Here is a 144,179-nt window from a genome sequence, read left to right on the forward strand (position 1 = left end):
GAGGCCGTCGAAAGCTTGGAGCCAGCATCGGCTAACAATGATGGAAATACAGGAGTCCAAGAATTTTTTGAGAACGAGGCGGACTCATTATTTTGTGGTGACATGTCTATCGACCTTCGAGTGTATGCCGAGTTGTGTCAGGAGATTAACATGGGACCATAGGATACTTCATACTTGGAGCATCCACTTAATTCATTGACCAATCTCTTATAAAGGTACATAAGATATGCATTTTAAGAGAGATTTTTTAAAAATGATTTATATTACTCTGCTTTGTATGATTTAAATTGATTATTCTAACATCATTTTTTATCTGTGCAGGTGATATTTTCAGGATGAGTCGAGGGATGAGTGATGAGGAGTTGCAGGACATCTTCGCACGCATGTCTCCAGACCAGCTCGCGAGATTCAGAGAGATGGAAGACCAGGAGTTTTCTCGTTCTTCGTCAAGGTGCTTTGCTAGATTTGCTTCAGCGCGATCGGATGCTTCGGCTTCGAGCAAACGATCTCGACGCTCACAACTTGGGCCTGAGGGAGGGAGTGCATCGAGATCATGGGGATGCTGTTGTGGAGACACGGATGTGGTGTCTCCGTTTCATCGTTCAACTGGAGCTGCAACACCTCCAGGATTTGTCACACCTGTGGAGACGTCTACTCCAGTTACTCCGGCTTTTGTGCAGCCGCCAGCAGGCGCCACCCCTTTGGGTGCCACTCCGAGAGAGATTACCCCCATCGGTACACTAGATGTAGAGGGGTCTCCTGGATATGCTCAGGAGCGTGGACGCAGATGGGAGAGGACCCATCTTAGGTAGACTCCTAGGGGTTATGGATATCTGGTCGATAGTAGGTCAGGAGCCATCATCATGAATGATGAGGGGAGGAGGGTGATGGCTCGCATGAGAGAGTTGTGCCAACAAGTTTTTTGGCACAACCTCCTGGATCATTGGAAGAGCATAACGGAGGGGAGCAAGGACTACATAGTAGCATCCTTGCACGAGGAGTTTCCAGTGCCAGCCGCAATAGATCGATTCTCTATGGACTGGATGATGGATTGCATGCATGCATACATGTCACACAGACGATCTGATGCACGCAAGGCAATCAAGAGTGGGGCTGCAAAGCCCGAGTGGTTAGATGCAGACGACTGGCGCCGACTAAGGGAGGAGGCTACAGATTCTCCAAGATGTTGGAGTCAGTAGCGTGAGGCGGCGAGGGCACAACTGGAGACCAGAGTGGTCCATCATCTTGGGAGTGGAAGCCACAGGACATATTTGGAGGACTTTGTAAGTTTTTCTTTTGTTTTGCTTGTTTGTTTTTTTGAAATATTCTTTGTACTAACAATCATGTTTCTAACAGTTAGCATTTTGTTTTCTTTGCAGCACTCCATTACAAATCGCGATTCGGTAGGCTTTGAGACTCGATATGCAGAGAGGCACGGTCTCAATGCATTGATCCACCGATTGTATAGACGCGGCGGCCCTGTAAGTCACTCATATTTCTTGTCCATAGTTACCATGAGATATTTGAATGCATTATTGTATGGTGGATTGATGTGCTGTTTCTTTTTCTGCAGAGTCCGTTCGATGCTCCTTTACGGCGGGACGAGCTTTCGGGGGATGAGGATTTGTAGCTCGCCCTTGGATCCTTGGAGCTGACACACCTTTATTTTTTTGTCGCCTGATCTATGTAGACATTTTCTATGTATTAGTGATATCTTGTCATGATTGTACCAATCTCTTTTTATGCGATCATGTATTTATTTCATGTATTAGTTTTATGATTTTAGTATACATTATTTTTGTTTGCAAGCGCTTTGTATACAGTAGTGCAGAAACTATTTTGTATGGCTCTCATATAGCACACACAAAATTTTTTTTATCCCTGTTACTGTCGCTATTAGCGTCGCAAATTTTACTGCTCGTGTATGCCAATAGCGACGTTAATAACAATGTTGATAGCGACCTTTCTATGGCATCATTAATAACGACGCTTTTTGCGACAATGGGGACAATTTTTTTTGTTAGTATTTTCATCGCTTTAAACGTCGATATAAGATCTATATCTTGTAGTGAGTTGGATGTCTAAAGGGAGAAGGGCATGTATAAAAGTCAAAAAGTGAATGGATGAGCTCATTCTTGGCGTGTGTGTAAACCAGCTCTCTTCTTATTCTTTTTCTTGCTTCCTTCCGAATGCATGAGAGAGGAAGTGTGAAAAATAGAGTGTGTGAGTGTGTGAGAGTGAGGGACCGTGGAGAAGCTCTTTTTCTCCTTTATTACATTCTCTTGTCTTTCGCACATAGCTATGGGGCTTGGAGCTTGGGGATGGTGGATCTTGCTTGAGCTAGCATCTTAAATTATAGAGTCATTGAAGGATTCGAGAAGTAGGACTATAATAATCGGATTCAATGGTAATCTCACTACATCTTTGGGTGGGAGCGTGCATGACTATGTGATAGGTAGCTATTGCCACTCACTTGACTTGATAAGTGGTCCATAGGGTCTTACAAGGGATTGCTCTAGTAATAGTGACGATATTTTGGTTCCATAGACATGATCGAAAAATTCAAGCTCGAGTGCTTGCATGCTCCAAATCAAGCAACAGAGTAGGAGTTCGTCTCTAAAACGGTGCTTGGTTTGGATAGGAAACAAGGAAGTCAGAGGGTATTAGATCCCCTTTGCTTGATAGTTTACATGCTTGAAGATTTAGGAGCATTAGTTAGATCAATAGTATATTTTTTTTCATTAGTAGGATGCATTAAGTTTGGAAAATAAGAAAAAAAAGAAGAAGGAAAAGATAGGACTTTGTAACAACCAGGAAAGAAGTGAACAGAGAAAGGAGGAAAAACAATTTTGAATATCTAGGAAGGAAAATAGATAGTAAGGGAAGAAAGAGAAGAAGAGAGAGAGCAAAAAAAAGGGGGGAATAGCTCATTTGAGTTTGTGAGAGATTGAGAGACAGAGAGTAGTAGGCCAAAGGAGCAACAGAGATTCATGTGTCTTTGCCCTCGGTGGTTCTAGGTATGATTAGAACCCTCATTGCAAAGTGATGAATGTGAACAGGATCATAGTTAGTCATGTGTATGGTTGAGTGAATCACTACTATCATTTTTTTGTCATTCAATGTGTCTTTTTCATTGCCTTGATGGTGTCCCTAGGCCTCGAATGGTCGAATCCGCACCGGCTCTTGGATGTTCGAGTCACCTTAGTCCCAGTCAAATTCGGACACTCGAACTCAAACAGTTCCACTCAGACACTTAAACGAAAAATTCAACTCAGTCTCGGATGGTTCAGTCACTTCAGCCCACTCGGACACTTAAGAAAGTCTACTCGGAGAGTTTGACCATTCGAACAAGCTAAAACCACCACTCAGATGGTCAAGTATCGGACTCAAATGCTCATAGACTTGCAGTTCAGACATCCAAATTAGAAGATTACTAATACCATAACACTCTAGTTAGATCCGAGACCTGGGTGCATGACCCAATCTGGATCCCAAACATGCAAGCATATTGAGCAACAGAGCTTATCAACACAGAATTCACACCAACATGCCCAATAATTTTGACCAAGTCACTTAATCACTCATAGCTTGCTACCCAGTGGAGATAGTATTTGACACCAGCATCCCAGCTTTCCAATGACTCTTGTGAGGTTTTTTTGAGAACCTGCTCAAAACACCAATAAAAATTTTGATATATGGTCAAGTGTTACACAAGTAGATCTAGACTGCCAACCAACCTCTTGTACCTCCCAACCTCTTGTATCTGGTCTGGTGTTACATAAGGAGAAGGCAAACAGACCAAGGAGGTGTCAGAGGATAGAGGAGCAAAGAAGGGCTTCTAGTCACATAGTCAATATGGCTTTAATGGTTGAGATTATGAGAGAAGTAAAGGATCCAACTCACTTAGAAGAAGAACTTGCAAATCTAGCATGGAAGATGGTAATGCAAGCCGAGTATGATAGCATTATGAAGAATTATACTTGGGAGCTAGTGGATCTAGAATGTAAAGTACAAGACTGATGGTACCTGAGAAAAGTACAAAGCTAGACTGGTTGCACATGAATTTTCACAAGTTGAAGGGTTTGATTTTCAAGAGTCATTTGCTCCAACTGCTAGAATGATCACTATTTGCACAGTACTTGCAGTGGCCACCCACAAGCAATGGCCAGTTTACCAAATGGATGTTAAGTCAGTGTTCTTAAATGGTGACCTCAAGGAGGAGGTGTACGTGGCTTAGCCACTAGGGTTTGAGGTCCCCCCATCCTGAGAACAAAGTGTGTAAGTTGAAGAAGACATTGTATGGGTTGAAGCAATCCCCCAGAGCATGGTACCAGCAGATAGATAAGCTATTTTTAAACTTAAAATTCAAAAGATGTGCCTCATATGCTAACTTATATGTTTACAAGGATGGTGAAAAGTATGTAGTGATTGTCCTATATGTGGATGACCTTCTTATTATAGGTAACTATGAAGATATGATCAACCAAACTCGAAAAGCTTTGAGTTTTGAGTTTGAAATAACACACTTGGACTTGCTACACTATTTTTTGGGGATTAAATTCTGGCAAGTGCCAGGAAAGATCTTCATCTCTCAAAAGAAGTATGCATGGGAGATGCTAAAGGCATTTGGCATGACATAGTGCAAGAAGATAGCTACACCTATGGAGGTGAATGCAAAGTTATCCATTGAGGATACATTAGCACTAGCAGACTAGGAGGTATAGAAGGTTGGTCAGCAATCTGTGATCTACTTGTGTAACACCAGACTAGATACAGGAGGTTGGAAGATAGAGGGGGTTGGTCGACAGTCTAGATCTACTTGTGTAACACTAGACAAATATCAGTTTTGATGTTGGTTTTTTGAGCAAGCTCTCAAACAAACCTCATGAGAGTCATTCCAAAGCTAGGATGCAGGTACTCAAATACTTGAAGGAAAATCTTGACTATGATATCACATACAATTCTAAAACTTCTCTTATGGGGAATTATGACTTAGATTGGGCACGAGACAGTGATTCCATGAAGTTAGTTTCTGGTTATTGTTTCTCTTTGGGTTCAGGAGTTTTCTCTTGGATTAGTAAGAAGCAGCCAATAGTGGCATTGTCTTCTACCGAAGTAGAGTACAAGATAGCTTGTTTTGTTGCATGTGAAGCAGTAGTATGGTTGAGAAGGATCCTATGGCATATGAGAGTGCAGGATAAAGAACCAATTCAGTTGAGATGTGACAATCACATGTGCATTTTTATTTCCAAAAGTTTAGTATTTCATGTGTGCAACAAACATATAGAGATCCAGTATCACTATGTGTGAGTTGATTGAGGATGGGATAGTGGAACCAGTCTACTATCCAACAAAGGAGAATGGAGCAAATATCTTCAACAAAACACTTACGAAGGATTTGTCTCGAGTTCATCATCAAAGACTCTGACATTGGGCCGAGGAGATAGTTCACCTGCAAGTGGGACATTGAGGGGGGGTGTTAGATATACTCAATGCCTCACCCTCATAAGGTGCCACCAATGATCCATGGTGCTCAAAGTTGTAAGGTCCCCCATTATGAGGAGAAGCCACATGCATGTGAGCTCAAATATTGGTTAAGTCCTAACTTGTATGTTAGATGAGGTCTATGTGATGGGATGGCAAAAAGGTGACCATTGTGGCTCTAATATTTGGGTTAGATCCAGTAGTTAAGCTGGTTGCAACTCAAGACACATTGCATCGAGTTGCAAGACAAGGGAGTTACCAGGGGCCCTAGCCTATGGTAAAGGGAATATTCCAAGGAATATTTCCTAGCCAACTAGTGGAGGTGCATATGGAAGGTCAATAGAAACATGTGCATATGGAAGGTCATCCATCATGACCCCCTTGACAAGCTATAAAAGCTAAACCCCTTCAGAGCCATCAATCATCTATCTTTCACCCAGTCAGAGTTATTCTAGATGGCCTTAATATTTTCACCTATCTTTGTTACTCGATGCCCCACGCTCATAAGGTGCCACTAATGATCCATGGTGCTCAAAGTTGTAAGGCCCCCATTATGAGGAGAAGACAAATGTGAGCACGGACATTGGTTGAGTCCTAACTTGTATATCAGATGAAGTCTATGTGACCGGATGGCAAAAAGGTAACCATTTTGGGTCTAATCTTTGGATTGGACTGAGTAGTTAAGCTAGTAGCAACTCGAGGCACATTGCATCAATTTGCGGGGTAGGGAGTTAAAAGGGGCCCCTATTTTGGGGTCTGGGGGCCACGAAAGCAGCCGCTAGCTGGGGGGGTCCCAAGGGGGCCAGGGCCCCCCTGATGCGGGTCTGGGGGCAATGCCCCCGGCTTGACGGTAAAGGAAATATTCTCTAGCCAACTAGTGGAGGCTTATATGGTAGATAGGTCATGTCAACCTAGCCATCTTCACAGGCTATAAAAGATAAACCCCTTCACAGCCATCAATCATCTATCTTTCACCCAATCAGAGTTGTTCTAGCAAGCCTTAAGATCTTCACCTATCTTCTGTCTAGATCGTCATCTAAGCTTCACAGTGAAAGCACACGGTGGACAGAGCCATCTCTGTATCAGTTGTTTGGAGCTAAAGAAATTTTCTAATTCTCCTCTTATCTTTTGTGTACTCTCTATCTCTATCTCTTTCTCAGATTCTGTTCACTGTGCCGTGTAATTTTTACAATCTTTTGTCTAGATCTCCATCTACTAAGCTTCATAGTGGAAGCAGACACGTGGACACATTACATCGAGTTGCAAGACAAGGGAGTTATTAGGGGCCCTAGCCTATGGTAAAGGGAATATTCTAAGGAATATTTACTAGCTAACTAGTGGAGGTGCATATGGAAGGTCAATAGAAACATGTGCATATGGAAGGTCATCCATCATGACCCCCTTGACAAGCTATAAAAGCTAAACTCCCTCAGAGCCATCAATCATCTATCTTTAAGTCAGAGTTATTCTAGATGGCCTTAAGATTTTCACCTATCTTTGTTACTCGATGCCCCACCCTCATAACGTGCCACCAATGATCCATGGTGCTCAAAGTTGTAAGGCCCCCATTATGAGGAGAAGACAAATGTGAGCCTGGACATTGGTTGAGTCCTAACTTGTATATCAGATGAAGTCTATGTGACCGGATGGCAAAAAGGTAACCATTTTGGGTCTAATCTTTGGGTTGGACTGAGTAGTTAAGCTAGTAGCAACTCGAGGCACATTGCATCAATTTTCGTGGTAAGGGAGTTAAAAGGGGCCCCTATTTTGGGGTCTGGGAGCCATGAAAGCGGCCCCTAGCTGGGGGGGTCCCAAGGGGGCCAAGGCCCCCCCTGGTGCGGGTCCGGGGGCAATGCCCCCGGCTTGACGGTAAAGGAAATATTCTCTAGCCAACTAATGGAGGCTCATATGGTAGATAGGTCATGCCGACCTAGCCATCTTCACAGGCTATAAAAGATAAACCCCTTCACAACCATCAATCATCTATCTTTCACCCAGTCAGAGTTGTTCCAGCTAGCCTTAAGATCTTCACCTATCTTCTGTCTAGATCGTCATCTAAGCTTCACAGTGAAAGCACACGGTGGACAGAGCCATCTCTGTATCAGTTGTTTGGAGCTAAAGAAATTTTCTAATTCTCCTCTTATCTTTTGTGTACTCTCTATCTCTATCTCTTTCTTAGATTCTATTCACTGCCGTGTAATTTTTACAATCTTTTGTCTAGATCTCCATCTACTAAGCTTCATAGTGGAAGCAGACAGGTGGACAGAGCCATCTTTGTATTAGTTGTTTGGACCTAAAGAAAATTTTTATTTTCCTTTTATCTGTTGTGTACTCTCTATCTCTTTCTCAAATTCTGTTTGTTGCGGCGTGTAATTTTTACACACATTTCACCTTCTCTCCCCTCTTGGAATAATGACAATCATTCCCAGGATTGGAGAATGAAGGAATAAGGGCATTTGGCATGCTCTTGATGGGCTCTAGTGTTTCAAGAGCCAATCATAGAAGTGTGAGTTATACTCCAATGTAGCTTGGTGGTCCATATCTTGTGGATGCATGCCCATATGTGTGATATAGGTCAAGACATTCGTCAAGAGATCACGTGAATTCTTTCTACTAGCAATATGAAGTTTTTCTTCTATATCAAGATCATATCTAAGTATGGATTCAACATGATATTGTCCTCTAATGGTCTATTTCATATCAAGGTCAATATTCTAAACAAAGTTGGGGCTACATAGATGAAGTCATATTCAAAAGTCTTGATGGTTCATTGTTGTTCTGCATTGGTCATGATTTGGCACCCCTCTTATTCCCATTGGTTGCAAAGAGCATAGCATTTTCATAGGAAATTAGATTTGGATTCAATTAGCTTTTCAGCTCATCTGATTCATCGGGCAACATTGGAATTTTACTCTTTTTGAAGGGCATGATTAGCCACCCACCATTGGTTTAAGGCTTTTTCTTCAAAAAGTTCAGTGGCAATCAACTCCTCTAGAATTGTGGAAGTTTTTTTTTGTGAATATGAATTCAAATTCCTCCCAAGAACAAGGCATGGAGCAAACCTCATTTTCTATGTGTTCTTCAAGTAGTAGGGCTCGGTCCAAGTGTTCATAGCTTCTAGCAAATAATGTGAAAGTTGAGTCCAGTCATTTGATACAAGTCATTAAGTCATCTCTCGTGTTCATAGCCATATCGAATGCCAATTTGAGAATTAATCGGCATTAATAAGATGGTTTAAGACCTATAGATGATTAGTTTTTCTGAAGCCCCAAGAGGAACACCAAGAAAATGAGGATTATACTACAAGAAAATCTATCTTGTATCATCAACAAACATCTTTTTCATATTTGATATGTCAACAACAAGGAAAAGAACACCAAGAACAATAAATCTTCACGCAGCTTCATAGAAACAATTCTCCCATGGCTTTAACTTGAACCAAATTGATTATGATCTTCATAATCTTCATTCAATTCTTTAAGAAACCACAAAGACACAAGATAATATACCACTTTGAATGGAAATCATCACATAATATTCTTCTTCAAAGGTTTCATAACTTTCTCTCACAATTTCTCACTCATAGATACATTGTTTTTCATAGAATTTGGCTCTCTCTCTCTCTCTCTCTCTCTCTCTCTCTCTCTCTCTCTCTCTCTCTCTCTCTCTCTCTCTCTCTCTCTCTCTCTCTCTCTCTCTCTCTCTCTCTCTCTCTCTCTCTCTCTCTCTCATATATGATATCTCTCAATTTTACAATGAGATCATCAAGAATAATCATTCATAACCCCAATTAGGTCATGGATACCCCTTCCAAGAGGTATTTCTAGTATGAAAATTTACTAAGACTACTACAGTGTCCCCAGAGAGCTCACTATTATCACTTCACTTCAGTCTTTACTTCAAGTCTTCAATAGCTACATCTTAGAGCTAATTTCAACTTATATTCATCCCTTCAAAAGATTGGAAAACTTTTCCAAGCTTCACATCTATCCATCATCACTTTTACAGAGACATTTAGAACATAGCAGAACAAAAAAAACATCTCTACAGACACTCAACAGAGGGTCAATAGAAGGCATCAAAAAGCTTTTAGCTCGACTTAAATCATTCCAAACTATCAAGAATCAATCAAAAAGCTTCCAAAAACTCTCATCATTCATCAATCATCACTCCAACCCTTCATACATAAGAAAAGGAAAGCAAAACACTCAAACAGGCACATTCAGACATTAATAGAACATCAACAGAACATGTCAGAACATAATTTCTCCACTATAAAACATCATGAGCTTTCAAAACATAGTCAACCTCATCCAAAAAACTCCCAAACGCTACCAAAATAAATAAACATCATGAAAAATCCATAAAAAATCAACCATTCAGTCCACAAAAACAACAAAAATCAAGCAAAAAATCAAGTCATTTCAACCCTTAATATATCCCCACACTTAATTAGGGAGCGCCCTCACGACCTAGGAAAAAGAGGATATAAGTTCAAAATAACTCTATCTTCTTTAGTATCTTCAATAAATACCATCCAGCCACGATCCCATCTTATAACATGTATCTAATAAAGAATACAACGAAAGGAAAACACCTTTATCTATTATCATAACTTAAAAAGATAAAAGCATAACAAATTGTTAAAGGATATAAGAGGTTTGTTATCTTCCATCAAAAGCATCCATCCTGTGGATAAAATCTCGAACTACCATTAATCATGTTTTCAATCAGCTTTATCTTCATCTTCAACTCCACTCAAGAGGGATAAAATACAACATATACACCATAAAACATATACTCAACTCACATGGACACTAAACAATGTAGTCTAAATGGCACATGCTCCCAAAAACTGGAGTGCAAGGAGAAATATTTTCATTGAAAAATATCAATACATCCAAGAGAGTGTCCATAGGCTATGCAGGATGAATATATTTTTTCTTGAACTTCATACTTAGCATGAGACGTTCCCTGACTCTTGTTCTCATCCACAAAATATAGAGGCACATTTTGAAGAAATTGTAAGCAACACATCCTTTCCAACATGATAATGAACCAAGTAGGAAAAGCTCGTGCAAAATAATATAGAACATCCATCTGAGCAACAATCACATCCTCATTTGGATTAATCATAAAGTTCAGAATACTCTTTCTAGTAATCAAGTGAGACTGTTGATGCATAAAAGCAAGATACCAGCAAAAATTAGATGCCAAGCATACCAAAGTATCCTTAGAAGAAGCATTTCCTTTAGCAAATTTCAAATAAGAATTGGAACATTGCACCGAAGTGTCCCAAGAACCAGGAATGATCGGCCAATTAAACACTGGTCGTATCAAAGAATCATTCAATGTTCATTGCCATCGATGGCGGATATCACTATTATACCCAAGAGTATCCATCACACTGACTAGGGAGGATGATTAATATACTTTTATGGAGATGGTAAATGGATAATATGAGAACACTGAAGAGGGGGGTAAGATGAATCATAGAATGAAGATATCTAAAGAGATAACGAGGGTGAAAAAGAATGGAAAGATAATAGGAATTTTTGAAGGGATTCTACTGGAAAGAGAGAAGGAATAGGTTCAACAACATAAGTAGTTTCAATAGGAGTAGGCAAGGATATAGGATTATGGGCATGTAGTAAAAACTAGAATGTGAGGGAAAACTATAGGAGTAAAAGATAAAATAGGGATACTATCTAGATTAGATTGGAGAATGGCAATATAAAAGGGTAATCAATAGGAGATTAAGGAATACGATAGGATATCATGAGGATCATAAGGAAAATAGAACAACAAAAATCAAAGGCTAAGAAGAACTCTTCATTGAATAAAGGATTATTAGCAATATGGTTTAACTATTGATATCTCAAGGGCTGAACATGAGACTTGTGAAATACACTTTGTCGATGGCAACAATCCAGAGCATTATCCTCCAAAGGAGGATGCCAAGCATAGCCTTTACACCATAATGTTTGCTGAAGATAAGTTTTCAAGCCATCCACCATATTCATTTCAGCTAAATGGATAAACATAATTTCCTGTAAAATCACATCTCCTACATAAAATTGCATATCCTCTTTATCAGGGATGTGCAAATCTCCTCAAAGATACATAAAAGATAAGAGTTGAGCTTCATGAAAGATCAAATAATCAAGAACTCTATCAAATACTGCTTTAAGTAAATCTATTGACACATATTTAGCTACCCATCCTCTAGAGGTTCTAAATCCACATTACTCAAAGAGATATACAACGCAAAGCATTGCTATTGATATTGAATCCAAAAGGATGATGGAGGTGACACCAATTCAACATAGTGGGAAAAATCCTCCTCAACACAATTTATGTGCTACTGAAAGGTGTTCTACCTTTGCAAAAAATCCATCACACAATTTAGCCTTTTAGTACAAATGATCTAGTTCTTCCTTAGACAACAACGAAGACATTATAGGAGCTGGAGAAGAAACATAAAGAGTGGCAACTTTCTGATTAACTTCTTCAATAAAATTCTTTTGCGACTCTATAGTCTCTTGAGAATGCTACAATTAGCCCTCACAAACACCAAGTTGCGAGCTGATTCAATCATTTCCCTAAGGGCAACATCCTTCTCTTTGATTAAGGACACATTTTCTTCCTCTAAAGTAGCAACCTTGGCTTCTAACTCCTTAATCATGGGCTGCTATGAATCCATCAAAGTCATAGCTACCGTCATTTGGCTATGGATATCACCTAAAGCAGTCTTTTCCAAGGCTAAATCTACGAGAGCTTTACTAAGCTAACTCGTCAAAGAATCCACCTTATCTTGCAATGAAGTATACACTCCCCTATAAATGGTTTGAAGACATGAGTCATGGAGGTCTCCAAAGCATTTTAAACACCCGAAACTAGTTGTGACAGCATAGATCAAGAAAGGATGGTTTGTAATGAAGAAAGAATCCATGGATCCAGTTGTCCTTCCCTTTATACAGCAAAAAGATTAGTACATGATAGGAATGAGGGAAGGGAGCTATGAGACACTTTAGGAATTGGAATCTGTGTCACAAAGGTTGGAATATGTAGAGGATCAGAAGGACCCTGTATGTGGCGCTTCTTTCAAATGAATCTGGTAGGGGGTTCATCTACTAGATCAAAATGGACTTCCATAGGAAGAGAAGGAACACGTGGAGGAGACTATTGTGGATGGGGAACATGATCAAGCGGTGGAATGTCACATGGGGGAGGTGCCAAATGAATGATTTTCTGTAGGAAAACTCCATAGGATACATTACTGAGTTGACATTTCATGACTCGTTGAAAATGTTGATCCATCTTGGCCAACATAAAGGTTTTCCAATTAAGTTTAACCCGTTCTAGGATTGTGACAAAGGCTATGAAGAGTTCTTTGGACAAACACTTTGAAGCAGGCTTGCCTAACATGAATCGGTCCTAGAGGCATTGGCATAATTGTTTCCATAACAGAGAGGTACTATGGGCCACTAATACTCCTGAACTAGTAATAACTTTATGTGCTACCAAAGAAGTAGAGGTTTCCTTCTGAAACAAGGCAAGGATCTCCGTAGTGGATATAATTGATTGCCATTAGGCATAAGAAAAGCAGCAAAAGGCATGAGTAAGGCCTCATTGACAATAACAGGAGATCGAAGAATTGATGGCCATAAACCAAGCATGATTACTTCTTGTAAGTCTTCAAGAAAGAATGACAAAGCTTTGCATCCACTGGAGGGAACTTCAAGGCCACAAAAAGATGAAGGCAACCTTTCGAATACATTTAGCATCCAAAATAAGGGAATAGTCATGAACTGGTAATGATATATGCTAGATAACAAGTGGAGGAGTGGAATAAGATGCCATTTAGACCACAGTAGAGTATCCACACACATAGAACCAGGGAAAGAGGAAGGATTCCTGCAAAACCCACACATAATACCACTAAGTAGATAATAAGGGAAACAAAAATAGTAACAACAAGATATTGACTGCAGACTCAACCAGACCTTCCCAAGCAAGCATTTCATATCCTACGAAAAATTTGACATGACCTACGCACATGGTGTCCGAAAGCTTCATGCAATGCAAACATTCAAGCACCCATAAACCTTATGATCAAGCACTCAAAAGGAAATAAAATTTCACGCATTCCATATACCAAACATAATACACAAATCAAGATGAAACCACCATAGACTATGACCATCAATAAATATGGACAAACAATATCTTATATTTGACCATGAAAAATCCCAATCCCCGTAAACGTAAGGCATATGCCTAGAGTACAGTGAAGTGGGTGAGTGAAAAATATACGATTCATTTTATTAGATGATCAATTAAGCTCAGTTCATTATTAAAATAATCCACCAATACATGATGAGTCATTTGCATAGCCCAATCCCAACAACTCATATTAACTTGACTAGACTAGGGGGTCTCTACAAATGCAAATCATTTTTAGAAAATTACATGATCTTTGGTGCCAAGCACATGCACTTTGGAAGCTTCATTATTATTAATTATAAATTAGTTGTATATATAGTGCGTGTGCACATGCACATGTGAATAAATTTTACGTTACCAAATTAAGTGAGTTATGGTGCAATTGTGCTTGCGCAACAGCGGGGTTCCTTTTATAAGTTAATAGCCTATTTATTTAATTTAAAAATTGAAAAGTGCATTTGTTAAATTTTTGGGTATAACGGACAGTTAATTTTTATTACAATTACTTGTGTGTGTCGGTGCATGTGAAGGAGGGAAAGAGAAAAACCTAGCGTGGTGTGGACACCCACAAGATATGTTGTGCAAAATCCCATTTGTAAACAATCCAAAAGATAGTAAAATCCTTGTACACAACCAACAAGGTGACCATGGAGAAGTCAGCCTCCTAACATTTATAAAAAACCACATCCTAGTATAAAAATGAATGGGGAAAAAAGAGAGTTTTGTATTTAGGTAATTATATATTAGGTTTGCATGTTTTTTTAATTTTATTTTTTAAAAAAGATTTTTATTTATGCATTTTAAGTTGGGTTTGGTTTTGTTGTCCTTTTTTTTTTGTTGATTTGGGTGTTTGTGTTTTTTCTTTTTGTGAATAAATGAATATGAGTATCCACATGGCAACAAATATTAGGAATATAAAATAAATATAGTTGATATGTTTTAAGGCATGAAAACAGCCATTTGGAAAATTTTCGCAATGTCTTTTTGTTGAAGTTATTTTCTTTTCAAATAAAGCATTTCGAATATGTTTACTAATTTTTATGTAATTTTAACAAGTCAAAATCATAATGGAAATGTAATGGTAAAATTTTTATTAATTTTCAATTTTTTTCAAAATTTATATGACATATTAAAGGTTTGTGATTTTTTGCCATTTTTATTTAATATTATAATAAATTTTTAAATTTTATATTAGCATTTTCTATTAATATGAAGTATTACAAAATTTTCAAAAGATTACAATTTTTTTCTATGATTTTTTGGGTAATTTTTTGCATTTTAATTGAATTTTTATGGATTTTAGACATATTTTTGTAATGTTTTTATGGTTTGTTGTCAAAAATTAAAAAGGCGGGAAATATGGTACATGATCACAAACAACATGGACTACGCATGAACAGCTACAAGCTCGTCACCACATAGACAAAACCACACGTGCGTCCTCACACATAAACGACGACGATCCCAAACACGCATAACGACTCCAAAACCCCTCTTACAAACAAACCTTAGGGGATCACATACCAACGAGATGGGAAAAACCTGTGGTGATTACGTGGTTTTGTTGTTTCAAGTTTTGGTTTTTTTTATAAAAGGGGGTTGGTTTTTAAAAGTTGTTATTTTTCTTTTTTGGTTTGTCTTTTTTTTTTTTTTAAAGATGTGGGTTGGGTGTGTGTGTAAAAAATTTTTTAATGTGTGCTTTTTTTTAAAAAGAAAGTAAAGTAGATTAAAATGGGGGTTACCTGATGGAGGGTGGGCGGCTTGGAGATTTTTTTTGGGGGGGGGGGGGGGGGCGCCTTGTGGTTGGGTGGGCAGCCGCTTTGGGAAGGAGGAGTGGCAGGAGAGAATGGCCGATCACGGGGGGCGGCACAGGAAAGGAAGGCCATCTGTCAGGGCAAGGCGAGGCGCGGTGGGCGGCACAGGTCCGAGGGAGGCGGCACGTCGGCGGGTAGGGTGGTTGATGGCGGCATGGGAGTGGAGAGGAGGGAGACGACAACAACGGCGAGGGTGGAGAGGAGGGAGGTTGATGACGGCGGGAGAAGGAGGAGGCCAGCGGCGTAGAAGGAGGAGATTAATAGCGCATCAAGGAGGAGCGACCAAGGGAGAAGAGGGGGAGGATGAGAGATGGAGGAGGACAAAAGAGAGAGAAGGGGAAGGGGGAAAGAGGGGACGGGGTTGGGGGGCACGTGGGAAGGGGGGTCGTATTAGGGGCGGGGGTCACTAGGAGAGGCAGGGGGTATAGTAAAGGGGGGGTGGAAATGGAGTGGGGGGATCATATTAGGGGCGGGGGTATCAAATGGGGGGGGCGGGAATGTTGTGGGGGGTATTTGCGTTTTTTATTTGTTTTAAGACAACCATCGTCTCTCTCATCCCGTGTGTGTGCGTGGGGCAAGGGTAAAAAAATTTGTGTTATTGGGACTAAGAGGGCGTCTCACGTACATGCATAGGTGGAGGACGGCATGACAGATGCATCAACTTGCATCAGAAGACATAAACAAGGACGTTCATGTCCAAATACGTGGAATATCGGAACGAAAACTCATAGAAAAAAAAAATCTAAAAATTTTGACCATTGAAATGAAGCGTGGAAAGAAGAAAAAGTGTGCAGAATGATGTGACAGACATGCTTGTCAAATGAGAGCATAGTTTCGACATGGATAGGACTCATTCGCATGGGAAGAATAAAAAAATTGCACTCGAAATGGAAAATAAAAATTAATATGGAGAGATATGTCATGCAAAACCCAGCAAGATGGAAACAAAAAAGGTCGGCACTAAGGATTCAGATAGGATGGGTAAGGTAGAATGCACGTTCGAGGGTGGTAGAGCGTGTTCACATGGGAAAAACAACAAAAACACATATAAAAACAGAGTCAAGAATTAAGATGAGAAAATCCGTGCATCAAAAAGGAGTGCAAAAAAAAGAGAAAATGTCCAAAGAAGCTTGTGGGAGAGGTTTGTCAGGTCAAAATGTGGTTTTGATTGCATTTGGAGGTGTTTACATGGAAAATTTAGGAAAAACAAGTATGAAAACCTACTGAAAAATTAATAAAATAAAATTGGTAGGCCAAAACAGGAGGGAGGAAAAAAAAAGTATACAAGGGAGCAATGTAGATGGGGCCGTCAAATCGGAATTGAATTCCAAGGTGGCTAAGGCATGTTTGCATGGAAAAACAGTCAAAAAGGCACATGAGAATTCTCGAAAGGACAAAAAATTTAATAATGGAAAAATGAGACATTGGAATGATGGGCAGTAAAAAGGAAAAATTTCCACGGAAGGTGTAGGTTAAGGTTATATCAAAAGATCGCAATTCCAAAGCAAAAAAGACCCATTCGCATAGAAATACGTGAATTTGATAGAAAATTCTTTAACAATTAATAAGTCATGATTCGTGGCCCAAAACTGAGGGTGGTTAAAAGGAAAAGTGGCCATTTCAAAGTAACAAACATGCCTATAAGGCCAGATGTTTATTTTAGGAAACATAGGATGCATTCTTATGGAAAAGCGGCAAAACAAAGGAGAAGGCCAAAAGGACAAGGAACAACCCCAAGATGGGGTGAAAATGGGACTGATGGGTTGAAAAGGAACCCCCTCACTAAAAATTAGGATATGGTATGCTTAAGTCATCTCATAGGGTGGTTTCTATAATGGCATGCAAAGCAGACATGTAGGGATGTGTCCGCATACTTAAAACCTTAATAGATCCGATTAACTACGCAAAAGGGGCCTTACACTTGACCACAACTCATACACATACATCCCCACACTTAAAACATGACCGACTCTTGAAATCAAAAGGGGTAGGGTTAGAAAAACTTGCCCCAAGTTGCCATTCACCTACCAACTCCTCTCTGCACTTCCTAAGTAACTAATCCTCTAGCTCCCTTCCCCTACTTCCCACTGAGTTCTTACCACCTCTTAGAGCATTTCAACTCATGTTCTACACTTTCTTAACTAATCGATCCTCTTTGTGTGGGTCTAACTACACTACATTCCTATATAAAATTTTACAATTATCGTCACCAATCTTAACTCCCTATTTTCCTTGGTCTCTCAATGGATCCCAAGTCTTTTAACTTTTTAATTTTCCTCCCCTTCTCCATAGTGATCCACATAGCCTCCTTGAAGGTATCAGGTCCTTTGGTCTCTAATTTGGTCCTTCATTCTCCCTAAAACATGTTCAACTTTCAACATTGTTGGTGGTCTTTCTCCTTCTTTCAAAAAACTATTCCATCTATTGAGCATCTATTCCACCATCAAGTGAACTCAAGGCAAAGAAATAACTGGAATGATAATCTTTCTTCTAACAAAGCTCTATTTTTCACCAATTTTCTCGAGAAGTCTAAGTCTCCCTAAAATACTTGAGGAAAGCTTGCTTGATCACCTCATGCAGGTATCACTCATTATCCTCTACCCAATTCTGCCATTTGTTTAATGGTCAGTACTTTAAAATCTAAAGTTTCAAAGTTGGATCAATTATCATTTGCACTATGCATGCCAAACTGAAGTTTTTCTATAAAGCATTGATAGCTTTCAATCCTTGTCCCTTGGAACTCTAGAAAAGAATTGACCATTTTTTCTTCAATCAATGGTCACAACCAAATAGTGCAAGTCCATTTAGCACTCCTCAATAGGGGCTCTATAAAATATGTATGAGTGGTGGACAATGAAAATGTGATTCAAAACCTAGCATTGTAAGATAAAGAACTGCTAGTAAATGGTGTGAACTTGACTTATCAACCTAAAAAATGGGCAAATATGTTCGACCAAATACAAGAGAAATAACAATACAACAATCTCTATTTCCTCAAGTAACTTAAAAGAATGAGCATAAACAAAATGCATACTAGAATATCTCAAGTTTGTTTGTGCAAGCTCAATAACTATGGAAAATGTGTGCAAAACATGGCATATGTAGTTGTAGATTCACATGTCATTTCAAATGCAAAACTTTAGCATGCATGTTTTGGTAATCTAAGTTTTTCTTATTTTCTATGCCCATGGAAATACGATATGGTGTCTTCATTGCCTACTCCTAAGGCACCTATAAAACACATTTTTAAGGGTTGTATATGCGATAAAATGTAGCATACTTCCTTTACAAAAGATGATTCATTTGAGAGTTGTTTGCATACTACAACTTGTACATAGTGATGTTTGTGGTCCAAAGTAAACACTATATTTTTGAAACTACCTTTATTTCATGACTTTCATTGATTATTACTTTATTTTTGCATGGTTATATGGTTCCAAAGGTAATTCCAAATTGTTTTTGTGCTTATAACCCTTGGGTAAGTTACTCATGAATATGTGTGTACATCACGTGCATTCAAAATAAGCTATTTTTAAAATACCATTTTTATACATTTTTTACATATAGAAAGGTGTAACATAAAGGTTTTATTTACATATTGAATAGAAAAGGATTATTTTTTATTTAGAAAAAATTCACAAATAATTATATTTATAAATAGGCCTTGAACATACATGATGTAGGGGATATACATATAGTAACTTCCCCAAGTTATAACCATGGTTGAATAGTTCTCTAAATAGGTGTGATAAGATTTTCTATGCCTAAAGCATGGTAGAGTTACTAGTGTTAATTTGCTAAAGGTCTTGTATTTTTCCCATTATCTTTAATCTCACTAGCTTCTTGCATGTCTTTTAATCACCTCCTTCTATGAATTGGCATAAATATAAATTGCTTTGATGATGATGAACAACTTGCTCAAACACTCATGATTTTTGAAGATATACAACCAAGAATCAATGCTACACAAGTCAAATACACAATAAACATAAAAGGATATAAATGTATCCAAGATTCTCATGGCTAGCTTAGCTAGAGTGATTGTATCCTATTCAACCATGCAAGAGATAGTTACTTAATTAAATCAATCATTTATTATTAACCTCACCCATCAATCAAATGTGAAACTAATGATCCACTCCTCCCACCCAATCTCCTAGTTGCTCAAAGAAAAAAGTCCACCAATTTGATGATGACCAAAATGAATAGCCCTTTGTTACAATTGATGGATCCCTTCACATCTCTCCATTCACCTTTCAACCTTACCATCTTAACTCAACCTTCCTATTCAAGTGGAATATTTTTCCAAATGTACATGTGCAAGGAAACTATGTGCTCATTGAATGGTGTGCCCTCAATGTCCTTGTGCAATCTAAGTTTTACTGCATATGGTTGCAACAAGCCTCATGCCTTATAGTGATCAACTACGATGCAACATGTGTAAACCCTATCCTTGGAATAGATTTGATATTGAATTCAATGGGAGATGACCCTCAAGTGTAGTGACATGACAATGATTGCAAGTGATGATAAATGTGAATCCGTGACCCATGAATGTGCAAGGAAAGGTTTTGAAAATGTACTTGATCTATGACAATTACAACTCTAATCATGATCTTTGAATAACTTGCTAAACAAACGCACCCTTGGCCAATAAGTTAATGTGTGTTATGCAAAGACAAATCAAAACCATCACTAACATTATAGTTAAAGTACACACAATAAAAATCCATAACAAAAAGGCAAAGTAATCAACCATGTACATAACAATAATGCCAAATCCTAACAACTACATGTAGTACTAGGGGTTTTCTTATTTTGTGACAATGCCTAATAATGCATGCTTACTATGTATTTGGTCTAAATGTCCTCTTTTTTGTTTTGAGAATGCCTAGATTTGACATAGAGGATGTTTCAAAATATGTTTAAAAATACTTACATAACTAATAATTTTTTTCATTTATAAATGCATTTTAAGTGTGTGCAATATACTTTTTATTGTCCACAAGTTTAAACATAGTTTTTAAAATGCAATGAAACATGTTGGCTTATGCATGTCTACTATGCACATCTATGCTTCCATTTGGTTCTAGTCATATCTCCTTATATTACCTATACTATCTTGTATATTATTGTGTGTGTGTGTGTGTGCGCGTGTGAAAAAATAGTAGTCTACCCTCCCTACCTATTGATTAAGGGTAAGGGAAGGGATTTCCATACTTAAGTAGGGGGAACAAATAGGCCAAGCTTGCTATGTTTCTAGTCACCCTCATAGCCAATGTTTAATAGGAAGCTAGTTGGGGGAAGGAGGATTTTGTAGATGTGGTGGCCAAGCATGTGTGCACTCCATTTTGTTGTATAGTTATCTTTGATGTGGTGAGCTAAGCTAATAGGGAAGGGGGTGACAACACCAGAAGGTGGGAGGAGGGGGGTTTGGATTATTACATCAACCATGAGTATGAGAAGGGGGTCTTTGGTTTAGCTAGCTGCATTTCTAGTCACACTCATAGCCAACATTTGATAGGAAGTTATTTAAGGGGAGGTGGAGGTTGCTGATGTGGGGCACTCCATTTTGTTGTATAGTTAGCTTTTATGGGTGAGCTAAGCTAATAATAGGGAAGGGGGTGATAATACCAACAAGGGGCACGGTGTCGCAGCGCGTAGGGTTGAAGGTCACCACAGGGGTTTTGCAAGAGAAGAATGTATGGGGGTTCAAGAGCTTAGACTTCGGATATGGTAGAGATAAGAGAAGGGTTGAAGGTTTCAAGCTAAGTTCTTGAAGATAAGAGACAACAGGGTGTAGGTAGATTCAAGGAGAGGAGTAGACGAAAGAGATTGAAGATATAGAAGATTACTGCCAAAAAGAATTAGAAAATATAGAAGAATACTAATAGAGATGAAGCTTGTCAATTTCTTTCAGCATTATTAGAAAATATAACTCTAATAGACAAAAACGTGTACAAAATAATACCTTCATCTATGCTGCTCAGATCGCCAATCTGATGCTTCCAATGGCTCTAAAAGGGGGGTTAAATACCAGGACACCTGGCCAAAATCCTGCCAGATCACTCCTTCTTCATCTCCCACTTTCAAAGTGTTGTTCACTGCCTAAAAACAGTGATCGCGGGTCGCGCGATTTTGCTAATCTCTTTTTTTTACATAAAATCCTCTCAAATTGGCTGAAAGCTACATGCTTTCTTTTACTTGTCCTCCTAGTCTAGAAGTTATCTATAGTTTTATGGATTTTTACAAGAGATAATATCTAGAATATAAAAAATTGACTAAAAACTTGTTCAAAGAAATCTAATATTTTGAACCATGGACACTAATACCAATGCCTAAAGTGGCATTGGCTCTCTAAATCTAAAATAAGGCCACACTCTAGATTTTTTTACACGGTGTACGCGTAGCAGCACAACATCCACCCCCTCTTAACCTGCACATCCTCTGGCATGTGCCAAATTCTTATGGATTTGCAGTGTCAGAAGAAGTATCTTCTGCCATGTCAATGTCTTCATCTTCTACCTCTTCTTCTTCCTCTATGTCTTCATGCTCTCAAATTATATTCAAGTCTTCTAGCTCATATGTTGAACTCTCTCTTCGTTTGAAGAGCTTGATTTTTTTTCCAGCTATGTGTATCTTCATGCTTGTTCCATCCAATTCAACCAATGAATATGTGGCATTGTCATGAACGACCTTTACCACATATGGGCCAAACCAACACTTTACCATCTTCCTAAAAGCACTGTATTGATTGTCTAGGCTGCTCTCATAGACAAGGACCCAGTCATTTTCTTGAATTGCTCTTGGCGGAAGTCGATGTCGCTTATCAAATCTTCTTTTGTTCTTAAGTCTTGCTGTCTTTAGCTTCTCAATAGCTACTTGAACATCTTCAAGCCTTCTTTCTAGCTGCCATATGCGCAAAGTCAGCAACTCTTCTCTATCGATGCCTTCCTCCTAAGGTAGAAGACTCCATGTGAGAATAGATTCTTCAATTGGCATAATTGGTTGTTGTCCATGCATAAGTTTAGCTGGCATATAGCCAGTCACTGAACTGTGAGTAGTCCGATCAGCCCATAATGCAAAAGGTAGCATTTTAGGCCATTCTTTGATCTTTCCTCTACAAGACTTTGCTAGAGCTTTGAGAATAGGTTGATAACCTCTCTCACTCTTTCCATTTCCTTCAGGGTTGTAGGATGATGTTAAAGCCAACTTAATACCCAATTGAGCGAAGAAGTTGCGTGCCTCATTAGCATCCAACTCTCCTCTATCTGCAGTAATTACTTTACCCACACAACCATATCTACAAAACACTTCTTCAAGCAAAAAATGACAAACAACTTGAGTGGATTTGGTTGTTAAGGCTTTGCCTTCAACTTGATTGATTAGATCCTCTCTTGCAAGCACTAAATACCGCATATTCCATATTCCTGTAGGCATGGTTACAAGATCAATAACCCATCTATAATGTATAGACAAAGGATAATTTGGTTGTAACCCATCTCGATGCTTGACCATAGAATACATTTGACACACATAACAGGTTTCAAAAAAAGTACTATGTCCCGATACATGTTTTGCCACCAATATTTTTCTTTGACTTTACTAAATGTTCCCCATATGCCTCTATGGCCAGCCCACAGGCTTTCATGAAATTCCTTCGTTACCTGTTGTTGCAATATTTTGTTACCTAAAACTCAAACAGGCGCTCCTTTCTTCTTCTTTGCGTGCTTCCATAGATGTCCTTCTTTAAGAAAAAAGCCATAAGCTTTCCTCTTGATATGCTTGAATTCCTCATCAGTCCAAGTCTCCTTCTTCTTCATTGTGCTCAAATATTGGCCGATCTTTAGCCAATCTTCTTCAAGGAAATGAACTAGAACTTGAGCTATGCAATGAGCATGCTGGCTTCTAGTTGACCATCCTATTGTTTTCAACTTTGGACCAGTATATACATTAACTGAAAAGGTATTTTCAGCAACCATGGAATGAAATTCAGCAAGTATAGATTCTTCAACTTCATCTTCTTCTATCAGCTCTTCTTCATTGTCATATCTTGCACGTGATAGCATGTCAGCAACTAGATTCGCCTTTCCTGCAATATGCTTTAATTCGGGGTTGAGAGACTTAATATATGCAATCCATCTTAGTATAGCAATGTCGGGTGTAGAGCAGTTGGCAATCATGCCTAAGAGTGGAAGACAATCAGTTTCTACCACTACACAAGTACCTATAAAGTATTCATGATCACACTTTAATGCTAATGCAACTCCCCAAAATTCCCTTTTTACTTGTGCATACCTTCTTTAACTTTAATTGAGAACTTTTTCTCCAAAACAAATTGCATACTTGTTACCTTTAAGATCCTCTTGGCCAACAGCCCATCCTATCCCAATGGGACTTGTATCCACAGTAAGGATGATGGGTTGACCATTTGAATAGTCAGCCCTTTTGAGAGTGGGGGCTGAAATTAATAGCTTCTTTAATTTACGCATAGTGAGAGTATGCTCTTTATTCCAAGAGAATATTTGACCTTTTCTTAATAATTGATAAAGATTTTCAGCTACATGAGTAAAATGTGGTATCCATATGAGATAGAATACACATGCACCAAGAAATCTTCACCTATGAAACATTTGTGCATTTTTCTTGCATTTTGCTAATGGCATATTTCTTGATTGCAGAAGGTTTGCATCCATAGGGGCCACATAGATGACTGACCACTAGGACTTTTTGTCTCCAAAAATTGACCTAGCTCCAGAAAGGGTAAGATGTACCTCTTCTAGCATTGTCAAAATCCTATCACAATCATGAATATGGTTAACTACAAATGACCTGCAACCATCTTCGTCAAGCTCCTCATTCTTTTCATTGACTTCACATCCCTTGATAGGTACATCATCAAGAAATGGAAGGTTAAGTTATGGAATAAAGTCCCTTAAGACTTTGTGCATGGCATTCATCATATGGGCTATGGAGTTTGTTGCACCTTGTGGTAGAGTGCACATGCAGACCAATCCAAGAGGTGTCTTCATTGTGGTAATGTCTCTGCTTTCTAATGAAAGCTGAAATTGGTCATATCCTGAATATAGGTTGCCCATAGAATAAATTGCTCTACCTGCAAAAGCTTCAGCAAACTCATCAACAATTGGACCTGAACCAAAATTTCGGATTGTGACATGATTGACAGGCTGTAGATCTTGAATGAATCATAAAGATCCATTTTTCTTAGGCACAGTAAACCATCAATTTGAGTAAGGTGTTGAAGAAGGTTCTAAAATCTTCATTCTGATCTTCTCATTTAGAAGTTCCAACAATTTGGGCAGATGCTCCCTTGGAACGGGAATGGGCTTGAGGTTCCAAGGCACATGTTGGACCGTAAAAATGACCATAGGAGCCACAATATTTGGATCCACACAACCTATTTTGATTGGTTGAAATGCAAAATCTTTTCCATGTTTCATTAGCATTTGCATAAAAGAGTGTTTTTCAGTCGGCGAAAGGAAATAATTTTCACCTATTTTGAGCTCTTTTATACTTTCATATATGAACTTGTGACCAATGTTGGAAGGATCATGAAGACTTGGCTGATTTGCTACCCTATCAGCGAGCCCTTCACTTTCAGGAGGCAGTGGGATTGCCACAGGTTTGACTTTCTTATCCACTATCTTGTATTTTGTCTCCACTTGTGCTTCAGCCTTGTTGAGTAAACCATTGTCTTCCTTCTCAACAAATTCTTGAATTGTTTGATAAAAATCCAATGTACATACTTCTATGGACTGATTTTTAGCCTGATTTTCAGTATGAGTAGCTGCATATATTTTAGCCAATGTGTCAGTAGTAATCAGTTTAAAAAAAAGCCCGAAATATCTTCATTTTCAACCATCATGTCATAAGTTTTCAACTCCCTTTTTACATGACATAAATATTTTCTTTGAGCCTTAGTCATGGCCAGAAGAGACTTATAACAGCCCATACTATTGGCTGTACATACATACAAATTTGCTAGAGACACAGTTTCTGTAGCATGAGGAGTTCAATCTTTTTACATGTCGCACTGCCATAGTCTCCCTTTATAGTAGTGCAGCTCGAAAACCCTTGAATTCCCGGGCATTAGGAGGCACAGGATAATCACGCAGTCGATCTCTGTTTCGATGATGGTTAACACACACAGTAAGAAATTGGATAGCTCGTTCATTATCCTTGCTTCGAATTCGAGCATAGAAAGAACCATCATCAAGAGCTTTTGTTTCAAAGCGGGCTTCAGAAATGTAAGGTTGCCTAAGAATGATAGGGTAACTACAAGAGTCTTGAACAAAAAAGTGAATAATGTCTTTTATGTCTCCAATAGTTACCTGCACATTAGGACATGCAGCATATAACTCTCCAGAAGAGTTATTTGTAGCTCTCATTCGCCAACCTGGATCAACATCTATGGGCCATCTGTAACTTTCATAGAGACTCCTTGCCATGACATTTATCTCCGAGCCATGGTCTAAGAGTGCAATACATGGTGTTTCTTTTTCTCCAATTTTGACGACTGTCTCCGTTGTTGCTCTTGCCCAATGCGTACGGGAGTAGTGACTACTTGGAATGAACCAAGCCTCTTTTTCCTCATGTATGTGCTGTAGACAGCCTTCTTTTTGAGCGGTGGGCTGCCCAACTGGTTTGGACCAACTGACAATTACATTTTCAGCTTTCACTTCTTCAATTTTTGCATTCATGTTTTCTTAACTTCAGCTTCAATTGCTGCAATTGGTTCTTTAACTGCTTCAAGTTGAATTCCTTGTGAAGTCAGCTTCTCTTCATCTTGCACAAAAACTCGAAGAACTTGCAAAAAAGCATGCACTATTTCTTCAGCTTCATCACCAACATATTGTCTTTTCCTTTTGATTATATTAATAATTATATCATGGAATTCACGTTTGGCAATTCCAAGAATTTCACCTAAGGTGAATCCAATTTTGCTTCCTAGAATTTGTTCCTCTAGGACTCGTTTGAGATCAATTGCAGATTCTATGTCAGACTGCAATTTGTAGCCTGGCTGCTTGCCTTTCTTCTTTCCTTTAGTCTTCTTTGTTTGTGGCACATCTTCGATCTCTTGATTTCGGGTTATATTTTCAGCAAGCTTTGGTTGTTCAGGCGTTCTTCTGGTTACCCGTTTCGGAGGGCCAGAAGAGGAAGGCACTGGTTCATCTTCTCTTCTTCTCTTTTCTTCAATCAAGACTTCTTTATGATTGACGCCAGCCAAATGTGCAAAGGTAGAAAAAAAATCTACCGATTCTTTCCAACTAGTTATTTGTCGAATATACTGACTGGAGTTAGCCAAATCTTCTTTGGATACTTTACCACGTTTCATTTGATCTAGTGCCTGCATCCATACTTTAGATTACACATTAGCATTACATGCTTTCAAACTTGATTTAATTGGCTCAATTTGTAGCCATAGGTAGCTGCATCAATTGCTTCATAGACATTCTTTAGAGCTAAATCTTCTAATCTTTTCTTCATTCCACCATTGTCAAATTTTGGCTCTAGTGGAAGATCAGTTTTAGTCGCATGAAATTTTCCGTCTTTTCAAAATATGAACTTCTGTGCTTCAACCTCACGGAAGGCAGAACACTCCCTCTTGTCATGTTGTTGGCGGTCACACCAAATACAATGCCTCTTAAAGCCTTCTCTCATGGGTCTTTGAGTTGATGCTCGTCCTCGCTCTTCGACTTTGACATCCAGCTTCTCTACTTTGGAACTAATTTTTGTAAGATTCAGATGAAGGTCACACATGATTTTAATGAGTTCATCCATTACATCATTTTTAGAAGGAATAGAAGAAGAAAGAGTTAGTTGATTAGTCAAAGGAATAGGGGATTTTGAAGGTGGAGCAAGCTCCATCAATGGAGTTGTTGCAATTGAAGTAGAGCCCAATATTAGTCGCATCCGCTCTCTTTGAGCAATCATGTTAACTCCATCAGTGACATCTATCCATACAGTCTTGACTCCTGATTCGGAGGTAGCGTCTTCTAGGCGATCAACAAGCTTCTCTTGCAGAATGGAATGTGCAACCTTAAGGAATAATTCAATCTTCTGACCTTCCATACGTTGTTAGTCTTCAGCATCAAGTTGTCCAAATTTACTTTCAAACTCATGGTATAGAGCTGTTGCAGCTAAACCTTTGTTGGGTTTTTCAACCCATTCAATGTAACTTTTCTTTGTCATTAGGCCAGAGTCTTCTAAGAAGAATTCTTCGCGTAGGGCTTTTTTGAATGCAACCCAATCTGCATCTTGTTGAAAAAGACCATGGATTCTTTCTTGAAGACCATGCTTAGCTAGTCTGGCAAAATAATGCCTCCATGCATGTTGTGGTACACCAAAGAAGAGAAATTTTTCAACATATAAGCAAATAAAAATAGAGACATTTTTACCATTAAATTGTTTTAATTCACGCCCAACTTCCTCTAGGGCCTTGATAGCTGTGGAATCAATCTTCTCTTCATCTTGCCTTTGTTGTTGTTGTTGTTGTTGTAACATTTGGATTTGTTGTTGTTGAGTCTATTGTAATATGCGCACCAATTGTTGTAGAGTATCTCTTGAAGAATCCCCCATCTTGGAGTTCTCTTACACCGACCTTCACGTCAGGTTCACCAATGTTGCAGCGCGTAGGGTTGAAGGTCACCATAGGGGTTTGGCAAGAGAAAAATGTACGGGGGTTCAAGATCTTAGACTTCAAAGATGGTAGAGATAAGAGAAGGGTTGAAGGTTTCAAGCCAAGTTCTTGAAGATAAGAAACAGCAGGGTGTAGGTAGATTTAAGGAGAGGAGTAGGCGAAGGAGAAGGGGTTTGAAGAGATTGAAGATATAGAAGAATACTCCCAAAAAGAATTAGAAAATATAGAAGAATACTAACAAAGATGAAGCATGTCAGTTTCTTTCAGCATTATGAGAAAATATAACTCTAATAGACAAAAATGCGTAGAAAATAATACCTTCCTCTATGCTGCTCAAATCGCCAATCTGATGCTTTCAATGGCTCCGAAAGGGGGGTTAAATACCAGGACACCTGGCTAGAATCCTGCCAGATCACTCCTTCTTCATATCCCACTTTCAAAGTGCTATTCACTGCTTGAAAATAGTGATCGTGCGTCGCGCGATTTCGCTAATCTCTTTTTTTACATAAAATCCTCTCAAATTGGTTGAAAGCTACATTCTTTCTTTTACATGTTCTCATAATCTAGAAGTTATCTATAGTTTTATGGATTTTTACAAGAGATAATATCTAGAATATAAAAGATTGACTAAAAACTTGTCCAAAAAAATCTAATATTTTGAACCATAGACACTAATACCTATTCCTAAAGTGGCATTGTCTCTCTAAATCTAAAAGGAAGCCACACTCTAGATGTTTTTACACAGTGTGCACGTAGCGGCACGACAATGGGGTGTGTGGGGTGGTTTGGGGTTGGGTTTACTACATCAATGATAAGAATGAGAAGGGGGGGCTTTGATTTATTGACCCTACTAACTAATGCTACTAACCTTCATAATTAATTTTCAATAACTAATCTCTAAACCTTGGTGACTAGCTAAATAACTAGACTTACTACTTCTAACTTACCTTAATTAGTATTTTGTTGGTGATAACTAACTTATTCAACTAACAAGCCCATTAACTAACTTGTACTAACCATAATTTTTTACTTTTGTTTATAACTATTGTTATTTTTAGCTTTATCTAAGAGAACACTTGAAAGTGCCATATCATGTAAGACTATAGTTGAAGAAAATAGTCTTACAATATTTGGCATATATTAGTTTTGTGAGTCAAAACTTTGGTATATTATAATAACTCAAATATCCAATTGTAATTTGATGAATGTTTCCTATCAAGATATAAAGTTCCAACAAAAATACTTACAAATAGTTTTCCTATATCCAAGAGGCAATAGAAATATCATTTATCATTTCATTTGTCCACGAATAAAAATATCCCTTGTTAATCCTTGTTTTCTCAGAATTATAGTATTCTATTAATTTTGGTTTTAATTACCCTTCCATGATTTGTAACTATATATTTCCAACACTAGATGTTGAATAAAACTAGGCCAAATTAACTCATGTGCTACATAATCTACGTAATTTTAGGTGAATCCCTTGAGGTTTTATTGTAATCATTTCAATGAGAATAGTTTGAAGAAATTATTTTAGGTGGCAACTATTGGGAAATGAGATGCTATGTTAGGAGGCTTTTGTAAGTCTAAAAGATGCATCTATCATGGCTCACATGATGGATATTAAACCCATCATGAAATGTCACGTGTGAGATATGTAGGCTCTCTCTATGTCATGTTATTGAAATACATAATACCCCTCCAAGGCCATTTTCTAGACCCTTTTAGTACTATTACCCCGATCTTGCTTGTTTGACTCTTTTTATCATTTTAGAATTATTAAAGTCTAAAGTACTAATCCAAATCCACATGATTGATTTTCTTGCATATACACAACTTGTTTTAAGTTATGCATAATACCAATACTACTAATAAAAAGCTAGAGTTCTAAGTACAAATTTCTTTCTTATGCTATTGGGGCCATTGATAAATATACAAAAATTATCAAGCAAGTTAAACTAAATATATTTCCACAAATTTTATACACATTTATAAAGGATGCCCCTTTAGATGGGAGTATTATTGGTTGAACAAAAACCCTGAAAGGAGATGTAGATACTCATATGAATACTAATCATACATAAGGTATTTGGATATGACCTATATCTACATATATTATATCTTATTGCAAAAACTTAGAATACGTTATTCAACTTTGTACTCTAATCTCTCAACAAATGTAGATAATTATGAAGCTATCATAATTTGATTTGGGAGTTAAGTTATTATTTTATCATAAAGTAAAAATAGAAAAAAGTCAACACCCTTGAAAAACTTGCATGCTTCATAATTGACTGTGTTCACATTGCTTATACACACAACCAAGTTGAAAAATTAAAATGTATATGATTATAGTAAGCCTGATATGTGAGATATTCATTACACAAAGTGTGTGTATTTTTTTAATGTATAATACATGCTCTGTAAGTAAAATACATATTACTATAATTAAAGTATTCTTTGATCGAATAAGTGCATTGAATTATATGCTAGAGCATCGACACTAGTCTTGTTAGGGAGTCATCTCGCGGAAGTTACTATATGTATATCCTCTACATCACGTACATTCAAGGCCTATTTATAAATATCCTTATCTGTGAATTTTTTCTAAATAAAATATAACCAACGCACATGATGCACACATATATTCATGAGTAACTTACCCAAGGGAGTCATAAAATGGGATTAAAGCCACACAAGTGGTTAAAATAACATTGACAATTTTTCTTCAACCAATATATAAATACCTTTATGAATGAGTTTAGTACATGTCAAAGCATTTTTTATTGATATTTTGAAATGTTAGAAAATGTATTGATCAAGCTATTAAGGAATTTGTCAAATTGAGCTGTCCTTTTGGTAAAACACGTCCAATGACCTCCTTGAAAAGTGCACATTCTTGAGCAAATGGAAAATTAGTACATTTATTTTGCTCCTATATTATTTTGTTGACAACGAGTTCTAGAAAGGAATCTCATGTACAATATGTATGTGAAGGGAATTGAATATTCTAAGAAGATATACAAATATATAGGATTTTGGCTTTTTTTCTACAACACTAATGTTAATGACTTGGGGGGTGCACTGATAGAAACCCATGTATATCACAAGTGTTCACATGATATTAAAAATTACATGTACTTAGATGTTATATGAAGGCACTAAAATGACCCCTTTACTCAAGAAACTCACCTTCGCTTAAATTGCAATTTGAAAATACCCTTTTACAAGCATAATCCTATCAATTATCCACATTATATTGGATCAAATAAACTTTTTAACAATCATGTGGTACACTTACTCTTTTTGAGGTGCAACCCCCAAGACTGATACTCTATGCTAGTTTTTCCTTAAATTTTCTCATGCTAGTTTTTGTAGTTTAGAAGGGAAATAGTCAATACATTTTCAAAAATAATAATTTTTTAAAAAGTCTACATAGTACTACCTAACTAGGGATATTTCTCCCCTCTAAACCATGAAAGGTCCCCTAATCAACATGATAGCATACACTTATTACAAGAAATGATAATAGAATCACTATAGTTTGTATAACCATTTCTTAAAGATGTCTAATCACACGGACATTAAGGGTTACATATTGTTAGATCTATCCATAATGAAGAATTTGACAATTTTAGAATTTTAAGGCCAAGAATATATACAAGTTTGTACAATAAATCTTCATTCTGAGCAACTTTCTCTCCTTAATTGTTCTAGTTATGATATATGGAACTTCGTGTGTGTGTGTGTGTGTGTGTGTGTGTGTGTAGAGAGAGAGAGAGAGAGAGAGGACTTGATCTATCGCCATGACATCATTCCACAAAACCTTTGTTATGAATCAATGAGGGTAGAAAATGTGCAATCCATGATAAGATAAAATGGACATCTATCCATCATAGATGGCACTGTGATTCAAGAGAGCATTGATCCATCATACACAGCAATGGTATGACCAAAAACCTAGTCTCAAACTCATGAGGGTGCTTTAAAGTCTAGACACTTTGCTAAAACTAACACGCCACTCACAAGCTTCTTAATGCAACTAGTCTACCTTAGTATATAATAAGGCTTGTCATGCTCTAAAAGTGCCACCTAGCCAACACTCCTACTTTTTATTGGCACCTCTACCCTATGTACTATTCATGTTTGTGTATACAGGTGCACATATAGATAATAGGAGCTCCTTTGGATGGCTGGAAGTAAAAAATATATATTCTTTTGATATGACATTAATTTCTTGTACACTCTCGTAAGAGACATGGTCATTGGAAAAAGTTGTAGGGAAAACATAAACTATAGTACATTGATTTTGCTAAAAAATGTTGCAAGTCGAATATTCAACTTTTGGAATAAGCACTTCTAATGATACCACCCTCTTCCCAATTGATGCATGATCATGAATATCATGTGACACATGCAAAAATGATGTAAGCTTGAGATTAAATAATAAGCTCTCACGAAATTCTTAGGAAACCTGAATTTGTAGCGTTGACATTAAAATAATAAATAAACTCTTCACCTTTGTAAAAGGCGTTTGTGATGACTTAAGAAAGTTGATATTGCCATATAGGAAGCCAAATTAATATGCATACTTGTTTCAAATAACAAAGTCAACGATGATAAGGAGTGAATATCACGCATTAGGCAGTTGACAGGAGCAACGGCAGCGATTTGCTTCTGAGTTCTGACCAAGGAAAGGGCGACGAAAGGAGATCACAGCCATCGACAGCCGGGTGAGGCGCCAGATCAATCGCCGTATGTAGTGGCTTCCGCACGGCACCACGATCTTCTGCTCAATTTTGAAAATTGTGGTTTTTTTGTAAGTTGTGGGCGTAGCTCAATTTTGAAGTGGCTGCGAACTGGTGGCGACTACCATGCGCCCACCACGAGAGCCGGTGAGTCCCTCATATACTGTACCACGTCCAGAAGAGGTCAGCACCTTACGTCTGTCAAGGTGGAACGAGCCATTGTTGACGGAGTTACGGCATCTAGTTATTCACGGCGGAGCTCGCAGCGTATATAAAGCGAAGGGGGGTGGTATCGAGAGAGAATCGCATGTTTAATTTGTCACTCCAAAATAATCTCTCTCTCTCTCTCTCTCTCTCTCGCATATACACTCTCTCGACTAGGAATCTGCTCTCAGTGTTCAAGATATTGTACACGATTATAACAGTAACAAAATCCCTCTCTCTCTCTCTCTCTCTCTCTCTCTCTCTCTCTCTCTCGCGTGCGCATGCGTGCTCGCAAATATGACAAAGGGCGTGCAGCCAGCCAGTACAGATCAACTTCATTGCAACGCCAACCGCGATATGCACGTCCCTCATCAGTTGGGAAGCATGATTCGCGATGATGAGCTCAGTAGTAGTCGCGCCCGCAGCCAACTTGAAGATAGACCAGTGGTGGCCCAATCTGGAGGAAGATCCAGGGCCCTTCGGACTGGGAGGGCCTGCTCGAGCCGACTATGAACGATACCTTGCGCGCGGAAGTCATCCGCTATGGCGAGCTGACGCAAGTGTGCTACGACAGCTTCGACTCAGACCATGACTTTCTGCATGTCGACAACGTGGAGGAGGACGTCAAGGTGGAGGAGGGCTTCCTCAGTGTGTACGTGTCGACGAGTAAAGATGAGCGCACCGAGCACCTGGGCTCGTGGCCGTTCACGCACGTGAGTGCCCGAGATCAATTGAGGGGAGAGATCCAGCGGCTGCTGGAGGAGTACAAGGACGAGGAGGAGCTGAGCATCACCATCATGGGCCACAGCCTCGGGGGGGCTCTCGCCACCGTCAGCGCCTACGACCTGGCTCTCGCCGGCCTCACAGTACGTGGACCAGATGTGGCTATACCAGCAGCCTCTGGTATTAGTACAACAACTATGATTCCCATCACCGCCATTACCTTCGGCAGCCCCCGCGTGGGCAACGCTGCCTTCAAGCGTCACTGTGGCAGGCTCAACCACCTCAAGATTCTCCGCTTTGTCAACCAGCGCGACATCGTCCCCAAGGTCCCGGGCGTCCTTGTCAATGAGACACTCATCTCCCGTTTCTTCCACGCCGTCCAGCTTACCAGCGGCTCCCGTCGGCGTCATATCCGCCCCCGCAACAAGCGTACCATTTCAAGGTCCTAATCTTCAATATCAGTTGACGCGGCAGGCTGCCTTCCCGTCCTCCATGCCCTACCCTGGACTTACTTCGACGTCGGCACCCAGGTACTCCTCGACAACCAACGCTCGCCCTTCCTCAAGCCCACCCACAACCCGCACTTCATCCATAACCTGGAGGTGTACCTGCACCTCATCGACGGCTATACCGGCCCCAAACTCCACCAAGGTTTTATACCCCACGGCCGAGACCCAGCTCTCGTAAACAAGCACACTGCCCTTCTCCTAGATGAGTATGGGATTCCATCGTCCTGGTGGCAGGAGCTTAACAAGGGTCTGCACAAGGATGCCAACGGGAGGTGGATGCTACCCCAAAGGGAACTCGAGTAACACCTCGGCAGAACAAAACTATAGCGCGGGTACCCTCATATCACACTTCTCTAAACACAAGGATTGAAAGCAATCACATTATATGTGCTTCTATTATTATGTTTGTTAAACAATCACATTAAAGAGATTCACTTCTTGAAAGAAATAGATGAGAAATGAAGAAAGGAAGAAGATGCCTAGTTTAACTTTCTTGAGTCTAAGATGAGTATTCCCACACCTAGAAAATTTGGTTCTGACTTTGGGCCATGAAGATTTTCCTCTCAAAAATTTGCTTGTTTGTAGTCTTAACTAACATAGCTATCCAATCATCTGCATATGCCATTTTAAGGGCCAAGGAAAAATCATATTCAAGCTATGCAACAATCTTAAAATCCAATAGTAATAGGTGAAAATTAGGTCCTTTAAACCATGCTTGAATAGATTCAATTATGGCAGTTGTTAGGACTTAAAATGGGCTTGATACAAGCTCTAGGGGTCTAGCCAAGCCTCTTATACTCAACAAACTATCCTCATGGCCTCATAGCTAGGAGCTAGAAGCTATACACTACTCTAAATAAATCATGTATTTGTATCGATTCGTAGTCTTACAAAATTTCCCATCCCAATTCCAATAGAGGGAGTATCCAAACATTAAGGTGGCTAATACCTCATATCACATACACAAAGAGCTCCTCCCCAACCGAGTGTTATGGCTCTTACAACTCTCCTACACCATGGGGATTAGCCCTAGGATGCGCCATCTAAATATAAACATAATCATAACATTATCCACTATTTTGATAAAGCATTCCAGGAGAGAATTTTATTCCCTCACATAAGAGTCCCCAACGACAATCATTCTATCTTACAGCTCGAGAATTCTCACACACTCTCATCATTGGTCAATTATTTTAGCAATCAAGTGCCATGCATCCAAGAGATTTTCTTTTAATACCATGTTTAAATGTAGATACACTGTGTAATACTATATAATGCTCAAACAAATTAGTCACAAATCAACCAACATGTCATGTATAAAATATTCTTTCAATGATTTCCTTTCTAACATAGTGTTTCATTGCTCAGAAACAATACTGGACTAATCCATGCTATTGTCCCATTAAACTTAAATAAAGCGAGTCATATATGCTTAGTTCAATGCACAAACTTATATTTTTATGTAAAATTCTTAACATTTTAACTTTTGTATGTATTCATTTATTATATAAGGTGTTTTCTATAGTTCACAATATTTTTCCATAAAAACACCCTCTAAATCAACTATTTTATCACCCAAATGGGTGTGACTAAGGGCAACCTCATGCTTTATAACCATTATATACTCATAGACCTTCCTCTAGTTTTCAATATTTTCTTTCATTCTTAAACTAATTTGTTTCATTAGAATTTTTATTTTTTACAAATTTTATGATTTATTTAAATATGAATTACTATTTTTATTTTATTTTTAGATCTTGTAGCTTATATGGATTGTGATTCAACAACATATTTCGTATCACTCCATAAGAACACAATTGGAGTCATAAAAATCCATGAAATTATCATTTTACTATTTAATCTCGCATTGTGGATTTTACGATTTTAATTTTTATCATGTGAATTTCTGAAAATTGTGGATTCTTCTATGATTTTAGATATATTCAAGCATATTCAACCATTTCCAACCACTTTCCATCACAAGAATGAAAGATTCATCATAAAAGTTAAATAAAATACACTTGCGCTTTAATCCGCATACGCATATATTATATTTCTTTTAAAAAAGCCATTTATGCTTTTTTACAGTCTCATTCATGTCTCCTTTGCACTTCCTTAATCCATCCCTCACATTTCATCATAAATGGGCACCCATTCTCCCTCACTTTCTCAAGCAATATGAGCCACGTTTATGGCGAGAGAGAGAGAGAGAGAGAGAGAGAGAGAGAGAGAGAGAGAGAGAGAGAGAGAGAGAGAGATTAAATTCTAAACTTTGTATTCCTTGCATCAAATTGTGTGTATTCTCGAGCAAATTGGAGCAAATAATTGTAGCAATCCATAGCCACAATGAAAAAGCTTTATTCGCAGAGCTGCAAAAATGCCGAAAATAAAAAGAAATGGGATGTAAAAAATTTTGTTACCCCTCCCTCCTCACGACATCATTTCTTGATTTTTTGTTTCTTTAAATCAACATTCCCACTTAAACTTGAAAAACACTGGTTCATTCCTTCATGTTCACACTATCCTATGTGGTTTTGACCCGACAGAGGGACAAACAACCTTAGATTCGTTATCTGATTGGACAACTGGCTTCTTGGCATTGAAATCTATTACTTGGCTTCCATCACTTGCTTTTCGGCTTTTGGATCGAATAGTTGCTTCATAATACTAAACCTTATGGCCATTAATGGGGGGTCAAACTGACTGATCCGATCAACAAATAGACACTTGCTTTGGATTCTCGGCATCGAAACGCATTTAGGAAAACTCTAGCTCCATTTTCTTTTTTGCCAAAAATGTCTCTACTACAACTCTCATGCTATTTTTGCACATTAAATGCTGACTTCAAATTAGCTCTCATTGGCAACCACGGGATAGGGCAACTTATCCCATTGAATCCATGAACTGATCTACACAAATGGAAACCATAAAGAGTGTCAAGCTACTATAAATAATAATATACAACAATATAAAAACACACTATCTCTTTACAAAATCAAAGCATGAAATCCACGATGGATAGGCCAAGTATAGTTTGACAGATATCCAAAGCTAGTTGCTTACCTCTAGGAAGTTACTATATGTATATCCTCTACATCATGTGCCTTCAAGGCCTATTTAGAAATATCCTTATCTATGAATTTTTCTTGAATAAAACAAAACCCTTTTCTATTCAATCAGTAAATAACCCCTTTATATTATACCCTTTTATATGTTAAAAAATGTATAAATTTTTTATTTTAAAAATACATTATTTTGAACCTATGTGATGCACACATATTCATGAGTAACTTACCTGAGTTGCTAATCAACTACTCCAACACATATCGACTAAAAAGAACTATCAAAGGAGTCATCCTAAGTGGTGGTCTTTAACCTACCTACTTGACCTAGGACAACCAGAGCAAGAACTCTTACTAGACGAGGACTTCTAAAACCTAGTCTATTGAAAATGATATAGCTTTTCATTTTACCACATTATTTTTCTTCAGTATTTTATAGTTGGTGTGTAAAAAGGAGAGAGTTATGCATATTGTGACCCAAGGAGAATAGGGCATCGGCCTCAGGTCTTTTCTTAGTACCCAAGTATCTACCAAGCTCTCGCAAGGCGACATTAAATCATTTTTCTTTTACTCACTTTTTTTTTCACTCCAACCATCCTTATTTATTTTTTTGTTGGCTAAATGCCCACCCCAAGAAGACAAGATATCAACCCCATAGGAACCTACCAAGCCTCACAAGGCAATGAATATCTACACTTATGATTTTTCTTTCTTTATTTTCTTATCTTAGGGGTTGGAACCCCTTTATAAACATCTTTGTATCTTATAGATCTGAGATATATTTATTGTTTTTTATCTTTTATTTGGCAAGCTTCCCTGGGTGACTCAGAACTAATAGGTATTCCTAGAAACAACCACCCAACAAGTGCATAGGACAGGATCACTTGAACTACCCTTAAAAACAAATCTTAGAGTACCAAACAATGTCTTTACAAGAGATAGACAACTGCTCAAACCTCCCCAAATACACCTAACCTAACATTAGGACTTCATGTCGGGGATAATAATCCCAAACAAAAGAAAAATACCCCAAGTACATACATATGTATAGGAACATAAAGGGAAAGAACTTGTAAATGAAGGATATCACCTAGAGTTGGCCACAAAAAGCTTCTGCATAGCAAGAGGCTCTCTCTATATGCTTCTCAAATCTATTTACTAGAGTACTAAAATAAAAACCATTAACCTCACTTGCACCAAATAAATAAATAGCCCTCTTGGCCTAATGAAATAAACCATTTCACTATAAGAACAAAGAGCTCTTTTGGCCTAACAAAATAAAATAATTCTCTACAAGAACAAGGGTTCCTCTTGGCCTAACAAAATATAGCCATGCAGTACATCATTCAGCATCATCTGATTGCTAAAAATAAACCCTTGGTCCCCACATAAACCGTAATGAAGCACAAAACGAGACCAAGGGGATGGGCCATTTAGGCTCTACACTAAATGCATCAAATTATTAGTAGCTAACCTTCTACTTAAATGGTAAGGGATATTTGACAAATATATCATTGAATGATCCAATGCGTCCATGAAATAATAGAAAAAGAATCAATCGCTACCTAGCATAACCCATACTAATCGTTGGTTACCAAAACAGGGTATGTCAGCAACAATCAGTCTCCATATTAGCCATGTACTAACATCAACAGGTAATTATAAAAGCCCTTCAGGCCTACAGTTAAGAAATACATTTTCAACAAAGGCATAATTAGCAAGGGAGTGTGTAAAGTGATTCTACTCTTGGGGAATCAGCTAGCAAGTTATTGCCTCAATGATCTCAAGGGTGTCAAATGTTACACAATAGTACTTCCTAAGAATGGAATCCCTCACACTATAGGTTCCATTCAATTGGTTGATCACTAACTATGAGTCATCTTCCACCAATAACTAGTGAGTAACACCACGTTTGGCTAGATTCAACCCCATAAGCAAGGCCTTGTATTTCGCCATGTTATTCATAAAAGCAGTGCTTAGATACACTCTCATTTTTCAAATCACTCAACGATGGGGGTCTTTTATGACAATCCCTATACTTGTATACTTAGCAGGTCCTCACGAGAAGCTCCATTGAAATGTAATGTATGAATCAATGCTTCATTGATATAACCTACCATGGCAATCAACCTATTTGTACTAATGATAGCCAAATTCTAATCGAGAGAGGGGGTGTAAGATAGCTAGATCCCTCCTTTCTCACTAAACTCAATAGGGACACTAGTAAGAACCTAGTGATAGTGATAGTAATAAACATTAATATCCCACATGAAAGAGACGTCTTGCCACTTAATAATGTGATAACCCTTGCTCCACCAGATCACTTTGCCTTAGTGATAACATTGCTCTAAATATGGACACTCAAGATAATAAATGATTTTTTCAATCCAATGGTCTTGGGACCCTCTCCAAGTTTAAGCTAGATCCTGAAGGACCTGCAAAGGCACCAAGTCTGATGTCAGTCTCTATACATAATACATCTTCAATTTATCGAAATTTAATTTAGTTTTGAAATATACCCCTTGTAAATCTACTAAAAGGACTATAGAACCATTTATTCCTATACAAATATGTAACGTACTGGTCTTTATTACGTGACGAGTAACGTTTTAATAGTCGCCCAAAGTTTTACCTTCTAGCCGTCGCCATCGATACTCTAACCAGAATGATCGTATTTTGTTTGGCTCTATAATCCTAGGTCTACCCCACAGGGGAAGCATCCTACTGTTATCCACAAAGGACCAACCTGAAGGTTCCTAATTAACCTAGCAGCCACCTATCAACAACTAGCTCACATCTGCAGGTGTCCTTCTAGAGGCTTCTTGTCTGGAAGGAGTGATTGCCATTACCCTTGGTTCATGGAGTACAACACGTTTTTCCAGTAGTAGACTAAGGATTTATGAAATCCCTCGCAGTACTCTCGCACAGTTGTCATACCTTTTCCCCAAGATAATTTACAGTTCGGGTTCTAAGACCAAACCCTAGCTAAGTCAGCTAATCGGCCCTTCCTAGAGTTTCTTCCTCGTGTTTATTTTTGGAAAAATCTCTCGCTAACAAAGACTACCCTGCCATATGACTAGATTCGTTGGGAATCCATCCACCCACTTCCCTCTATGGAAGTTCTTAGTTATCTAATTACCTACCACATTACATGAAACATTTAAAAACAACTTCATTAATTTAAAAAAATCATTTTATGCATAGTTGTTCTTTTGCATAATTTACTTACGGACATACAATCAGAATAAAAGAAATTCATTGATTATGTTCCATAATGTGTATTCTCCTGCCCATATAAGAGAAAGTTTTCAATTTCACATGCTGTCTCATCCAGTGCATCTGCATGTCACCAAGATCAAATCCACTTATAGCTAGCGTTTTTAGGTACCCCAAGTAGAACTTGGGCCATACAGGGGACCGAGTAGTTCCTACATGCGTAAAGGATTTACTAGCGAGAGCCCCCCTGGTGGCAGCTTAACCACCTCCTACTTAATACGATCCTTGTTGGGAGACCTCTCACCATTGGAGTTGGTCCATGCTTCTATAGCAGTAAAAACATCCCCTCTTGGTATGGGGATTTAGCATCTATCCTTGGGGGAGGTATAGGGCTCCTCAATTTATATTTATTTCAATACTTAATTCAATCAGGATCTAATCTAGAAAATCACAAACAAAATTGATGTATTCAAGCAATTATGACTTCTAACACATGCAACATTCAAGTGATGATTAATCTCATAGCAATCGACCTTTGAAATTCACGTAGTGAGCTCTTCCCCTAGGATATCTAGATTTTGGGGTCTCTAACCTCTGAATTTAAGGTTTATAATGGCATTCTTGTAACCAAGTTTCTTGGCCTTAAGTCCGTTTCTTCAATTTAGAGATATTTTCGATCTTAAAATCTTCTATCAAATCTTCTAGATTAAACCAAATCCTTGACTAATTTCTTTAGGGTTCGTTTTTAATAATTTCGTCTTGAAACATTCCTCATGATTTCTCTTGAGTTCTAGAATTTTCTAGTTTCCCTAATAGTTTCTAACCTATAATATGTTCTAATAATTTTCCAAGTGAATACTCTAAGATCGCAGTATTTCTTAAGAGACTTATCTTATTTCTATTGAATTTGGTTAGAAATTTTTAGAAAACTTGTGGTATCGAAATTGGTAAAGGGTTGTTATCCGTGCCCATGACTCTATCAATGACTCCCATGCTCGCAACTCCAATTGTTGCTTCCACGTTAGAATGGTCATTCGTGATTTGTGCTTTTGAATTGTTTTTCTTTGGGCCCATGACGGAAATATGATTTCTAGAAGAAGAAGAACACGATAGTAGTACCTGTTAGCAAGGGTGTAAGACTCTCAATGATGATGATGGTTATTATGGAATTTAATGATGTAGACCTCAGGGATGGTTCTTCTTGCCTCGTGGAGAGCAATACTTCTCTCTCTCTAGTAGACGGAATAGGGACAAGAGTAGAGGTATGAATTTTAATTGAATTGATAGAATACGATAAATTTCTTCAGTATCCTCTTATTGGATTAGAGTAGAAGAGGATGAGAGACCTTTTGCATATCACCTTCCTTGGGTTGAATGAAATGATATCTCTTTGTCTCATGGAATTGAGTCTCCTCCTTCTTGATTAGCATCTCTTCCTCATCAAGATTTCTCTTGTCCCTCCTTCTAGTCATCCCCAAGCCCTCAATTTCTAGTTTTGCTGGGGGGGAGTAAAAGAGAGGACGCTTGCTTTTTTTGTGGTTCTCGATGATATCATAACTGTCAAAGATAGAACACTTTCTTTTAGTTTTTTTTATGACATCATTGATGATGTCAGAGAGGGAGCTCCATTTTTGCAGCACGAAGATAAAAAATTATGAATATATGGGTGAGCACCACGTGGCACGTCGTCGGCCGGCCATCACTGTAAGGTAGCCACCAAGGCATAGACCTTGGAATACTTGGAAACAGGCTACGAAGGCTTCATTGGCGCTGTTGGCTACGCGCGAGAAACTCCCACAAACCTATAGGAAAAGCTTCTTGGGAGGTCACCCATCTTGGTAGTGTTATCACGCAAGTGCACTTAACTGCCAAGTGACTATCCCCTAGGCTAGTTATTTTTTGTTGTTCTATACTACAAACATAGTTTTAATAAGCTAGTCTTGGGAGGGTCTCCCAAGTCTTTCTTCCATGACCTGGCATATAATACCTCATTAATAATAATAATTATCTTCATAATGAGGGTCAATTTTATAAGTAGAGCTAATATTCAATTTTCTTTGGAATGGATACGTACATTAAAATAAATTAAGTAATGGGGACATTAGATTCTTCCCTCCTTAGAGAAATCAAGATGTCCTCATCTCGAGAGAAATTGAGGGTATTCTTTCATAAGGGTTATCTCATCGATCCAAGTGGCATCCTCTTCAGGATAATCCTTTCAGTAGATGAGATATTCTCTAAGGGTCCTATTCCTAAGGATTTTTTCTTTTACAACCAAGATTCTAGCAGGTTGAAGTTCAAGTAAACTTTGGCTCGACATTACAACTTCTTGATCATCAAGAATATGATCAAGATTAGGCATACAGGGTTTCAAGAGACTGACATGGAATACATCATGAACTTTTAGGATTTGAGGAAGTTGCAGTTTATAAGCATTAGGTCCAAGAGCCTTTATGACTTTGTAAGGTCCACAGTATCTTGGGCTTATCTTCTTGAATTTTCTAAAGGATAAAGAACTCCTCTTTGGGCGTACACGGATGAAAACCTTGTTCCTTTCTTGGAAGATTCACTATTTTCTCCCTAGGTCAGCATAGGCTTTATGCCGATCATTTGCAGCTTCTATATCTTGCGATCCTTGGTAGCTTGTATATCTTGCTTGATGGTTTTAACTTGTTTGTCCATCTCTTCAAGAATCTTCTCAGAAGCTTCAACCTTCAAGGTAGGGTCGAAGAAGTTTAGCGGAGTTAGACATTCTTGCCCATATAAAGCTTGAAATGGGGTCATTTGAATGCTCTGATGATAGGACGCATTGTAAGAAAATTCCACCAAAGGTAGATATTGTATGCATCGTCTAGGTTCTTTGTAACAATATGCCTTAAGTATGTCTTCAATGACCTAATTTATATGCTCGGTCTTCCCATTTGTTTGAGGGTGATAAGTTGTACTAAAACAAAGATATGTACCAAGAGCTTCAAATAATCCCTTCCAAAAATGTGAAGTGAATAGAGAATCATGATCACTGATAATTCTTTTTGGCAGTCCATGAAGTCTAAAGATTTCTTTGACAAATAACCTAGCAAGATTTGAGGCTTTGTAATTGGTTTTTACTAGAATAAGGTGGATAACCTTAGTCAACGTGTCCACAATTACCATGATCGAGTTGTATCCTCCTTGAACTGATGGTAATCCAACTACAAAATCCATACTAACAGATTCCCATTTCATCTAAGGAATATCAAGTGGTTATAGCTTTCATGGTAGCTTAACTTGTTCGCCTTTTATTCGTTGGCAACTCAAGGATTTGGTTCTGTATTTAAGTATGCCACTTTTGAGTTTCTCCCAATGATAGATTTTCCTAATTGCATTGAGAGTTTTGGCATAGCCAGGATGTCCTAAAAATGGGAAATCATGAGCTTCCCATAGTATCTTCTTCTTAAGTTTTTGACTTGAAGAAATATATAATCTTCTCGTGAAGTAAATAAGACATTCGTCAATAGAGAAGTTAAGATACTTTGTCTTGAGCTTAGAATTTTGTTCTTTATTCTGAGTTTCTTTCAGCATTTGCTGATATTTGGGATCATTATTCACCTTCTCATTGGCTAGCTCAATGACGGAATTGCTAGGCATTGATATCATTGTAGCTAGTGTTTTAGCTCTAAGAGGTTCTTCTGAGATAAGTGCATTGAGAAATTATTTGCGGCTTAAAGCATCTGCAATTACATTCTCTTTGCCCGATCTATATTTGATCTCAAAATCATACTCTTGCAAGTCTTTGATCCAAAAACGTTGCCTCATATTTAGATCTGGTTGAGTGAAGATCCATTTAAGATTTTTATGGTCATTTACTAGTGAGAATTTCTTCCTAAGTAGATAATGTCTCCATAACTTAAGAGCGTGGATAATTGCAAGTAATTCTAGGTCATGAGTAGCATAATTTCTCTTGTGACTCTTTAATTTTTTGGAGGAATATGCTATTGGATATCCTTTGTGCATAAGTACGCATCCCCAAGCAAGAGAACTCGCATTGGTCACCACTTCAAATTCTTTGCTAAAATTGGGTAGTTTGAGGATCAAGGTTGTGACTAAGCTTGACAAGCTAGACTGTTCAACTTGGGTCCATTTAATGGCAACTTGCTTCTTGAGTAGGTCTATGAGGGGTATAATGATCAAAGCATAATTCTTGATAAAGATTTGATACCATCCTATTAAACCCAAAAAGCTATGAACTTCACTTACGGTGGTTGGAGGCGACCAATCTTGTAAATCCTTGACCTTGGATCTACTGAAATTCCCTTTGTTGAATCTATAAACCCTAAATACTCGATTTGCTCCTTGAAGAACACACACTTCTTTTTCTTAGCATATAGCTTGTGAGTTCGCATTGTCTCAAGAACTGTCCACAGTTGTGACTCGTGACTTCCTTCATCCTTGGAATATGTTAAGATGCCGTCAAAGAATACAAGGACGAGATCATCAAGATAAGGTCTAAATATATCTGGCATTAATTTGTTGAAGGTAGCAGGTGCATTTATTAATCCAAATGACATTATGATAAACTCGTAATCCATACCTTATGCTAAAAGCGGTTTTTGGGATATCTTCTTGCTTGATTATGATTTGGCAATACCCTAATCTAAGATCAATCTTGGAGAAAATCTTCGCTCCGTGTAGTTGATCAAGTAGTTCATCGATTCTTGGAATCAGATACTTATTCTTGATCGTTACCTAATTTAGCCCTCGATAATCAATGCAGAGACGAAGAGTCCCATCCTTCTTTTTTTGAAATAACATTGGAGCTCCCTAGGGTGAGTTAGTAGGTCTAATGTATCCTTGATTTAAATTTTTTTTGAGTTTTTCCTTTAGTTCTATGGCTTTCGGAATGGACATTCAATATGGTTTCTTTGCAACTGGTGCAGCTCCTAGTACTAGTTTGATTTTGTGGTCGACTTCTCTCTATGATGGAAGTTTTGTTAATTCTTCAAGAAATACATCAGCATGTTTCCTAAGGGATGACGGTTCATCTCCAGCTTCTTTATCCTATTCAATTTTATTTAATTTGATTAGGTATACAGGTAAGCCTTTTCTTAAACCTTTAGCGATTTGAGAAGCTTTTGCTAATTGAATCTTTGGTTTTTCTGCTTCTCCTTGTGTGGTCACTTGTTGTCCTACAAGATTCAAGAATGTGACATGGCCCTTTTCACAATGAATATATTGAGAATCATTTGGAATTAACTAGTCAATTCCTAACAGGCACTTATAGGTTCCCAGGTTCATCACTCAGAATTGCATGTTGGTCTGATTACCACCCAAATTAAACTCCACCTTACTAGTTTTCTAGCACACCTTGGTGATATGAATGAATGTGTGATTCCAAAATCAATCAAAATTTTAAAGGGTTTACCATTATAGATTGATGGTGTTTGAATCACTAAGAACTATCGATTTGGTCCCTTCTTGTTGAGAGAGGCGTGAATTCTCACTCTCTCCATGTCGGTTTCCAAAGTGGAACCCTCATCATCTTCTACTTCCTTGAGGGTTATGCCAGAAACTCTTCCTCTAGCTATGGTTTTGCGAGTCTTTGGTCATTACGAAACTTTTTTTGGCATTTTTTTTGTTTGAGTTTTGGGCATCACCTTTAGATGTGGCCAGGTTCGTTATAATAATAGTACCTGAAAGAAAGTATCCTTATTATCACTAGTAAAGTTCTCTACCATCGACATCTTAGCCTTCTTGCTATTAGCAGATTGGAATTGACATTGGGCTCTTTTTGCATAGCCCCTAGTTATATTTTTATTTTGGAACTTATTATTCCAAGGCTTATTGTTTCTTGGTTTGGACAGGAGTTCCTTTACAATCAGTCTTGCTCTTATCAATGCATCTTGGAGGTCGGATGGATGCATTGCTTCAAGCCATATGCTCAAGGGATCATCCGGCAAAACTTGGATACTTGTTGTGAAATATCCATAGGTGGTGCATAATTGAGAAGTGTTACAAACTTCAAGTAATAGGCTTCTAATGTCATTCCAAGTTTCTTTAGACCAAAGAATTCATTCATCTTTTGCTTACGGTATGCTGGCCAGAGTTACCGGCCTTGCACTGCATCCTTTAATGCATTCCAACTAATAGATGCTTCAGAGATTCCTTTGTCTTTACACCATTGTTTTCACCAAATTCTGGCTTCTCTTGTTAGCTTTAACTTGCCAATCATTGCTTGATTCGCTGGGATAATTCCAATAGCAAATGAAATAATCTTCTTGGGACTTGACCCATATTTCTGCTTCAACCTCGACATTTTTTCCTTGGCCATCAAACTCAGGTGGTTTGATTTGCTTAAGCATGAACTTCTTTTCTTGGATCTTAGTAGCATTAAGGGTAGGAATAGCTTCTTATGGTATCGTAATATTTTCTCTAGTTAGCTCTACAAATGTTACCATATAATTTGCTCGTATCTTTTCAAAAAGAGAAATCATTTCACAATGATAGAAATACCTTATATTAAATTTTCAAAGAAGGTTACATCATGATAGAGTTTTTCGAATTAACTTAAGGAATGTAACCATGGATTTCAGATATATCTACTGACTCGGAATTATTAATTGCTAAAGTGGTAACCAATTTCATATTCAATGGATAGAAAAAATAATTTCCTTTGCTAAAGGAAAAAAATACATGGTTTATTTTGGGATGGCTGGTTATTTGGGAGAGAAAATCTCCTTAATACAATCTAAGCATGGAATTTGGATACATCCATTAAGTAATAATTGGGCTTTAAAGAATGGATATCTAAAAATTGATACTTTAAAGGAAGATCAAGAAGTCCATCTTTGATGTAGTTACAATTTTTAGAGCAACCAACAACTATAATTCGGTCCGCTAGGATGACCTTTGTCGCTTCCTCATAAATACATCGATTTAGTTTAACCTCTCGACATCTAGTGAATAAAGTTGAATTCACTTTGGCTTCATGGAATAAATAAACCTTGAAGACTTTAAGGTTTTCCATTCATCTTATTCTCTTCAAATCGGTCTAAAGAAGGCAAGGTAGCTTGTGTCGATATAACAATATCCACAGCTTATCATCCATCATCTTTCCCGGTATAGTGTAGAAGGATTGCAGATGTGATCTAGAATCCACATTACTTGCATTCTCCATCCATAATCCGCAGAATGAATTGCTGATGTAAACTTTACTCAGAAGACTAGGAATTTCTCACAATCTTTGTCTCTCTGGGCAATATTAAAAAACACATATCAGCAAGGGAAAGGGAAAACAACTCATGTCTCAGGCTACAATTTCTAAGTTTTTGATTTATTTTGGTTTTGATAACACTTGTAACATATCCGTCTTTATTATATGACGAGTTACATTTAAGTAGTCGCCTAGAGTTTACCTTCCAACCGTCGCCATCCGTATTCTAACCAGAATGATTGAATTTTGTCCGGCTCTATAACCCTAGGTCTACCCCGCAGGGAAAGCATCTTGTCGTTACCCATGGAGGATCGACCTAAAGGTTTCTAATTAACCTAATAGTCATCTATCAACAACCAACTCATCCGAAGGCGTCCTTCGAGAGGCTTATTGTCCGGAAGGAGTGACTGCCATTACCCTTGGTTCATGGAGTACAACACTTTTTTCCAAGAGCAAACTAAGGATTTATGAAATCCCTCGTAGTGCTCTGGCGCAATCACTGTACCTTTCCCTTAAGATAATTTACAGTTTGGGTTCTGAGACCAAACCCTAGGTAAGTCAACCAATCGGCCCTTCTTAGAGTTTCTTCCTGGTGTTTGTTTTTGGGAAAACTTCTTCACAAACTGAGATCACTATGCCATAGGACTAGATTCGTCGAGAATCCATATACCTGCTTCCATCTATGGAAGTTCTTAGTTATCTAATTACCTACCACATTACGTGAAATATATAAAAACATCTTTATTAATTAAAAATAATCATTTTTTGCATAGTTGTTCATTTGTGTAATTTACTCACAGAGATATAATCAGAATAAAATAAATTTATTGATTCTGTTTCATAATGTGTGTTCTCCTACCCATACAATAGAAACATTACAATTTTACATGCTGTCTCATTCGACGCATCTGCATGTCACCAAGATCAAATCCACCCATAGCTAGCATTTTTAGGTGTCCCAAGTAGAACTTGGGTCATACATGGGACCAAGTAGTTCCTAGGTGCATAAAGGATTTACTAGCTAGAGCCCCTCCTAGCACCTTAGCCACCTCCTACTTGAAACAATCCCTCTTGGGAGACCTCTCGCCATCAAAGTCAGTTCATGCTTCCACGGCTGTAAAGACATCCCCTCTTGGTATGGGGATTCAAAACCTATCCTTGGGGGAGGTATAGGGTTCCTCAATTTATATATGTTTCAATACTTAATTCAATCAGGATGATCTAATCTAGAAAATCACAAACAAGATTGATGTCTTTAAGCAATTATGACTTCAAACACTCATGCAACTTTCAAGTGATGATTAATCTCATAGCAATCAAACTTTGAGATTCACGCAGTGAGCTCTTCCCCTAGGGTATCTAGATTTTGGGGACTCTAAAAATCTTTTTAACTATCAACAATATTTTATTGATGCTAATAACATGCATTGATGGAAACTTATTTATCAATAACCATTATAGCCAACTAGAGTCCCTTCTTATGCATGTTTACTAGGGAGCATTAATACTATGGCAAGAGGTAGGCTTACTCTCGCTCTTCACTTAGACTGAATTATCAAGGTACTTGACATAAATACACTTTGCATAGTATTGAAGATGGATCAAATACACTTTGCATAGTATTGAAGTCCGTTTTTTCAACTTAGAGATATTTTCGGTCTTAAAATCTTTTATCAAAGCTTCTAAATTAAACTAAATCCTTGACTAATTTCTTCAAGGTTCGTTCTTAATAAATCCGTCTTGAAAAATTCCTCATGATTTCATTAGCCAACAACCCCTACAAAAATAGTAAGGGATGTCCTATGAATATGTTGTTGAACGATCCGATGCATCCATGATAGAATAGGAAGATGGTCAATTGCTACCAATTAACTTGTAAACCATACTAACCATTATCGGTCCAAAATAGGACATGTTAGCAAAGTAGTCCCCAAAGTTTCCTTGGACTAGCATTAAGAGGCAATTGTAAAAGGCCCTCAAGACCACAGTTAAGAAAAACATGTTCAACTAAGACATAATTAGCTAGGGAGTCTACAAAGAAATTCCACTATCGTTGGGGAATAAGTGGCATGTCACTACATCAAAGATCTCAAGGGTGTCCAAGGTTACATGATGGTATATCCTTAAAATGGGATCCCTCACACTGTAATGGTAAAGGGTTGTTATCCGCTCCCGTGACTCTATCAGTGACTCCTGTGCTCGCAACTCCAATTGTTGCTTCCACGTTAGTAGGATCATTCGTGATTTGTGCTTTTGAATTCTTTTTCTTTAGGGCCATGAATAATTATCTTCATAATGAGGGTTGATTTCATAATTAGAGCTAGTATTCAATTTTCTTTGGAATGTATAAACACATTAAAGTAAACTAAGTAATGGGGACATTACCGAACAATCTTATAAGGATCATCCCATTTGGGCTTGAACTTGCCTGGGAAGAGCTCACAACTAGCATCATAATATAGGACCAATTGGACTATTACCACACTTATACTTCTTAGTATGAAGATCATGACGTATTTTCACTAGCTCCTTTCCTACTTCATGATGTAACAAGGCTTGCAATTGAGTCTCATCAAGATGTGCAAGGGAAGTGATCTTTTCTTGCAATTCTTTCTCCTCACTCAAAGAATGATTTAGAGTAAACCTCACTATAGGCAGCTCATTCTCCAAATGTAGAGAACACTCTTTCACATATGCTAATTTAAAAGGGGTATGGCTTGTAGCTCTTTTGAATGTCGTATTATAATCCCAAACAGCCACATACAACTTCTTATCCCAATCACGCTTATCTTTAGATACAATCTTGAATAAAATCCTCAAAAATTGCTTATTGGGTAACTCTCTACTTATCCGTTAGCTTAAGGTTGTAAGGCATGGTCTTATTATGTTTAATCTTCAAAGATTTCTTCAAAGTCTCAAATACTTTATTCAAAAAATGTGTCCTACGGTTAGACACAAGCTCCTTAGATGGACAAAAATGATAAATAATCTCCTCTAAAATAAAACTAGTCATTTCCTTGTTATCATCCTTCATTGTAGCATAGGTTTTAGACCACTTAGTGAAATAGTCTGTCACCACAATGATATAATGCTTTTGTGTAGTTAATGAAGGATGTATAGTGTCAAGAATCGCGTGGTGGGGGGGACTTGCTCAAGATACTGCGCCGAACACACACAGAATGCACAAGGAGAAGCTCACTCAAGAGACAAGAAGAGATATGGAGGCCAAAACGTTTTCTTGCTGGGTTCTTCTTCTTCTTCCACACTCTTTACAATGTACACAAAGTATAGATAAGATACAACATAAAGGAAAGTGGCCTACTAAGTCAAACAATGCATAATTGACTACACTAGTCGACTGGCGCTATAACTATGCCAGCTGTAAATAGGTGTAACAACCTGAATATAATAAGTAATGAGTCAGTGGCCATGTGAGAGTCATAATGACCACCACTGACATGCTAAGTGTAGGCGTGTGGACCCATCTAACCAGGCGGTCCATCATCAATGTCCACATGTGTTGAGCTTGTTATCTCAACACTCCCCCTTAAGCTCAACTGCATCTCTGCAACTCCAAGTAAGCTTCGAAACTTTTGAAGCTTCTCTGTACCCAATGCCTTCGTGAAGATGTCAGCTATCTGATCCTGTGTGCTGACATACACCAAGTCAATCTCACCTGCTAGTACCTTCTCTCTCACATAGTGGTAGTGTACCTCAATATGTTTTGTCCTGGCATGGAACACAGGGTTCCTAGCCAACTGTATACTGCTCATGTTGTCACAATAAATGACAACTAGACCTTCCACCTGCACATCCAAATCAGCCATTAACTTTTGTAGCCATACTACCTCACATGCTGCAACAGCAGCACCTCTATACTCAGCCTCTATACTCGACAAAGCAACTGTAGATTGCTTTTTGCTGCTCCAAGAAATTGCTGCACTACCAAGAGAGAACATGTATCCGCACACCTCAATGCCAAGGAAGTACCTTAGCTCACCTAAATCCTTCATTTCAAACTTCTTCAAAAATTCCTTGACTTCAACAAACCCACTATCACTATCACCTGTAATAATCAAGTCATCCACATAGATGACTATGATGAACAAACCTGCATCTCCCTTTCTCATATACAGTGAGTGATCATCATCAGAAACATAAAAGCCAATATTGACAAGATACTCTCTGATCTTGTCAGACCATGCTCTAGGTGCTTGCTTGAGCCCATAGAACGCCTTCTTCAACCTGCACACATACGTGGGATGCTCTAAATCTTCATAACCTGCTGGTTGATCCATATACACTTCTTCCTACAAATCACCATGCAAGAAGGCATTCTTCACATCCATTTGCTGCAACCTCCAACCTTTGGCTGCTGCCAAAGCAATCACACATCTGACAGTTGCCATCCTAGCAATTGGATTGAAGGTTTCTTCATAATCTATGCCATATGTCCGGGCATAGTCTTTTGCAACCAGCCTAGCTTTGTACCTACTAATAGAACCATCTGCATTGCGCTTAATCTTATAAACCCACTTACATCCAATAGCTTTCTTGCCCTTCGGCAATGATACTAGATCCCAAGTCTTATTGGCCTCTAATGCAGCCATCTCCTCATCCATTACTGCATCCCAATGAGCATGACCAGCAGCCTCCTCAAAACATGTGGGCTCAACATCCTCAACTAGTTTCACCATATAAGCATAAAGGTCAGTTGCATAACCTTCAAAACCAAATCTTTTAACAAGGTATCTGACCCTGCTAGATCTGCGTATCACCAGATCACTCAATGGAGCCTTTACATTATTATGAGCTCTCTATACACCTGGTGTCTTGACAGAAGGGATACCAAGCTCATCATCTAAGCTCTTTGAGCCATTGGAGTCTCCATCAAGAACTGCATCAATGCCATCGGACACTTTATTCTTTCCTTTGTCTTTAACTGTAGTGCTACTAGATGCGCTTGAAGATGTAGAGGTACTCCTTAGTCTCCCAGACCAAGGACTACGAGATGATGTCTCTGGTCCACTAAGAGTTCGTGATTCTTGCTTTTCAGCCTACACATGAGTGTCATGATCATCATCATCATCCAATGCATCGCCACTAGATGCATACCAACTACTCATTTAATCAAAGATGACATCCCTGCTCACTCTAAACTTACATGTGATAGGGTTATAACAGTGATACCATTTCTGCTCTAAAGAGTATCCAACAAAGACACACTTTTCAGCCTTTGGATCTAGTTTCTTCTGCAACTCATCTGGCACATGAACATACGCAATGCAGCCAAACACTTTCAAGTGTGAGACATCAGGCTTCTTACCTGTAAAATATTCTTCGAGGGTCATACCATGAACAGCAGCTGTGGGAGTTCTATTCATAATATAAACAGCAGTATGAACAGCCTCAGACCAAAAATGCTTAGGCATATTCTTTTCAGCCATCAAGGCACGTGCAACTTCTGCAATATGCCTGTTTTTTCTTTCTGCAACCCCATTTTTCTGTGGGGTATATCTGCATGTGAACTATCTCTTTATCCCATGAGACCTTAGAAAATCACTGAACTCATTCGAGAGGTACTCTCCCCCTCCATCTAACCTCAAGCACTTTACTTTCAAGCCTGTTTCTCTTTCAACTGCAGCCTTGAAAGTTCTAAAGTGCTCAAATGCTTCACTCTTTTTCTTCATAAAATATACCCACAGCTTTCTAGAACAATCATCAATGAATGTGACAAAGTATGAACTGCCTCCAAGAGATACATTTTGTGTAGGCTCCCAAATGTCTGTATATACAATATCAAGGATATTTCTGCTTACATCTCTATCATGTGAAAAGGGTTATCTTGCCTGCTTACCAAATTGACATGCTTCGCATACCTTATGAAATTCTACAACTCTAAATGTAGGCAAACCTGTAACCAACCCTTTGGACTGCATTAATTTCAGCCTTTGTACATTTGCATGTCCAATGCGTTTGTGCCAAATTTCAATATTTGCAACAACACCTTTTCCTTTAGCATACATAGCAGCATTCATAGTAGGAATTCTAGCATCCACAGTAAATATACGTCCAACTCTACTTCCCTTTGCTACCAACCTGCACTTGCCATTGAAGTCTTCTACAAAGCAGCCCTTTGCATTAAATCTTACTTGCAGCCCTTGCTCTACCATTTGACTGACTGACACCAAGTTCTTTGTAATAGATGGCACATGTAATATATCTGAAAGACTCTTTGTCTTACCATCATGCAAGGACAAGGGAACTTTTCCAATGTGTGAAATTGGGTGGCATGAATCATCACCCGTCTGCACATAACCTGCATTTTGCAAATCTTGCATCTCTCCAAACCATTCTGCATGACTAGTCATATGATTGGATGCACCTGAATCAACATACCAAACATCATCATGTGTTCCCTTTCCTGTAATAGCATTCAACATATGCTGCATAACAAAAAGACGTTTATTTTTGTCTTCATTCTGTCGTGAAGAGGATGCATAGTTTTCTTGCTGCAACTTACCACTGCGAATATCATCTTTCTTAGCATAACATTGGGCTGCAATATGACCTGTTTTGCCACAGTAGTGACACACAATACCAGAGTTATTAGAACCTCTGTTCTGCCATCCACCTCTTCCTTTAAAGCTCCCCTTGCCTCTAAAGTTACCATGACCTCCTGAGACCTGCATATCGCCAAATTGTTGATTCAATCTGTTTTGCTGGTTGTCACTACCACGTCCTGTACCATGGCCTCTTGAAGAGAACCTGCCACGTCCCCTTCCTGAACTGGAGTAGAAAGCTTGGACATGTTCACCACTTCTTTCAGATGTCTCACTTTGCATGTTGATCTCTTCAGTGATCATAAGGAAGACCAACTCATCGAAATCTGGAAATGGCTTTCTGACATATACGGAAGTTACAAAAGACTTCCAAGCCTTTTCATTGTTAAGTCCACCCAAGGTAGACGACACCAAATCATCATCATCGGGCATTGCATCAATCGCTGCCAATGCATCTGCAATGCTCCTTACCTTCAATGCATACTCATTGATAGACATCTTCCATTTCTTCAATGTATTCAACTCTTGCTTGAGTTGAATCTTTCGTGCCTTTGTATTTATAGAAAATATACTTTCAAGTATGGTCCAAGCTGCATATGAATTCTCTACATTTCTAATATGTCCCAGCATATTATTGTCAATTACTGCAGACAACCAATACATGACCTTTTTATCTTTTGCATTCCATTCCTTCCCTGCCTTTGTCTCTTCTGCAGTTGGAGGATCACTCACCTCCGGCTCCTTTTCTTCACTTGAAACAAACTCGTAGAGGCCTTTTCCAATAAGGAAGCTCGTGACACGGAACTTCCATGAAGGGTAGTTGTTCAGCTTCTCAATGATGGGGCTTCCACTGTTCTCTGCCATTATCATAAAACTAATACCAAATAGCAAGTAAATCTTCTACAACCCTCGACTTGTAGTGCACAGCAATACACCAGACAGCCTTTTTCACTGTCTGCTCAACAATACATGCAATCTGCAACATGTTTGCAAATAAACCTTATGTTTGCTTCCTGCAAACACCTTAAGAATTACAAATTCCCAATCTGTAACCTGCATACCCACTTTCGGTCAAAACAGCCGAAATCACAGTATACCCTGAAACTGTTGTCCACAACCTAGCGGGTCTAAAACGGGGCCTGAAACGGCCTCAGATGCCCAAAATAACTGTGAAAAAGCCTTAAAGGGCATATCTATAGAATACACAGCACTCTTCGCGCACGCCAAATCTCACTGCAATCTGAGATTTTTGCTTGACCTTGCTTCCGGTGCCTCCACAGGCACTATCCAAGAGAGAGAGTGGAAGAATGGGAGAGCTTCTTATCCATGGCTTGCTTGCTCGAACCTTGCTTCTTCTCTTTCACTTCAGCCTTCAAAATCAGCCTCTCTCAGTGGCACGGCTCTGATACCATGTCAAGAATCACGTGGTGGGGGGGACTTGCTCAAGATGCTGTGTCGAACACACACAGAATGCACAAGGAGAAGCTCACTCAAGAGATAAGAAGAGAGATGGAGGCCAAAACGTTTTCTTGTTGGTTTCTTCTTCTTCTTCCACACTCTTTACAATGTACACAAAGTATAGATAAGATACAACATAAAGGAAAGTGGCCTACTAAGTCAAACAATGCATAACTGACTACACTAGTCGACTGGCGCTATAACTATGCCAGCTGTTAATAGGTGTAACAGCCTGAATATAATAAATAATGAGTCAGTGGCCATGTGAGAGTCATAATGACCACCGACATGCTAAGTGTAGACGTGTGGACCCATCTAACCAAGCGGTCCATCATCAATGTCAGCATGTGTTGTATAGGTTCAACTAAATCAATGCTCCACTTCTCAAATGGTAGTATAGCCATGGTAAGAGTCGGTGAACACTTCCTATTCTCTCTATTTTCATGTCTCGTAGATGTTTCACATCTCCTAATATATGCAAATACATCCTAGGAAATGGACAACTACCAATATCCAGCTCTTAAAAGGCCCTCCACGAGAAAAGTCATCACACTCTTCCAAGACAAACAAAACCTCATCAAGCATGACACATCGATCATAAACATCATCGACTCCTTTCCGATTTAGTGTTCCTACAATCAAGGTAAATTTCAAGGCTTATTGCCTAATTTTTCTCTTTTCAACCTTTGACAAAGTAGCTTCAATATCTCTTGTGGATAGATAGTACATTATGGTAGCATATTAGGATCAAATGGAGAGCGTATCAATTTTAAATAGACCCTCGAGGTCACTATCTTCAACCAAGACTTCCTTCAGCTTCCTGAAATCCACAAGACATTCAACCATGCCTTGCAACTTCAGCAGCTTACTCCTAATTTTATAGTCAAATTCCTACAAAGTGATTAACCACTTTGCTAGGTGGTCATGCAAGTGCAACTTATTCAACAATAGTCTCAGTTCCTCTATCTTTGTATAAAGTACTACCTTTTCATATATGATGTAGTACTTGAAAATTTTTGTTGCAAAGACCATCCCAAGGCGGAGTTTCTCCACAGAGATATAATTAATCTTAGATATCCCCAAAATGCGTGACTAGCAAATGCAATCAGATGATACCTCATCGCCTTCCAAATTTTGGATAAACAGTTTTTGATACTATACATGGTAGCCGCTAAAAGTATATAAAATATCACACCCCATTAAGATGCTTTTAGAATTCACGCTTTTGCTAATCCTTGCTTCACATCCTCAAAGGATACTTGACATGGATCACTCCAAACAAACAAACAATTAAAGGACAATAGATTCATCAATGGCAATGTCCTCTCAACCAATGCATAAATAAATCCTCGATAATATTTGACTGATGAGACAAAAAGTTAAAACATTCAACTCCTTTGGGAAAATATCACAAAAGTTTTATCAGCCACATGTTGCCAAGACCCTAGCACATTGCATAATCCAAAAGCCATAACATGATACATAAAGATGCCAAATATGATTAAAAATGTTTTTTTGAACTTATCTTCCTCTATGATAGCTATTTGGTTACAATCGATAAAGTAGTCCATACACGAATCGGTATACTACCTACTAACTGATCTAGAATCTAATCAATAAATGGCAAGGGATAGCAATCTTTGACCATCTATTCATTGAGCTACCTAAAATCTACAACAATTTGGATTTGATTTTTCTTTCTTGATAACTACTAGCAAACACAACTCCATGTGTTATATAGGAAATATCAAGCTAGCCTTAATGCAATTTTTGTAGCTCCTTAAATAGTCCATCCCTTAGCTCAAAAGGTATATGCCTAAATTTTTGTCGAACAGGACAACCATCTTTCTTTGGCGGAATAGTATACATATCAAGACTAGGAGAAATACCCCTTAGCTCACCCACTAGGCAAAAATATCATGGAGTTCTTAGATCGAGAAAACGTAGTCCTACATCTCTTCTAGACTAAGCATAGATCCTAATTTAATTTATTGTGGATTATCCAATATACTAAGGTCTAGCTCAATAACATCTGTGTCTCTCATTTAGACTTGAGCTTCTACTAGCACATTCTGAGTCACCTAGTAGATATCTTTTGTGGTGGACTCCTCTCTTGATTCATCACTTTCGATGAAGTCTCACTGCCAGAAGGATCCTCTAATGTATTTAATCGTGTCAAAGATAAGGGTACTCTCTTGTAGAGAAGAGATTTAGGATATGCATCCACTATTACACGTTTGGCTTCTATGTCAAAAATCAGACGACCAACGAGTATATCAACTTAGCATTCAGATTGCAAGATCCATGGCCTTTCTAATAATACTTGATAGTTTGGCCACCTTGCAAACCTAATAACCCTAAATTCCAAAATGCATTCCAATTAGCAACAGTCACATGGACTTTGGTGATACAACCTTTTGATTGCCTTAAGATGTCATCAACCATTCGAAGAATTGTGGAGGCATTCTTTTGGATTTTTAGTCCTAGTGTTTCAATCAATTATGAACTCATAATGTTGATGGAGGATCCCATATCCACAATGGCATGATCCACTAATATATCATCAACATATGCTACTACCCTTGGATAATGGCTTTCAACATGTTCAAACCAATCATCTCCCACATGGGCTATTCCCAAGGGTTCGACGATATTCCCAACATCAACAATCTTCTTAAACTCTATATGCACTCTTGAAGATAAGTTGATTAGTTGCAATAATAGATTCACATCATGATTTACCTCACAAAGAGAATTGGCTAAGTCAAATTCATGATAATTAGCAATGGTTCTCTTTTCTTTCTAGAACATTCTTTCTCTTGGTCATTGAACAAACTTAGGTGCCTCTTTCTTGGCTTTTACCTTATTCTTTGGCAACACCTTATAATTTGAGTCAGCTTTACCATCATTAGCTTTTAGAGGACTGGCTTCCACATCAGGGTTAAGGTCCCCTTATCCTCCTATTTAGGGTTTACCTCAATAGGTTTTACATTATCCCTATGCCTTCTTTAACCTTCTATTGTAATGGCTCATAATTTGGAAGCCTCAATGGTGTTGACATGCACAACTTTGATAAGGCTAACGCCACTACCATTGGGAAGCTCTTCTACGATAGCTTTTCATCTCTATAATATTTGCTTTGGTCCCTCATCCTTCTCAAGATTATTCCCTTTTGCTTAATGATTAATCTGACATGGCTACTTATTCCCTTGCTAAAGAGAGCTAATCAAGTACTAGCTGGATGGCTAGACTTCCCACATATGTTGCATTTGACATTAGGATAATTCCTCGAAAAGTACTAACCACCACACCACTTACAACTAAATCTTGATGGACCACCCTCTTCATGTGTTAACCCTCAAAATGACATAAGGTGAAAAGGAAAAAAACAAACAACACAAGGTGCAAAGAGACTTATGAACAAGACTGAAAAGATAGCTTCTTGGAAAAAGAAGACTAAGAAGAGTGGGAAAAAATGTTTAAAAATCATGAGCAAGACATGTAAGAAATAGAGTGCGAGGCTTCCTCCTATGCAAAGTTGTAAATGAAAAGACACATGTAAAAGAGCCATGAGAATAGAAAAGAAAGTAGAAAAGAGCACCAAGGCCAGATGGCCAGTCATGAAAAAAGAGTTGGATGTCTAAAGGGAGAATGGCATGTATAAAAGTCAAAAAGTGAATGGATAAGCTCATTCTTGGCGTGTGTGTAAACTAGCTCTCTTCTTATTCTTGCTCTTGCTTCCTTCTTATGCATGAGAGAGGGAGTGTGAAAAAGAGAGTGTGAGTGTGTGAGAGTGAGGGACCATGGAGAAGCTCTTTTTCTCCTTTATTCCATTCTCTTGTCTTGCGCACACAGCTATGGGGCTTGGAGCTTGGGGATGGTGAATCTTGCTTGAGCTAGCATCTTAAATTATAGAGTCATTGAAGGATTCGAGAAGTAGGACTATAATAATCAGATTAAATGGTAAGCTCACTACATCTCTGGGTGGGAGCATGCATGACTATGTGAGAGGTAGCCATTGCCACTCACTTGACTTGATAAGCGGTCCATAGGGTCTTACAAGTGATTGCTCTAGTAATAGTGACGATATTTTGGTTCCATAGACATGATCAAAAAATTCAAGCTCAAGTGCTTGCATGCTCCAAATCAAGCAACAATGTACGAGTTCATCTCTAAAACGGTGCTTGGTTTGGATAGGAAACAAGGAAGTCAGAGGGTATTAGATCCCCTTTGCTTGATAGTTTACATGCTTGAAGATTTAGGAGCATTAGTTAGATCAATAGTATGTTTTTTTTCATTAGTAGGATGCATTAAGTTTGGAAAATAAGGAAAAAAAGAAGAAGGAAAAGATAGGTCTTTGTAACAAACAGGAAACAAGTGAACAGAGAAAGGAGGAAAAACAATTTTGAATATCTAGGAAGGAAAATAGATAGTACGGGAAGAAAGAGAGAGAGAGAGAGCATTAAAAGAAAAAAAAAGGGGGGAATAGCTCATTTGAGTTTGTGAGAGATTGAGAGACAGAGAATAGTAGGCCAAAGGAGCAACAAAGATTCATGTGTCTTTGCCCTCGGTGGTTCTAGGTATGATTAGAACCCTCATTGCAAAGTGATGAATGTGAACACGATCATAGTTAGTCATGTGCATGGTTGAGTGAATCATTACTATCATTTTTTTGTCATTCAATGTGTCTTTTTCATTGCTCTGATGGTGTCCCTAGGCCTCGAATGGTCGAATCCTCACCGACTCTTGGATGTTCCAGTCACCTTAGTCCTAGTCAAATTCGGACACTCGGACTCAAACAATTCCACTCAAACACTTAAATGAAAAAGTCCACTCAGACTCGGACAGTTGAGTTACTTCAGTCCACTCGAACACTTAAGAAAGTCTACTCGGAGAGTTTGACCATTCGAGCAAGCTAAAACCACCACTCAGATGGTCAAGTCTAGGACTCGAATGCTCATAGACTTGTAGCTCAGACATCCAAATTAGAAGATTACTAATACCATAACACTCTAGTTAGATCCGAGACCTGCGTGCATGACCCTAGCTGGATCCCAAACATGCAAGCATGAGCAACAGAGCTTATCAACACAGAATTCACACCAACATGCCCAATAATTTTGACCAAATCACTTAATCACTCATAGCTTGCTACCCAGTGGAGACACTATTGGACACCAGCATCCCAGCTTTCCAATGACTCTTGTGAGGTTTGTTTGAGAACCTGCTCAAAACACCAATAAAAAAATTGATATATGGTCAAGTGTTACACAAGTAGATCTAGACTGCCAACCAACCTCCTGTACCTCCCAACCTCTTGTATCTAGTCTGGTGTTACACAAGGAGAAGGCAGACATACCAAGGAGGTGTCAGAGGATAGAGGAGCAAAGAAGGGCTTCTAGTCACATAGTCAATATGGCTTTAATGGTTGAGATTATGAGAGAAGTAAAGGAGCCAACTCACTTAGAAGAAGAACTTGCAAATCTAGCATGGAAGGCAGCTATGCAAGCCAAGTATGATAGCATTATGAAGAATTATACTTGGGAGTTAGTGGATGTGGAATGTAAAGTACAAGACTGATGGTACCTTAGAAAAGTACAAAGCTAGACTGGTTGCACAGGATTTTTCACAAGTTGAAGGGTTTGATTTTCAAGAGTCATTTGCTCCAACTGCTAGAATGATCACTATTCGCACAGTACTTGCAGTGGCCACCCACAAGTAATGGCCAGTTTACCAAATGGATGTTAAGTCAGTGTTCTTAAATGGTGACCTCAAGGAGGAGGTGTACGTGGCTTAGCCACTAGGGTTTGAGGTCCCTCGGTCCTGAGAACAAAGTGTGTAAGTTGAAGAAGACATTGTATGGTTTGAAGCAAGCCCCTGGAGCATGGTACCAGCGGATAGATAAGCTATTTTTAAACTTAAAATTCAAAAGATGTGCCTCATATGCTAACTTATATGTTTACAAGGATGGTGAAAAGTATGTAGTGATTGTCCTATATGTGGACGACCTTCTTATTATAGGTGACTATGAAGATATGATCAACCAAACTCAAAAAGCTTTGAGTTTTGAGTTTGAAATGACACACTTGGGCTTGCTGCACTATTTTTTGGGGATTGAAGTCTGGCAAGAGCCAGGAAAGATCTTCATCTCTCAAAAGAAGTATGCATGGGAGATCCTAAAGGCATTTGGCATGACATAATGCAAGAAGATAGCTACACCTATGGAGGTGAATGCAAAGTTATCCATTGAGGATACATTAGTACTAGCAGACTAGGAGGTATAGGAGGTTGGTCAGCAATCTGTGATCTACTTGTGTAACACCAGACTAGATATAGGAGGTTGGGAGATAGAGGGGGTTGGTCGACAGTCTAGATCTACTTGTGCAACACTGGACAAATATCAGTTTTGATGTTGGTTTTTTGAGCAAGTTCTCAAACAAACCTCATGAGAGTCATTCGAAAGCTCGCATGCAGGTGCTCAAATACTTGAAGGAAAATATTGACTATGATATCACATACAATTCTAAAACTTCTCTTATGGGGAATTGTGACTTAGATTGGGTACGAGATAGTGATTCCATGAAGTTAGTTTCTAGTTATTGTTTCTCTTTGGGTTCAGGAGTTTTCTCTTGGATTAGTAAGAAGCAACCAATAGTGGCATTATCTTCTACCAAAGTAGAGTACAAGATAGCTTGTTTTGTTGCATGTGAAGCAGTAGTATGGTTGAGAAGGCTCTTATGGCATATGAGAGTGCAGGATAAAGAACCAGTTATGTTGAGATGTGACAATCACATGTGCATTTTCATTTCCAAATATTTAGGGTTTCATGTGTGCAACAAACATATAGAGATCCAGTATCACTATGTGTGTGATTTGATCGAGGATGGGATAGTGGAACCAGTCTACTATCCAACAAAGGAGAATGGAGAAAATATCTTCAACAAAGCACTTACGAAGGATTTGTCTCAAGTTCATCATCAAAGACTCTGACATTGGGCCGAGGAGATAATTCACTTGCGTGGAACATTGAGGGGGGGTGTTAGATATGCTCAATGCCTCACCCTCATAAGGTGCCACCAATGATCCATGGTGCTCAAAGTTGTAAGGTCCCCCGTTATGAGGAGAAGCCACATGTGAGCCCGAATATTGGTTAAGTCCTAACTTGTATGCCAGATGAGCTCTATGTGACAGGATGGCAAAAAGTGACCATTGTGGGTCTAATATTTGGGTAAGATGCAGTAGTTAAGCTGGTTGCAACTCGAGACACATTGCATCGAGTTGTAGGACAAGGGAGTTATCAAGGGCCCTAGCCTACGGTAAAGGGAATATTCCAAGGAATATTTCTTAGCCAACTAGTGGAGGTGCACATGGAAGGTCAATAGAAATATGTGCATATGGAAGGTCATCCATCATGACCCCCTTGACAAGATATAAAAGCTAAACCCCTTTAGAGCCATCAATCATCTATCTTTCACCCAGTTAGAGTTGTTCTAGATGGCCTTAAGATTTTGGCTTTGGAAAAATTATTGGTAATGGCTGGAAGTTTAGGTATATTGGGATTTGGCTGAAGAGATGGCTTAGGATTTGAATTTTTGTTTGATGGTAAAGCAGGGGGTCGTCTCCAGGATTTACAAAAAGAAGAAGGAACAAAGTGATTTTGATTGAATCTTTGAAATTTAGAATTGAATTGCTTTGTACCAAAGTTACCCTTAGTTGGAAATTGTTGTGATCGCTTCTCTCGTCCACAAATTTTGTCTTCAATATCATGAGCCAAAGAAATCGCATCCTCCAAAGTCTTTGGCTTGAACATGTTCACTTCCATATAGAAGTGACCAAGCAAACTCGACATATACTTTCACTTGTGGATCGCCTCAAGAACATCTTCAAGCATTCAAAGTTGTAGTAAGGCATTCCAGAAATACTTAGTGCATTGCAAAATAGGCTCACGATCTCTTTGTTGCAGAAGATCCCACTGTTTGATTTTTTTTTCATGGAATTGAGGTGGAAGAAAATTTTGCAAAAAAATCTTTTGAAAGGCCTCCCAAGTAGTAGGCCAATCAATACTCTTGCGGATAATAGTCTACCATAACGATGCTTTGTCTACTAAATGGTTAGTGATACATTTGAGCTTATCTTTCTTAGCATACTGCTCTTCATGGAAATAATCATCAAACTGATTGATAAAAGAGAGAACAATTTTTCCGTCACATAGCCCATTACAAGTACAAAATTTGAAATTTATTTTACTTATCTTGGCTTCTTTCTTGATAGACTGTGCTTCGAGTGTCTCATCGATCATACATCGTATAAAATCTTTGGGTTATGGTCAAATCTTGATTGACACTGGATCATTGAAGAGTAGCCAATTGAGCTTGCAAAGTTTGACATGCTCTTTGTTTCTCTTGAAGTTGCATCATAATTAGGTCCAATTTTTGTTGCATCGTTGGTTTCGGTAAATCACCTTTGGCCATAAAATCTTCCATGGTTTGATCGTACATCCTGCAAAATCTCAAACAACCTTACACACTCGAAATATTGTTAGAGAGATGAGCATAGCTCAAGTTTGGGTTTACAAGGCTTGCTTCTTTTTTTAAATATGGTTTTTTTCGATCTTTCTTCTTTGCGGTTACAGTAATTGATGAAGGTCTTCTTCCAAGTGGGAAATAGTCTACGCGTGTTAGTTTGCTTGTTGCTGGGAATTATCTCTCTCAGGGTATAGGTACAAACAGAGGCTTGCTGAAACTTTCAAGAGTAGTTCGGGAGGAGTTTGGTGTGAACAGCTACTATGGCAAGATTGAAAATTGAAATCTTAAAGCTTTAATAAGCTTTAGCTTTAAGGTTTATATAAAAAATCTTGACTTATTTGTTTATCCAGTGTGGTAGGACAATGGTAGGTTCTAGCTAATGTCCACACCGTTTAGTTCATGCTACCACTGCTCATGATGAAATTTGGAGTCTTAAGCTTTTTATAAAGCTTATTAAGATTTATAATCTCCAATTAACTAATCTTTCTTCTTTGTTCTCTCTATTAACCAAAGAGACTTACAAAGGATCTTCAGAAGTGGTCCTTCCTCACCAGAGAGTGGTCCTTCCTAATCTGACAGCACAGTAGGGGGTTCTTCACACCCAGGAACATGCTGGTACTGACGGTTTGGCTTGTAGAGCCCACTCGTTCCAAGAGCTTTGCCTTCGCACAAGATGGTAAGCGATTGGAAGCCCTTGATCTCAACTTCACTTTGATACCACTGGTGCATAAATCGAATGCTAGATGCATACGTAGCGAGCATCAGAAGGTCGCCAAGAAGAAAAGAACTCTACTAAGCTCATAAAACAAAAAGAAAGATTTGCGTGACATGAAGAAAAGAGACAAATTGGGTACAATCTCGCCCCATAGCTTGTAATCTCTAGCCCTTGTAAATTCAGCCCTTACCTATGTAAATGTACCCTTAACTTTTGAGAGGAGGAGTTAGGATAAAGAAGGCAAGAGGCTAAGAGAAGACATATTTTGGCTCATTCACAAAAAATTAATGTTCACTTTCTTGATGATAGCTTTCTTCTTGCTAGATGAAGCATCAGTCATGGCTGTCATATATTTTTGGAACTCTCATCATTAATACATGGCAAGATGTTTTGGTACAATAGTTCTTTGTTATTTTATGTCTATTTCAGTTTTAGTTAGATTTCCTTTCCTGGTTGAATACTTCATTACATTGGTATTAGAGCTTTAGTTTAGATCGTGTCAGAAGTCATTTTTATGCAATAGATTTAGTTGCAGTGACTAGAGAGTGAAAACCACAGTTAAAATTCAGTCACACAAGAGTTAGTTCTTTCATAACCGTGGTCTGACATGGAGAACTCTTACAAACCATGACAAAGATGGAGGTTCTTGGCATGAACGAGTGGAAAATGGCGGACTCCAACCAATTTGGCAAGTCATGACCAAGATTTGGACCAAAATTGGGGTAAGTTTGAAGGAAATGAGGGTTACATGACTTAGTGGAGCTTAAACTGTGATTACTTTTCAAGAATAGGGGTTTCTTCTCTTTTCCTACAAGCTTCTCGCATGGAAACCATGGAAATCTCTAATCTTACCTTCAAGCCATGAACTCTATCTTGCCATTTGACCTCACAAGCATCTTCCCTGCCACTTGAGCTCTCTATGGAGTACCATATTTGAGGGTATTACTCATTTTTCTGGTCTGGTATATGAGTATGCAGGCTACATGATCTACGCCTGATCATATTCCTACCTCATGATTTGAAATTTGGAGCTAATTTGAGATTGGGGAATCATCAAAGGCTAAAGATTTTATACCTCCCACTTCATTTCATCCTCAGCCCCATTGTAACATTTCGTTTTACTAAACGCATGAACCTGTCTCAAATGAATATGAAAAAAATGGGAGAAATGGAAATTTTTTTAATTCCCCCCTTATCCCCCTAGCCGACTGACGAGCTAGAGGGGGAGGGGAATAGAAGGAGCTATTAAGCTCCTTGGTGGAGCCTTATGGAGGGAGGGGGAACATGCGTGATGACACGCAGGGAGGGAAGATCCCCCTCCCCTCCACTATTTAAACGAGGGGGGGCCGCTGGAGATGGAGGAGGTTGGGGCCGTGAGAAATAGAGGCCGAAGGATGAAGAGGACAACACTGCCGTGATTGCGAAGAGGAGAGTGCCGCCATAACACCGAGCTGAGGGGGGAGGACAGAAGGCTGCTGCCGCCTACATCCTGAGGCCACCGTTGCCATCGCCATCCAATCCACGAAGAGCCGTCAGGGATTCCTCGTCCTCCACACGCCACATACATTCAGAAGCTTCCAAGAAGCTTCTTGGAAGCTTCTAAGGGGGGATCTTTAAGCCCCCTTTCTCATTGATATTCCCTTGAAAGTCCTTTAACCCCGGTTTCCGTTATAAACCCCCTTTGTTCCCCCTCGGGTTTAATCCCCCATAAGCCCTCTTTGTTTCCCCCCTCGGGTTTAATCCTCCCTAAATCCCCTTCCCCCCCCCCCCCCCAGTTTTAAACCCCCTGCCTAGGATTTTTAAATTCTCTTTTCCCCTTAAGCCCCCCCCTTAGACTTTGGGAACCTAACCCCCCCCCCCCCCCGTTTTAATTCCCCTAAGACCTTTTTCACCCCCTTATAACCATAGTAACCCTTCTTCAACCCCCCTCATAACTCTCATTTTCCCACAACTCCCTAAGCTTTTTTTCCTAATCCCCCGTATCCCCATTATTATTTTCCCCCCGAACCTAAAAATCCAAACCATCATCATGGCCTCGGATGGTATCCCGTAAGGGGAAAATAGCCATGAGATAAAAGATAGGGAGGGAAAGTAGAGGGAGTGAAAAGAAGAAGTGAAGGAGGAAGAGTGGGAAAAAGACAAAAGAAAGGGAAGGAAGGAGAAGACGGTGGAATTCTAGAAGAAAGAGGAAAAGGCTATCTCACATTCAAACTACGATGCCGCCGAAGAAAGTCCAAGGTGTAGCTGCGGGAGGGTCATCCCCCGGTATCCATGTGGATATCTCACCCCAAAACCGGGTTTTTTTTCTTGGCTTTAATTCGGTTTTAAGTCAATCATGCAAAGAAAAATTGTTAAGGATAGGATATATTTGTTCGAGTTATTTGTAACGAAGGAGTTTAGCTTATGAATAACAATGTATAAAACTTAGTTTTCTTCAAATTGCATCAAGCATTATAAATTACGAGCAAGATTATCCATTTACTATAGTAGTATATTTTAGTTAAATCCTAAGATGTAGAAATCATATCTTGCACCACTAGCCTTATTCTTTTCGCAACAAATCATTGTAAATGGTTAAATTCATGAAGGTTTCTTTCGATGCTCAAAGTACTAGGAAGTTATCTTGAATATTTGCACATCTTAGCAAGGAAAGTGTTGTTAGTTGGCATGAGCTCATCTTTAAGGAAAACGGAAGTTAAATTAAACTGTATTGATTGGGAAAGTAAATTGTCACAAGGTTAGCAAAACCATGACAAGATGATTAATATTACCTTCCAAAAGATAACTGAACCAATCTAAACATAGAAACATACATACCCTAAACACTTGACTACTTTCCTTACTGTAGGGACAATCAATTCGTAAAGATAAGGAACTAGGGTTTGTCCCTAAAGTTCTTAAAAGAAGAAACCCTAGGCCTGACATACGTCAGCTTAAAGAATCTAAACAGATTATTCCATCGCAGGACTTGCGCAACAAGTATGAAATCATTTAGTCTTGTGATTGATTCTCAAGGAGAAAGGGGTAAAAGAAGGGTAAAAACCCTCATCAAGGACGGCAGATCCCTACGTAGGTTATCTTGCAAACAAAAAAGACATATTTTTGGATATCCTTCTAAATAAGGAGAGTTGTAAACCAGAAACAAACTTCCTTAGCAGTTTGCCAAACAACTCGGTTGATTAACGGAAATGTTTGTGCTTGCTAGAGATTTTAGTGCTCTGTTTGAATTATGAATTACAAATTAAATGAGTACCTATACTTCAGGTTAAAGGCTTGAAGGGAAAGGCAACTTTAGTTACCTCCGGCTGCCTGCCTGACCCTAACCAAGGGGGTTGTTGACCACGCCGGGAACGTGGACCGAACCCGCCACGAGAGGTCTCTCTGTTGAGTTCTACTTGGAGCAGGAGGACGCTTGGGTGCTAGGGGGGGCTCTGGCCGTAAATCCCTCACCTTTCGGGTCCTGCACAAGAGGCCAACGTGACTCGGGATTAGATCTCGAGGCCCGCATACTAGTTGACGGGCGGAAGCTTGGAATAGTGATCCTCCCTGGAGATTACTGGATAGCCTTCGGGTAGATTATGGACAAGCCTATGAGCGGAACTCCTTGTATTTCAAAGATAAAATGATGAAATATTAAAAGAACTTGCTTGATGTTGTTTTTCTATGTCACGTGATAAGATTACGTGAAGGAACTAGTGCTTAACAGGGTTAATTAAAGAAGCTGATTGTTATATGTCAAATTAATGTGTTAGATAATTACATAACTAAAACAAACCGAGGAAAGTGCGGAGGATGGGCCATGGGTCCGTCCTACGGTTGGGTGGTCCCGGTTAGCCGGGGACTTTTCTCAAAAATCTCGAAGAACAGCGGAATGATCATCATCATCAAAACGAATAACAAGAATGATGACCTAAAGTTACGTCTTACCCCATTTACGTTGTTTTAGGGGAACGGAATGGGACTATGCCTTATGGCAGAGAGGTTGAGCTTTGCATCCCTCTCGTTTCCCATTCTCCTTGAACCAAGTGCAGCGTGAATCCGCTTCGGACCTAGCATTTCTGCATAAAGTAGTTCGCTCGGGTCTGACGCTAGTTGCTGTTAGCTGATGACCCATCAGGAAAACCCTAATTCCGGTCGATCCTAAGTGGGAACGGCCAGGATACTTCTGCTACGTGGCAGACGCGGAAAGACCTAGATCGCGAAACCCATAACATTCCACGGGAGTGCCGGGCGGAGCTTTCTAGACATCCTTTCTGATGGACTGCTAAGACGTGTCTTGGATGATACTAGGGGACATGTTACAGTTGGTATCAGAGCCGACCAACAACGGAATTGTTTTTATGAGATCTCAATAAAATGAAATAAAGAAATTGTTGCTGTCCAAACATTTCCTCATCTTCAATGCGGTCTTGCAGAACTATGAAGTGTGGAACAAGTTTTTGGTGTTTCGGGTCATGTTTATGACTGCAATGCATTCTCCACTTTATAGACAAAGAATTGGGATGATGAACATCCTGGAGCAGATTTATAATCCATCACCTTTATACATAGAACGAAGATGGACGGGGTCTTCAGGAATCTACTACATAGCCGCCCACCGGTTTGCTTATCTACAGACCAACCTAAAGAGGATCAAGTGGTTGGAAGACTTGAAAGTCATGAAGCTGTTCATTTTTGTGGAAGCTCACGTAAATTCAACTTTACATATTCAAGGTCGGAGGGTTGAAATGAACTCATATGTATATGAGGAAGTAACCCGTGTAATCCAAGCCGACAGGATTAAAGTGTTGGGCCGCCATGAGAAGTATGGATTCCAACGAAAAGGGTATCCTGAACTTCCAATGAATTATCGATTCCTAAAGATCCATGACCCAAAACCCTACTATTACACAGTTCCTGTAGACAAATGCAATACAACGTTGTTCTCTCCAAACTGAATGTAATGATTGGATTATCATCACACGAGACGTTGTATAAGGCTACGCCTATGTAAATACAAATAAAGACTTCTTTTATCAATATCTGGCTGTGCATTAGAGTTGTTAAAAAAGTTAAGTAGCTTCATTATTTACGAGATAGCTGAACTAAAGATAAGCTAACGTCAATTATCATATAATAACGTTAAGAAAACTTTTAACCAGGCACAACCCCAGGTACAGGTTCCAAATTCGCCCCGTACATCAAGTACTACTGTGACCCAGGAGAAGAAGTTCCTCCTCAAGCAGATAAAGCCACCCGAGTTTGACGGGAGAGGCAGATTCGTCCAGTCTGATGCCAAAATTTGGATTGAATCCATGGAGGATTACTTTGAAGCAGCTGGTACTGCACCTACAAATCAAGCCATGCTCGCCAAGTTAAAACTCACCGGCGAAGCCAGACTTTGGTGGAAGCAATGGTGCAGGGATCAAGGGACTTCAGAGGGGTCCATTACCTGGGAGAAGTTGAAGAAAGCCGTGTAGGGAAGATATTTTCCACCTGCATATCGTACGCAGAAAATGAATGAGTTCTACGAGCTAAAACAGCTAGGACTCACCCTTGACGCATACTACTCTAAATTCGTCTCACTCTTAAAGTATGCGCCACAAATGGACATGACACAGCAGGTGTCCTATTGAGGCAAACGCACCAAGAGTCGGGACTTTGGACCGACTTCTATTCTTTCAGAAGCTGCAACTCATATTGGCGACAATCTCTCACCTTGTCTCTCACGCTCCGCTCTAACTAACCAAGCATTCTCCTCTCCAACCCAAGGAAGCAAGAACACAAGACTAGCTCGAGTTGTAGTGAACTCACCTAACTTACCTTTCAAAGGCTCGAAGATAGTTCCACGACCACGATCAACACGATCCGATGCCGTCGCTCCTTCGCATCCACCACCAAGCACACCAACGAGTCGAAGAGCTAGTAGAGACGACAAGAAAAGCAAGAAGACGACAAAGAGCTTCACCTTCCCTGAGTCCCTCGCTCAACACACCTCCCACTCTCTCCCTCTCAGTCACTCTCAACACAATGGAAGCAAGATGATAGAATAGAAAGATTGAATGGTTGCACTAACAGAGCTTCCGCAGCATGAATGTGCCAAAAAGGGTGAATACAACTGAGACCTCCCACCCTTATATAGACATAGAATTAGGGTTAGGGTTAGGGTTTGCGCCCCTTTTGCATTTAGGGTTTCCACAACTGTGAATTAGGGTTTGCACCCTCTTTGGGCATCCTACCCACATAGTGGGCTTTAGGCTGGTCAATCCTTGAAACATGCTTGAACCTTAGCCTAAATAGACCAAGCCTACACTATTCTAATCACAATTACATGTGCGCAACCCACACAACACATGTGGGTGCGACAAATACAGCTACGGGTGATAAATACAATGTGCACGGGAGTGAGCCCGCCGGCTCTCACAAAATAATACAACCATGATAGTCTGATGATGTCCATGAGTAAAAAGTAATACACAAGTGTCCAAAGTAATACAATGAAGCTCCACAAAATAGTAATCCACCAAAAAATAGTATCCAACACTTGCACTTCCTGCAGCCTTCTCAAAATACCGTTAACATTATTCCCCCCCTAGACGAGTGCTAGTCCCAGGACACTCACGTCGTAGGTAGCATGCTGTAGCTTGCACCGAAGACGCGGAATGCTGGGAACAGTCCTGATCAAGTAGTAGTCCTAATGGAGAAGAAATGGATGTGGCTGATGAAGAACGGTGGTTGTTGAAGATGAGGATGTTGCCTGCTGTGGGTGGTACAAATGATGTTGCTCAAATTGTGGTAGATGGTGAGACTGATGATGTTGCTGGTGACAAATCCTGTAAAAGTTGGCTATGCTGAAGATACACTTGACTATTGATCCTTCTGATGAATAGAACTTGAATGGTCATTGGAAAATGGAATAGAGGTCGTAGAAGATGGGAGATGCAATGTTGATGTAGAAGTGATGCATATGATTCTCCACAACTCGAATACCTGCAAAGTAAAACCTCACGTGCAGTCACTCCCTAAGGGAAAAGTGCTAGTCTTCTGATCGTGCACAGGACATATGATGATGTTGGTTTGAGAGATGGGTCGAACTCCAGGCAAGCCTGAAGTGTTGTCCCACACTTGAGGACCCAAAACCATGAATAGGTTATGGTACAAATACTATAGTGAGTGCACGTGCATACATAGTCTAATACATAGGTAGAAGACTTCTCCATGGGTGCTTCTGTTGATGATGATGCTCGATGATGAGGAAGCAAGGGAGCTTGATCTGATGAAGATGGAAAGAATGGTAGGTACTGAGAAAAAAAGGTTGTTGTTGAAGATGCATGGGAGACACCTAAGTGGGATAGATAAAGGAATTCTTGAAGCGCATGGTTCTACACTGGATCAACCACATGTGGTAGGTGATCTGAGGTGATGTGGTGTTATTGAGATAAATGAAGTAGAAATGAAAAGTGCACGTGACTCAGGGAGACAGGTCTAACCTAGGCGAGCCGAGACTCCCTAGGTATGTCCTGACCTTGATGTGCCCTAAGCAAATGTGTGGGGAAATGGAAAAAGGGCTAGGGGGTTAGAGACGAAGCCAGCCGACCAAAACCACTGGACGCATCCAACTTGAGGACCCCTAGGTGCAGTGCAGTGCATATATATACATATTTATTTATTTATTTATTTTTTCTTTTTTTCTTTTTTTCTTTTTTTCTTTTTTTCTTTTTTTCTTTCTCTTTTTTCTTTTTTTCCATCATGTGATGCATAAGGGAGTCACTCCTCAGGAAGTGGCTGCAAGGTAAGTGAAAGACACCCTTTGCTCAAAAGATATGGCTTAAGAAAGGTTCGGAGATAAATGGGTGATTCTGGATAAAAAGGATGGGTACACCGAGCAAATCTGCTATCCACCATTTCCTCAAGCAAGGCTATGTAGTAAAAGGGGAATCATACAGCTCGAAGAAGAAGTATTGCCATGGCAATGCGGTCAATCCCTGTGTTGATGTCGAAGAATAAGGGTGGTAGGCCATCCTCATAGGGAGTCAGGCTGCTGTAAGAGCTTGACTATGAGGCGGAGATAATTGCAAGTGACTATGAAGGCAGGATCGGGGCAATTTGAGTAGAGTTTAAGGAAACTGTCAAAAGAGGGTAGCAGTTCACGCAACTGGAAGTGATAGATATCACTTTCATGCGGAGCATTGATATTGGGAATTTTGGGAAAGTTATGCCTGCCATGCTTCTAAGCATCATAGTTTCTGCCATACCTTCTCGGATAGGGGCAATGGAGTACATCTGTCTTCCGATTTGAGTAGCAAAAGGCGGAATGGGCCATTTCATCCGCTTCAAGGATAGGATATCGCCATTCTGGTTGAAGCTTCCACACCTCTCGTGGCTTCTCGGTGAGATACTCCCTCTTGTTCTTCTCCTTGGGAATCTTACAAGCTCCTTTCAAAGCTGACCTATCATGTTTCTTCAACCACTTCTTAGCAATCTTCTCTCCCACTTTAATAAGCTTTTGCACTGTACTGACTGGTAAGGGTGTTCTAAATTTGGCATCTCCATAGACATTGAAATAAAAAATGATGGTCTCCTCCCTCGTCTACTTCTCATGATAGGTCTTAATGGGCTCATCTAGATCCTGTAATATTCCGCGTTAATAAAAATGAATTAGTTAATGGAAATTTTTTTATTCCCCCCTTATCCCTCCAGCCGACTGACGAGCTGGAGGGGGAGGGGAATAGAAGGAGCTATAAGCTCCTTGGTGGAGCCTTATGGAGGGAGGGGGACCATGCGTGATGACATGCCGGGAGGAAAGATCCCCCTCCCCTCCACTATTTAAAGGAGGGCTGAGCCGTGTGAGAGGGAGAGCTACAGAGGGTGCAGGCTGAGAGGAAACTTTGCCATCGAGAGGGAAAGAGTGGAGATATTGCCACTGTGTGGTCGTGAGGGAGGAGGAAAGTCGCCACTGCCAATCATCACGCCGACATCTGCCCTCCACCACATCGCCATCTACTGTCGCAATCCGCCCCGGTCCGTTTAGCACGCCGCCGTTGATTCGTTATTTCCTTCCTCCCATGTGGGCCCCAGAAGCTTTAGAAGCTTCTTGGGGAAGCTTCTAAAGCCCTTAATAGGCCCCCCTTCCTGTGGCTCTTGAAACCCCCTTCCCCGTGTTTTAAAATTTCTCTTAACCCCCCTTCCTTTGTGCTCTTGAAACCCCCCTCCCTCGAGATTTTCCCTAAGGGTCCTTAGGCCCTTACCTATAGTCTTTAAAGCTACTTTCCCCCCCCCCCCATGTTTTAAACCCCTAGGCCCCTTTTTCCACCCCCTCAAAAGCTTTTTCCCTATAGTTTTTTTTTTTTGTTGTAAGTTCTCCCTTAAAGGGCCTTATTTCCCTCCCCCGTATCTCAAAATCCCCCCTAAGGGCTCCCCCCTTAGCCTTTCCTTTCCCCATGAAAAATACCCTTGGGGCTTTGTTTTTTGTTTTCCCCCCACTCGCAAAAGGAAAGAGAGTGTTGAGGGTCTTTTTTTAACACCTCCCTTTCCCACTCAAAAACCCTCATAAGGGATTCCACACTTTTATTTTATTCTTTGTTTGTGCGAGTTTTACAAGGCCATTAAGCCCCTCCTATGGCTTTAATGGGTCTTATCCGCAAAAGATTGTGAATCACCCCCTTCTGAATTCCCTACTTCAAGGAAGAAGCCTTCTAAAACTACTTTCGACGGATGGTGCAAGTTATTGCAAAAGGGAGCCATGGTGGAATTTCAAAAGGAATTGTAAAGCTACTTCCACGACGACGAAAAGACGACATCTACGATGTCGCCTAAGAAAGTCCAAGGTGTAGCTGCGGAAGGGTCATCTCCTGGTATCCATGTGGATATCTCACCCCAAAACCAGGTTTTTTTCTCTTGGCTTTAATTCGGTTTTAAGTCGATCATGCAAAGGAAAAAAGTGAAGGATAGGATATATTTGTTCGAGTTATTTGTAACGAAGGAATTTAGCTTAGGAATGACGATGTATAGAATTTAACTTTCTTCAAATTGCATCAAGCATTATAAAATTACAAGCAAGATTAACCAATTACTATAGTAATATATTCCTAAAGTGTAGAAATTATATCTTGCACCATTAGTCTTATTCCTTTCGCAACGATTCATGGTAAATGGCTAAATTCAAGAAAGGTGTCTTTCGATGCTCAAATTACTAGGGAGTTATCTTTGCTAGTTGCACATCTTAGCAAGGAAATTGTCGTTATTTGGCATGAGATCATCTTTAAAGAAAACAGAAGTTAAATGTTAGGAATTAACAAGTATAAAAATTAGATATACGAACTCATTTGGAAAGAAAATGAAAAAGGGGATTGCTGGATGACACTCTATTAACATTTTTCCCTTGCTATTTGAGGAATTGGGACTAATAAAGAGTGTATACACCAATTTCACAGCTAGGCCTTTTTGTCCCAAGGAGTATTGTCACTCTTTGTATCACCTTGGCATTATGCTATATGCCAAATTAAACTATATTGATTGGGAAAGTAAATTGTCACAAGGATAGTAAAACCATGACAAGACGATTAATATTACCTTCCAAGAGTTAATTAAACCAATCTAAACATAGAAACATTCATACCCTAAACACTTGACTACTTTCCTTACCGTAGGGACAATAAATTCATAAAGATAAGAAACTAGGGTTTGTCCCTAAGGTTCTTAAATGAAAAAACCCTAGGCCTGACATACGTCAGCTTAAAGAATCTAAACACATTATCCCATCGTAGGACTTGCGCGACATGTATGAAATCATTTAGTCTTGTGATTGATTCACAAGGGAAAAGGGTAAAAACCCTCATCAAGGACGGCAGATCCCTACGCAAGTTATCTTGCAAAAAGATGTATTTTTGGATATCCTTCTAAATAAAGAGAGTTGTAAACCAGAAACTAGCACATCTAAGGCACTTTAGGGATTAACCAAATTGGGTATGCCCTACATCGGAGTGTAAGAGATCTTGCCAAGTTACAAGACACCTTGGGAACGAGTGCTAGTACACTCGAAAAGGAAAGAACACTTCCTTAGCAGTTTGCCAAACAACTTGGTTGATTAACAGAAATGTTTGTGCTTGCTAGAGATTTTAGAGCTCTGTTTGAAATATAAATTACAAATTAAATGAGTACCTATACTTCAGGTTAAAGGCCTGAAGGGAGAGGCAGCTTCAGTTACCCCCGACTGCGTGCCTGACCCTAACCAAGGGGGTTGTTGACCGCGCCGGGAACGTGGACCGAACCCGCCGCGAGAGGTCTCTCCGTTGAGTTCTACTTGGAGCAGGAGGATGCTTGGGTGCCAGGGGGGGCTCGGGCCATAAATCCCTCGCCTTTCGGGTCCTGCACAAGAGGCTAACGTGACTCGGGATTGGATCTCGAGGCCCGCATACTAGTTGACGGGCGGAAGCTTGGAATACTGATCCCTGGAGATTGCTGGTTAGCCTTCGGGCAGATTATGGACAAGCCTACGGGCGAAACTCCTTGTATTTCAAAGATAAAATGATGAAATGTTAAAGGAACTTGCTTGATGTTGGTTTTCTATGTTACATGATAAGATTACATGAAGGAACCAGTGCTTAACAAGGTTAATTAAAGAAGCTGATTGTTATATGTCAAATTAATGTGATAGATAATTACATAACTAAAAAGAAACCAAGGAAAGTGCGGAGGATGGGCCATGGGTCCGTCCTACGGTTGGGTGGTCCCGATTAGCCAGGAACTTTTCTCAAAAATCTCAAAGAACAGCGGAATGATCATCATCATCAAAATGAATAACGAGAACGATGACCTAAAGCTACGTCTTACCCGATTTACACTGTTTTAGGGGAACGGAATGGGACTATGCCTTATGGCAGAGAGGTTGAGCTTTGCATCCCTCTCGTTTCCCATTCTCCTTAAACCAAGTGCAGCGTGAATCCGCTTCGGACCTAGCGTTTCTATGTAAAGTAGTTCGCTCGGGTTTGACGCTAGTTGCTGTTAGCTGATGACCCATTAGGAAAACCCTAATTCCGGTCGATCCTAAGTGGGAACGGCCAGGATACTTCTGCTACGTGGCAGACACGGAAAGACCTAGATCGTGAAACCCGTAACATTCCACGGGAGGGGAAAGACCTAGATCGCGAAACCCGTAACATTCCACGGGAGCGCCGGGCGGAGCTTTCTAGACATCCTTTCCGATGGACTACTAAGACGTGTCCTGGATGATACTAGGGGACACATTACAGATCCTCTCTCTGTGCCTCGATGCCTTGCATGTCAATGGAATACTTTGGCACATCCTCAAGGGTAGCCCTAAGAACGTGAACCGTCCTATCAAAGCGCTCTTGGAGCTCAAGTTCCTTGTCCGACACTGTTGGGGGTACCTGTATTTCCTCAGTAGCTCCATCTTCCTGCTTAGCAAAATCTTGAGGATCCATATAATCCTCAGAAGGAACCATATCTTCAAAAGGCTCTACTGCAATATGGTCTTCAACAAGTGTCTCATATTGTAAGTCACATGGCTCAGTAGATGTTGGCTGCATCATTTCTACATCCCTCAATTCTTGATCATTATAGCCCATGTCATGTAAATGATCAATCATCAGGCTGCTAGTTGGGTTTGAGGTCAACAACATGAGCTCCTTACCCTCGTCAAAAGCGGCTAAGGCACCGGTAGCAATTCCCAACTGAGCTTTGAGTTCCTCCACATCATCGCTGCTTTTGGATGATAAAGTGCAAATGGCCTGATGATAAAGCCCCTGCTATAATGATAGTGCATGTTGATAGGCAGTTGCATGAAGCTTAAACTGGCATTCCTTGTGAAGGGAATGAGCCAAGTCTGTGAGTAGCTGTTGTAACATCTCCTCGTAAGCTCTGTTAGCTTTTTCCTCAACTTGATTGATAGTAGTAGTCAGACTCATTGCAATTGTATCTTGCAACCCTGTAAAGGCTATCTTCATCTGCGTCTGAGTCCAATGTGCTTCTGACAACTCTCTGGTGAGAGTTGATGTCCTTGCCTTTTCCTCCTTTAACTGAACCACAAGATCTGCAACCTGAGCACAGAGAATTTCTGCAACCTGAGCACTGAGAATTTCTTCCCTTTTCCTCAGGACCTCAACTTCTTGCAACTGTTCCCTTAGCCCCTCCATCTCCTTATTGTTCTCCACAATCTGAGTCTGTAAGTCGTGTAACTGCTGGATTGAGTGTTTCAAAAATTCTTGATGAGATGATCTCTCTGCCCCATACTTCTTTTGTAATTCCAATTTTTCCAGAATTGCTTGATCCTTGTCCTGTTTCAACTCTTCACATAAGAGCTCTAATATGGTAAGACCATCCAAATTTGCTGATGTCCTTCTTGTGCAAACTTTTGAACTAGTGGTAGTCTCATCCGGTCACAGCTTCTCTACACTAGAAGTGACTGTAATTTCTTCATTCTGTCTACCATGTTCCAACATGTTTATCTGGGCTTGCATGGTTTGTAAAGCGGTCATGAGCATCTGAAAATCTCTTGGACCAATCACCGATTGTTTTCCTTGAGTCTTTCCCTTTCCTTTCTTAGAATCTCTAGGTTTCCTAGCAACGTCTTCTTCAACTTCTTGTGGAGCGGAGGCTTCCTTCCCTCTCATGTCCTTAATGGATGATTCTTGTATGGTTGTGGCTTGATTCTTCTTTTCCTTGTGGAGAGCTTCCCCCAAGTGTTGTGCATTCTCTAGCGACTCCTCGATTGCTACGTGGTGCTCTGTCTTAAATTTTCCTTTCTTACTCTTTTTTTAACCCATCTTCTTTAGTGAACTCTCAACACTTGGCTCTTGTTCCTCCCTTGGTCGTTTGTCCTTCAGTTGACCCATCTCAGCAACTGCGGGTGTCACCTGAAAGGGCTCGGAGAGTCCCAAGGCTGTGGTGATGACCTTACTGAGTGCACCACCGTAATTTATCATGCATATCTTGGCCTCAGTAGTGGTGAGTCTCCCTTCAGGAGTTTTAGGAAGAGTCTCATGTGCCTTGGTAAGGGATTCACAAATCTGATCCATCCAAAACTTATTTAAATCCTCATCAAGTATCCTATCTGATAAGATATCTTCCATGAAGCCCTTGGGTATTCTCCCTGCACGAGTGCTGGTTTTGTTGTAGGTAAACAAATGGTGAAACACCTGTGCAGTGGCTCTAAGATCCAACTCCTCAATGGTAAAGAACAATAGACCACCAGTAGTAACATTAGGCTTACCCTCCCACCTTTGATCCACTAGATGAGTTTTACTAGCTTTACCATGCCCTCTTGACCCTTGACAAAGACCTAAGGCTTGTTCTATCAGCTTAGAAGTAAGTGCTACCTCCCCAAATTTTTGCTCTTTTTCATCCCAATAGCTCATCCTACTTGTTTTAGTCTTAGGATCATAGTTTTAAACAAAGTTGTAGCAATTGGCAAAGTGAATAGGCCCATTGGTTGCTCTAATATAGTCGATTAGCCCACATTTAGCCACCAACTCCCCAATTTTAGGATATCTGTTGACAATATTCTCCAAGTTGGTAAGTTGACGAAACTTCAAGGCCCCAAAACTTCATATGCTGGTCTCTAGACCAAACTCCTTGCATTGCTCCATAGTGAATACTCCCCTGTCCTCATAATGATGATCCCTGACAGCCACCAATGTCGACATTGTAGACATTTCAAACTGTGAACCTGTCATCTGCTTAATCAAAAGAAAAGACCACATCTTGAGAAATTCTAGCTAACCATCACACAAAATATAAAAGTCAAACTATACCTTTGCCTTTTTATAAAAATAATGCCAAAATGGATTGCCTTTGCCTTTTTATAAAAATAATGCCAAAATGGATTGCCAATTTCCCTCCTGCAACAAAAAGACCTAGCAAGCTTCCTAGCTTGCAGGGGTAAGTGACAAAGGATGGAAAAGATGACAGGGCAACACAAAAAGGAAAAAGAAAAAGAAGATGAAGTATGGACAAAGAAAATGGAAAGACAACTAGGTGGACGGGGAAAATGAAGGAAGGATGGACTTCCACCAAGCGTAAAAGTTGGGGTTATACTCCAATTCTGCAAATGTATCAAGGTCAAATGGGCGCATAGCCAAACCACACAAATAAGTGGTAATATCTGTGAGGAGACATGGACTAGCAAAGCGACTAGCCACATGTAGTTCCTCTGCCGGTAGAATTTTATTAAACAGGGGATGGTGTTGCAAATTGGAAGGCACTTCTAGGTCACGATCCAAAATGATGGCATGGAGTGAAACAGGAGAATGATATGTAGGATCAGACCGAAGGTTACTAATGGCGCGTCGTTGCTCGGCAGTGGTCATCAGACGACTGCCAGCCTGAGCAATCTCAAGCCGATGGTTATACCAGAGGCGTAAGAAAAGACTAGAAGTGGTTTGTTTGGTGGTAAGAGCTGCAAGCTCGGCGGAATCAACACATTTGGTCACTGGAGCATAAGAAGAGATTAATCGGGAGGACTGGAGACGCTTCTGAGGAAGAGTCTTGACGTACTCAGCCTGCACCAAGAGACTTTTGCGGAAGAGATGTTCATGCTCCTCCCACGTGGGATTCCATCGAGTAGCAAGTTCAAGTGCCTCATTGTCGGCAAGGCCGAGGTCAATCATAGCAAACAATTTCACAAAGGTGGTAAAGATAGAATCGAATTGGAGTAACCAACTAGCGTCGGAGGAGTTGTCCTTGGTGGCCAAGTCCGCAGCCATGCCACTAAGAGAGCGGCGAATGAGCAGAGGTTTTAGACCAGAAGGGGGATCAGGAGCGGTGGAACTAGTCTGAAGATGAGGTGGAACCGGGTCCCCGTGTTCATGTTGGAGTTTAGCTTGGGCTGCCTGATCCAACTGGTGGACTGGCCGAGAGAGATTGGAAGAGGAGGATGCCTCAGAGGAAGCTGAGGGCCCAAGGGAAGGTGTGAGAAGAGGGTCAAGAGGGGGTTCTAGAGCGAAAGATGGAGATGAGGAGACAGAGGAAGGTAGTGGAAATGACTTCTTATTAGGAGGTGGTTGGTTAAGGGAAGCGGAATGGGGCGTAGACTCTGAGACAGGGTGAGTGGAGGTAGGAAGGAATGAGAAACCCGCGGCTAAGACATTCGGCGCTTCGAGCAGCCTGGAGGAACGGTGGATGAAGCCCAAGAAAAAGGGATAGATGAGAAGTTAGATCGTTTGGGAATCCAAATGTAGGTGTTACCCTGGTAATAGCCCTGAGCCTCCAAGAGAGCACATGCCACCCAACACAAGGAAATTGTGGGCTTTGGAGGAGTTCGATGACGTCGACTCGGTTGCCGATGCAACGGCTTTGAGGGTGGTGAAGGTGGAAATGGAGGTGGTGAGGGGAGGCGAGGTCGCCACTGGAAGTGAGGAAACTTCATAGGTGTGGGTTTTGAGGCGCGACTAACAGGAGTAGCATGGTGATGTTGGGCTTGCAGCAACTGATGAAATAAGGAACTACCGGACTGAGAAGGGGTGGGAAGAGGAATTGGCATTGGCCCCGCAGAAAGATCCCCTTTACTGAAAGCAGAAACTACATGGGCACCTCGAAACTGCAATGTAATGCGCTGATCAACATAGTTGATAGTGCATGGAACCTGATACTTGAAAGGTCGGTCCAAGAGAAGTTCCTTGCCCACATCTTCGCGGTTCGGAAGAACATAAAAAAGAAGAGGGATGCTCTCAGTTGCAATAGTAAGCAAAAGCTTACATTTACCCAAGAGCGATTAAGGTTGGCCACCATAGGGGTTAAGCTTAGTGTGAGTGGGTGTCAAGGTGGGTTGGCCCAAATCCATCCAGAGGTTATATGGAAGGGTGTTGAAGTCAAAACCTTCATCAATGAGAGCGTCAGCAGTGACCTGCTTGGCAGCAGTCACCTGCTTGGCAGCAGTCAAATGGATTCAAAGGAAAGCCGGGGGAATGTCAAGGTTATCCTCAGGGTCAAGTAAAGAAATGGAAACAGCTCGTACATTAAAAAATGAAGAGGAATTCTGTGTGGTGCTAGATGAAGCCAACTTATGAGCATCTGCCTTCTGCTCAAGTTGCTCATACTAGGTTTGTTCAGCCACCATGACCGCACTGACAGGAACATCAGGAGGGTGCATGGGGACAAGCAATTCCGCCAAGTATCACAACCAGGTCATGATGACAATATGGCAAGTAAGGACGGCACTTGATACCAATACTTAAAGCAAGAGGTTCAAATTTAGAATGTGAGTAAAACAAGTGGGAGTGAAGCTTAAGGCATAGGTTAAGAAACTATGGGTGGGAATGTCATTGAGAGTTAAGAGACGATGAGTGAGTAGGGATGAGTGAGAGATGAGTGGAGAAGTAAGTGGGGGATTAGTGAGAGAGGAGTATGAGTGAGGGGTGATTGGTGCAAGTGATAATTAGGGTTTGTGAGGGATTAGGGTTGGGGTGGTACTAGTGAGTGATAAGAGGTAGTGCGAGTGAATAAGGTGCTAGGTGGGTGCGAATGAGGTGGTGCGAATGAGTATGACCTAGGTGGTGCGAATGAGGTGGTGTGAATGAGTATGACCTAGGTGGTGTGAATGCAAATGAGGTGGTGCAAATGCGAATGAGGTGGTGCGAATGAGTGTGACCTAGGTGGTGCGAATGAGGTGGTGCGAATGAGTATGACCTAGGTGGTGCGAATGAGTGTGACCTAGGTGGTGCGAATGAGGTGGTGCGAATGAGTATGACCTAGGTGGTGCGAATGAGTATGACCTAGGTGGTGCGAATGAGGTGGTGCGAATGTGAATGACCTAGGTGGTGCGAATGAGGTGGTGCAAATGCGAATGAGGTGGTGCGAATGCGAATGAGGTGGTGCGAATGAGTATGACCTAGGTGGTGCGAATGAGGTGGTGCGAATGCGAATGAGGTGGTGCGAATGAGTATGACCTAGGTGGTGCGAATGAGGTGGTGCGAATGAGTGTGACCTAGGTGGTGCGAATGAGATGGTGCGAATGCGAATGAGGTGGTACAAATGCGAATGACCTAGGTGGTGCGAATGAGGTGGTGCGAATGCGAATGACCTAGTGCAAATGAGGTGGTGCGAGTTGTAAGATTGTGCAAACCCTAGGCGGTTCAAGGATGGTGGTGCAAGTAAGTGAGGTGGTGCGAGTTGATGTGTTAGAGCAAGGGTGAGAAAAAAAAAGAGAAAAAAAAAATATATATATATATATATATATATATCTTTCCTATTCCCCTACCGACCCTTCTGGCCGACTTCCCTACTTATTCTCGTTAATCCGCTTCTCCTTCTCAACTGCTTCCACTTCCCTTCTCTCCTAGTCTTCTTCCTCAACTTCTCATATTCTCCTATGCTTCCTCTTCTTCGTACTCTTATCTTCTTCTATCCCCTTCTTCTTATTCTTCTTATTCACCTTCTTCCCCTCTTTCTTCCACTTCTCTTATTCTTCTTCCTCACTCCTTCTTACTTTCTTCTTCTCTTGTTTTTCTATCCTCCTCTTCTTCTTCTTCTTCTATCGTTCTTCTATCTCAATCCTTGCATCTTCTTCTTCTTCTTCTTCTTCTTGTATTCTTCTTCTCTTCTTCTTACTCTTCTTCTTCTAGCTCTCTTCCTCACTACCTCTTGCCCTTCCTTTTTCTCTATTTCACCCTTTTTTCATCTATCTCTTCTTCTTCCCAACCATCTTCTATCTACTTCTTCTTGTCCTTCTTTGCTTTCTCCTTCCTCTACATCACAAGCCAATAACTTTAGAAGATGAGTACAAAGGCAAGCAGTATATTTGGTTAGATCTCAACCATAAACATGTATGTAATCAATGACAAAAGCAAGAACGATGAACCCTAATCTCCCAACGTTCCCACACAAGATGTCCAACAACAAGAAGAGCGCTTTGAGTTTTGAGTTTTGAGTTTTGTGCTTTCTTGTGTTTTTGTGTTTTAGAGTTTATGGTTTGTGTTTTCTTCTATTCTACCCTATTCCAATCTCAATCCAACAAACCGGTTCCTTCCGATTTGGCCCTTCCTAACCTAGCCACATGGGTTTCGGAAGCTAGCCACAAACGTGGATGATCGGAACCACATCGATCCTATCCACACCCATGCACAAGCCTCCTATTCCACCACACGGTGGGAGTGTGAGAACCTCGGCGGTTGCACCATCCTAAGTCCCGGCAATGGAACCAAAATGTTGAGGCAAACGCACCAACAGTCGGGACTTTGGACGGACTTCTATTCTTTCAGAAGCTGCAACTCACATTGGCGACAATCTCTCACCTTGTCTCTCACGCTCCGCTCTAACTAACCAAGCATTCTCCTCTCCAACCCAAGGAAGCAAGAACACAAGACTAGCTCGAGTTGTAGTGAACTCACCTAACTTACCTTTCAAAGGCTCGAAGATAGTTCCACAACCACGATCAACACGATCCATGCCGTCACTCCTTCGCATCCACCACCAAGCACACCAATGAGTCGAAGAGCTAGTAGAGACGATGAGAAAAGCAAGAAGACGATGAAGAGCTTCACCTTCCCTCAGTCCCTCGCTCAACACACCTCTCACTCTCTCCCTCTCAGTCACTCTCAACACAATGGAAGCAAGATGATAGAATAGAAAGATTGAATGGTTGCACTAAGAGAGCTTCCGCAGCATGAATGTGCCAAAAAGGGTGAATACAACTGAGACCTCCCAACCTTATATAGACATAGAATTAGGGTTAGGGTTAGGGTTTGCGCCCCTTTTGCATTTAGGGTCAGGGTTAGGGTTTGCGTCCCTTTTGCGTTTAGGGTTTCCACAACTGTGAATTAGGGTTTGCACCTGTTGAGTGTTGAAATGACTTGTTTTTTAGCTGATTTTTGTTGTTTTTGAGAGCTGAATGGTTGATTTTATGAGATGATTGATTGATTTGGAAGTGGTTTGAGAGTGTTTTGGATGATATTGATTGTGTTTTGGAAGATCATGATGTTTGTTGGTGGTTCTGTGATGTTCTGATAGGTTCTGATAGGTTCTGTATACCTTCTGTTTTGTTCTATTTTGCTCTGTTTTGGTTTGTTTTGTTCTGATTGTCTTCTGTAAGGAGGGATGGAGTATTGATTGATGAAGATTGAGATCTTGAGAAAGTTTATTGAATGGTTTGTGAGAGTTTGGAATGATTTGAGAATGAGTTATGTGGTTTTGATGACCTTCTGTAGGTCTTCTGTAGAGCTTCTGTCTCTGTTCTGTTCTGTACTGTAGCTGTTCTGGTACTGTTCTGTAGACTATTATGTATGCTTCTGTATGCATTGTGATGGATGAGAGTGTAGCTTCGGAAAGTTTTCTAGCCTTGGAAAGAGGTGAATACAAGTGCAAAAGAGCTGAAAGAAGTGGAAGAAGTAGCTGCTAAAGACTCAAGTGAAGACTAGAGTGAAGTGACCGTAGTGAGCTATGAAAGGACACTGTAGTGGCTCTGGTGACTCTTCATATCAGACATACCTCTTGGGAGGGGTATCCACGACCTAAGAAGGATTATTGAGAGTGAATTTTGAGAGATTGTAGTGAGGACATGATGTATTATTGATGGAGAGAGAGAGAGAGAGTCAGAGATAGCCAATTCTACTCAAACAAAGTGATTGTATATGAGAGATTGAGAGAGAAGACTATGAAGATATTGAAGATGAATACTATGTGATGTATGGTGTATTCCTTTACTTTCTTTGTTCTATTGATGGATTTTGTGAAGATGTTGAAGAATATGGTTGATTCTATTAAAAACCGTGGGAGATCTACATGATGCTGTATGAAGATTTGTTGTGCCTGGTGTTCTTTTCTTCATTGTGATCATATGAAACATGATAAACAAGCTTGTTGATGTTACAAGATAGATTTTCTTGCAAGAGAATTCCCTTTTCCTTGGTGTTCCTCTTGGGGCTCCATGTTTTTGGTGCGCAGCCGGGGAAACTTGCCATCAACAAGCACCAGAAGAGGCTGAAAATGAAGGAATTGGCATTGCCAAGAAGAGAAGAATTCAATGGATGTTTGTAAAGTTCCTTCTTCCACTGAAGAGTTGGAATTCCTCATAATCAAAGCCACTTTCCACAAGAAGTTCATCCCACAATGGCGGAAACACATCACCATCATGATGCATGCTCTATGTGGTGGACAGTTTCCTCTTCCTATTGAAGCAGCAGAAACTTGCATCTTGGTGGCAAACTGTTTGGGAATAAACTGAAGAGCAGAAACAGAGAGAATGACCATCCATGGAATATTTGGCATTCATTGAAAAGTTTCCAGACAACATGAAGTGGGAGATTGTGAAGAGGCTTCAGGAGTCTTGGTCTGTGGAGGTTCACAGGGACAAGAAGGAAAAGAGTTGGAATTTGTTCGTGGATGCTCAACAGCAAGATACATGAGATGCTTGGTTGTAATATTCCCACTCGTGAATATTGATTTCCCGCACACTGCGTAAACCTCGTGCAAAGGTTATCTTTCATATTGGAATTTCCGGCAGTGTAATCTGTAACCTGCACGCGAGAAATCGAGACCTCCGCATTGGCAAAGCAAGCCCGAGGGTTCAAATCCGCAATTCACACGTAAACACCCTCTTGGGAGGGGCAAAATGGATATTATTAAAGCAAATTTTTTTATATTTATCCCTTTCCCCCAGCCAATGCACGGCTGGAGGAGAGGGAGTGTGGGGGGATGGGCTTGGTGGAGTTGTGGGCTGCATGAGGAGGGGGGAAGCCATGCAGTGGCCATGTGGTGGAGCTCTCCTCTCCCCCCCCCTTGTCCTATAAATACACCCTCTAAGGTGTGAATAGGGGAAGGAGGGGACAAACGGCTGCTGCCATCGTCGTGCTAGGAAGGAGGAAAAGAAGGCTGCATGGAGAGAAGGGGCCAATCAGTAGAGGCTGCAGTGCTGCATGATCAGAGGAAGAGGACGAAACTTGTCGCTGCTTTCCACCTTCATCCCCCCACCACACGTGACCCTCCCTGTGGCACGAATTGGAAGAGAGGAGGATCAAAGGCACAAAAAGGAGCCAGAGCCTCATGGGTGTGAGGGAAAGGATGATAGAAGGGAAAAACGAAGGGAGAGAAAGGAGAGTGACCACTGTTGCAGCCAAGGAGATCGCCACCACAATCCGCCAGGCCACCGCCAACCTTCCGCCGTCATATCGCCAGCAATCCCCCCTTTTTTGTCGTCGATTTCACACCAATCATTGGCCCCCCATGTCTTCTGGATAGAACAGAAGCTTTTTCGAAGCTTCTTGAGAAGCTTCTAAGGGTGGCTTCCATAAGCCCCATTCCCACAAGCCTTTCCGAGTTGCTTTCAAAACCCCGTTTCGGTGAAGGAATTTCCTACGTACAAGGGAGAAGGCAGATCTTGAGGCTGTTCGGAGAACACGTAGAAGCGAGAGCAATTCACGGAGTTCAATTCATCAACGATGGCTCCCAAGAAGACGCAAGGCGCACTTGCGGGAGGTTCTTCTCCTAGCATTCACGTGGACATCTCCCCGAGCCCACAAACCCAGGTTTTTACTATTGTGATTCCATACAAAAGTAATGCATTAAGCATGATAACTTCATGGATTAGGTAGCACCCGTGCATGTTCAAATTCACCTAGCCTAGTTAAATGAAATTGGGAAAATTGGTATTTTCAATGCTATAAACGCAAATTGTATATCCATTTTACGACCTTAATAGTATGTTGCCTTGTCGTGCTTTTCAAAGAGACGAGCCTAGAACACCTGTTGCCTATCATTATAAGGTTGGAATTGTTAAAGTGCACCGTTGACTAGACATGGAAAGATTAAGCGTATGTTGCATTTTTAGGCAACATCTTCCTTGTAATGAGTCATGAGGAAAAGCTAACACCCATAAGATGTTATCCGAAAAGAAATAGACGAGCACAAAATTAATCTTATGGACTTGCAAGTGGCATGTAAAATGGAAAAAGTTAACACTAGCTTTAGTTTTGTATGAACTTCATTAACTTCATTGTAGCTAGGAGAAAGTTGCGTGTTGCATAGTCATCATGCAAAAATTTCATTCATCAGGAGCCGTATTTAGGAAAGGTTGCATGGTTTAACAAAGCATGAGATTCTAAAGTGTAGATAACAAGGTAGTAGGCATGATTATTTGATGTAAGTCCTAGTAGGTCCTAGAAAAGTTAGTATCCAGATTATCATGTATTTTTACTTTACCAAGGAAAGATAGAGTTATTGTGAACTATGTGATGCGTAGAAGCAATGAATCGCATGTTTACATGTATTGTGGTAGTTGCAACTATTTTTCTCCTTTAGATCTAGTTTATTATCTCTAGGAAAGGTTCATCCTTGTCGCAAGACAAGTATATTGAATTGTCTAAATCACCTAACCCACAAGGGATTCATATAGGCATGATTCAGTCGATATGATAAATATCCCAAGTGCTAACTAGGGTTTAGCGCGTTAAGGATTCGACCTAGTTTTGCACTTGTTGCCAAGTCAAAACCCTCAAACCCAAAGATCATACCCACATTCACGAAATGTTGAGTCAATTGGACGGGCTTGCAAGAAACGATCTAGGGTTTCTACCCTAAGGATCACTCGTTCAAATGATGAAACTTGAATTGAGTTGGAACCCCTAGGACCAAACGTTGTCGGCCTAGTGTAATTAGGAATAGGTTGGGTAAGAAGACACCATAAACCCTGCTTCTCGTCTGGAGATAATTCCGTGACCAGAAAACGCCATTCAATGGGTGAAACGATCCCATGGAATAGATGTGACACTTGTGCAAAAAGTTGCAACGTAGCATAGACTTGTGATTTGTTCACAAGAGAGTTTTGCCATTTCTTGAAATAAGGTTGGCAAGTTCTTGTGCAAGTTTAACTTGCAAGAGAATGAGTAATCATCCTATTACATCACCTTTCTTGGGGAAAAATTGCCAAGTAAAGAAAAGTTAGGTATTTGCTTGGAAGCAAATGATCAATCAATAAATTGGAGCGACATGGTCGCCAGGATTTACTATTAATAAAACCTAAGGTATTGGTTAAGTTGGGTTAACAGGGTATGTCCCCAACCCAAGGACAAAAGGGTGAATAAACAAACCCTTGGGGATCTTGCCAAGTCAAATTGATCCCAAATCGAATGCTGGATGCATTCGGAGAGAAGGATTCACTCCTTAACAGTTGGCAAATTAAACGACTACTGGAATTGATTGTGCTTGTAACATTTTAGGAAGCACTGTTTGCATTGTTTGCTCAAAGAAATAAAGGATGAAATGATATCTAATGCTTCAGGTTGAAGGCCTGAAGGGAGAGGCAGCTTCAGTTACCCCCGAATGCCTACCTGACCCTAACCAAGGGGGTTGTTGACCGCGCCGGGAATGTGGACCGAACCCGCTGCGAGAGGTCTTTCCATTGAGCTCTACTTGGAGCAGGAGGACGCTTGGGTGCCAGGGGGGGCTCTGGCCGTAAATCCCTCGCCTTCCGGGTCCTGCACAAGAGGCTAACGTGACTCGGGATTGGATCTCGAGGCCCGCATACTAGTCTACGGGCAGAAGCTTGGAATAGTGATCCCTGTGGATTACTGGATAGCCTTCGGGCGGATTATGGACAAGCCTACGGGCGGAACTCCTTGTATTTCAAAGATAAAATGATGAAATGATAATAAAGAAGTTGTTTGATATTGTTTTTTTATGTCACGTGATAAGATTACGTGAAGGAACCAGTGCTTAACAGGGTTAATTAAAGAAGCTGATTGTTATATGTCAAATTAATGTGTTAGATAATTACATAACTAAAACAAACTGAGGAAAGTGCGGAGGATGGAGCATGGGTCCGTCCTACGGATGGGTGGTCCCGGTTAGCCGGGAACTTTTCTCAAAAATCTCGAAGAACAGCGGAATGATCATCATTATCAAACGAATAATGAGAGCGATGACCTAGAGTTACGTCTTACCCGATTTACGTTGTTTTAGGGGAACGGAATGGGACTATGCCTTATGGCTGAGAGGTTGAGTTTTGCATCCCTCTCTTTTCCCATTCTCCTTGAACCAGTGCAGCGTGAATCCGCTTCGGACCTGGCGTTTCTGCGTAAAGTAGTTCGCTCGGGTCTGACACTAGTTGCTGCTAGCTAATGACCAAACAGGAATACCCAAATTCAGGTCGATCCTAAGTGGGAACGGCCATGATACTTCCGCTACGAGGCAGACGTGGGAAGACCTAGATCGCAAGTCCCGTAACATTCCATGGGAATGTCGGGTGGAGCTTTCTAGACATCCTTTCCGATGGACTGCTAAGACGTGTCCTGGATGATTCTAGTGGACACGTTACAGTTGGTATCAGAGCCGACCAACAACGGAATTGTTTTTATGAGATCTCAATAAAATGAAGTAAAGAAATTGTTGCTGTCCAAACATTTCCTCATCTTCAATACTGTCTTGCAGAACTATGAAGCGTGGAACAAGTTTTTGGTGTTCCGGGTCATGTTTATGACTGCAATGCATTCTCCGCATTATAGATAAAGAGTTGGAATGATGAACATCTTGGAGTAGATTTATAATCCATCACATTTATATATAGAACGAAGATGGACTGGGTCTTCAGGAATCTACTACATAGCTGCCCACCAGTTCGCTTATCTACAGACCAACCTGAAGAGGATCAAGTGGTTGGAAGACTTGAAAGTCGTGAAGCTGTTCATTTTTCTGGAAGCTCACGTAAATTCAACTTTGCATATTCAAGGTCGGAGGGTTGAATTGAACTCATATGTATATGAGGAAGTAACCCGTGTAATCCCAGCCGACAGGATTAAGGTGTTGGGCCGCCATGAGAAGTATGGATTCCAGCGGCAAGGATATCCTGAACTTCCAATGAATTATCGATTCCTAAAGATCCATGACCCAAAACCTTACTATTACACAGTTCCTGTAGACAAATGTAATACAACGTTGTTCTCCCCAAACTGAATGTAATGATTGGATTATCATCACACGAGATGTTATATAAGGCTATGCCCATGTAAATATAAATAAGGACTTCATTTATCAATATCCGACTGTGCATCAGAGTTGTTTTTTAAAAAAAAGTTAAGTAGCTTCATGATTTACGAGATAGCTGATCTAAAGATAAGCTAACGTCAATTATCATGTAATAACGTTAAGAAAACTTTTATCCAGGCACAACCCTAGGTATAGGTTCCAAATTCGCCCCCTACATCAAGTACTGCTGTGATCCAGGAGAAGAAGTTCCTCCTCAAGCAGATAAAGCCACCCGAGTTTGACGAGAAAGGCAGATTCGTCTAGTCTGATGCTGAAATTTGAATTGAGTCTATGGAGGATTACTTTGAAGCAGCTAGTAGTGCGCCTACCAATCAGGCCATGCTCGCCAAATTAAAACTCGCCCGCGAAGCTAGACTATGGTGGAAACAATGGTGCAGGGATCAAGGGACTTCAGAGGGGTCCGTCACCTAGGAGAAGTTAAAGAAAGCCGTGCAGGGGAGATATTTGCCACCTGCATATCGTACACAAAAAATGAATGAATTCTACGAGCTAAAACAGCTAGGACTCACCCTTGACGCATACTACTCTAAATTTGTCTCACTCTTAAAGTATGCGCCACAGATGGACATGATGCAGCAGGTGTCCAAATTTTGCGCGGGCTTAAATCCACCCGTAAATACCCGTCTCGAATCTATGCGTCCGTCAGATCTTCAGGATGCACTCATTTGAGCGGCACCTATAATTCAGGAAGTGCAAGCTAGACCAAGGGGTAACAAAAATTGGTCCTATAGCGACCCGAACAGAGGAACATTCAGACCCCAAGTGAAGAGAGTCCAAGGTCACAATCACGGACAAAGGAAGAAAGCAAGAACAAATAACATCAACAACTTTGTTCCTACTCAAAGTAATGGCCGAAACCTCCGATGTTTCTACTGCAACGAACTCGATCACTTCAAAAGGCAATGTCCCAAGCTCAGCGAGGGACATCGTCAAGGTGTAGGCCGCGGTCAAGGAGCCGCCACCCATGGAAGAGGAAGAACTGCCTGCATTACCAATAGGCAAAGATGCGAAGCGGAAGAAGAGGAATATCCGACTATGGAGGCAGAATTTGAAAGAGCGACAGTCCATGTTGCTTTACACAAGAAGGGGCCGAATCGTCAGTTCTCGGTGATTCAAACACCGTCGGACTATCAAGGTAAAGGTTTCAAAACCTTGATTGATTGTGGCAGTACACATTCCTTTATCTCACCAGCATGTGCAAAAAGATTAGGAATAGCCACAGTAGAAGCACCTACCTTACTTGTGGAATTGGCAAACGGTCGTGAGGTAACTTGTACCAGGCAAACTGCTAAGGAAGAATTCTTTCTGGGAGGAAAGGAAACCTCAGTCAAATTCAGAGTCATGAATTTAGGTATCCATGAGTGTCTACTCGGGATGGATTGGCTTAAGCCTAATGACGCCCACATCCACTGTGGAAAGGGTCAAGTTTCCTTTCGAAACTCTGAAAGGGAGTTTGTTACAACTCAAGGTGAGGCAAGAGTGCCAAGAATCCAGTTAGCCAAAGTATCGCGGATCATAAAAGGAGTTAGAAAAGGATTACCTGTTTACCTGATCAAACACAACAAGTTAGATCAAAAGCAAGAGTCTCATGAGGGACCCTCTTGGCTAAAGGAATACGCTGACGTATTCCCTGAGGAATTGACTGAACTTCCGCCTCCAAGAGAAGTTGATCATGAAATAAGGCTAGTGCCTGGAGCTGTGCCAATTGCAAAAAGACCTTATAGAATGTCCATACCAGAAGCTATTGAGTTGAAGGAACAACTCAAGCAACTGTTAGATCAGGGTTACATCCGGCCTAGCAACTCACCATGGGGAGCTCCAGTACTATTCCAGAAAAAGAAAGATGGGACACTTCGACTATGTATTGATTACCGTGGTTTGAATCAATCAACAGTCAAGAACAAGTATCCTATTCCTAGAGTAGATGAACTTCTGGATCGCCTTCAAGGTGCAAAGATCTTCTCCAAAATTGATTTTAGATCAGGTTACTATCAAATAAGGATCAAGGAAGAAGATATTCCAAAAACGGCCTTCAATACAAGATATGGGCACTTTGAGTTCTTGGTTATGTCATTCGGGCTTACAAATGCACCTGCCACCTTCAATAGATTAATGCAGGATATTTTTAGACCATATCTTGATGATTTCGTGCTTGTCTTCTTCGATGACACTTTAGTCTATTCTAAACAGGAAGAAGATCATGAACCTCAACTACGGATTGTTCTTGAGACAATGAGGTCTCATAAGCTGTATGCTAAAATGAAGAAGTGTGCATTCTTCAAGCGTCAGATTGAATATCTAGGATTCATAGTATCATCAGAAGGAATATCAGTAGACCCAGCCAAAGTCAGGGATGTGCTTGAATGGCCAATACCAATATCCATTAAAGAAATACGTAGCTTCCTTGGCTTGACAGGATGGTATAGGGTCTTTATCAAAAACTATGCTTTGATTGCAGCACCTCTTACAGACTTACTAAAGAAGCAGATTTCTATTACATGGTCAACTCTCGAACAAAATAGCTTCGACCAATTGAAGCAATGTTTGGTATCAGCACCTATTCTAAAACTTCTTGACCTCAATAAGGAGTTCGAGGTAGTAACTGATGCCAGCATTCTTGCTTTGGGGTGTGTACTTATACAGGAAGGTCATCCAATAGCATACTCTTCAAGGAAATTGAAGAGTCATGAAAAGAATTATGCCACGCATGATCTGGAATTATTAGCTGTCATCCATGCTTTAAAGCTTTGGAGACACTACCTATTGGGTAACAAGTTTACTCTAGTAACCGATCATAAGAGTCTCAAATGGATTTTTACCCAGAACGAGCTCAACATGAGGCAACGGCGGTGGATTGAAGTACTGGAGGAGTATGATTTTGAAATCAAGTACCGACCAGGGAAAGAGAATGTAGTTGCCGATGCACTCAGTCGCAAGGCATTCCTAAATTCCCTAATCTTGCAGAATCCATCAACGGCCAGATCTCTGGCTACAAAGGTATCTATGCCAAGCAACCCTATACTCGAACTAGCTAGAGAGGAAGCATGCCATGATTTGGCCTACCAAACAATGATAAAGGAAATATCTACCAAGGATCTGAATCTGAAGTTACAGGCCAAGTATCAGGAATTTTCCATTGATAATGGACTTGTCTACTACAGAACAAGGCTGTGTATACCAACAAGCCAGTCACTTAAGCAAAAGATATTATGGGAAGCTCATGATTCCCCTTTCGCAGGACATCCTAGCTATGCAAAAACTCTTAATGCAGTTAGGAAGAGCTACCATTGGGAGAGGCTCAAAGGTGACGTTCTTAAATATGTCACTGAATGTTTGTCTTGCCAACGTATCAAGGCCGAACATGTCATGATGCCAGGAAAAGTGCAACCACTTGACATTCCCCAAATGAAATGGGAATTCATCAGTATGGATTTTGTTGTGGGCTTACCCCAAGTCCAAGGAGGATACAATTCCATTATGGTTGTAGTTGACATGCTTACTAAGGTTGCACACCTGATTCCAGTAAAGACAAACTATAAAGCCTCCAACATTGCAAGATTGTTTATCAAGGAGATATTCAAGCTACATGGGTTACCTAGAAGAATCATTAGCGATCGAGATTCTCTCTTCACTTCACACTTCTGGAGAGCTATCTTTGAAGCTATTGGGACTCAACTCTGTTTTAGCACCGCCTACCATCCCTAAACGGATGGACAAACAGAGCGAGTGAATCAAATCATTGAGGATATGCTTAGGGCTTACTGCTGTCAAGAGCCGAAGAGGTGGATTCAATACTTGCCGTTAGTAGAATTTGCCTACAATGCTTCTTACCAGCAGAGCATTCAAATGACCCCTTTCCAGGCATTGTATGGTCATGATTGTCGAAGTCCCCTAAACTTTTCTGATCCAACCCTAAGAGTTGAAGCTTCAAGACAAATGTTGGAGGACATGGATGACCAAATAAGGTCAATAAGACAAGACATACAAGCAGCCAAGGATAGACAAAAGGCATATGCAGATTTGAAACGTCAAGAGAGGATCTTCGGAGAAGGAGACATGGTCTTCATTCGTGTACGCCCTAAAAGGAGTTCTCTATCTCTAGGAGAATGCAAGAAGCTAAGTCCAAGGTATTGTGGGCCATATAAAATCCTCAAATGCCTGGGACCCAATGCTTATAAATTGCAGCTTCCTGATAACCTAAAAGTTCACAATGTATTCCATATTAGTCTCTTAAAAAAATATGTACCCAACCCTAATCATGTACTTGATGACCAACAAATTGTAATGCCTAGTCAAGGAGTCCTTGAACTAAGACCGGATAAGATTTTAGATGTTAGGGAGAGACAGTTAAGATCTAGAACCTTGAAAGAATGCCTCGTCCAGTGGAAAGATTATCCCGAAGAGGATGCTACTTGGATAGATGAAAGCTCTCTCTACCATCAATATCCCCAGTTTATCTCGAGATGAGGACATCTCGATTCTTCTAAGGGGGAGAGAATGTAATATTCCCACTTGTGAATATTGATTTCCCGCACACTGCGTAAACCTCGTGCAAAGGTTATCTTTCATATTGGAATTGCCGGCAGTATAATCTGTAACCTGCACGCGAGAAATTGAGACCTCCGCATTGGCAAAGCAAGCCCGAGGGTTCAAATCCGCAATTCACACGTAAACACCCTCTTGGGAGGGGCAAAATGGATATTATTAAAGCAAATTTTTTTATATTTATCCCTTTCCCCCAGCCGATGCACGGCTGGAGGAGAGGGAGTGTGGGGGGATGGGCTTGGTGGAGTTGTGGGCTGCATGAGGAGGGGGGAAGCCATGCAGTGGCCACGTGGTGGAGCTCTCCTCTCCCCCCCCCTTGTCCTATAAATACACCCTCTAAGGTGTGAAGAGGGGAAGGAGGGGACAAACGGCTGCTGCCATCGCCGTGCTGGGAAGGAGGAAAAGAAGGCTGCATGGAGAGAAGGGGCCAATCAGTAGAGGCTGCAGTGCTGCATGATCAGAGGAAGAGGACGAAACTTGTCGCTGCTTTCCACCTTCATCCCCCCACCACACGTGACCCTCCCTGTGGCACGAATTGGAAGAGAGGAGGATCAAAGGCACAAAAAGGAGCCAGAGCCTCCTGGGTGTGAGGGAAAGGATGATAGAAGGGAAAAACGAAGGGAGAGAAAGGAGAGTGACCACTGTTGCAGCCAAGGAGATCGCCACCACAGTCCGCCAGGCCACCGCCAACCTTCCGCCGTCATATCGCCAGCAATCCCCCCTTTTTTGTCGTCGATTTCACACCAATCATTGGCCCCCCATGTCTTCTGGATAGAACAGAAGCTTTTTCGAAGCTTCTTGAGAAGCTTCTAAGGGTGGCTTCCATAAGCCCCATTCCCACAAGCCTTTCCGAGTTGCTTTCAAAACCCCGTTTCGGTGAAGGAATTTCCTACGTACAAGGGAGAAGGCAGATCTTGAGGCTGTTCGGAGAACGCGTAGAAGCGAGAGCAATTCACGGAGTTCAATTCATCAACGATGGCTCCCAAGAAGACGCAAGGCGCACCTGCGGGAGGTTCTTCTCCTAGCATTCACGTGGACATCTCCCCGAGCCCACAAACCCAGGTTTTTACTATTGTGATTCCATACAAAAGACGGCATGCAGCACCGCACGGAGAAGACGAAACGCGCGTCCTCGCGCATGAACACCCGCGGGCAGCTCCCGTACGCACAGGCATACCTAGATGCCCGCGTGAACACGCGTAGACATGGATCAACCGGATAGCAAGGGGCCTACGTGTGGAGGGTGGGGGTAGAGTGGGGTAGGGGTAGGAAAGGGGCCTAGAAGGGGGGAAACTAGGGCTAGGTTAGAGGGGGGTTAGATTAGTGGGACCAAGGTAGGTTAGTTGAATTAAGGGGAGGGGAATCAACTAGGGTAGGTTAGTTAGCTAGTCAGTTAGGTTAGCTAAGTAAGTCAGGCTAGCTAATTAAGTTAGTTTAGCTAAGTAAATTAGGTTAGCTAAGTAAGTTAGTTAGTTAACTAACTAGAGGATGGTTAGGAGAAGGAAGGAAGAGGAAGGAGGAGGAAGAGGAAGCAACGGAGGAGGGCAGCGAGGGGAGGAGATGGCAAAGAAGGCGAGGAGGAGGAGGGGTGGCGAAGGAGGCGAGGCGGAGGAGGGGTGGCGGAGGAGGAGGAGGAGGAGAGGAGGGAGTCATAGAGAAGAAGGGGAGGGAGGATGGAGAAGAGGGAGGAGGCACGATGTTGCAGCGGGGCGGCGAAGGAGAAGGGAAGGCGATGAAGGAAAAGAGAGAGGGCGATGGTGGCGATGAAGAGGAAGAGGGAGGAGAGGATGGGGGTGATGGAGAAGAAGGGGAGGGAGGGCAGCGAGGACGAGGAGAAGGGAAGGAGAGGGCGATGGAGAAGAAGGGGAGGGAGGGTAGCGATGAACGAGGAGAAGGGAAGGAGAGGATGGGCTAGCGATGGAGGATGGAGGAGGAGGGAGAGCATGGGGGCGATGGAGAAGAAGGCCGAACAGGTAAGTTGGTTTTTGGTTTTTCTTTTTTCTTTTTTCTTTTTTTTTAATTTTGGTTGTTTTTTATTTATTGATTTTTTTTTGTTGTTTTGTTTTGTGTTGGTGTTTTAGTTTTATTATTATTATTAGTTGTTTTAGTAAAAAAGAAAAAGGAGTGAGGTAGTGGTTGGAGGGTGGTGTGTGGTTTTGTTTTTTTTTTTGTTGTTTTTTGTTTTTGTTTTTGTTTTTGTTTGTTTTGTTTTTTAATTGTTTGTTTGCTTGTTTTTTTGTTTATTGTTATTTTATTTTTTGTTTTTTGTTTTTGTTTTTGTTGGTGGGTTAGGAATGTTTTTTTTTTTGGGTTTTGTTGTTGGGTTTTTTTTTCTGTTTGTTTATTTTTGTTTTTTTTTTGTTGTTTGTTTTTGTTTTTGTTTTTTATTTGTAGGTTTTGTGTGTGGAATTGTTTTAGTTTTTGTTTGGAATAACAGTAAAAAGGGAACACACCCGTGTCTCGCGTGCATGCGTGGGGCGGGAGAGAAGAAAAAAAATTTGCATCAGCAAGATCAGACGGGGCGGGGACGGCATGTGAGGCACAGAGACCATGGGAGCGTCCCCAGGCGCTTCAAACCAAAAACATGGGCGTTCACGTGCGACACGAAAGATACGACCACACATCAAGAGGAAGGGAAATTAATAAAACCCAAACCATACATCGGATCGAAAGATCGTAGAAAGGAAAAATGTGTCGGGAGACAAGGAAAGATGATAGAAAAATGAGACATGGGTTTCGGGGCAAAATCAGGGTGGTCACATGAAAAAAACACGAAAAATAGCTCCAAAAATACATACGAGGATTAATATGGAAAAATTCGCTAGCTAGAATGCAGGGCAGAAAGAAGGCAAAATATGTCAAATAATGTGTGCGACAAACCTATCACATCAACACACAGTTTCGATCGAGAGAAGATACATTCACATGGAAAAAACCCAAAAAATGAACCCAAAAATGGGCTCAAAGATGAAGACAGAAAGAACCAAGTAGTAAAATGAAGGGCAGTAAAAAGAGAAAATGTCTGCATGAAGGGGATGCACAGGAGTATCACATCAAAACTCACGTCCGGTGGAGTGAAAAGGGGTTCACATGCGAAAAACACCGAAAATATAGTTAAAAATTAATAACGAAAAATAGAGCGATCGAAATAACGGAGAGAAAAAAGGAAAAATGTGGTAAAAGGCTAGGGGAACAGTAGTCAAATGAAATGGGAATTCCAGTGAAAATAGGGAAAATTTACATGGAAAAATGTTTAAAAATAGGCATGAAAAGGGCCCGAAAACAAGCAAAAATTAATATTGGATGAACCGTGCATCGGAAGGACAGGGAGAAAAAAGAAAAAATGTCAGGAGAAAGATGGAGGACAAGGCGGTGTCGAAGGGTTTTCGAAAGTAAAGTCGCGACCACAGAGGACCTTGACTAATTTCAGGATAGAAGATCAATCAAGCAAGATCACGATTCAATTTGAAAGAAGATCACCTCAATTTCGGATAATGGCCCTATAATCAACTTGTTCAAGCCTTTTGGTCTCTTGAATGTGGCAAATAGACCTGGATATATGCAATACTAACTACACTTCACCTGTTTGATTACAACCCTGTTCAACATCCAACAGCTTCAGCTTCATAAAGGAAACAAATTTGATTTATAAATTGGCTGCTCAAAAACTGAAGTCCTTCACTCCGCTTGTTGCAGGCCTCAATTGGCTCTCCTCAACTCTGCACCCCTTAGCATCAGCTTCAGCTCCTCCTTGACAAAAATTCTTTTTAGTTCCTCTCATAGGCACAAGCAAACAATCTGTTTTTGATTTCTTGCCAATCTTGAACTCTGGTTATAAGAGGATGAACATGCCCATCTGCAGTTTTGCTCCAAGGGTAACTGTTATTGTAATTGAAGAGAAGCACTTCAATGCCATGCGAAGCACAGTCCACAGCATATCGAGGATTATCATCAATCAAGATTTGAGACCCTGTAGATCTACAAATCTCTGGAGTTTAAAGGAATAAAAGGAGTACCACATTCAATCTTGATTCGGATCGCATTTTGAACCAAAAATCTAAAGGCATTGTACCAATTTGGCATGTAATAGGTATCAACTAAGTATTGTGTATATATTTGAGCCAAAAGATCAAATAGAGATTAGGCTACAAGATGGTAGCAAGGAGTGCATGTTGCTGTGTTTACTTAGTTGTACCTCCAGCATTGGGCAGGACCAATAGAACTAGGATGTACCTACCAACTTAAATCAAGCACTTTGCTGTGGCATTGCTACACTCAGATACACAAAAGAACATAAACCAGAGTGTCAACTATTTGCTTGCTCAGTCGCTTCGAATTCTGATCCTGTCCCATGCAATAAATCGTAGACTTCTCGGACGAGTCTTTTTGAACCATGCCGATGGCTCTCTGGACAAGGTGTTTCAAGGCTCTTCGCTCCAGGCTATTCTTCCCCCCAATTCGAGCTTCCTTCCGATTGCAGTATTGCAGCACTTTTGTCTCCTTCTGCAATATTAATGTTTGATTGCCTTTCTCCTTTAGACTCAAGAATCAGAGCTCGTTTCCTCCTCTCAGCTTCTGCTTGCATTTCCATAGCTTGTCGGACACCAGGAGGTGGTGATATATTCTTTATCTCATAGCTCAGGCATTGAAGACTCCACACTGTGGCAACTGAATTGATCGTTTCCTTCCACCGTAATCTCAAAAGCTTCTCGATCTGATCCAAGTCTTTCCCCGATGCTTTCCTTCCCAATCCTCTGTTCCCTCCACAATAGCTCCTTCCTCTGTTTTGCCGTTCATTGCTTTTTTTTTTTCCCAGGCCTACAACACGCCCCAGAAAAGATGCCCCCCTTTTTGACCAAAAAAGCGGCCTTCTTCCAATTTTTGACATGCCCTTCATGGCAAACTGTTAGGATGGAATCCTTGGTAAATATCAAACCTGACAGGGTTTCCACATGTACACGATGGGCAACAACAGGTGCCAATTTTGGCACTTCATGTCTTACAGGAGGTGGTTGTAAGATTCCAGTTGGATGTGCATTGTCCTAATGAGCAAACTGTCCACTGGCACTGCTGTATGTGGGTGAACCTCCTAAAGGACCCAATCTGTGGAGTGGCACCACAACCTCATCCATTGACATGTCCCATAAAAGTAGTTGAGTGTCTTGTCCAACATAACCAAATTGATATGTAACTGTATCCCCAGTACCATCTGAAGCAGAGGGTGTCCAAAATGGATCAAATGCAACACCACTCACCCAAGAGTTGTGCCCTTCACCCCAAGCTACAACAGCACAATCCTCCATACTCCAAACCTGAACAAGGTCATCTTCACCTCCAGTCAAGATATACTTGCTGTCTGGGCTCCAAGAGCAGTAGAGAAGGGCACCAAAATAACTTTTTCCTCCACAGATTAGCTGTTCAGTCTTGAAATCAAAAACTCTGAGATAGCCATCTTGTCCAACACTCGCTAAATACAAGCCATCTGCAGAGAATGCAAAGTTGTTGATAGAACCTTGGCATATGTGCCACCTTGCCAAGGGATTGCTCTTGCTAACAGCTCCTATGTTGCTACAAGCTCTCAAAATATATGAATAAGTGGTGATATCCATGTTGATGCACTCATGTTGCATTCTTTCAAACAGTTCAAACACAAGGACATCTTTGTCCTGTTGTATATATCCTGCCAGAATTGAATTCCAAGAGACCACATCTTGACAAGGTAATCTGCAAAATACTGAGTATGCATCCTCAATATAACCAAACTTGGCATACATATCAATGAGAGTGTTCCCACTCACAAGGTCAAACTCATTGTCACCATTCATCATCCAGTCATGTATCATTTTTCTTGTTTCTACAACCCCTAAGTCTGTACATGCTTTCAAAACACAAGAAAAAGTGAAATTGTGTAAATATCTCTATGCTCCCTATTTTGGCACTTCACGTCTTACAGGAGGTGGTTGTAAGATTCTAGTTGGATGTGCATTGTCCCAATGAGAAGACTGTCCAGTGGCACTACTGTATGTGGGTGAACCTCCTGAAGGACCCAATCTGCGGAGTGGCACCACAACCTCATCCATTGACAGGTCCCATAAAAGTAGTTGAGTGTCCTGTCCAACAGAACCAAATCGATATGTAACTGTATCCCCAGTACCATCTGAAGCAAAGGGTGTCCAAAATGGATCAAATGCAAAACCACTCACCCAAGAGTTGTGCCCTTTACCCCAAGCTACAATAGCACGATCCTCCATACTCCAAACCTGAACAAGGTCATCTTCACCCCATACTCCAAACCTGAACAAGGTCATCTTCACCTCCAGTCAAGATATACTTGCTGTCTGGGCTCCAAGAGCAGTAGAGAAGGGCACCAAAATAACTTTTTCCTCCACAGATTAGCTGTTCAGTCTTGAAATCAAAAACTCTGAGATAGCCATCTTGTCCAACACTCGCTAAATACAAGCCATCTGCAGAGAATGCAAAGTTGTTGATAGAACCTTGGCATATGTGCCACCTTGCCAAGGGATTGCTCTTGCTAACAGCTCCTATGTTGCTACAAGCTCTCAAAATATATGAATAAGTGGTGATATCCATGTTGATGCACTCATGTTGCATTCTTTCAAACAGTTCAAACACAAGGACATCTTTGTCCTGTTGTATATATCCTGCCAGAATTGAATTCCAAGAGACCACATCTTGACAAGGTAATCTGCAAAATACTGAGTATGCATCCTCAATATAACCAAACTTGGCATACATATCAATGAGAGTGTTCCCACTCACAAGGTCAAACTCATTGTCACCATTCATCATCCAGTCATGTATCATTTTTCTTGTTTCTACAACCCCTAAGTCTGTACATGCTTTCAAAACACAAGAAAAAGTGAAATTGTGTAAATATCTCTATGCTCCCTATTTTGGCACTTCACGTCTTACAGGAGGTGGTTGTAAGATTCTAGTTGGATGTGCATTGTCCCAATGAGCAGACTGTCCAGTGGCACTACTGTATGTGGGTGAACCTCCTGAAGGACCCAATTTGCGGAGTGGCACCACAACCTCATCCATTGACAGGTCCCATAAAAGTAGTTGAGTGTCCTGTCCAACAGAACCAAATCGATATGTAACTGTATCCCCAGTACCATCTGAAGCAAAGGGTGTCCAAAATGGATCAAATGCAAAACCACTCACCCAAGAGTTGTGCCCTTTACCCCAAGCTACAATAGCACGATCCTCCATACTCCAAACCTGAACAAGGTCATCTTCACCCCATACTCCAAACCTGAACAAGGTCATCTTCACCTCTAGTCAAGACATACTTGCTATCTGGGCTCCAACAACAGCAGAGAAGGGCACCAAAATAACTCTTGCCTCCACAGATTAGCTGTTTAGTCTTGAAATCAAGAACTCTGAGATAGCCATCTCATCCAACACTCGCTAAATACAAGCCATCTGCAGAGAATGCAAATTTGTTGATAGAACCTTGGCATATGTGCCACCTTGCCAAGGGATTGCTCTTGCTGACAGCTCCTATGTTGCTACAAGATCTCAAAATATATGAATAAGTGGTGATATCCATGTTGATGCACTCATGTTGCATTCTTTCAAACAGTTCAAAAACAAGGACATCTTTGTCCTGTTGTATATATCCTGCCAGAAATGAATTCCAAGAGATCACATCTTGACAAGGTAATCTGCAAAATACTGAGTATGCATCCTCAATATAACCAGACTCGGCATACATATCAATGAGAGTGTTCCCACTCACAAGATCAAACTCATTGTCACCATTCATCATCCAGTCATGTATCATTCTGCCTATTTCTACAATCCCTAAGTCTGTACATGCTTTCAAAACACAAGAAAAAGTGAAATTGTTTACATATCTCTATGCTCCCTATTTTGGCACTTCACATCTTACAGGAGGTGGTTGTAAGATTCCAATTGGATGTGCATTGTCCCAATGAGCAGACTATCTACTGGCATTGCTGTATGTGGGTGAACCTCTTGAAGGACCCAATCTGTGGAGTGGCACCACAACCTCATCCATTGACAGGTCCCATAAAAGTAGTTGAGTGTCCTGTCCAACAGAACCAAATCGATATGTAACTGTATCCCCAGTACCATCTGAAGGAGAGGGTGTCCAAAATGGATCAAATGCAACACCACTCACCCAAGAGTTGTGCCCTTCACCCCAAGCTACAACAGCATGATCCTCCATACTCCAAACCTGAACAAGGTCATCTTCACCTCTTGTCAAGACATACTTGTTGTCTGGGCTCCAAGAGCAGTAGAGAAGGGCACCAAAATAACTTTTGCCGCCACAGATTAGCTGTTCAGTCTTGAAATCAAAAACTCTGAGATAGCCACCTCGTCCAACACTCGCTAAATACAAGCCATCTATAGAGAATGCAAAGTTGTTGATAGAACATTGGCATATGTGCCACCTTGCCAAGGGATTGCTCTTGCTGACAGCTCCTATGTTGCTACAAGCTCTCAAAATATATGAATAAGTGGTGATATCCATGTTGATGCACTCATGTTGCATTCTTTCAAACAATTCAAACACAAGGACATCTTTCTCCTGTTGTATATATCCTGCCAGAATAGAATTCCAAGAGACCACATCTTGACAAGGTAATCTGCAAAATATTGAGTATGCATCCTCAATATAACCAAACTTGGCATACATATCAATGAGAGTGTTCCCACTCACAAGATCAAACTCATTGTCACCATTCATCATCCAGTCATGTATCATTCTGCCTGTTTCTACAACCCCTAAGTCTGTACATGCTTTCAAATCACCTGAAAAAGTGAAATTTTCTACAACCCCTAAGTCTGTACATGCTTTCAAAACACAAGAAAAAGTGAAATTGTCTACATATCTCTATGCTCTCTGTTGTCCTGCAGACTTCCAAAGCACACACTAATGTGGTTTCATCTAAAGCAACACCTTCTACTTTCATTTGCCTGTACAACTGTAAGGCATTTTCTCCATGGCCCTCCTCTATATAGGTTGAAAGCATTGTACTCCACAACATGCTGTTTCGAGCAGACATTTCGTCAAACATATCTTTCGCTTCCACAATGCTTTCACACTTGCTGTACATAGAGATCATGGTATTCTCAATAAACATGTCTAGATGGATATTTCTGCAAACATCAGCATCTGTTAGGTTTCCATACTTGGGATACATGCCAACTAGAGCATTACAGATAAGTTCCTCTTGCTCCAAATCCCTCTCCACTATACTGCCCACACAGAACAAAATTCAAACACAACAACTAAGTATGTACAAAGTAACAAATGTCACACACACAACTTTTTGGTGGATTCCACACCTCGGATGCGCAGCAGTACGACAACGGGCATGTCAGATTTGTGTTCCAAAGCAATAAAGGTGCGTGCACATGGAAAACCGTCCAATGTACGCGAAAGGCTTCAAAAATTAAGAACTCTAGAACCATCGGTTGGAACAGGGGTTGGTAAAAAGGAAAAATGGGCAGTGCAAAGGGACGAACAGGGTTGTAAGGTTGGATTTGGATTTCGGTAAACGTAGGAGAGGTTCACATGAAAAATGTCAAAACAAGGGATAAAGGGAAATAGGGAAGGAATGGCCCAAAGGGTGGGGTAAAGTAAGATGGGTGGGTGGGAAAGGGACCCCATGAGGGCAAAAAGAGGTCATGGTATACATGCATGATCAACTTGAGGCAGATGCAGGGGGTATGCACATCAGACGCGTAGGGACGTGCCCCCACACAAAACCTTAACGGACAGAGTAGATTGATCAACACGGACCCAGACCTGTCAACCAACTGGATGCTAGCGTCCCCACACTTAAGACATCACATATACTTGCAAACAAAAAAGTAGGGTTAGAAACACTTGGCCCGTTTCGCATATGGTCGAAGGAACCGTTACTGCTACAGAAGGGTTGGAGTTGGCTACAGGAGAGGTACCACGGCTTGCTCCAGCGTTCAGCCAGCATGGCAAGGACCATGCAACAGCACCCAGGGAGGTAGTTGGTTGATGAAGCCCATCGGGGGAGGTGTCATTGACGAAAGATAGTCACTCAACTCACGGGCACTCAAGAGGAATGAAAGAACAATCACTCGCTCCATAACTTACATCACTCGAGTTAATATTGATGGAAACCTAAATCTCACATCCAGTTTAGGAACCAACAAGGGGGTGGGGCAGAGGGAGTATGCCAGGGTGCACAATTGATGGTGCATCGGTGCATCCAACCCATCTGGCATAGGTGCAAGGAGGAAGGCTAGGGAGCCTTGTAGTGCGGTGTACAAAACAGAGTGACATGTCCTGTATTGATGGTAGAGACCCATCCCGTGGGTGCATAGGAAAATAGAGACGTACCTGACTCCAATGGTCGTAACATCCCTCAATCCTCACCTCTCAATAATTGATTGAAGAACCATTCGTCACACTCAACCCACCCTCTGTCTCACACTCTGTTGAAAATTATAGAGGGCAGCCCATTCCTCAAACCCATTGATGTCATCCTCACTGTCACTTGTGCAGAGCTTGTATGCCTTGTGCGCTTTTGATGGTGCAACAGTGCATCCCGCCTTGTGTCGGCATACAATGCAAGAAGAAAGGCCAGGGAGCCTTATGGTGCAGTGCACAGTAACAGATCGTGCGTTGTGCATTGAGAGGCCCAACCTATGCTTACAACACTATGTTCACACATCTCACCTCTCATTTAATTTGAAGGGAAAGACTGATCACTCACCCCACTCTCTGTCTCACTCTTTGCTGATAGATATAGAGGGCAGCCCATACTCACGTCCCCATCCTGTTAGGATGAAAGCTCACATCACTCAAGGGATTGGTGATGAAGATCATGTCGGCTGTTGTTGTCATCAGGATCTTGAAGACGAGGCGTACCCAGGGAGGCAGCCAACAAGTGTCGTACTTCAATGATTTATAAAAAAGGTCGTTTGTTAAGAAGGACAGAGGGACTAATATTGCATAGACAACGCGCCAAGGGAGGTGGCTTCAAATTACTTTGCTGAAAAGGTGTGTTGCTGATGAATCAACTATCCTGAACTAAGGGGTGTTACCACCTTTTCCACAGCCAGCTTCCCGCCCAAGGGTGTTTCCACCTTTTCTTGGAACGAGACCATGTATCAGGACTAACCTTGCCACAATTGTTGGATCATACGAGAAGAGAATAAGGTCGGATTGAGAGGTATCTATAAGGGGCTAACAGAATGAGACCGCCTCATAAGGAGAATCATAAGGGCTATCAAAAGCACGAAGAGAATGATAGTGTGACATCCAAAAGGGAGAGGGTAAGTTGACTGTGATTGTCAAGATCCCCAGGGAGGGAAGTACTTCTTCAGATGATAGCCATTGATCAGAAAAGGATCATTAGAGGCATCAACGGTCTGCACCTGAACAGAGCCATTAGGATTGACAACAAGTACCTTGTATGGGCCCATCCACCATTGTTGAAGCTTGCCAAATCTCAAATCATAGGCTAGGACAAGATCAACTTGTTTGAACTCCTTATGCTTGATGAAACTGTCATGATAGGCCTTGTATTGCACTTGAGTGGTTTCCATACACTGTAGAGCCATCCTCCGAATCTCATCCAAACATTCCAAGTGGAGGAGGCGGCGTTGCAGTGACTCATCATCTCCCAAGCATTCTTTAATTGTCACTCGCAAAGAGGGAAATTCTAGTTCAACAGGGAAGATGACTTCTGTACCATACACTAGCTAGAAAGGGGTCTATCCTGTAGCTGCCTTATGGGAGGTTCTGTATGCCCAAAGGGCCTCTATAAGTCCTAGTCATGACAATGTGTGGCAATTGTTCTTGGCAAGATCAAGCAAAGGATGCGATTGGTGACTTCAACTTGGGCATTGGCTCTAGGGTAGTAATGAGTGGACTTGTGATGGCAGATCTTATACAGCTCCGTCAACTCCTCCATGATTTTGTTAAGGAAATGAGTACCTCTGTCACTTACCAGCTCAAGGGGACTGCCAAAATGGGTAATAATATTCTCGTACATGACCAGGGCTACGCTGTTACCATCGTTCCACTTCAGAGCTTTAGCTTCACACCACTTTATGACATAATCCGTACATACTAAGATGTGCTTGTTCTGCTTTCCTCTAGTGGGTGGATCAATGGGACCCACAAAATCAATCCCCCACTTCTCGAACAGCTTTATGGAAAGAATAGGTTGCAGTGGCATTGCACTTATTTTGGTGGGTTTCCCCATTCACTGACAAGCATCACATCTCTTACAGTAGTAATGTGTATCCTTGTGGAGGGTCGGCCATCAGTATCTTGCTAACAGAGCCTTCCTGGCTGTTGCTTCTCCTGTGATGTGTCCACCACATGGTTCGTCATGGCATGCTTTCAATACTATGCTGATTTCATCTCCTGCAACACATCTTTGCAATACTTCATCTTTGCCTCTCTTGTATAGTGCACTTCCTAGCAAGGTGTAGGGGGTTGATTCTAACAGAAGTTTCTTCTTCTCACGGCTTGAGATGCCAAGAGGATACTGTTGAGCTGCCAGGAGGTTGGCTATGTCTGCATACCAGGGAGTAACTATTTCAACTAGAAACAAGGAAGCATCAGCAAGGTCTACATCATCCTGTTCCTCTTCTTCTGCACTTTGAGGGATCCGTGATAGATGATCGGCTAGGACATGGTAACGGCCAGGCCTAGTGACTAATTCAAAATCAAACTCTTGGAATAGGCGCAATCATCTCATCAGTCATCCTTTAACATCTGCTTTGTTCATCAGGAATGATAGGGCTTCATGATCCACATAGAATTTGAAATGTGTTGATAATAGATAGTGTCGAAACTTCTATAGTGCAAATACCATTGCCAAGCACTTAAGCTCTGTCACTGTGAAGTTTCGCTTCCTATCAATGACCTTTTGGCTTGCATAATATATTGGTTGATCTAATTTAGAGGGGCCCTTTTGACATAGAACAACACCTAGCCCTTCAACTGATGCATTTGTGTGCACATGAAACTCCTTCGTCCAATCAAGAGGCTGTAAGATAGGTGCTTGGATAAGGCACTATTTTAGGATATTAAAGGCTCCTTTATAGTCATCAGTCCAAAGGAAATCCACATCTTTCCTTAGGAGCTTGTGCAGAGGGGCTGCCTTGGTTGCAAAATGTGCAATAAATCTTCTGTAGTAGCCCACATGGCCATGAAATCCCCTCAATTGCTTGAGGTTTGTTGGTGCCGCCAAGGCGGAAATTTTCTCAATCTTCATTGAGTCTGTTGCAATCCCTTGTGCAGAGACAATACGGCCCAAGAGAACTCCTGATGAAACACCAAAGACACATTTGTTGGGGTTGAGAGAAATCCCATACTCTCGGCATCTGTCAAAACATTTCTCTATGTGTCCCCAATGCTCTCAGATCAAACTATAGACACAAAAGTCATCAACATACACCTCAATGAAATCATGAAGATAATTTTAAAAGGCAACCATCATTACTTGTTGGAAGGTGGAAGGAGCATTATAGAGCCTAAATGTCATCACTCTATAGCCATAGGTCCCCCATTCTGTGGTGAAGGTTGTTTTGGATTGGTCCTCTTCTGCAATTTGGACTTGGTTATATCCGCTGAATCCATCCAAGAGGGAATAGAGCTCATGGCTTGCCACTATGTCCAACAGCTGGTCTGTAAGAGGGATAGGAAAATGATCCTTCTTCGTCTTCAAATTGAGCTTTCGAAAGTCCACACATATTCAAAGTTTCCCGTTCTTCTTGGATACAACCACAATGGGCAAAACCCATTCACTGTTAGCCACGGGATAAATGAACTCGGCTTCAAGAAGTTTCAATAATTCAACCTTTACCATAGTAGAATAATTAGGATTCATATGCCTTTGTCTTTGCCTTACAGGTTTGACATCAAGCTCTAGGTCAATGTGATGTTGGCATACTGTGGGATCAATCCCCTTTAGATCTTTATATGACCAAGCAAACACGTCTAAGTTCTCTTTGAGTAAGTCTCGCAGGACCACTAGTTCTTCTTATGGAAGATTGAGACCCACTTTTAGGTGAGTACCATCACTATCCAAGAACGTTACTTGTCTTTCACCTTCCACTTCACAGATGAATGTCCCACGGATTGCTTCTAAATAGAGGTCTGACTCTTTCAAGGGAGTAGTGTCATCGTCTGATGTTCCACTAGAACCAGTGTCCTCCTTCTGAACATATGACTCATTTGTCTGTTGAGGTTGCTGGAAGGGTATCAGAGCTTTGTTTAAGTCTGTATGAGTGGTGATTTCTTCTTGACTTAGGGATTCATATTTAGAGGATGCATCCAGGAATGTCACATAGCACGAACCTTCTAGAAGCCGAGGCTTTGATAGCTTTGGCTTCTGTTGGCACGGGACATCATCATCACCTTTTCTCTAGACTAAATGGTCAGGGCGACAGGAGCCACTGGTGAACTTAATTTTTGTGCCTTTGATCCATTGCTTATGTAGATTTTGCATACTTTCTGGTCCATTGGCCAACCCAAATGGAACCATGGTCATTCCCTCCAACACCCTGAGATCTTTAGACTCTGAGGTCTCTGTAGGGACATCAACAAGATCATCCGCTATTAGAGGAAATTCTTCATCTGAACTTTCATAACCTACTTCATTTTCTTCCTTATCATGTCCATCCTCTTCCTCTGGAGGCTTTATCTCTACTTCTATAGTGGCTCTATAGGAGAAGAACATATCTTCTGCCTCTACGTCTGCTTCTGCTTCTGCTTCTGCTTCTGTCTCTGGCTCTGTCTCTTTTACTGTCTCTGCGATTGCCATGTAATAGGGAGAACAGTACATCCATGCTTCTATCTCGCTGCCAGAGGTGATTTCAGAAGTCAATTCTAGTTGAGGTAGGAGGTATTATCCCATGGACAAAAACTTTGCTTCCTTTGGTAGTTGGCTTACAGTGCTCACTGTTAGGGACTGTGCCTCTATTTTCTTGGGAAAGATTTGTTTAACAGCCTCTTCGTCCCCTGATGTACCATCTCTTACTTCATTGGAGGAGTTAGTTATGACTTCGATGGATGTGGATCCATTGCCTTTTTGCGATCCATACAATTTCAACACCACTTTGTTTGGTCCTGTGCCTAGGGTTAGGGTTCCTTTGAACCAATCCGTCCTGGCTCTTGCTATGAGGTCCCATAAGAATTTGGTTTAACCACCAGATAGGTTAGCTAGTAATCTTTTCCTGCAAGGGTTGTTTTGACATATGGGAGGATGCCCAACGGTTTAATTCTGCTTTGGTTTGCCAATCTGATAAGCCACTGTGTCAGTTGAACTCCTTGCAACCCTAAGTCCTTCATTGTCACATTTGTCATTATGTTTACTAGATATAGGAAGGCGTTAGCCACATCTACTTCCTTTGCAAGTTGTGTGGCTCTGTTGGACTTTATTGTTGTTGGGGGAGCAATCCTTAGTCCGCGTCTTCTTGTCAAGATGCTTTTGAATTTTTTTGGCAGCTAGGAGAGAGCATCAATAACTGCCGGAACGTTAAGTTAGGTTTAAAAGTGTCTAGGTCTTTTACCAAGTCATAATCTTTGATATGATCCACAGGCTTCTCCAGCCTGCTGGGGAATGGGGCTACACCCCTTTTCATCTTTCCTTTTTCTTCTAGCAATTGCAGCATCAGCATTTCTTCTGTTTCTGGAGGTGCTTCTGCATCGTCTATCTACTGCATCTCTGGTCCTATAAGAATAGATATCTGATCCCTAGGGTAGACGACCTCATGGATAAACTAAAAAGGAGCCACTATTTTTAGCAAAATAGATCTCAAGTTTGGATATCATCAAGTACGATTGGATACACTGACATTTTCAAAACTGCATTTAGAACTCAATTTGGTCATGATGAATTCCTTGTTATGCCTTTTGGTTTGACTAATGCACCAACCACATTCAATCGTATGATGAATCGAATATTTTTGAAATATCAACATTGTGTAATCATTTTCTTTGATGACATATTGGTTTTTAGTAAGAATGAGAATGAGCATTATAAACATTTATCTTTGGTTTTCAAATTGTTGAAAGAAAATCAATTATATGCTAACCCTGAAAAGAGTGAATTTTTCCAAACCCAAATTGAATACTTAGGATATATTGTTTCTTCTAATGGTATTCAAGTTGATCTTAAAAAGATAGGCGCAATTTTGAATTGGACAATCCCTAAAAATGTGCATGAGTTACGTTCTTTTTTAGGTCTTGCTAGCTTTTACAGAAAACTTGTTAGAAAATTTTCATTGCTTACATTGCCTTTGACAAAATTGTTAAAGAAAGGTGTTCTATATCATTGGTCTGATAATCAGCAAAAGTCTTTTGATTTATTGAAGCATGCTTTAATACATGCCCTTGCTTTACAATTACCTGACTTTAATCGACCATTCTTTCTAGTAGTCATCACTGATGCTAGCGGATCAAGAATATGAGCTGTCCTTATGCAAGATTCACATCCCATAGCCTTTTCTAGTTGCAAACTTAAACCCTCCGAGCTGAAGTATTCTACCTATGATAAGGAATTGTTAGATGTAGTACAAGCTTTATGGCAATGGAAACACTATCTAATGCGATCTGAATTCATGATCAAAACTGACCAACAAAGTACTAAACATCTCCTTAGTCAGCCACAAATCTCTGATCATCGTATCAAATGGGCTACTTTTATTCAAAGTTTTCATCCACTTATCTAGTATCAACCCGAAAAAGAGAATGTTATTGCCGATGCCTTAAGTAGAAGACCAAGTATCCATAATATTTCTCTTATATCTTTTGATTCTCTTATCCTTATGAAGGATACGTATGACCAAGACCCCAATTTTCAAGATGATTGGAATAAATTAGTTGCTAATAACTGGATTCCAATTGATTCTTTGTCTTATTCTAATGGATTTATGTTTTATGAGAAAAGATTGTGTCACTATCACATTTAGATCAATTGTGTTGCATGAAATTCAATATCCCCCATATCAAGGCCATAGAGGTATTATTTCTACTTTATGTACATTGGTTGAAGATTTCTACTAGCCACACATGAAATCTAATGTGCATATTTTCTTCCATGCAAGAAAACATTAACTGCATCTCAAGCTGCACAATTGTTTTTGAAGACTGTTTTCACTAACCATGGTTTACCAAATAATTTTTGGACTACATGGTTTGCTAATTTAGGTACTAAGATTGATTTCTTATCTACATTTCATCCTGAAACTAATGGGAAAATGGAAGCTACTAATAGTACAATTTTAGATCTTTTGCATGCATACACAATTTCAAAACCACAAACATGGGATACACACTTGCATCTACTTCAATTTGCATACAATAATACACCACATACAGCTACACATAAAGCACCTTTTGAAATAATTTATATTGGACATAGATTGCCTACACCACATCATTGTCAAACAAAGTTCAAGCTGCTCATGATATTGCCCAAATGCATGCTACTATTTTTGTTGAAGTTAAAGATATGATTGCAAAAGCCCAGTAATCATACACTAAACAAGCTAACAAGAAAAGAAAAGCCGTGAGTTTCAATGTTGATGATTATGTTTGGTTACGCATGGAAAAGAGAAGATTGCAAAGTGTTGAGAAACACCTTGTTGTTAAGTTAACCCCTAGATTTTATGGACCTTTCAAAATCATTCACAAAATCAATGACAACGCATTTAAATTAGAACTACCCCAACACTCAAAAATTCGTAATACTTTTTATATCAGTTTACTACAACCTTTTAGAGGCCAATTACCTATTCACCCTGTCAATGAAAACCCTCCTTTGTTAGAAGAAGAAACTGAAATCCTTGAACTTGAAACTATTCTGGATACAAACTTTATGACCACCAGAATTGGCTGTAGATACTCTAGATATTTGGGTAAGTTTAAAAATCATCTTTTTTAAGAGACCCAATGGATGCATGCCCACGACCTAAGTTCTTACCCGTCACTGCTCGCTCCACATTGAGCTAATAGCAATTGAGGACAATTGCTATCCCACCCCGGGGATATGATGCAAGGAGGCATATTCCACGGTGGATTCTGTGAGATTTTTATTCCACGGTGGATTCTGTGAGGTTTTGTGGGTGGATTGCGTAAAACTATATTTATTTGCTAGGGCTCGTATACAAGGTGGATTCCTTGTGGGAGAAGTTTATAGGACGCCTGTCCTTTTCAGGTATCATGTTAATTTAATGTGCATGTGGGTGATTCCACAAAATACATATTTATATTAATGGACGTTTCTGAGTTTAGAGTGCACTCGTATTAAATTAAGATTAGGATAGAGTTCTAACCTATTTTATTATTTTTTAGTTGAAGATTGCTAGGCATTCACTTTTTTTGATTTAATGTTTTTATTTTCTAACAATTATGAATGCTTTAGTTGATGTGTAGAGCAAGCAGCGATGCCATTGGGAAGCACTGGGCGATAGCGTGTATTCAAATTACCTAGAAGAAGTTATCATTGTTAATGGACACGCACCTGATCATTAAAGGCACGTCACTAATATTTATTTAGGTGCGCTTATTTATTGACGCACTTGATAAATATTTATTATTTTGTATGCGCATAGGCGCTCGATTTAAATATTTCATTATTGAACATTATATTTGGACAGAACCCACCTTTTGGGCCGCCAAACCACTTTATTATATAGTTGGACAAAAGCAAACATAAAAGCTAAAAGCATACTAATTGTAAATTGGGCTATTTTTTAGCTTTGAGATAAATAAATGTATAAATACATGCCTTGTGAAGTGCTCACACCAGGCATGGGGAGAGATTGTACCCAGTTTGTCTCTTTTCTTCATGTCGTGCAAATCTTTCTTCTTGTTTTATGAGCTTAGTAGAGTTCTTTTGTTCTTGGGGACCTTCTGGCGCTCATTACATATGCATCCAGTATCCGATTTGTACACCAATCCAAGAAGCCACAGAATAACTTGGGTCTAATCAAATATATGAAAGAAAAACCATAAATCAGTATTACTCAATCCTTTAACTTAGCAAAAGATTATCAAACAAACTATTAAAAGATATAATAGCTTGTCTTTCTCATCCATACAAAATCCATAGCTTTACGTTCAATCATCATCCAACTTTGATTAACTCTAGCTCCAACTTCATCTCCTCGTGGTGGGTGGATAAGAATAATGCACATATAAGCTTATATAGAGAAAACATCCACGGAATATTAAACTCATGTTTATAATATAATGTAGTTTGAATGGCACAATTCCCCAAAAATTGAGCGTAAAAAAAGTTTTTAAATTAAGAATCAAGATACAATAGAAAGCTAATCCACTTACTTATTAAGATGAAGATGTTTCTTTTTAAACTGCATATTAAGCTTCAATCTAACAACAAACCTAGTAGACAAAAATGTAAGAAATATAGTACAACATATCCATCTGAGCTCTTGATACACCCTTATTAGGATTGATAAGAAGAGGAGGGATAGACTTCCTTGTATTTATGTGTGATGGTGGCACATAAAAGCTAAATACCAACAAAAGTAAGCAACCTTATAGAAACATCTTTTGATTGGTGAACATATTTCTATGAGAAAACTGAAGATAGCAAAGTCAATAGTTCTAAGAGACATATATAGTGCAAACATTTGTTGGTATTTAGTCCAAAAAGTAGGGGAAGGAAATACAAGATTAGCAAAATAAAGAAAATATTCATGTAAATAATCAATAAGCTATTAAATATACTCCACCTAAGTAGAAAGAGCATCACTTAATTTTTCTTATTGCTTTAGGCTTTCTAGCTCCTCTATGGAAGATTGAATACAAGAGACTACATGAGTAGGGGGAGAAATAGAAAGTTCAATTACTTTACATTGTAACTTCTCAATTATCTTCTGTTGTGCTTGAAAAGTATCCCTAGATTCAAGTAGGACATGGTGTGAGCTTTGATGAAGTCTTTTCTCGTGTTGTGAATGTGACTACCCTATACTTGGTACTGGCTTCGGTTGCTCAGCTTGACTTGGATCTTTATCAGATGGATGTCAAGATGGCTTTTCTTCATGGGGGGACTTGCATGATGAGATTTACATGAAGTAGCCTAAGGGCTTTATAGACCCTAACAAGGAACACTTACTATGAAAATTTTTAAAGATTCTTATAGCCTTAAATAGGCACCCAAGGAATGGTATCACAATTTTGATAACTTTATACATTCATAGGGATATTCCCATAGTGATATGGATCAGTGTTTATACACGAAAAAGGCTCATGATTGCAGCCTTATGATTTTGATCCTCTTCTACAAGGATAATATGTTGATGTTAGGAGTGCTCATGATGATGAGTTGGATGCCTTAAAAGGTCAGATCAAGAAGACCTTTGAGATGAAGGACATGGGATAGGCCTCACATATTATTGGGATGGGCATTAATATGATTGCTTTAAGGGGCTCCTCTACTTGTCATCATAGAAGGAGTACATCCAGAAGGTCCTTGAGCACTTTCATTTGTAGGATGTTAAGCCTATTGGTTGTCCTTTACCTTCTCATGTGAAGGTTAGTCAAGCCAATTGTTTGCAGTTTGATAAAAGCAGGCCAAGATGAGCTAACTTTACTGTCATAAGAGTAATGTCCTTTTTTTGGGCATTTAATAGATTCGTAGCTTTGGTCATCTCTTTATGAATACCACTTAGAGCAAATCATTCTAATGCTAAATCCTCCAAATCTTTACTTAATTGACTAGTCAAGGAATCCACCTTTTCTTGTAAAGAGATATAGACTCCTGTATACATAGCTTGGAGAGAAAATGTCATTGATGTTTCTAGACTTGCCTAGATATTGGAGACCATTTGTGAGAGCATAGGTCTAGACAATATTGTTTCTAAAAATGATGGAGTTTGAGGGTCAAGTTGCTTGTCCCTTTGCACTGCAAATAGGTTGGTACATGAAAGGAATGCAGGAAGGGAACTAGTACAAATAGTAGACATAGGAACTTGTATAGAAGAATCATGAATAGGAAAAGAACAAGAAGAAGTTTGTAGATGAAAATCACCCTAGTAGGAGGTTCATCTTCTTCATTAGAATTTTCTTATATTGAAGGAGCGGAAGGCACCAAAGGTGATGGTTGTAGAGGTGTATCATTAGAATTAAGAACAAGAATGTCACATGCGGGAGGCTTAAGGGTAATCACCTTCTGAAAAAAAGCACCATAAGAAACATTGCAAATTTGGTCTTTTTGAACTCATTGTAAATGTTGATCCATCTTTGTCAAAAGGAACTATGTCCAATTAAACTTGATACCCTCAAGGATATTGAAAGAAGTAGTAAAAAGCTCCTTGGGCAAGCCCTTTGATGTAGGCTTGCCAAAAATAAAGCAATAGTATAAGAATTGGCATAATTGCTTCCATATAGGAGAAGAGATACTAGCCACTAAAATCATTGAACTAATAATGACTTTGTTGGGTACCAATGGGGTAGAAGCTTCATTCTGAAGAAGAGCAACAATCTCCTCACTTGATCAAACGAATGGTTACCACTAGGGACATGAGAAGCAGGGAGTAAAAATAGGGTCTCATTGATGTTGCTAGAAGAAAAATAGAAGATATGACCATATACCAAGCCAGAGTGATTTTTATAGGATTTCAAAAAGGAATAACAAAGTTTAGCATCCACATGTGGGAATGTGAGAGCAAGTGTAATATTTCCACTTAAAAATATTACTAGACCGACTTTTCATACACCCCGTGAAACTCATGCAAAGGTTATTCTCAGTATTGGAATTACCGGCAGTGTAACCTGTAAACCGCACGTGAGAATCAAGGCCTCCGCATTGGCAAACCGGGACCCGGGTTCAAAACCGCATAAACCGCAGGGAAACATCCTCTTTGGAGGAGGTTATGTGGATAAAGGTGAAATTTATTGCAAATTTTCTATACTTATTTTCCCCCAGCCGATGCGTGGCTGAGGGAATGGGATGGATAGGTGGGAGAGGTGGTAACCAAGGGGGAGTCGTGGGCTGCATGCACAGCCCACATGGGGGAGGTCCCCTCTCCCCCCTGGACTATAAAAACCCACCCCCCTGGTGGGTGGAGAAAGGAAAAAAGGGAGGCTACGTGAGGTTGCAGGAGGACGCCGTGAGTGAGGAGAAGAAGCCGTCGCTGACGCCACTAGTAGTGGAGCTCGTTGCGGGCCGCCGATTATCGCCGCCAGCCTTGCCATTGGCCATCAGACCGTCGCCATCCCCAGTCAAATCCCCCTTCTTCCTTCTGCTCGATCGACGTCATCTCCCACCACATGGTATCGTGGCTGCTGTCCGTAATCAGAAGCTCCCTTCTTTTTAGGAAGCTTCTAAGGGGCTTCCTTAACACCCCTTCCCACCAATCATCCCTAGCTTGAGATTTGAAGAGAAGAGGAGGAAGCCTATAAAAACCCTTCCCACCAATCATCCCTAGCCTGGGATTTTGAAGAGAATAAGAGGAAGCCTATAAGGCCCTTCCCACCAATCACCCACAAGCCCCCCTAGGCTCAGGATTTAAAGTCTCCATTCCCGCAAGGTCCTTCACAAGAACCCTTTCACGAACCCCCTCTTTTTTCGAAAGAAAGAAGGCCCAAGCTCCAAACCCTAAGGCCTTCCATAAGCCAAATCCTGCAAGTTAGTACTTTTGTCAAGGATCCGTACTTCAAAGGGAATCTCCACATACAAGGGAGACGAGCAAAGATTTTAAGGCTGCATACCAAGGCAAGTAATTCGTAGACCATGAAGGCATACCAAAAGACAAAATCATGTCTACGATGGCCCCTAAAAAGTCACAAGGCGCACCTCCAGGAGCATCATCTCCTAGTATTCATGTGGATATTTCATCGAGCCCACAAGTCCAAGTTTTCTTCCTATTTTTGATTTACATAGAAGTATTGCAATTATGCATGGTTATTTCATTGAACTAGGATGCACTTATGCTTGTCAAATCCACCTAGCTAAATGCGATTGAAATAAATTGGCTACTTGAAATTTACTAGAAGTAACTCACGATATGAAGTTTGGTCATTTGTACTTCCAATGGAATGAACAAAAATAACATAAGGTGTCTATGCATTTTAGTACCTTATTAGCAAGTTGCCTTTTGTGCATTGCAAAGTGACGATCTAGAATAACTAATGACTATCATTACAAAGTCAAAATTATTTTAGTACACCTTTGATTTTGCATGGAAAGATTAAATCACATGTCGCATTTGTAGACAAATCTTCTTCGTAATGATTCATTAAGAAAGTCGTTATCAACCGTAGGAAATTGCAAAGCATGGAATAGATTCTAAGGGTTGCATGAAATAGGTTAACTCTAGCTTCAATTGGCATTAATCTCATTTAACTACGTAGTAGTTAGGAAAAGGTTGCATGTTGCACATTCGACGTACGCAAGAATTTCATTCATCAAGGGTACACTTAGGGAAAGGCTGCATGGTTCATTTAAGCATAAAATCTTAAAAGCCTAGTGGCATGATTCGTGAATGCAAACCCTAGTAGGATCAATGGAAATTATGCCGTAATTTAACACGTGCTTTGGTCTTAACAAGAAAAGTTAGGGATTTTGAATCTAGTCATACATAGAGGCAATGAATCGTGTGCTTATGTGAATTACAACGTAATGCAGCTAGTTTTCCCCTTTTAGATGAAATTAACATCCCTAGGATTTGTTCGTCCTTGTTGCAAGACAAGTAAATTGGATTACCTAAAACACCTAAACCACAAAGGATTTGCATAGGATGGTTCAATCGATACAATATACTCCAAGTGCTAACTAGGGTTTATCATGTTACGGACTTGACCTAGTTTCGCACTTGTTGCCAAGTCGAAACCCTCAAACCCAAAGGTCCTACCCACATTCACGGAATGTGGGGACAACTCGACGTGCTTGCAAGAAACAATCTAGGGTTTCTACCCTAAGGATCACTCGTTCAAGTGATTAAACTTGGATTGAGTTGGAATTTCTAGGACGGAACATTGTCGGCCTAGTGCAATTAGGAATGGGTTGGGTAAGAAGACACCCTAAACCCTTCTTCTTGTCTAATCATGATTCTGTCCAAAAGACACCGTTTGATGGGTGAAATGATACCATGGAGTAGATGCGACACTTGTGCAACAAGTTGCAACGTCGCATGATCTTGTGGTTTGATCACAAGAGAGTTGCTAATTCCTTGAAATGAGATTGGTAGATTCGTGTGCAAGTTTAACTTGCAAGAGGATGAGTAGTCATCTTGTTATATCACTTTTCTTGGAAAAATTGCCAAGTTAAGACAAATTGTCAAGAATCGCGTGGTGGGGGGACTTGCTCAAGATGCTGCGTCAAACACACACAGAATGCACAAGGAGAAGCTCACTCAAGAGACAAGAGTTGGGTTACTAGGATACGACCCTAACCCAAGGACAAAAGGGAGAACAGACAAACCCTTGGGGATCTTGCCAAGTCGCAATTGATCCCGGATCGAATGTTGGATGCATTCAGAGAGAAGGATTCACTCCTTAGCAGTTGGCCAAATAAACGACCACTAGAAATGATTGTGCTTGTAATAGTTTAGGAGCACTGTTTGCATTGTTTGCTCAAGAAACTAAAAGATGGAAAGATATTTAATGCTTCAGGTTGAAGGCATGAAGGGAGAGGCAGTTTCAGTTACCCCCGACTGTTTGCCTGACCCTAACCAAGGGGGTTGTTAGCCGCGTCGGGAAGGTGGATCGAACCCGCCACGTGAGGTCTCTCCGTTGAGGGCTACTTCGAGCAGGAGGATGCTTGGGTGCCAGGGGGGCTCTTGCCGTAAATCCCTTGCCTTTCTTCGGGCCCTACACAAGAGGCCAATGTGACTCGGGATTCGATCTCGAGGCCCGCATACTAGTCTACGAGCGGAATCTTGGATTAGTGGGCTGGACTTTATGGATGCATTCCAAAGATAAATAAGATAACCCATTGAAAAGGAACTTGTTTGAAATTGTTTTTCTATGTCAAGTGCTAAGATTACGTGAAGGAACCAGTGTCTAACGGGCTCATTAAGAAAGCTTCTTGATGCATGTCCAACTAAATGTGGTAGGTAATTAGACAACTAAAGCAACCTTGAGGAAAGTGCGGTGAATGTGGCCATGGGTCTGTCCTACGAATGGGTGGTCTTGGTTGGCCGGGAACTTTTCTCAATGGTAATGGACAGCAAGGAGATCTTCTCAAAGGAAATGAATAACAAGGGTGTTGACCTAGAGTCTAGGTTACAAAAAATCTCGATTTATGATGTTTTAGGGGAACAGAATGGGACTATACCTTATGGGCAAAGAGGTCGAGCCTTGTATCCCTCTCGTATCCCATTCTCCTTGAACCAAGTGTAGCATGAATCCACTTCGTCCTTGGTGTTTCTGCGTAAAGTAGTTTGCTTGGGGTTCGACGCTAGTTGCCGTTTAGGAAATGACCATTAGGGGAAATCCTGATTCAGTTCGATCCTAAATGGGAACGGTCGGAATACTTCCGCTATGTGTGTGGCAGACGTGGAAAGTCCTAGATCACAAACCCCGTAACATTCCATGGGAGTGCAGGGCATAGCTTTCTAGACTCTCTTTCCGATGGACTACTAAGACGTGTCCTGAAAAGGAACAGGTGGACACATTACAGTTGGTATCACAGCACACCGACGAAAGATCTGTCTTTATAAGAAATCTTAATAAGAAGAAGTAAAGAAAATGTTGCTGTTAAGAATATTTCCTTACTTTCGATGCTATCTTGCAGAATTATGAAGCATAGAACAGGTTCTTAGTGTTTGGAGTCATGTTTATGACTGTGATACATTCCTCGAATTATCGACAAAGGATCGATATGATGAACATCCTAGACCGTATTTATAATCCATCATCTTTGTACGTGGAACGGAGGTGGATGGGTAACTCAGGAATCTACTACATAGCTGCCCACTGGTTTGCGTACCTTCGAACCAACCTAAAGAGGATCAAGTGGTTGGAGGACCTGAAGATCGTGAAGCTATTCATTTTTGTTGAAGCTCACGTAAACTCAACTTTACATATCAAAGGTCGGAGGGTTGAGTTGAACTCATGTGTATACGAGGAGGTAACCCGCATAATCCCCGCTGACAGGATCAAGGTGTTGGGATGCTACGAGAAGAATGGGTACCAAAGGAAAGGATACCCTAATCTTTCAATGACTTATCGATTCCTGAAGATCCATGACCCAAAACCATACTATTATCCAGTTCCCGTAGCTAAATGTAACACAACATTATTCTCCCTGAACTAATGTAATAGTTGCTCTATCATCCCAAGAAATATTGTACTTCCAAAAGGGCTATGCCCATATAAATGAAATAAGACTTCTTTTTATCAATGTTTGTCTTGTCTATGGAAATTGATAAAAAATTAAGTGGCTAGGTTTCTTGGCCAAAAGCTAAATTGGGTATGAAGTATAATCATAACGATTAGCGAGTTGTAATGTTAAAAATCCTCTATCCAGACACAACCCCAGGTAGTACAGATTCCCAGTCCGTCCCTTACATCAAGTACTGCCGTGATCCAAGAGAAGAAGTTTCTTCTCAAGCAGATCAAGCCGCCAGAATTTGACGAAAAAGGAAGGACGGTCCAAGCGGATGCTGAGATTTGGATAGAGTCCATGGAAGATTACTTTGAAGCAGTCGGTACTGCACCCGCCAACTAGGCTATGCTCGCCAAGCTGAAGCTCACCGGCGAAGCCAGGCTTTGGTGGATGCAATGGTGTAGAGATCAAGGGATCTCGAAAGGATCCCCGTTACCTGGGAAAAGCTGAAGAAAGCTGTGCAAGGCAGATACTTACCACTTGCGTATCACACACAGAAAATGAATGAGTTCTACGAGCTGAAATAGCTAGGTCTCACTCTTGACGCATACTACTCAAAATTCATCTCACTTCTGAAGTACGCACCATAGATGGATATGACATAGCAGGTGTCGAAATTTTGTGTTGGTTTAAACCCACCACTGAATACCCGCCTCAAATCTATCCGCCCAGTAGATCTACAAGATGCACTCATTCGAGCTGCGCCCATAATTCAGGAGGTGCAGGCTAGGCCAAGAAGTAACAAAACTTGGTCTTATAATGACCAAAACAGAGTAGCATATAGGCCCCAAGCAAAAAGAGTTCAAGGTCAAAACTGGGGACAAAGAAAGAAAGCAAGGACTAATAATGTCAATAACTTTATCCCTACCCAAAGCAATGGCCGAAATCTCCGTTGTTTCCACTACAACGAGCCCGATCATTTCAAAAGGCAATGTCCCGCGGAGGACATCGTCAAGCACCTTTCCAAGGAATTGGCTGTGGCCAGGGAGCCACCACTTGAGGCAGAGGGAGAACCGCCGGTGTTGCCAACAGGGAAATGTGCAAAGAAGAAGATCCGACCATGGAAGTAGAATTTGAAAGGGCAACAATCCATACTGCCCTTCACAAGAAAGGCCCAAATCGCCAGTTTTTGGTGATTCAAACACCATCGAACTATCAAGGTAAAGGTTTCAAAACCTTGATTGATTGTGGCAGTACACATTCCTTTATCTCACCAGCTTGTGAAAGAATATTAGGAATAGCCACAGTAGAAGTACCCACCTTGCTTGTGGAATTAGCAAATGGTCCTAAGGTCACTTGTACTAGGAAAACTGCTAAGGTGGAATTCTTTTTGGGAGGAAAATCGACTTTGGTCAGATTCAGGGTCATGAACCTAGGTATCCATGAGTGTTTGCTCAGAATGGATTGGCTTAAACCTAATGATGCCCACATTCATTGTGGAAAGGGCCAAGTTTCCTTTCGAAACTCTGAAGGGGAATTGGTCACAACTCAAGGAGAGGCTGGGAAGCTGAAAATTCAATTGGCCAAAGCATCTCGGATCATAAAGGGAGTTAAAAAGGGATTACTTGTCTACTTGATTAAGCTTAATAAGCTAGATCAGAAGCAGGAGTCTAGTGAAGAACCTTCATGGCTAAAGGAGTACACGGATGTATTTTTTGAAGAGCTGACAGAACTCCTGCCTCAAAGAGAAGTGGATCATGAGATCAAGCTAGTGCCAGGAGCTGCGCCAATTGCAAAGAGGCCTTATAGGATGTCCATCCCAAAAGCAATTGGGATGAAGGAGCAACTCAAGCAACTGTTAGATCAGGGCTACATCCATCCTAGCAACTCACCATGGGGAGCTCCAGTGCTGTTTTAGAAAAATAAATATGGAACGCTTCGACTGTGTATTGATTACAAAGGGTTGAAACAATCAACCGTTAAGAGCAAGTACCCTATTCCTAGAATAGATGAGCTTCTTGATTGTAACGTATCCGCTAGTATCATCCAGGACACGTCTTAGCAGTCCATCAGAAAGGATGTCTAAAAAACTCTGCCCGGCACTCCCATGGAATGTTACGGGTTTCGCGATCTAGGTCTTCCCGCATCTGCCACATAGCGGAAGTATCCTGGCCATTCCCACTTAGGATCGACCGGAATAAGGGTTTTCATGATTGGTCATTAGCTAACAACAACTAGTGCTAGACCTGAGCGAACTACATTACGCAAAAATGCCAGGTCCGAAGCGGATTTACGCTGCACTTGGTTCAAGGAGAATGGGAAACGAGGGGGATGCAAAGCTTAACCTCTCTACCATAAGGCATAGTCCCATTCCGTTCCCCTAAAACAGCGTAAATCGGTTAAGACATAACTCTAGGTCATTTCTTTCGTTATTCCTTTTGATGATGATGATCATCCCGCTGTTCTTCCAGATTTTTGAGAAAAGTTCCCGGCTAACCGGGACCACCCAACCGTAGGACGGACCCATGGTCCTTCCTCCGCACTTTCCTCGGTTTGTTTTAGTTATGTAATTATCTAACACATTAATTTGACATATAACAATCATCTTCTTTAATTAATCCTGTTAAGCACTGGTTCCTTCACGTAATCTTATCACGTGACATAGAAAAACAATATCAAACAAATTATTTATTATCATTTCATCATTTTGTCTTTGAAATACAAGGAGTTCCACCCGTAGGCTTGTCCATAATCCGCCCGAAGGCTATCCACTGATTCCCAGGGAACACTATTCCAAGCTTCCGCCCGTAAACTAGTATGCGGGCCTCGAGATCCAATCCCGAGTCATGTTAGCCTCTTGTGCAGGACCCAGAAGGCGAGGGATTTACGGCCAGAGCCCCCCTTGGCACCCATGCGTCCTCCTGCTCAAAGTAGAACTCAACGGAGAGACCTCTGGCGGCGGGTTCGGTCCACGTTCCTGGCGCGGTCAACAACCCCCTTGGTTAGGGTCAGGCAGGTAGTCGGGGGTAACTGAAGCTGCCTCTCCCTTCAGGCCTTCAACCTAAAGCATTAGATATCTTTTCATCCTTTAGTTCCTTGAGCAAACAATGCAAACAGTGCTTTCTAAATTGTTACAAGCACAATCAATTCCAGTGGTCATTTTATTTGGCCAATTGCTAAGGAGTGAATCTTTCTCTCCGAATGCATCCAGCACTCGATCTAGGATTAATTGCGACTTGGCAAGATCCCCAAGGGTTTGTTTGTTAACCCTATATCCTTGGGTTAGGGCCGTACCCTACTAACCCAACTTAACCAATACCTTAAGTTCTATTAGCAGTAAATCTGTTATTCCAATTTACTAATTTGGTCTTTTGCTTCCAAGCAAATATCTAATCCTCGTATCTTGGTTACTTTACCCAAGAAAGGTACTATATTACGATGATTATTTCTCCTCTTACAAGATAACTTGCATGAGAATCTGCCAATCTTATTCCGAGGAATTAGTCGTTCCCTTGTGATCAAACCACAAGATCATGCGACTCTGCAACTTGTTGCAGAAGTGTCGCATCTAATCCATGGGACTATTTTACTCATCGAACGGTGTCTTCTAATCACAGAATCATGATTAGATAGCAAACAGGGTTAGGGTGTCTTCATATCCAATCCGTTCTTGATTGTACTAGGCCGACATTGTCGGTCCTAAAGGTCCAAATCCAAATCGGGTTTCATTCTTTTAGCGAGCGATCCTTAGGGTAAAAACCCTAGATCGTTTCTCGCAAGTGTGTCCTATTTTCGCTACATTTCATGAATGTGGGCAGGTCTTTAGGATATGAGAGTTTCAACTTGGCAATAAGAACAACTAGGTTACGTCCTCAACGTTCTAAATCCTAGTTAACACTTGGGATATGTTGCTTAGATTTAACCATTTCTAAGCGTGTCCCTCGGGTTTAGGTGTTTAGGGTAATACCAATTTACTTGTCTACTCTTGAGGATATTTACGATACCATTCTCGTAATCACACGATTCATTTCCTACATATGAGTATATTTACAAATCCTACTTTTTTGGTTAAAACCAAAGCATATGCCAAGTTACAACATAACTTCTATTTATGCATTTAAGATTCATGCTACTAAGCGATAGGGTTTTATATGAACCATGCAACCTTTTTCTAACTTCTTTTCTAAATGAGATTTTCGTATGCTGAATAAGCATTGTACAACCATTTGTAACTATTTATGTAGTTGATTGAGATTTAAGCCAATTGACTAGATATTAATTTACTTTACGCAGTTTTAAGAACCATTTCCATGTCTTGCAAGTTCCTACAGATTATTAGCAACCTTCTTTTAATGAATCATTTCGAAGGAAAGATGCCTAATAATGTGACATGCGATGTTTTCTTTCCATGCATAAACAAAGTGTACAATAATAATTTTGACTTTGTAATGATAGTCATTAGTTGTTCTAGACTCGTCACTTTGCAATGCACAAAGGCAGCTTGCTGAAAATGCATAGACACCTTATGTTCTTTTTCGTTCATTCCCTTGAAAGTACAAATGACCAACTTCGTATCGTGAGTTACTTCAAGTAAATTTCAAATAGCCAATTTATTTATATCGCATTTAGCTAGGTGGAATTGACAAGCGTAAGTGCATCCTAGTTCCATGAAATAACCATGCATATTTGCAATACTTCTACGTAAATCAAAAATGGGAAGAAAACCTGGACTTGTGGGCTCAGTGAGATATCCATACGTGGAGATCCCCTTGGAAGTACGGATCCTTGATAGAAGTACCGACTTGCGAAATTTGGCTTATGGAAGGCCTTAGGGTTTTAGGCTTGGGCCTTCTTTATTTCGAAAAAGAGGGGGTTCAGAACAGGGTTCTTGTGAACGGCCCTTGCGGAAATGGAGGCTTGAGAGTTCTTCTTCTCCTTCCCTAAAATCCTAGGGCCGGCCTTGTGGGTGATTGGTGGGAAGGGCTTGTAGGCTTCCCCTTCTTCTCTTCAAAGCCCGGGCTAGGGAAGCTTGTGGGTGATTGGTGGGAAGGTGGCTTAGGGAAGCCCCCTTGGAAACTTCTAAGAAGCTTCTTACTACTATCAGAGACCAAGTGGAAGAGAGAGGAGATGATATTGACGAATTGATGACGAGCAAGAGGCGAAATGAAGCACTGATTTGAGGACGGTGTTTGAAGGCCTGTTCAGCTCCAGGCGTGCAGCGGCGCTGACACAGCAATTGGCGGTCTTCAACAGTGATGCGAGGGCTTCTTCCTTCAAATTCACCTAGCCTAGTTAAATGAAATTGGGAAAATTGGTATTTTCAATGCTATAAACGCAAATTGTCTATCCATTTTACGACCTTAATAGTATGTTGCCTTGTCGTGCTTTTCAAAGAGACGAGCCTAGAACACCTGTTGCCTATCATTATAAGGTTGGAATTGTTAAAGTGCACCGTTGACTAGACATGGAAAGATTAAGCGTATGTTGCATTTTTAGGCAACATCTTCCTTGTAATGAGTCATGAGGAAAAGTTAACACCCATAAGATGTTATCCGAAAAGAAATAGACGAGCACGAAATTAATCTTATGGACTTGCAAGTGGCATGTAAAATGGAAAAAGTTAACACTAGCTTTAGTTTTGTATGAACTTCATTAAATTCATTGTAGCTAGGAGAAAGTTGCGTGTTGCATAGTCGTCATGCAAAAATTTCATTCATCAGGAGCCGTATTTAGGAAAGGTTGCATGGTTTAACAAAGCATGAGATTCTAAAGTGTAGATAACAAGGTAGTAGGCATGATTATTTGATGTAAGTCCTAGTAGGTCCTAGAAAAGTTAGTATCCAGATTATCATGTATTTTTACTTTACCAAGGAAAGATAGAGTTATTGTGAACTATGTGATGCGTAGAAGCAATGAATCGCATGTTTACATGTATTGTGGTAGTTGCAACTATTTTTCTCCTTTAGATCTAGTTTATTATCTCTAGGAAAGGTTCATCCTTGTCGCAAGACAAGTATATTGAATTGTCTAAATCACCTAACCCACAAGGGATTCATATAGGCATGATTCAGTCGATATGATAAATATCCCAAGTGCTAACTAGGGTTTAGCACGTTAAGGATTCGACCGAGTTTTGCACTTGTTGCCAAGTCAAAACCCTCAAACCCAAAGATCATACCCACATTCACGAAATGTTGAGTCAATTGGACAGGCTTGCAAGAAACGATCTAGGGTTTCTACCCTAAGGATCACTCGTTCAAATGATGAAACTCGAATTGAGTTGGAACCCCTAGGACCAAACGTTGTCGGCCTAGTGTAATTAGGAATAGGTTGGGTAAGAAGACTCCATAAACCCTGCTTCTCGTCTGGAGATAATTTCGTGACCAGAAAATGCCATTCAATGGGTGAAACGATCCCATGGAATAGATGCGACACTTGTGCAAAAAGTTGCAACGTCGCATAGACTTGTGATTTGTTCACAAGAGAGTTTTGCCATTTCTTGAAATAAGGTTGGCAAGTTCTTGTGCAAGTTTAACTTGCAAGAGAATGAGTAATCATCCTATTGCATCACCTTTCTTGGGGAAAATTTGCCAAGTAAAGGAAAGTTAGGTATTTGCTTGGAAGCAAATGATCAATCAATAAATTGGAGCGACATGGTCGCCAGGATTTACTATTAATAAAACCTAAGGTATTGGTTAAGTTGGGTTAACAGGGTATGTCCCCAACCCAAGGACAAAAGGGTGAATAAACAAACCCTTGGGGATCTTTCCAAGTCAAATTGATCCCAAATCGAATGCTGGATGCATTCGGAGAGAAGGATTCACTCCTTAACAGTTGGCAAATTAAACGACCACTGGAATTGATTGTGCTTGTAACAGTTTAGGAAGCACTGTTTGCATTGTTTTCTCAAAGAACTAAAGGATGAAATGATATCTAATGCTTCAGGTTGAAGGCCTGAAGGGAGAGGCAGCTTCAGTTACCCCCGACTGCCTGCCTGACCCTAACCAAGGGGGTTGTTGACCACGCCGAGAACGTGGACCGAACCTGCCGCGAGAGGTCTTTCCGTTGAGCTCTACTTGGAGCAGGAGGACGCTTGGGTGCCAGGGGGGGCTCTGGCCGTAAATCCCTCGCCTTCCGGGTCCTGCACAAGAGGCTAACGTGACTCGGGATTGGATCTCGAGGCCTGCATACTAGTCTACGAGCAGAAGCTTGGAATAGTGATCCCTGTGGATTACTGGATAGCCTTCGGGCGGATTATGGACAAGCCTACGGGCGGAACTCCTTGTATTTCAAAGATAAAATGATGAAATGATAATAAAGAAGTTATTTGATATTGTTTTTCTATGTCACGTGATAAGATTACGTGAAGGAACCAGTGCTTAATAGGGTTAATTAAAGAAGCTGATTGTTATATGTCAAATTAATGTGTTAGATAATTACATAACTAAAACAAACCGAGGAAAGTGCGGAGGATGGACCATGGGTCCGTCCTACGGATGGGTGGTCCCGGTTAGCCGGGAACTTTTCTCAAAAATCTCAAAGAACAGCGGAATGATCATCATTATCAAACGAATAATGAGAGCGATGACCTAGAGTTACGTCTTACCTGATTTACGTTGTTTTAGGGGAACGGAATGGGACTATGCCTTATGGCTAAGAGGTTGAGTTTTGCATCCCTCTCGTTTCCCATTCTCCTTGAACCAGTGCAGCATGAATCCGCTTCGGACCTGGCGTTTCTGCGTAAAGTAGTTCGCTCGGGTCTGACGCTAGTTGCTGCTAGCTAATGACCAAACAGGAATACCCAAATTCAGGTCGATCCTAAGTGGGAACGGCCATGATACTTCCGCTACGAGGCAGACGCGGGAAGACCTAGATCGCAAGTCCTGTAACATTCCATGGGAATGTCGGGTGGAGCTTTCTAGACATCCTTTCCGATGGACTACTAAGACGTGTCCTGGATGATTCTAGTGGACACGTTACATTGGTGTACTGATAATCTTCTGTTTGTTCAATTAGCAACCTACTAGAAGCTGGTAGACATAGTGTTTTTCACAACATTCACTATTGAAACCATCAGAAGCTGGCATTACTATGATGATGGCACCACCACAATGCTCAGACATATGCATTTTGACACCTTCCGAACCGAATATCTTCCTCTGTACAATGGCATGAAAGCAGAATTCAGGGACGTTGAAAAGAAAGAAGTAGAAGAAATGTTGGCAAGAGAGTCCTCCAGAGACTGAAGCCTTTTGTTAACCCTCTGTGGAGCACTAACAACTTAGTGGAGCGAACCCCTTGATGAATGACGTATTAAAAAGGCAAGCATTAGAACGAGTCCAGAGGTACGTGAGAAGAGAGAAAGCAAGAATCAGAGCCGAGAGCAAGCTCGCAGCAGAAGCCGCCTTTGACGCCCTTGCGGAACTCTTTACAGAAGTCCCAATGGCACATCAAGCCCTTCCTCCTCCTGCTAGAGGTCCACTTCCAGGCCAGATCCGTCCTGGAAATATTGATGACAGGCCAGTGAATGTAGTCCCATTGCCAGTTTTTAAGGGAGAGTACAATGAAGACCCCGATCTTCATGTAGCAGAATTTATGGTAGCATGTGTGGCTAACAATGCCAGAACCCCTGAGCATTGGTTAGCAATATTCCCCGCCACTTTCAAGGGCGCGGCGTTTCAGTGGTATGAGAGACAAGCAGCAGGAACTTTTGGCACATGGGATGACCTGAAGTTGGCCTTCCTCACTAAATTCAGGCGTGAAGGTTTTGAAGAGCGGATGGAGAGGAATTTATGAACCTAAGTCAGTCTTCTGGAGAAAGAGTAGAAGCTTATGTCTCACGAATGAAATCCATCCTGAAGAGATGGACTAATCATAATCTAGATGATGGCATTCAAAAGGGGGTGTTTCTCAGAGGATTACAACCAGAAGTCCGTAAGTTTGTGGAGCTGCAAAGACCAGCCACCCTGCAAGCTGCAACAGAAGGTGCAAGATTGTATGATGAAGTGGAAGCTAGATTAGCGATGAATACAGGAAGAGGAGTCCTACCTCCTCTGATGCCAGGAATGATGTATCCACCCAATGCAGTTCCTAGGACTGTTCCCTATCCCTACCAACAGATGCCCCCGGTATCGCCGTACAGTGCACCAAATCCACAGTGGCCATAATCCATGCCTCAAATGGTGGTTCACCCACAACAACAATGGTCCCAACCAATTTCCTCACTACCAAATCAGCAGCAACAGTGGAATCCTACCAATTGGAGCCAACAGCCAACAGTTCAAATAGGAGCTCTGAATCAGAACCAGAACAGAGACCCCTCTATCCTAGCCCAACCGGTTTATGCAGTGATTACAGAGACTCCTCAAAACCCTCCTGCCAGTACGTCAGGAGGAGAAAGCTTGAAGGATTATTTATCCAACTCAGTTGCAAACATCAAAAAGGAGTTGATGGATGTGATTACAGAGCAGCTACAGACGCTCCTATGAACTTAGTCGCAAATTGCCTTGTCGTGCATTTTCAAAGTGGAAGTCTACAACACATATTGCCCAGGGTTAAAGAGGAAATTGTTAAGTGCATTGGCCGTGAAGGAAAAGAGTATCTTGCATTTAGTCAATAACTTCCTTCATTATGACTCGCATGAGGAAATTGTTAACTTCCGCTGCACGGCATTAAAATGGAACAATGGACATTGCATGTTGCTTGCAAAGATGTTTGTCGAACGGATTAAAGGTTGCATGTCACATGAACTTCATTAACAATGTTGTATTTAGAAAAGAGTCGCATGTTACATATTCATCGTGCGTAAATTTCATTTCATTGAGTTGCATTTAGAAAATATCGCATATCATATCAAAGCATGAAATTCGAAAGCTTAGACAAAAAGAATTGTGAGCATGATTCGTGAATGCAAGTCCTAGTTGGATCAATGGAAGTTATGCTGAAATTTAACATGCCTTTTGGCCTTAACAAGAAAAGTTAGGGATTGTGAATCTAGTCGTACGTAGAAGCAATGAATCGTGTGCTTACGTAAATTGTGACAAAAATGCAACTAGTTTTCCCCTTTTAGATCAAGTAAACATCTCTAGGAATGGTTCGTCCTTATCGCAAGACAAGTAAACTCGAATACCTAAATCACTTAAACCGCAAAGTATTCGTATAGGATGGCTAAACCGATACATAACCCAAGTGCTAACTAGGGGTAGCACGTTAAGGACTTGATCTAGTTCCAAGCACTTATTACCAAGACGAACCCTTGAACCAAAGGTCCTACCCACATTCATGGAATGTAGGGACAATTGGATGCTCATGCATAAAACGATCTAAGGTTTCTACCCTAAGGATCACTCGTTCAAATGATGAAACTCGGATTGAGTTGGAATTCCTAGGACCGTGGTCGGCCTAGTGTAATTAGGAATGGGTTGGGTAAGAAGACACCCTAAACCCTGCTTCTCGTCTGGAGATAAGCCGTTCAATGGGCGAAATGATCCCGTGGAATAGATGCAACACATGTGCAAAAAGTTGCAACATCGCATAGACTTGTGATTTGTTCACAAGAGAGTTTTGCCATTTCTTGAAATGAGGTTGGCAAGTTATTGCGCAAATTTAACTTACAAGAGGATGAGTAATCATCCTGTTATATCACATTTCTTGGGAAAAATTGCCAAGTAAAAGGGAAGTTAGGTATTTGCCTGGACGCAAATGACCAATCAATAAATTGAAGCGACATGGTCGCTAGGATTTACTATTAATAAAACCTAAGGTATTGGTTAAGTTGGGTTAATAGGGTATGGCCCTAACCCAAGGACCAAAGGGTGAACAAACAAACCCTTGGGGATCTTGCCAAGTCGCAATTGATCCCAGATCGAATGCTGGATGCATTCGGAGAGAAGGATTCACTCCTTAACAGTTGGCCAAATAAACGACCACTGGAAATTGATTGTGCTTGTAATAGTTTAGAAAGCACTGTTTGCATTGTTTGCTCAAGGAACTAAAGGATGAAAAGATATCTAAATGCTTCAGGTTGAAGGCCTGAAGGGAGAGGCAGCTTCAGTTACCCCCGACTGCCTGCCTGACCCTAACCAAGGGGGTTGTTGACCGCGCCGGGAACGTGGACCGAACCCGCCGCGAGAGGTCTTTCCGTCGAGCTCTACTTGAAGCAGGAGGACGCTTGGGTGCCAAGGGGGCTCTGGCCGTAAATCCCTCGCCTTCCGGGTCCTGCACAAGAGGCTAACGTGACTCGGGATTGGATCTCGAGGCCCGCATACTAGTCTACGGGCAGAAGCTTGGAATAGTGATCCCTGGCGGATTACTGGATAGCCTTCGGGCGGATTATGGACAAGCCTACGGGCGGAACTCCTTGTATTTCAAAGATAAAATGATGAAATGATAATAAAGAAGTTGTTTGATATTGTTTTTCTATGTCACGTGATAAGATTACGTGAAGGAACTAGTGCTTAACAGAGTTAATTAAAGAAGCTGATTGTTATATGTCAAATTAATGTGTTAGATAATTACATAACTAAAACAAACCAAGGAAAGTGGGGAGGATGGACCATGGGTCCATCCTACGGATGGGTGGTCCCGGTTAGCCGGGAACTTTTCTCAAAAATCTCGAAGGGCAGCGGGAGGTTCATCGAAAGCAATGACCTAGAATTATGTTTTCCCCAATTTGCGCTGTTTTAGGGGAACGGAATGGGACTATGCCTTATGGCAGAGAGGTTGAGTTTTGCATCCCTCTCGTTCCCATTCTCCTTGAACCAAGTGCAGCGTGAATCCGCTTCGGACCTGGCGTTTCTGCGTAAAGTAGTTCGCTCGGGTCTGACGCTAGTTGTTGCTAGCTAATGACCAAACAAGAAAACCCAAATTCAGGTCGATCCTAAGTGGGAACGGCCAGGATACTTCCGCTACGTGGCAGACGCGGGAAGACCTAGATCGCAAGTCCCGTAACATTCCATGGGAGTGCTGGGCGGAGCTTTCTAGACATCCTTTCCGATGGACTGCTAAGACGTGTCCGAGATGATTCTAGTGGACACGTTACAGTTGGTATCAGAGCAAACCAACAAAGGACTTGTTTTTAGGAAATTTTAATAAGACGAAGTAAAGCAAATGTTACTGTCCCAAACATTTCCTTACTTTCGATGCTGTCTTGCAGAATTATGAAGCATGGAACAAGTTCTTAGTGTTCCGAGTCATGTTTATGACCACGATGCATTCCACGGATTATCGACAAAGGGTTGAGATGATGAACATCCTAGACCGCATTTACAATCCATTGCCTGTGTACATGGAACAGAGATGGATGGGTGTTTCAGGGATCTATTACATAACTGCCTATCAACCTGCGTACCTTCAAATTAACTTGAAGAGAATCAAGTGGATGGAGGATTTGAAGATTGTGAAGCTGTTCATAAACGCGACCCTACAGGTCGGAGGTCGAAGGGTTAACCAGAATAAGTATGTGTACAGGGAAGTGATTCAAAGAATCCCTACCGACCGAATCAAGGTTTTGGGACGTCATGAGAAGAATGGATATCGAAGGAAAAGATACCCTAATCTTCCAATGAACTATCGATTCCTAAAAATCGATGACCCCAATCCGTACTACTACTCAGTTCTTGTAGCTGAATGCAACAATATCTTATTCTCCTCGAATTAATGTATCAACTTGTTCCATCGCCCCAAGAAATAATTGTACCTCGAAAGGGCTATGTTGATATGAATGGAATATTTTTTTTTTTTGTTAAAAAAAATCAACGATTGTCTTGACCGTGAATATTGATAAAAGAAGTAAAGTGATTTGCTCACTTGGCTAAAGGAATACGCGGACGTAGTTCCTGAAAAGTTAACAGAACTCCCGCTTCAAAGAGAAGTAGATCATGAGATCAAGCTAGTAATAGGAGCCGCGCCAATTGCAAAGAGACCCTATAGAATGTCTATATCGGAAGCAATTGAGTTGAAGGAACAACTCAAGCAACTACTAGACTAGGGCTACATCCGTCCTAGCAGTTCACCATGGGAAGCACCAGTGCTGTTCCAGAAAAAGAAAGATGGAACACTTCGGCTATGTATTGATTACAGAGGGTTGAATCAATCAACAGTCAAGAACAAATATCATATTCCTAGAATAGATGAGCTTCTTGATCGCCTTTAGGGTGCCAAGATCTTCTCCAAGATTATCTTAGGTCTGGTTACTATCAGATAAGAATCAAGGAAGAAGATATCCCAAAGACGACCTTCAACACTAGATATGGACACTTTGAGTTCTAGTTATGTCATTCGGGATTACGAATGAGCCTGCCACCCTCAACAGGTTAATGTAGGATATCTATAGGCCATATCTTGATGATTTCGTGCTTGTCTTCTTCGATGACACTTTAGTCCATTCTAAACAGGAGGAAGATCATGAACCTCAACTACGGATTGTCCTTGAGACAATGAGGTCTCATAAGCTGTATGCAAATATGAAGAAGTGTGCATTCTTCAAGCGTCAGATTAAATATCTAGGAGGGAATATCAGTAGACCCAGCCAAAGTCAGGGATGTGCTTGAATGGCCAATTCCAAAATCCGTTAATGAAATACGTAGCTTTCTTGGATTGACAAGATGGTATAGGGTCTTCATCAATAACTATGCTTTGATTGCAGTACCTTTGACAGAATTATTGAAGAAGCAAACGTCCATTGCATGGTCAATTGCCGAAAAAACTAGCTTTGATAGGTTGAAGCAAAGTTTGGTATTAGCACCAATCCTAAAACTTCTAGACCACAGTCAGGAATAGAGGTAGTAACTGATACTAGCATGCTTATGTAGAAAAGTCATCCTATAGCCTAATCTTCAAAAAACTGAAGAGCCATGAAAAGAATTATGCTACCCATGATCTTGAACTTTTAGTTGTCAAGCTTTGGAGACACTACCTGCTGGGTAACAAGTTTACACTAGTGACTGATCATAAAAAGTCTCAAGTGGAACTTTACCTAGAACAAGCTCAACATGAGGCAATGTCACTGGATTGAAGTGCTGTAGGAGTGTGACCTTAAGATCAAGTACCGTCCAGGGAAAGAGAATGTAGTGCCGATGCACTCAGTCGCAAGGCATTCCTAAATTCCCTAATCTTGCAGAATCCATCAACGGCCAGATCCCTGGCTACAAAGGTATCTATGCCAAGCAACCCTATTTTCGAACTAGCTAGAGAGGAAGCATGCCATGATCCAGCCTATCAAAAGATGCTAAGGGAAATCTCTATCAAGGACCAGGAACAAAAGCTATAGGCCAAAGGTCATGAATTCTCTGTCAATAATGGACATGTCTACTATAGAATGAGAGCATGTATACCGGCAAGCCAGTTACTTAAACAGAAGATATTGTGCGAAGCTCATGATTTCACTTTCTCGGGACATCAAAGCTGCGAAGGATAGACAGAAGGCATACACGGATTTGAAGTGTCAAAGTAGAATATTTGAGGAAGGAGACATGGTCTTCATTCACGTATGCCCAAAGAAGAGTTCTCTATCCTTAGGAGATTGCAGGAAGCTAAGTCCAAGGTATTGTGGACCATACAAGATCCTTGAGTGCTTAAGACCTAATGCTTATAGACTGCAACTCCCTGAAAACCTAAAGGTTCATAATGTATTCCATATCAGTCTATTGAAGAATGAAGTATGTACCTAACCCTAACCATGTACTTGATGACCAACATATTGCAATGCCTAGTCAAGGAGTCCTTGAACTAAGACCGGACAAGATTTTAGATGTTAGGGAGAGACAGTTAAGATCTAGAACCTTGAAAGAATGCCTCGTCCAGTGGGAAGATTATCCCGAGGAGGATACCACTTGGGTGGATGAAAAGCACTCTCAACCATAAATATCCCCAGTTCATCTCGAGATGAGGACATCTCGATTCCTCCAAGGGGAAGAGAATGTAATATTTCCGTTTGAAATATTACTAGACCAACCTCCCGCACATCGTAAATTTGTGAAAAGATTATCTCCATTTCCGGTAGTTGATTTATGATCGTACGCGAGAAAAGGAGTACTCCGCATTGGTAAATCGAGACCGAGGAATCATGACCTCTCCACTGGCAAAACGTGACCGAGGTTTAAATAACCCGCATAACCATAGGTAAACTCCCTCTTGGGAGGAGGTCAAGAGATTAATGTCATAATTAGTGCAAATTTTTTTATTTCCTTTCCCCAGCTGAAGCGTGGCTGAGGGAAGGGGATGGACTGAAGTAGGGAACTTGAGAGGTGGAGGGGAGATGAGCCATGCAGGCCACCACGTGGGAGGGTGTCCTCTCCCCCCTTTCTTATATAAACCCCCTCTAACGGGGGAGTTGGGGGGCCGACCGTGATGAGGGGCGACCGTGATGAAGGGCGACCGTGATGGAGGGCGACCGTGATGGAGGGGCCGTGAGGAGGCGACTGTGTGGAGGATCAGAAGAAAGGAGAGAGAGGACGGATCGACTCTACTGCTGCCGTTGTCATCTCACACGTGACCCCCCCTGTGGTTAAGTGGGAGGAGGATGGAGAAAGGAGAGTGGGGAACGCTGCCGTGAGGAAGGGAGGAGGCTGCCACACTAGGAAAAAAGGGCACGGGAAGGCACGATTAGAGTGGAGAGGCCGAACGCTGCTGTGAGGAAAGTGGAAGGATCAGACGATTCTGCCGCTACCATCGCCATTCGGCCGCCTGCTGTGCCACAGTTCGTCTACGGCGTTGGGCTGCCATCCATACTCCCTGCCATCATTGCTATAATGATTAATTTCCCCCCTTTTCTGTCGTCGACCTCTACTCTAATCATTACCCCCTTTTTCCTCCCACGTCACGTCTGTGACATGCTGAAGAAGCTCCCTTAGAACCTTCTAAGGATAAGGCTACTTTAGGCCTTGTGCACACGGGTTGCACCCCGGGTGTTGAAAACCCACACTCGTAGCTCCATCTCCTACGCAAGGGGGAAAGGTATCGACCTACACGCAACCTTGCAGAGCATGAACAAAGGCTAGAAGGAATCCGTGGAGTCCATAATCACGTCTATGATGGCTCCCAAGAAGATGCAAGGCACACCTGCGGGACGTTCCTCCCCGAACTTACATGTGGACATCACTGCGGATCCACAAGCCCAGGTTCTATGAATTTAATTCCACGTATAAGAAATGCTTTAAACACGCTTAATTCCATAGGGAAAATGCATTTTACGCTTATCGTTAATTCATGTGGTAGTGATAGAAGTACATTTGATAAATTATCTCTTTGAATGATTGATAAGGATTGGTGCATATCATGCAATTGGATCGTTTGTATCTACAAAGTTATAAATGTAAATCACTTACTCACCCTATGAACTTAGTCGCAAATTGCCTTGTCGTGCATTTTCAAAGTGGAAGTCTACAACACATATTGCCCAGGGTTAAAGAGGAAATTGTTAAGTGCATTGGCCGTGAAGGAAAAGAGTATCTTGCATTTAGTCAATAACTTCCTTCATTATGACTCGCATGAGGAAATTGTTAACTTCCGCTGCACAGCATTAAAATGGAACAATGGACATTGCATGTTGCTTGCAAAGATGTTTGTCGAACGGATTAAAGGTTGCATGTCACATGAACTTCATTAACAATGTTGTATTTAGAAAAGAGTCGCATGTTACATATTCGTCGTGCGTAAATTTCATTTCATTGAGTTGCATTTAGAAAATATCGCATATCATATCAAAGCATGAAATTCGAAAGCTTAGACAAAAAGAATTGTGAGCATGATTCGTGAATGCAAGTCCTAGTTGGATCAATGGAAGTTATGCTGAAATTTAACATGCCTTTTGGCCTTAACAAGAAAAGTTAGGGATTGTGAATCTAGTCGTACGTAGAAGCAATGAATCGTGTGCTTACGTAAATTGTGACAAAAATACAACTAGTTTTCCCCTTTTAGATCAAGTAAACATCTCTACGAATGGTTCGTCCTTATCGCAAGACAAGTAAACTCGAATACCTAAATCACTTAAACCGCAAAGTATTCGTATAGGATGGCTAAACCGATACATAACCCAAGTGCTAACTAGGGGTAGCACGTTAAGGACTTGATCTAGTTCCAAGCACTTGTTACCAAGACGAACCCTTGAACCAAAGGTCCTACCCACATTCATGGAATGTAGGGACAATTGGATGCTCATGCATAAAACGATCTAAGGTTTCTACCCTAAGGATCACTCGTTCAAATGATGAAACTCGGATTGAGTTGGAATTCCTAGGACCGTGGTCGGCCTAGTGTAATTAGGAATGGGTTGGGTAAGAAGACACCCTAAACCCTGCTTCTCGTCTGGAGATAAGCCGTTCAATGGGCGAAATGATCCCGTGGAATAGATGCAACACATGTGCAAAAAGTTGCAACATCGCATAGACTTGTGATTTGTTCACAAGAGAGTTTTGCCATTTCTTGAAATGAGGTTGGCAAGTTATTGCGCAAATTTAACTTACAAGAGGATGAGTAATCATCTTGTTATATCACATTTCTTGGGAAAAATTGCCAAGTAAAAGGGAAGTTAGGTATTTGCCTGGACGCAAATGACCAATCAATAAATTGAAGCGACATGGTCGCCAGAATTTACTATTAATAAAACCTAAGGTATTGGTTAAGTTGGGTTAATAGGGTATGGCCCTAACCCAAGGACCAAAGGGTGAACAAACAAACCCTTGGGGATCTTGCCAAGTCGCAATTGATCCCAGATCGAATGCTGGATGCATTCGGAGAGAAGGATTCACTCCTTAACAGTTGGCCAAATAAACGACCACTGGAAATTGATTGTGCTTGTAATAGTTTAGAAAGCACTGTTTGCATTGTTTGCTCAAGGAACTAAAGGATGAAAAGATATCTAAATGCTTCAGGTTGAAGGCCTGAAGGGAGAGGCAGCTTCAGTTACCCCCGACTGCCTGCCTGACCCTAACCAAGGGGGTTGTTGACCGCGCCGGGAACGTGGACCGAACCCGCCGCGAGAGGTCTTTCCGTTGAGCTCTACTTGGAGCAGGAGGACGCTTGGGTGCCAGGGGGGGCTCTGGCCGTAAATCCCTCGCCTTCTGGGTCCTACACAAGAGGCTAACGTGACTCGGGATTGGATCTCGAGGCCCGCATACTAGTCTATGGGCAGAAGCTTGGAATAGTGATCCTTGGCGGATTATTGGATAGCCTTCGGGCGGATTATGGACAAGCCTACGGGCGGAACTCCTTGTATTTCAAAGATAAAATGATGAAATGATAATAAAGAAGTTGTTTGATATTGTTTTTCTATGTCACGTGATAAGATTACGTGAAGGAACCAGTGCTTAACAGAGTTAATTAAAGAAGCTAATTGCTATATGTCAAATTAATGTATTAGATAATTACATAACTAAAACAAACCGAGGAAAGCGGGGAGGATGGACCATGGGTCCATCCTACGGATGGGTGGTCCCGGTTAGCCGGGAACTTTTCTCAAAAATCTCGAAGGGCAGCGGGAGGTTCATCGAAAGCAATGACCTAGAATTATGTTTTACCCAATTTGCGATGTTTTAGGGGAACGGAATGGGACTATGCCTTATGGCTGAGAGGTTGAGTTTTGCATCCCTCTCGTTCCCATTCTCCTTGAACCAAGTGCATCGTGAATCCGCTTCGGACCTGGCGTTTCTGCGTAAAGTAGTTTGCTCGGGTCTGACGCTAGTTGTTGCTAGCTAATGACCAAACAAGAAAACCCAAATTCAGGTCAATCCTAAGTGGGAACGGCCAGGATACTTCCGCTACGTGGCAGACGCGGGAAGACCTAGATCGCAAGTCCCGTAACATTCCATGGGAGTGCCGGGCGGAGCTTTCTAGACATCCTTTCCGATGGACTGCTAAGACGTGTCCGGGATGATTCTAGTGGACACGTTACAAGAGGGACCGCAAATAGGACATGCATGATATCCTGATGTGGTTAAATCTGAAGAAATAAGTGAATTAATAACATGCAATTGATTTAAGTCTTGAATTTCAAATATAGAGTTATATACATGTACCTGAACACTCTCCATATCCTGGAAAGTCATGCATGGTCCACAAAAACATGGCCTTCAAAGTGAAATCTCTAGAGGATGCAAATGTGTTTGTATCTTACACCTCAACACCTTCCCATAACATTTCTAACTCTTCAATCAAAGGCTCTAAGTAAATGTCCATGTTTTTTATCTTGTGCTTTCCAAGAATCAGAAGGGACAACATTACATGTCCCTTTTTAATTGCCATGGATGGAGGAATATTATAGTTCACCAATACCACTGGCCATACACTGTATGATGTGCTTTTGATGCCAAATGGATTGATTCCATCCATACCTAAATCAAATCTCAAATTTCTTGGGTCTTCTTTGAAAATGGGCCACAAATTGTCTATATGTTGCCATGTCGGTGTGTCTGCTGGGATCCTTCATTTTCCATCACTTGAACGATGACTAGCATGCCATGACATGAGCTTTCCAATAGACTTACACTTGAACATAAGTTGAATACGTGGAATAATTGAAAAATGTCGCAAAACCTTACGAGGCACATCCATTGAATTTATCTCCACTTCGTATCTTGATTCACCACAAACAGGACACTCTCGTGCAAACTCATGAACCCCATGAAATAAGACACAATCATTGACACATGCATGGATCTTGACATAATCGAGGCCTCCCAGAGATGTGAAGTAATGTCTTGCTTGCTCTCTCTTAGTTGGAACTTTATTTCCTTTTGGAAGCATTTGTGATAATAACCTACATATATTTTTAAAAGTGAGTTAAAAAACCACCAACATATATTTGTGTCTGATTTCAAAATAGAACAATTAATATTATGATTCATAAGCCAAACTAAATTGATACCTACTTCAATAACGCATTCAAACTGACATTACTCCATCCATAAATTGTTTGCAAGTTAAGTATCTCGAGGGATGCATGAAGAACGGAGTACGTACAACCTTCATACAATCAAGTAGATGACGCTACATATAGTGGGTCATCTGGCTTTGTCAAGTGACCTTCTCCCTAAACCGGTTGCGAAAATAGATCATGTACCATGTTGTCCAAAATCTCATCCTCTACAACTTGATGGGGCATTTCATGAGGGCTACTATCATGGTCGTCAGTCTCCACTCTTCTTGAAGACTCTGCCTCCTTGCGTTGATGTTTTGCAGCCTCTCGATGAGAGACAACATTTGGATCCACACAACCTATTTCACTTGGTTGAAATGCAAATGCCTTCCCATGTTTAGCCAACATATGCATAAAACAGTTTCTCTCAGCAAGCAAAAGAAACCCTTCTGCACCAACTTTCAATTCCTGTAATGTTTAAGATGTAAAATAATGACGTATATCTTTAGGATCCCATAAGCTTGGCTGCCTTGACACTTTTTCATACATACCCTCACTCTCTAGTGAAAGTGGCAAAGCAATTGGTTTCACCTTTTTGTCAACTATCTTATACTTTGTCTCCACAAGTGCTTCATCCCATTGTAATCCTTCCTGCTGAGCAAACAATGCTATAACATCATACATATCCAAATAACATACTGACAACACTCTATTCTCAGCCTCATTTTCTTCATGTATAGTTGCTGAAATTTCAGCCATAGTGTCAATAATATTGAGCCCATAAAAGATGCTTGAAATGCCATCATTTTCAGCTAACAAGCCCAATGATCTCAGTTTCTTAATAGCCCATTTCATAGATATGTGTTCAGCCCTACACATAGCTTCCATAGGCTTAAACCAACATGAACTGCTTGCTGTAAACTGAGAATTACCAATAGTAAATACATGCTTCATTTCATCAAGAGGCGAGTACACCCTTTGAACAGCACTACTGTAGCCCCACATTATAGTAGTGCTTAATGAAAATCCAGGTCTTTGAATTCCCTTGCATTTGGAACCAAAGGAGACTCTAGAAGCGTATCATGATTTCTAGGATGATTAACACAAACAATAAGAAATTGGACTGCTTTTCTCCCATCCTTACTTCTGACTCTTGCATAAGCAGAACCATCATTAAGCACCTTTGTTTCCATACGCACACTTGTAATATAGGGCTGTCCCCAAATCACTACATATGAGGAATTATCTTGCACAAAGAAGTGTTGCTCTTTCTGTACATCACCAATTGTCACTTTTACATTAGGACATGTAGCATAGAGCTCCCCTAAAGAATTATTTGCAGCCCTCATATGCCAACCATGATCAGTGTCCACAGGCCATGCACCATTTTCATACAATCCCCGCTCAATGACATTTATCTCAGACCCATGGTCAAGTAAAGCAACACAAGGAGTTTCACACTCCCCTATTTTCACTACAGTTTTAGTGGTAGCTCTAGCCCAATGATTTCTTGTGTAGTGACTTCGAGGAATAAATCCTAGAGTCTCTTCTCCATATTGTTGCATTTGCCTTACTCCACCATGCATATCGCTACAAGACAATGCATTTTCAGCTACTTTCTTCTCTTTTCCACATGGTGTCCATTGATTAGTAGCATCCTACATAGACAATCCTGTACTTACTTCATGCTCATATTCAGCCCGAATACCCAACAAACCAGTTTCCTCTTCAAATTGCAGCAATGCACTAGTGGTATCACCAAGAAACTGACGCTTCCTTTTAATTATGTCAATGATCTCATTATGAAATTCTTGCTTGGCAATGCCAAGCACCTCTCCCAAGGTAAATTCCATCCGACTGTTTAAGATCCATTCTTCAATAACCTTCTTAAGATCTCTGGCTGTCTCAATGTCAGATTGCAACTTATATCCTGGCTACTTGCCCTTCTTTTTTCCCTCTTGTTTGGTATCCTGTTTTTGCTCCTGACTGACCTCTTCCACAACATGCTCGGGAGGTGGCTAATTTGCAGCTTTAGGTTGATCCACACTTCTTCTTTTCATTCTTTTAGATGTCCTTGCAATATCTTCATCTCTTTTTCGTTTTTCTTCCACAAGTACATCCGTGTTTTGTACCTTTGCTAAATATGCATACACTAAATATGCATCTACCGGTGATTCCCAACTAGTTATGCCACGAATGTCTTGCCCTGCATGAGACATTTTACTATCAGTGACCTTTCTCTTTTCAGCTGCATGTAAAGCATATATCCATATTTCAGCCTTTGGACCAACCATGTATTCTATCCAACTGTAGACCAAAAGTAGAAGCGTGTATTGCCGCATAAGCATTTCGGACAGCCAAGTCTTCCAACAACTTCTGCGTACCTCCCTTTACAAAATTCAAAGCAAGAGGCAACCCCGTTG

The 144,179-nt window shown here is 40.8% G+C and overlaps 2 protein-coding genes and 1 pseudogene across 4 annotated transcripts; 1 reads left to right on the forward strand and 2 right to left on the reverse strand.

Annotated features, from left to right (window-relative positions):
• The first annotated feature begins 33,253 nt into the window (after positions 1-33,253).
• On the forward strand, positions 33,254-114,371 carry LOC148031664 (phospholipase A1-Igamma1, chloroplastic-like). 3 transcript variants are annotated; one of them, XM_087685781.1, is made up of 2 exons: positions 33,254-34,701; positions 114,030-114,371. In XM_087685781.1, exon 1 carries the CDS (start codon positions 33,647-33,649, stop codon positions 34,307-34,309), a length of 663 nt encoding a protein of 220 aa, XP_087541907.1. In that variant the 5' UTR covers positions 33,254-33,646; the 3' UTR covers positions 34,310-34,701; positions 114,030-114,371. The 3 variants fall into 3 exon arrangements, with proteins under 3 accessions (XP_087541907.1, XP_087541906.1, XP_087541908.1); XM_087685780.1 differs by lacking the exon at positions 114,030-114,371 and adding an exon at positions 85,236-85,670; XM_087685782.1 differs by lacking the exon at positions 114,030-114,371 and adding an exon at positions 46,488-46,591.
• Positions 100,404-101,435, reverse strand: LOC148031665 (uncharacterized; annotated as a pseudogene).
• On the reverse strand, positions 101,538-104,804 carry LOC148031666 (pentatricopeptide repeat-containing protein At3g03580-like). Its single transcript, XM_087685594.1, has 6 exons — positions 104,561-104,804; positions 103,609-104,454; positions 103,215-103,452; positions 102,627-102,886; positions 101,905-102,470; positions 101,538-101,870 (listed from the first exon to the last, which is right to left on the reverse strand). The coding sequence occupies exons 1-6, from the start codon at positions 104,802-104,804 to the stop codon at positions 101,538-101,540; spliced, it is 2,487 nt and encodes an 828-aa protein (XP_087541720.1).
• Positions 114,372-144,179: the final 29,808 nt, after the last annotated feature.

This window comes from Lygodium microphyllum, chromosome 9 (assembly GCF_053477565.2).
Source record: "Lygodium microphyllum isolate KBCC chromosome 9, Lygodium_microphyllum_v1.1.10, whole genome shotgun sequence".
In the NCBI taxonomy this organism is placed as follows: domain Eukaryota; kingdom Viridiplantae; phylum Streptophyta; class Polypodiopsida; order Schizaeales; family Lygodiaceae; genus Lygodium; species Lygodium microphyllum.

Coding starts and splice junctions, on each gene's coding strand:
- LOC148031664 (XM_087685781.1), top strand. CDS start 33,647: ATGAACGATACCTTGCGCGCGGAAGTCATCCGCTATGGCGAGCTGACG.
- LOC148031666 (XM_087685594.1), bottom strand. CDS start 104,804: ATGTATCCCAAGTATGGAAACCTAACAGATGCTGATGTTTGCAGAAAT. Junction 103,453..103,608: donor CAGATTGGGTCCTTCAAGAG/GTTCACCCACAT, acceptor GTGTTTTGAAAG/CATGTACAGACTTAGGGATT. Junction 102,887..103,214: donor GATGTCCTTGTTTTTGAACT/GTTTGAAAGAAT, acceptor GACCTTGTTCAG/GTTTGGAGTATGGGGTGAAG.